The following is a 121,896-nucleotide window of genomic DNA, read 5'->3' as shown; positions in this document are numbered from 1 at the left end:
GAGAGAGTGTTTATATAGGCGGCGACGCTCGCCTCCTGAAATCATGCGTTCGCGGCACTTCAATCATTCTCTATCTGCTGTTAATGAACCAATTTGAAAAATGCTTGCGGTAGAACACTTCTTAGAGGGCACGTAACAACTTTCAGTATATAACCAAAATTTGTTATGTAGCCTGTGAGGGGCCCTTTAAAACAAACTCGGTAAAAATCGGGTCTGTGGGATGTTGTTACAGCTGCGTCGAGCTTCACAGCCCTCTACACAAGCATTGCTGTGAAGCCTGTGGCAGAAATAGAGTTTTATTCAATCAAAGGACTGCATAGAGCGCGCTCTCGTGTTGTGCTACGTGAGTTAAATCATTCGTTTCCTGCCTGCACAAACGTTTGCATCTCGAGTGGATTTCAAGCACACCGTATAATAACGTGCAGTTCCGTCGTGCTTCGCAGCACTATACACAAGCACTGCCGTAAAGCTAGTGGAAAAAGTACGATGTCATGAAACCAGATCAATGCTCGCTATTTTGGTGCGATGCGTGAATGGAAACATTGCTTGCCTGCCTGCACAAACGTTTGCATCTCGAGTTAATATCAAACAAATCATATAATATGTGCAGTTTCGTCGAGCGCTTCACCGCACTGCATGCAAGCATTGCCGTAAAGCCTGCAGTATAAATAGGGTTTCATGAAGTCAAATTAATGCGCAAACCTCGCACTTGTGGTGTACAAGGTAAACAAAGAATTCGTTGCCATGTCTCCGCAGTAGTTGGTCACGTTGATTTGTGTGAGCATATTGGTTCATGTGCCCCATCTACCTCTGTGATGAGAAAATAAGCAAGAATATCAGCTGCTATGTGTCGATGCATATGCTTTTTATTACAAGGTGTAGGAGCAGTACATCTTACTGCATGAGTAAACCACTCATGGAAACAGTACGTTCCTTGAACATTGTAGCTATTTAATAGCCTAGGAAGCGCGCTATATTGGAAGTTGCAATTTTTTTTCTGTTCGCAAAATTCAATAACTTGATGCTTTTTCTAAAAGCGAAAAATTATAAATTTCGCAATGATACGTATGCTGCGTCAGTAAGTTAAGTAGGCAGCACATAATTAGGCTAAACCAGAGGAATATCCGCAGGTATTTATACAAATGTACAAAGTATTAAAAAAAATGTTTTCTCAAATGTTTTCAGTGTGGAGTAAGGAGTTGCATGTGCGTCCAGCGCTGATTTCCAGCGCTTAATTTTTGTTGAACCTTGATGTAACAAAGACGTAACACTCAGCACTCTATTTTGTTACATCAATTTTTTTTTTTACAATGGAACACTGCATTCTACTATACGTGCCGCTCATGCGCCCCAAAATTTTGGCCCCTCTAAGGAAGTCACTGTTCTCTAAGTTTCGCCCGAAACTTAGATATCGCTACTTCCAATTGACACTCGTGAAACCAGCAGCCACGTCGGCTTGCCGCCTTTACACCGGCCGCAAATTACTTTTAAAAAATGTGGCACGCGCGGGCCGTGTATATGCACTCTGCTGCGCGCGGACAGCCATATGCACGGGCACGGCCAGGCAAGAGACGTCGCGCGCTCTCTGACCCTAGCGCGCACTTGATCACGGGACGTGGACAGCGCGCATAAAGCTGCCATCCTTCTCGGCTCACAATCGCACCCTTTCATTCGCAATTAACCCCAGCATGTGGGATGCAACGGAGCACTATAATTTTTGTCACACTTGGACTTTAAACCAAACATCAGAGCGATGGCGAAAATTCGCTTAGGGTGTCCAAAAATTGCTATCGCAATAATACACTATGGAGAAAGGTATTATGTAAATTATCTGTGGATGGGTCGAAACCCCCTAATTTCCCAAACACGCACCCATCCACTGGCACGCTGCACACATGGATCCCGCGCGGCACGCTGCATCATTAAGGCGTATCGTTCTTCGCTAGCTCTATGAACATTTATGCAGTAGTCACTTGGCGAGAAGCTTATTTTCCAACCTATGCGCAAGTGTCGTAGCTGAATTTCGAAAGTACACGGACCATATATATGTTGGCAAAATAATCGGAACTCACTATTTAGACTCGCCAAAATTATAATTAGCTGCTCACTTGAACTCATAAGAATATACCACTCAGCCGAGCTCACTCGGGCTCAAACTCGCCAAAATACTGCTCAGCTGGGCTCACTCAGACTCATGGGATGATCTCGGGGAGTTGACTCATCAGTGAGTTTGCCAGCGTATGATGTGTGCTGAACCACAAACCTGGCTTTCTTGAATAAAAACAGTTGGTCGCTGCAGCATATGGATGCACATAAGTGTAATTCAGAGAGCGCGGCATTGTAAAGGCTGCCACAGTTACCATGCCATGCTGCAGCTCATTTCAATCATGTCAAATGCAATACCCCTGCCAGCTTTTAGTCAGTCGATCAAATGCGATTGCTATTTATCTCATCACAACACCTCATTTTCCTGCCTAAGGCTTTGGGTGAATTTTCCTTGGCATCCATTTTGTTGCTCTAACAGGTTACCAGTTATCTGTTGCCTATACGAAATTTGAAGTTGTGCACATGTCATGTGGACTCCATGCCAAACTCGTAGTACTGCATGCGTTTTTGCAGTTAGGTCTAGAGTTACAGAATCGCATGTGGGAGTTACTTTAGTTAGCAGCTGTAGCTTTGGAACAAACACGTGCATGAGAGTGTGCTTAAGTGTTACCTGTCAAGACTGGGAGCACCAAGGCAACTTGTGCAGTAAAGGCATGGGCAGTATGAGCCCACAGATTTTACTAAGTGTGGCTGAGGTGATGCGTCTAGATTTCACTATGAAGAGAGCCAAATAAAAGGTTGCCTATCCATCATACCTATTCTGGAGCCTTTTCTTGAGCTTTTCTAAAACATTAAGCTCAGCGTGTACACTTTATCACAGCATAATTATTACATGTGATATAAAACATTGTATTGTGCAGTTTCTCCAACTCTTCGTGAAGGCATCTATCCATACATTAAACAGGAATAGGCTCAATGTTGACATATCTCCACAGTAGGATCTCCAGGACCTCGTACTGTCACAATGCATCACAGACATTATTTAAGTGAACTCCAGAAGTGAAGCTCTTCGTTAACATTGGCTAAAATTGTATTTTTATATAGCAAAGTGATCATGCATAAATCTGTATGTCATGACAGAACACTTTGTTTCTCACGGACTTTAGTTTACAATTGTTTTCACGATCAGGAAAATTGTGCAGTGTGCTAGTTGGTTCAACATACTTAACACTGTTGTGCGGAGTGACGAAGGGACAGGACTTGAGCGAGAAAACAATAGACACCTGAGCACAAACTATCAACTGGTGATTATCACAAGGCAATGATTCTGCTGAAAAGTAGGAACCAAAGGAAAAGACAAGTCGTGGAAGCATACAACCTCAAGGTGGACCCACAGGGCTCATGTGTCAGCCCGCCGTCTAATTCACTCAGCAATAAAGAGATTAGCATAATCACTGACAATAGAGGGTGTAGGTAGACCGGGAAGAGGACTCCTGTGCATGCGTGTAGGCTTTATGTACGCTTCACTTGCAGAAAAATAAACCAGTTCATAGTTTGCGCTCAGGTGTCATGTGTTGTTTTCTCGCTCAAATCCTGACCCTTTATCGCTCTGCGCAACAGTGTTAAGTTTTCAGGTTGTTCACTATGTGATGTAGGAAGGGTAAAATTGATGGGAAATCCCAATATTCTCGGGCATATCGCGAAAAATATGGCCCAAGTCAAGTGTCGTTTTAGGCTTCACTGTCCCCTTATATAGGGCAAATAGTAATAGTTTGAATTCTATGGACGCTGGTTGCTTTTTCTGACTTAACCTAGGCAGTGCTCAGCTCTCAGTTGAAAGGAACAGGTAAACAGGAGGACTTGCCACATAAGCAGAAGGTAGCACTCCAGACTTAAGCTTAATATACTGCGTGCTTCCACAGCCCTAGGGGGCTAGTCTGTAAGTGTTGACTAAGTGGACTGTCCATTCCAGTACACGCTGAATGAATAGAGCACGAGAGCCCATGGTGATGATTGCCACATGCTCTACCAGCTTATAGCTCTACCTAATCAGTGTGTGCTGAAACAGTCCACTTAGTGGATTCTTACAGAATCCTTCCCTAGACTGATGTTTATGTTGGTAGGTTGCAAGTATTGCACTTTCTTTCCTTTGATGTGGGCAGTTCCCACATATGGATGCAATTTAACATATTGTATTCATATTGCCTTTGGTCTATACATATCTAATTCATGCTTATAACCAGGCCTACAAGCTCTTGTCCTGCATATTTATATAGCCTTCTCATTGGAGAATGGAGTCATTTTCCATTATACCCTCAAGCACTTGAAGTAGACACTGCAATAACCCCAAGGGAGGGGGGACAGTAACGCAAAAACCTTACTGGGCTTGTGGTGCTGCTGAAGGATGCACACATACCATTTATGCTAAAATTCCCAGCAGACATTCCAAAGTTTGCACGAGTTCGACTTTAGCTGGCTAAACTGAATGATTCATATTGAAGGCAATTCTTGCAACATTTGGTCAAACTGAATGAAACTGGACAGCACAATTAGCTGTGTTCATCTACCATTTATACGACTGCTGCCCCGAGCATTTTGCCTGTTACTTTGCCTTTCGTTTCTGTACTATCAAGTTCAAGTACACATGTACTTTATCACTGTACAAGTAGAATGGCTTCAAGGCTTTTCCTGGGCATTCAACAGTCACTATTTATTCCTATAAACCTTCCTGCATGTGAAGGCAAAAGAAACTTATTAATTCATGCTGGAAGTATAAAAAGACAGGTATTTGCACAGAAAATGTTTATTTTGAGCACCGAGGTTCTTGCTGATGTAGATATGGTGCTGGCTCCCTCCTTGCCCGAAGCATGTGCTTGCTGTACACAGCACCAGATGATTGCTTCCTAGGTCAAAAGATCAAAGTGAAATAAGAGGCATTTTGTTTTAGCCCCGGAAAGAAAAAGCAGGATTGAGACATTAACATGTATAAAAAATACTTGCCTAAAGAAAAATTAATACACAAGCAAATTCACTAAAGAGGTTCACTTTCAAGAGCGAAAGTATGGTTACGATGAAAATTACAAGGAAGCTTCACTGCTCATTGAGGTTTCGGTTCAGTAGTTGTTGAGCCACGAGGGTTAGCATGCTACATCTTGCATATTATGTTTTGTAGAACAATATTGCACTTTGAACAATGTAGTGCCTATTTAAATGAACTGACAAGGAACGCTGAAACTCCAGGCTAGTTTGGTCTGCACAAGATATGATACAGACACTGTACTGCATTCATTTAGTGTTTTTGTCACTGATCTCGTGCACAAAAGTCATTCACACCTATCCTACATGAAATGCAGTTACTTCTTTGAAGCTTCATCTAGTCCTTGAATTTGCTGCATGCTTATGTCTAAGGGAGTTCGTTTGGTTCCTGTTAATGTAGTACATCTAAGCAACTGTTATCAAATGCCCATAGTGTTCCCTTGCATGTACAAAACATTTTTGGCCCTTTCAATGCACAATACTCATTACATTTGACACTTGGGACTCGTGCAAGGCGCCATTTAGTATTATATGCTTGTCCACATCTGATAATACTTTCATAGCTGGGTCATTCCCATGCCAAATGCCTTGGTTATTACTGTGACCATCTCACACTTTTCCTTTAGAATCTTCTTGTCCATTTTTAAGGAAGCACCCCACGACACAATGTCTCCATCCTAGTGGTGCTATGGAGTTAACTTATGTGCTAGTTGTAGCAGATGACGTCAAATGAAGGCCACTGAAGATAAAACTCTCTGCGACAATTCCTTTTACACAAAAAATGCAAACAATACAGAATAGTCAAAATGTAGTTATCTGGCAAGACTGGCTGCATCCATCATCTTTGTTTGGCGCAATTCTGAGGTGGCTCCATGTTACAAGACGCTTGGCGATTATTGCCATGTGACTGTTTGGGACTCTATAAAACACAAGAATTGCCTTACTCCGGCCTTTCTCTTTGTGCAGCGGCCAAGGTTATTATTCGTCCAATCGCACCGTGTCCTGTTCGTGTGTCCATAGACTAAATTCTTCACCACATTGTTTTTGCGGTATTTCGTGAGTGACCCATGAACTCATCTTGGGGTGGGACTTCTTATCTTTGGCGTTTGCTTCTATCTCTTGTCGTCAGCACCTCACACAACTGGATGATGCCACTGGCAATTCTCTTCCTAACCACGAAGAATGCATTCGTCTCGTCACCTCTTCCGATTACGTTCTTTGGCCACCTAGAGAAAAGATTATAGGTGTCAACTCCTGTAACATTGTGGATGGCGGCGTATTCATTCTACCCTATGACCATACCCTATCTCGAGCAATTCTGATTACCCCTGGCCTTATTCGCTTCTCTGAGGGGTCTGCATTGCTTACTGCAATAAACCAAATCGAACCCCAACTGTTGCCTCGTGGATCAACTGTCACTTGAGCTGTTGACACTCATGTCGTTGCAATTGTCACGAAGACAGCTCAGTGTGTTCTTGCGTCTGTTACCGTGCGCTGAACAAAATCGTGCGCAAAGATGTTCACCCCGTGTCACGGATGGATGATGCACTAGATTCACTCCATGGTGCTGAGTATTTTTCTAGCCTTGACTTTAGACCAGGCTACTGGCAAATACCGATGTCCAAATCCGACAAAGCAAAAACGACATTTGCTTCCCCTGATGTGCTCTACGAGTTCAGTGCGATGCCTTTTGGACTCTGCAATGTGCCTGCCACATTCGAACGCATGATCGATAAGTCTTGTGCGGCTTGAAATGGAAAACATGTCTGTGCTATCTCGACGACATTGTGTTTTCAACCATGTTCTCACAACATTTGCAACATCTTGATGAAGTCCTTGCCTGTCTTGCAAATGCTGGTTTGCAGCTCAACACACGCACACGCGCGCGCGCACACACACGCACACGCACACACACACACACACACACACACACACACACACACACACACACACACACACACACACACACACACAAATGCAGTTTGGCCAGCAAGGCCATCAAAGTTCTGGGGCACATAGTCTGCAAAGAAGGTATTCGTCCGGACCCCGAGAAGCTTACTGCCATCCTCGAATTTTGTGTCCACTGCGTCAAAAAGACATGCACAGTTTTCTTGGACTTGCTTCTTCCGGCACTTCATATGCAACTTCGCTACACTTACGTCCCCGCTCCATCAACTCCTCCCCAGTAATGCACCCTTTGTTTCGTCCGACGAATGTGAACATGCTTTCCTGCTTTTGAAACATGCCCTGACGTCAGACCCAGTACTGCGCCACTTTGATCCAACCGCGCCCACCATCTTTCACACCGACGCTAGCAGTCAGTCTCGGTGCCATTCTACTACAATGCGACAACACATTCCACAAACGAGTAATTGCTTAGGCTAGTCGTGCACTAACCAGTGCAGAAAATTACTACACCATAACCAAGCAGGAGTGCTTTGCTGTTGGGCCGTGCAAAAATTTCACCCATGTCTTCATGGCCGCCATTTCACAGTTGTTACCGACCATAACACACTGTGCTGGCTTTCATCGCTAAAGAATTTATCAGGTCACCTGGGTTGCTGTGTGCTTCACCTACAGGAGTACGATTTCAATGTCACCTACAGGGCTGCAAAGAAGCATCAAGACACCAATGCTCTCTCTTGCTACCCTCTGCCGAATCATGACGATTCACCATAACCTCTCCGCGATTGTGTACGTCCTGAGTCCTCTTCATCGGCTTTACCCATTGTAGCCCTCGAATGGCTAAGACACAACAGCCCATCTGTCCTTGTGTCCCACTAACGCATCGACCCATACTGCTGAACTATTCTCCAACGCATGGAAGATTCTTCGTCACCTCCAAACGCCTGACTTCGTCGACAACTTAATCAATTCAAGCTGCACAATGGGGTTTTACATCGCAACATTTATCACATCGATGGCAACAAATGGGTCCCGGTCATACCATGTTCTCTGCAATGTGAGGTGCTTGAAGCCTTTCACGATCATGCGACGACTGGTCCTCTAGGCTACCACAAGACTTGCAACAGAATATGAAGTTGCTGCTCCCGGCCTGGCCCATCTTCAGCCGTTGCGAAGTATGTTGCACCCTGCGTTCATTGTCAAAGCAAACCCAACAGCTCCTTCTGGCTCTTTACAACCTCTGCCTTGTCCCGCTTCGCCTTTTGAAGTAGTTGGAATAGACTTGTACGGTCCTCTTCCCGTGACCTCACATGGAAATCGTTGGATTGCAACGGCCATAGACCATCCAACACGCTATGCGGAGACAGCATCTCTACCATCCTGGACTGCTGCTGAAGTCGCCGATTTCTTTCTACACAACATTATCTTACACCGCAGCGCTCCGCGCGTTCTCCTCAGTGACCGCAGCAGTCTTCCTCTCTTCTATCCTTACCGAAGTTCTGTGCGCCTCTAACACAATTCGCAAGACGACTTCCAGTTACCATCCGCAGACCAACAGCTTGATGATTGCGATGTACAGTCACGTGCAATATGAATTGCAACACCGGTGCCCGTGGTTGAAGGGGTTCCAAGGCTGTACGGCTGTGCAGACACATGGTAAGTTCCAGACCGAAACACAGCTTCAATTAGTGGTGTCTATTAAACCGCTATTTCGAATGTCAGAGCTGCTGCGCAGCCGTGGAGCCCCTTCAACAACGAACAAGAGTGTTGCAAGTCATATTGCATGCGACTGTACATCTACTCTGGCCACACGAACGGGGATGCAATCCTGTCGTGCATGACATTCGCCTATAACATGGCTACGCAACGTACCACTGGATTTTAACATTTTTTCTTCATCTATGGCTGTTCACCAAGTTTCATTCTTGATGTATCATTCCTTTCGACTCCTGTACCCCCATCAGTTCCTTTCTTGGAACAGTTTGTGTCTCGCCTCGCAGAGTGCAGACGCCTCGCCCCGCTTAACACCGACGTCTCCCAGGACGCTCGCAAGTTTCGTTACGACTCGACCCACTGTGCTGTAACTTTTTCTCCTGGTGACAAAGTTCTTTGGACTCCTGTGTGCGTTCCTGGCTTATGCAAAAAATTTTGCAACACTTCTTGCTTATGCAACACTTCTTGAATGCCCACACCACCGTATCGTCGGGCAGCGAGCACAACCTGCGACACCCATGTGGCCACAGTGACGAGAGGCGGCCTGCGCAGCTGGCCGGTTGGGGTCATCAGGTTGTCGCCGGCCATCCACTGATTATATTGTTCACGGACACGTTCTTTAACAGGCTTGTTGAGCACGACGTCCAGTGGCTGAAGTGTTGACGTCATGCCTCCCGGAATGACGGCGAGTTCCGTCCTCCCGTCGCGGAGTGCCAGCTTCAATCCTGCGGTCAAGTGCCCGCGAAAGGCATCCAAGACGAGCATGCTCGGACACCGCAAGAGTGCCCCTGGTTGCCGATTCCAGACGGTCTTAATCCAATTGAGCATGAGGGCCTCGTCCATATAGCCGTTTTCATTCACGCGAACGACATCCTGTGGGAAAGCCTCTTTCGGCAGCGTCTTCCTCTTGAATATTATGTATGGGGGCAGCTTTCTGCCATCTGCAGTACACGCGAGCATCACCGTGAATGCTCGTTCCCCGTAGAAAGAAGCTCGACTTCTTTTGTGCCGCGTTCGCACACTGTGGTGAGCGACGGCATGTCGAACCACACCGGCATTTCATCAGCGTTGCCGATCTGTACCAACATGTAGCCATGCTGCTGCCGGAGACGGATAACATAGCGCTGGAATTCGACCAACTCATCCTCGTATGCGTCTGGCTGCTTCTGCCAGATTGATTTGCGCTGTCGAAGTGCGAATCCCTTGCGTTGCATGAAGCGACGAACCCAATAAATGGAGCCCTTGAATTGTTCCTTGGGCAGTCCGGATTCTCGGGCGATCTCAATAGCTTTGATGCAGATGAGTTCTGCTGTGACTGGCAAAGATCTGGCACGATGCTCGCGGACAAAATCCGCCACCCTGTCTTTGAGCTCCGGGTGCACTGCGCCATAGAATAAAGAACTTCGTCAGAATAAAGAACCGCGCAGCGCCCGCGAGTTGGGCCGCGTCCGTCACCAAGGGGGCGATAACAATGTGGATGCCGAAAGGTCTGCGCTCCAGACATGCTGCCAGACGACTATTCATGCTGTGCCAAGGGCCGGTATGTAAGTCAAGGGGTGAACTTTTAGTAATATTTTTGGGAAAAAACCTCAACCTATATTCTGCACTATACGGTACTCGCACTGCTGGAGACATGCCGTGGCCGAGAACCTACGGCTTCCCGACTACTCGGGTGCCACCACCTGTGCCACACGCAGTTGCACTGCGGCACCCTGCCTAGATGGAGTCCATAAGCCAGGAAAGCCACGCACGGCAATCTATGTCCGCAGCACCCTGGCGCGTGCTGTTCTACCTGTTGCTGACATCGCCGGTGGCCCCTTGGAGTCATGCGCCGTTGTGGTACGCCTTGGCAGCCAGGACACGGCTGTGGCGAGCATCTGCATCCGTCCAGGAAAGCCGTGGGATCCCTCCAGCCTCATCCAGCTGGCTGTTCGCCTTGGTGGGCATGCAGTCCTGTGCAGTGACTTCAACGCACACCACACGGATTGGGGAAGTGGCAGCTGCACCCGCTGAGGCAAAGGCCTCACAGATGCCATCAGCTGAGCTGGCCTGCTGACCTTGGAACACCAGGGAGCCCACCTACGTCTACCGCAGAGCTCGCACGGCCATTGACCTCTCCCTCAACACTGAGCAGTGCTCCTACTCCTGGGCCACAACTTCGGACAAATGGGGGTCTGACCACTTCCCTATTGTGATCAGCCCCAGGTCTGGGAGAAGGCCTAGGTCAAGAACTTACGTCACAGACTGGTCCCTGTTCCGGAAGCACTGCAGCAAGTTGGACGATGGCCGTGACTTCCTGAGCGCCATCGTGGATTGTGCTCAGGCTGCCACCGTTCAGTGCTCTACCCAACCAGATACCCCCGCTCCGGACCTCCACCTGCTCAACATTCGTGCCTCCAGGCACCGTATGGAGCGTGGAGCAATCCGGACGGGCAAGGCAGAGCATTGGACCGAGTACAGACGTGCAGATGCCCGCTGCAGACGCCAAGCCCGGCGCAGGAGGAGCCTCTGCTCTGCCATCGAGGGCAGGTCCAGGGGACCCCTGGCTTGGAGACTGCTCAAATCCCTCACCAGCAGGAGAGGAAGCCTACAACCTGTACTCGCCGTGGCCATCACGCTGAGCATCAGCGAAGAGGCCCTTGCGGAGCTCCTCGCCAACCAGTTTGCGCTGGCTGTACCACGCATTGCAGCCATCCTGAAGGTAGGGCAGCCTTCCGTCAGCCTGCCTAGCTGCGTGCACAACCACCACACAGGGTCTTCGCTTCTGTAAATGGCCTGTCATCCAGTCTTGGGAGCCTGGCCTCACAGTTCATTGGCCCAGAAAGCAGTCCGAGCGCTTTTTCGCTGCCTGAGGGCAACAGACTTGAGTGCCCGACTATAGACATCCTACACTTAAGTTCTCTCTCTTCCTCTTTCACTCCCCATTCCCCTCCCCACGTGTAGGGTAGCAAACTGGACTCAGCCTGGTTAACCTCCCTGCCTTTCCGTCTTCCCTTCTCTCTCACCACCCAAGGTGGCCATCGAGCCAGGTTATGGCTATCTACCAGGACCCGCTGACGCTGCACGAGCTCCAAGCATCGCAGTGCACCAGGAGCCCAGTGCACCAGGAACCCAAATGCTTCGCAACCTGGCCGCCAGCGAGCAGCTGCACCTGCTTGACTGCTTAAACATCTGGCAGTCAGGGCAGGTGCCGGAGTCATGGCGCACAGCCTACGTGGCCCCCATCCTGAAGGCCGGCTGAAAAACGTGAGCTCCTATTGGCCAGTCTCACTCACCTCTGCTGCTTGCAAGCTGATGGAGGCCATTGCTTTCTGGCCGATGAGCAGATAGCTGATGCAGTGCGGACTCCATCGTGGACGTGGTCTCCACGCTGGAAGAGGCCAAGGCCTGCGGTGACGCCGTGCTCCTGGTGCTTATCGGCATGAAGGGGGCCTTTGACGCCCTGCCCTATCCAGTCGTTCAGCAGGCCCTGGACCTATTTGGTAGAGGGCGTCCCACAAGGATCAGTGGTGAGCCCTTTCCTGTTCAACCTGGCCCGACTGCCTGCTGTCCTGCAGAGTGACCCCCACAACCACGTGAATACCTCCATCAACGCGGACCACATCGCCCTATGTGTGCGAAATCCACCACACAGCCACAGCAGTGCGCGCTCGGCTCTGCAAAGAGCCCTCGACACCGCCGCTGCTTACCTGAGCTGCATTGGCCTTGCCATCTCGGCAAGGAAGACGGAGGCCATGCTGCTCCACCCAAGAGCAACCGCCCGCTGCACAGCTGCAACTGGAAGGCGACCTTGAAGCCCGGCAGTGACGTACCCGGGGCTACACGTTCATCACCGGCTGACCTGGCTGCCTGCTGTCAAGACCCTGCATGTCCAGGTCCTCCGGGTCCACAAGGCAGTCTCCCAGCTTGTTGCCCGAGGACAGAGCTGCACCACTAGGTGGGCTCTGCGGCTGTACCATGCAGTAGCCACCTCACGCCTGCGGTACGTCCTCCCACTCGTGGCACTACCACGTGCCCGTCTCAAGAAGCTGGAGCTGCAGCATAGGGCCGAGATTAGGTTCTGCCTGGGCGCTCCCTGCAGCTCTGAAATCGCTGCAACCTTGGCCGAGGCAGGAGCATGGTCCCCATCACTCCTGTCACAGCCCACATTCTACAATCAGCCACAGCTGTGCACATCGCTGAATGACACTGCGTTCAGGAATATCGGTCACATTCCGACCGCACACACAACCCCCATCACATCTGCACTGAGCATTACGCTGCGGAGAAAGCTTATCAGTGAATGGCTACTGACAGCGCAGCGAAATTTTGGTTCTAAAGCAATTTTTCCCGACCGTGCAATGAGGCCGCAATGCGAGACCGCAACGAGGCCGCAATTTGGTGACTTTATTCACTACCGCCCTTAGCCGGCAGATCTGAACCATGCATCAGGAATGTGCATTTCCATTGGGGAACAATAGAAACTCTTATTTAGGCTAAACAAGCGCGCGTACGTACGTACTTACATGCCGCACTCGGGACATCTGCCATTCAAATATTCTGCCATGTAGCAGCACCGTAACCAAGTAATGTTACTGTTACGTGCTTCTGACAAAGACTCTAAATAACTCTGAAGGAGCGCAGTTCCGTGTAATATACGTTCTCTGCATTAGGACACTGTAGCACTGGCTGGCCGGTGTGGCGGTCCCTGCAATGCATCACAAAAAAAGCTCGTGAGGAACCTGGCTATAAAGTATCATCACAGAACACCTATATATGGCATCATGCAGTCGAAAGATTAGCTACGCGTAGTAGATGCACATCAAACGCAAAGACTAAGTATACTTACGAGAAGCAAAAGCCCGAAAAATAAGCGATCCACCGCTTCGTGCACTACGAGCCTGCCATATGCCATATTATGCCGCCAAAAAGGCCGAATGTGACATCACGGACGTAAAAAAACAAAGACCGGATGTGGCGTCCCGGACGTGACGTTTGGGTGAACCTAACGCTTGTGCTGCGTTCACCGGGTGAACGCAGACACTTTCCAAAATTTTGTAGGAAACTCTATGACTGAAGCCATACTTCATGGTTGGCTACTTTTGGGCTGTAATAATAGCGGTCTGTTTTGGCTGTCACTCTGCGTCATCTGGCGACACTGAGCTCAAAGCATGCAGGGCACTCAAGGATAGCGCAAGCTCTTTATTCTATGGGCACAAGTACAGTGTACTAGAATTGCTTCTAGTTCACTGTAGCACAAGCACGTTTGCGGTTGGCTTGTCCACGGGAACGCGCCACTTTCATCCTAAAGCTCATTCGCAAAAGTGATGTGGGATATTCAGCTGGTGACAAAAATGTTTTGTGATATTCCGTAGTCTTTCGTGCGTCACCGGACAAACTGGCGTGGAATACAACTCCAGTCGCGGGGTCCGCGGTATCGTTGCAAGTGCGGAATGTCAAACGCAATGGACGGCGCACAGACGACGACGTGCTATGCATCGACAGTCAAGTATGAGTGAGTGTCGCCTGGGTCATTACGTGAATAAATTTCCATCCTGTGGAGGTAATGTACGCACGTTTCATTCTTCGTGATTATAAGAAGCTGAAGCATGCTACTTTGTTATCAAAAATGAGGTGCGCGGTAGATTTTGATGCACATAAAAATCGTTTTCCTGCGTTGAATTCGTGTAACGTGGGTAAATAGGTGTCCCCATGAAAAGTAGTAAAGTGTATAATTCATGCGTTCGTCTCGAGCTAACCCATGGAGCCGTAACTTCAAGGATAAATATATCTTAGGAAGCCGGAGGCTATATATACACACTGAAACAACAGAAAATAACACCGTCTTGTGTAGAACATATTAATTTTTATCACGCGCGTGAACGAAACGTTTAGCGGAGAGCAACAACGGCGTTTTGTCTTCGTGGTGCTTTATTTATGATGTTACTAGAGAGATTTTAGTATTGGGGACGCAAGGCGTTGGGGCCCCAAGCGCTTGGTGCGTTTGCGTTTGCGTACGCAAGCAGAAACGTGTTATAGGTTAGCGGCCCCAAACGCAAACCGCAATGAGGTCGCATGCGCTCGCAGCACCACCAACGTCTGATCGTTGCTGCGTTATCATGTTATAAAATATGAAATGAAGCATATGAAGTAAAGTACATTAAACACTTTTTATTAGAAGCAGTTAACAGAGAGGTTTACAGCGTCCGGTAATCGGGTAAACGCAGGCTGGGAAGTTGGGGCGGAGCCACGAACTAGAGCGGCCTGCATGGTGCTGCCACCTGGTGGCGCAAAGCTCAAACAGACAAAAGCAGCTAATATTGCAGTAACCAAGTGTATTTTACTTTGCTGCGGGTATAAATTTTTGGCAGCAACACAATTAAGCCAGTGCCGATAATTTACACCAGCAGCGAAGTAGAATAGACTTGGTTACAGCAATATTAGCTGCTTTTGTGGATTTGAGCTTTGCGCCGCCAGGTGGATGCACCAAGCAGGTCGCTCCCATTTATGGCTCTGCCCCAACACCCCAACTGCGTTTATCCGAATACCAGACATGCTAAACCTCTCTAATACACATAAAAACGACGTCTGTCGACACTTGGCGAAAGATTTATTAGATTATCTACCCGCTAGCTACTTGTAAGTTCTCCTACACCGCAAGAGTCACGTGGGTATAACGTGACCTCTTAGGGGCAGCGATGTTTTCGGCCGCTCCAACAACCCAAGGACGCAAGTAGACGTAGCGGTCTGCGCATGCGCAGTAACGTCGCCCCTAGTTCTTGCGTACGCAAGCCGCTTGCGTCCCCAACACTAAAACTCCCTACTGTAACATAGCAGGGAGCTAAATTGAAACTCGATTTAACGAAGTGATGACCACGTTTGAATTACTTCATTAAATCGGGAAGTTCGGAAAATCGAATAATGGATTTTTAGGCCCATCTAAATCTAAAGTTGTAACGTAACGACATCCAAAACGCACCGTGGCATTGTATTTGCCGCTAGCCCATGCCTGCGCGTGTAAGAAGCCTGCGAGAGAGGCCAAATACCGTAAAGCCCCTTGATAATTTGAAAGTAGCGACACTCTCCTCCCCACAGTGCTTTCCCCGCGATTCTCGCGCGCCAGCTGCGAGCGCTGCGTAAGGCACGCCCTTTCTCCCAAGGTAACTTTTCTATGCAAATGAGGGGGGGAGGTACCTTTACTAGTACAAATGTTAATAATGCCCGCCATTCGTCATAAAGACGTGTAAACCTACAAAAGAGAAATGAAATAAGGTGTACCTCACAGGTACGCCTGTGACATATACCTCTCCTTTACTATGCTAACAAGGAACCCCATCAAATAGACTCACGCAGGAAAGAAGAACAGGAAGAACACTGCCAAGAACAATTAAAAAAGTGAAAGTGTAAAATAAAGATGTGCATGGTAGCATACAACTTAAAAAGAAACAGCAGTTGGCAACCAAGGCACACGGATCGCACGGGGTTGTGTTACTCCGCCAGCCAATCACAGAAGCAAACACAGTCGTCGTCATGCGGCCTTTTAAAAATTGCGTCGTGCTTGATACCTCTGAAGTGTCTGCTGTTCTTGAAGAGTCTTTTCATCGATGGAAGCAACGAGCTGGGCAACAGAAATGGACAAAGTGTATAGAGTCTCAGCATTTCACTCTTCAAAAGTCTGCCTGCCATGGTTGCTTAGTGGCTATGATGTTGGGCTGCGAAGCACAAGGTCGCGCGATCGAATCCCAATCCCTGCCACGGCGGCCGCATATTCAATTGGGGCGAAATGCGAAAACACCCATGTACTTAGATTTAGGTGTACGTTAAAGAACTCCAGGTCGTCCGGAGTCCCCCACTACGGCATTCCTCATGGTTTCTGCACGTATAACTCTATAATTAATTAATTAAATCTTCAAAAGTCTGCGGTACAATTCATTTCACTTCTGAGCCAGTTTTACTCATGAAACTTGACTGCCAACTGAAGTACAACTTGACAATATACTGCATAGTTGCAGCAAAGCAAATATTTTATTTCAGTTCAATAAAGAATTAGGTATTCGACATTCCACTATTATAGGCGAGGGAGAACGTTTAAAGTTACGTATAATTACGTAATTATGTAGGGGATTAATTATAATTATAGTAACGAGGGAGAACATATAAAGTATAAAGTATAATTTTATTTTTGTGGTTATCACTTGATTCGCGTAACTGGAAAAGTTTGAAGTACGAATTATTTGCAGCCTCGCGGAGGAAAACTGGCTGGCGGTTATGAAGGCGTGTGCGGGGCTTAACTGCAGACTTAAGTTTTATTCGACTATAGCAGCGTGTTTTGAATTAGCTGTGGAGGAATGATAGAGGAATATACATTTGCGTAACAATCACAGTTCTTTTGGATCCCTCGTTTATTGCTCTACCAAGTGCCACAACCGACTCGTATTGTTATTTGGGAAGTTGCGTAACGATGCGTGGCTGCCAGTCCCGTACAACTGTGTAGAGCGCAGGACGCTGCGGTTCTAGATGCACTGTGCCCACCGCGGAAGGTTAGAAAAACACCTATACATAAGCACATCGGAGAAGTCTCTACGTCAGGTGGCTCAAATGAGAACTGTAGAAGTCTCATTCAAAACATACGGAATTGTTCTACACTTTCGGCGGCGTTTTCTCTACTTCCTTTTTAAGTAAAAAGATATTGATTCATAAATATTTTCATAAACAATGGTTAAATTTGTTAATATTCGCTTTTCCTTCCTGTTTGGCTGCTGCCCCAACTCTCTACCTCAGTAGATCGCTTAATTTCTCAACTCCTTGCGACTCTTGTTTCCAGTTGCCAATTTTGCACGAAAAGTGCGGTACAATTAGGGTAAAGCCAGATGAGGCAATGGGTGACAGTCATATTGCTTATGGGTTTCAGAGCAAGCTTTAGCTCGAGTGCTTCTATCTAAACACCTGTAAAAGGAGAATTCGTTTTTCTCGACAGCCACTGCACCGAATTTGACGAGGTTTGTCGCATTTAAAAGAGAAACTTAAAATCTAGTGACAGCTTATTTCCCATTTTTGATTTAGATTGTCAATTCTTTGTTAAAAAAATTGGCAATAAATAAAAAATTTCAGAAAACGAAACTTTCAAGTTTACAACTCTCTTAACTCAGCAAGAAAAAATAATATCAATTCTGTTAATTGCATCTGATACATCAAAAGGGGACAACATTGATATGTTACATACGAATCTAAAATAGCTCAGTAATATGGAAATACAGTTTCTGTAGAACCCTTGTACACAGCGTAACAAATTCACGTAAGATACAAATTGACATATCAAATTTGTCCACTTTGAATGATCTAATGGATGTCATTTACAGAACTGCAGTATCTAGTTTAATTTAATTAAAATTAGTCCACGGGTCAACTCAGAAAAGCATTTTTGCGTTTTACATGTATATGAATAGGCCGCGTCAGAGTTGGGTCTGAGCTAAAGCTTCCTCTTAAGGGTTATTGCAGGGCTTGACGATGGACGCTGTTTCACATTATTTTATTTTCCGCCTTATCTAATCCATATTGCAGTTATATGGTTCCGAGGATCTGCCACCGTAGCGGTGAACCGTCACTGGAGGAAAAAATAAAGCAAAAGGACAAGTTAAACGCAATTAGTGTTTTGTCTGGCCGCAACTCGTTTCTCGTGTGTACAGACCAGCCGACTACGAACCGAATCCCTTTCTTGGTCACTGGATCAGTCTAAACAAAGAAGGTTGAACTAACAAAGCAACAGCAATGCGCGCGACTGTTGAATCATCATCATCATCAGCTTGGTTACGCCCACTGCAGGGCAAAGGCCTTTCCCATACTTTTCCAACTACCCCGGTCATGTACTAATTGTGGCCATGTTGTCCCTGCAAATTTCCTAATCTCATCTGCCCACCTAACTTTCTGCCGTCCCCTGCTACGCTTCCCTTCCCTTGGAATCCAGTCCGTAACGCTTAATGGCTATCGGTTATCTTCCCTCCTCATTACATGTCCTGCCCATGCCCTTTTCTTTTTCTTGATTTCAACTAAGATGTCATTAACTTGCGTTTGTTCCCTCACCCAATCTGCTCTTTTCTTATCTCTTAACGTTACACCCGTCATTCTTCTTTCCATAGCTCGTTGTGTCATCCTCAATTTAAGCAGAACCCTTTTCGTAAGCCTCCAGGTTTCTGCACCATACGTGAGTACTGGTAAGACACAGCTGTTATACACTTTCCTCTTGAGGGCTAATGGCAACCTGCTCTTCATGATCCGGGAATGCCTGCCAAACGCACCCCAGCCCATTCTTATTCATCTGATTATTTGTCTCATGATCCGGATCCGCGGTCACTACCTGCCCTAAGTAGATGTATTCCCTTACCACTTCCAGTGCCTCGCTACCTATCGTAAACTGCTGTTCTCTTCCGAGACTGTTAAACGCTACTTTAGTTTTCTGCAGATTAATTTTTAGACCCACCCTTCTGCTTTCTCTCTCCAGGTCAGTGAGCATGCATTGCAGTTGGTCCCCTGAGTTGCTAAGCAAGGCAATATCATCAGCGAATCGTAAGGTACTAAGGTATTCTTCATTAACTCTTATCCCCAGTTCTTCCCAATTCAGGTCCGTTGAATAGGTGGTGACAACTTAACGCATCTCGAGTTAATCGCACGAGCACCGAATCTGTGAGGAAGCTGGCCTTCACACCCCAAGAGATGCCGATAACTACCGGCATCCAAAAGGAGTGAAAAAGGCAGCGAAACGTTGACCGCCAAATAGGTGTCAAGTCTCAACATTGATTTGGCAGCGCTTTAGAAATGTGTGTGTGGAGTGGTGGCGTGGGTGGGGAGGGGGGCCCCGTATGCCGTTTAATTTCGGGGGGGGGGGGGGGGGGCGGAGAGGTGCTCCCCTGGGCCGCCCCCTGGATACGTGCCTGAAAACAAGCAATATGCAAGATCCACATGTTTCCAAGCACAACAGCAAGGGGCCCAATCGTCGTGCAAAAATATGGGGGGGGCAAAGCTAATTCCTGCAGCGGGATGCGCAAGGGGCAAGTAGGAGGTCAGGACGTCGTGTGGTGGCACCAAAGTTCGAAAGAGTTTTAGTACTTTCAAATTATCAAGGGACTTTAATATACCACTGCCCCTTGCTCCATCTGCTGCGTAAGAATGCTAGGGACTGCCGAGTCCGTTGTTCTGTGCATGAGCGCGGCGTGCAGCCTTGTCAAAGTAAAGATAGGCCTGTGACTAGGGTGCCTAGATGTTTTAGCCCAATAGCATGCTGAAGGAAAACCCGCCTGTGTCAAAATTAGAAAAAAATCATGGCTTTTTTATTGATTCATTTCTGGAAAAGCTTCATTAAATCAAGTTTAACGCAAGCTAGTTTTTTAAAATTCGGGTTCATGACAACATCGAACCTTATGGGTATTTGCCAGGGAACGGAAATTGCTTCTTTAGATAGGGAACTTTGTAAAACCGGGTTTACCTGATTTACAAAGTCCCCATTGGCAGTTGGCGGTTTGGTAGTCTTGGCAGTTGAAATGGTCGTCCATTTTTCATCACAAGCTCAGTGCAACCATTCATTATCGTTGATTGAAGTATGTTCAGCATATGCTCACTTGCCTGGTCTTTGGTACAAGGGACTCATCTTTACTGGGCAGCAACAAATGCTTTGTGGACACCACCACTGTTTTAGCAAACATTTGCTTATACTGGTCCTTGTAATGTTGCTGCACGTGATGCTCCAGCTTGGAACCATGATAGCCTAAGATGACTTTGGACAGTTTCCAATTCGGTAAACAGACTTTTTGAAGTAACATTTAATTTGGAGAACTTGAGGGGCAGATTTCTTTCTGTTGCACCCCTTCAAGCATTCTCTTTCTCGAGCCACTCAAGACAGGGTGAAAGAGGGTAACAATTTGCATGCAAAGTCAACACCCGAAAGTTGTTCTTGTGGTATTTAATACATTATGCGAACTCTGCAACTACTGGCAATTGAAGCTTGACATTATGATCTGTGCACAGCAGGCAGCAATTACCGACGCAGAGAAAGCAACTGAGCACAGTAAGAGAAAACGAGGGCCCATGTGGTGAACTTGTGTTCCTGCACCCAAAGAAATACTCTCAGGCTCTGAGACTGGCATGGGCTTGTGAACCCAAGCTAAAGGTATTCTGCCGCTGCTTTTTCTAATTTCTATGCTGTCGGTACATGTTTAACATTGTGGTAAGCTGAACTCCACTTAGTTAGGTTAGTGCAGCATTTTCAGAGTGACAAGGCACATTGTGGCAACCACAAAGGGCTGTTTTTGCTTCATCATCATCATCAGCCTGGTTACGCCCACTGCAGCGCAAAGGCCTCTCCCATACTTCTTCAACTACCCCGGTCATGTACTAATTGTGGCCATGTTGTTCCTGCAAACGTCTTAATGTCATCCGCCCACCTAACTTTCTGCGGCCCCCTGCAACGCTTCCCTTCCCTTGGAATCCAGTCCGTAACCCTTAATGACCATCGGTTATCTTCCCTCCTCACTACATATCCGGCCCATGCCCATTTCATTTTCTTGATTTCAACTAAGGTGTCATGTACGCGTGTTTGTTCCCTCACCCAATCTGCTCTTTTCTTATCCCTTAACGTTACACCTATCATTCTTCTTTCCGTAGCTCGTTGCGTCGTCCTCAATTTAAGTAGAACCCTTTTCGGTAGCCTCCAGGTTTCTGCCCCGTATGTGAGTACTGGTAAGACACAGCTGTTGTGCACTTTTCTCTTGAGGGATAATGGCAACCTGCTGTTCATGATCTGAGAATGCCTGCAAAACGCACCCCAGCCCATTTTTATTCTTCTGATTATTTTCGTCTCATGATCCGGATTCGCCGTCACTACGTGCCCTAAGTAGATGTATTCCCTTACCGCTTCCAGTGCCTCGCTACCTATTGTAAATTGCTGTTCTCTTCCGAGACTATTAAACATTACTTTAGTTTTCCGCAGATTAATTTTCAAACCCACCCTTCTGCTTTGCCTCTCCAGGTCAGTGAGCATGCATTGCACTTGGTCTCCTGAGTTACCAAGCAAGGCAATATCATCAGCGAATCTCAAGATGCTAAGGTATTCTCCATCAACTTTTATCCCCAATTCTTCCCACTCCAGGTCTCTGAATACCTCCTGTAAACATGCTGTGTATAGCATTGGAGAGATCGTACCTCCCTGTCTGACGCCTTTCTTTATTGGGATTTTGTTGCTTTCGTTATGGAGGACTACGGTGGCTGTGGAGCCGCTATAGATATCTTCCAGTATTTTTACATATGGCTCATCTACACCCTGATTCCGTAATGACTCCACGACTGCTGAGGTTACGACTGAATCAAACGCTTTTTCGTAATCAATGAAAGCTATATATAAGGGTTGGTTGTATTCCGCACATTTCTCTATCACCTGATTGATAGCGTCAATATGGTCTATTGTTGAGTAACCTTTACAGAATCCTGCCTGGTCCTTTGGTTGACAGAAGTCTAAGGTGTTCATGATTCTATTTGCAATTACCTTAGTAAATACTTTGTAGGCAACGGACAGTAAGCTGATCGGTCTATAATTTTTCAAGTCTTTGGCGTCCCCTTTCTTAGCGTTCTTCCGAGATTCCAGTACGTTCGACGTCATGAGGCATTGTGTATATAGGGTGGCCAGTCTTTCTAGGACAATGTTCCTACCATCCTTCAACAAATCTGCTGTTACCTGATCCTCCCCAGCTGCCTTCCCCCTTTGCATAGCTCTCAAGGAGTTCTTTACTTCTTCCGGCGTTACTTGTAGGATTTCAAGTTCCTCTAGACTATTCTCTCTCACATTATCGTCGTGGGTGTTACTGGTACTGTATAAATCTCTATAGAACTCCTCAGCCACTTAAATTATCTCATCCATATTAGTAACGATATTGCCTGCTTTGTCTCTTAATGCATACATCTGATTCTTGCCAATTCCTAGTTTCTTCTTCACTGTTTTTAGGCTTCCTCCGTTCCTGAGAGCATGTTCAATTCTATCCATATTATACTTCCTTATGTCAGCTGTCTTACGCTTGTTCATTAACTTGGAAAGTTCTGCCAGTTCTGTTCTAGCTGTAGGGTTAGAGGCTTTCATACATTGGCGTTTCTTGATCAGATCTTTCGTCTCCTGCGATAGTTTACTGGTATCCTGCCTAACGGAGTTATCACCAACTTCTATTGCGCACTCCTTAATGATGCCCATAAGATTGTCGTTCATTGCTTCAACACTTAAGGTCCTCTTCCTGAGTTAAAGCCGAATACCTGTTCTGTAGCTTGATCCGGAATTCCTCTAGTTTCCCTGTTACCGCTAACTCATTGATTGGCTTCTTATGTACCAGTTTCTTCCGTTCCCTCCTCAAGTCTAGGCTAATTCGAGTTCTTACCATCCTATGGTTACTGCAGCGCACCTTGCCGAGCACGTCTACATCTTCTGTGATGCCAGGGTTAGCGCAGAGTATGAAGTCGATTTCATTTCTAGTCTCACCATTCGGGCTCCTCCACGTCCACTTTTGGCTAACCCACTTGCAGAAAAAGGTATTCATTATCCAGATATTATTCTGTTTCGCAAACTCTACTAATAACTCTCCCCTGCTATTCCTAGTGCCTATGCCATATTCCCCCACTGACTTGTTTCCAGCCTGCTTCTTGCCTACCCTGGCATTGAAGTCGCCATCAGTATAGTGTATTTTGTTTTGACTTTACCCATCACCGATTCCTCGTCTTGATAAAAGCTTTCGACTTCCTGGTCATCATGACTGGATGTAGGGGCGTAGACCTCTACTGCCTTCAATTTGTACCTCTTATTAAGTTTCACAACAAGACCTGCCACCCTCTCGTTAATGCTATAGAATTCCTGTATGTTACCAGCTATATCCTTATTAATCAGGAATCCGACTCCTAGTTCTTGTCTCTCCACTAAGCCCCGGTAGCACAGTACGTGCCCGCTTTTTAGCACTGTATATGCTTCTATTGTCCTCCTAACCTCATTGAGCCCTATTAAATCCAATTTACTACCCTCTAATTCCTCCAATAACACTGCTAAACTCGCCTCACTAGATAACGTTAATCGTTGCCAGGTTCAGATTCAATGGCGGCCTGTCTGGATCATTATTGCAAAAATCATTACTGCAAAAAACATTTGCAGTAATGATTTTGCGCGTCAGTAATTTTTTTCTTATTTGATGAATCCATCTCACCCTTCAAATGGCAAGAAAAGAACATTTGTGCAAGAATTTCTTAAGTCTTTATATCTTTCTTTTGACATCCATATACTTAGAAAACGAAATATGAGAACATTCTGACAAAAACTAAAAGTTACACTAGGTCGATATTTGCTGACCTGCCAGTTAACGGTTAAAGTGCAAGCTTAGAGGGCACAGTTTTGCTCTTGCTCGACAAATGTTAGCATGGCATTTGTAGTCAGAATCCTTCTTCATATGGAAACAAACAAAGCAGTTGCTTCCACTCTTGAGGGACAGGAACGTTGCACTTGAAACATTTCAATCCAGACACTCCTTTGTGGTATCCAGCACAGTGACCTGTGTAACGGCATGAAGTGGCCCCTCGGAATGCTCTCCTGTAGCAAGCGGCAAGTGACTTGCGTTGTCATACCATGAGTCCTTTGCAGGTATCAGGTGCTTCCATTTGACAGAGGGCAGCTGAATGCTGTGCAGAGCAGGCCTTTTAATGGAGTACGGTATTATGCTTTGTTTTGCAGACTTTGGGCATTTAGTCATGAAAATGTGGAAATCCTTTAGCGGCATGGTTTGCTCAGATATGGCGGCGCAGTTTCTCTTATAAACGGGCCAAGTGTTTACAATGCTGACCTCAAGTGCATAGCCAAAAAGTGGAAATTGCCATCTGTGACCTTTAGCAGCTGTCTTGTAGATATGGACCACCATATCTGAGCGGTCTGTGCTTTCCGTATGTTCATTATATGTGTGAATAATTGCTGGACAAGTCACTGGCGCTTTTGCTACTGATGCGCGACCATATCTCCAGGCTTCTCCAACAGGTTCCTCACCACGTGCATTGCTCAGCAGTGGGACATTTATTATCATGCCATTTCATTGCAATTATGCCTCCAGAAGAACAGAAGTCAAATGAGCCCCAGTCCTGCTTGGACAACTCCTTGTTTCCTCTTAGGACGTTGTTTGCTCTGCCTGTTATATTTACGCGGGCTATGCCAATGCAGTGAATGCCTAATTCACTTTTCATTCATTTGATCAGTTCGTAGTTTGTGAAATTGTCAGAGAAAACAACTGAGCTACTTGACGCATCTACAGTTTTCGACAATGCCATACAATCTTGGCACCAAGGAGAACGTTCTGTTCTTCTGGGGAGAAATTCACATAGAAAAATGTAGTTGGCTCTTGGTAGAGTAGAAGATCAAGAAATATTCCCGTGAAGATTTACCGGCACAAGATCTTAAAGCCCAATTTATCTGGCTTGTTGCTAATATCCTGAGTGAAGTTTCCAGCACAACGGTCTTTATACGCAACCATCGCCCTGTCCGCACTCTGTTTGCTTTCAGCTGGTTTCATTTTCGTTCACGTTACAAAACTGGCTTCCATTTGCTGGCTTGGCAAAATTATTAGTGAGGTGGACATAATGCCTCAGTGCTTGAAATCTTTTTCTAGGGCATTACATCAGCAACCAGTGCAAACCTTCCATCAAGTGACCAGTAGTATTACAGTGAGGTGAATTTGTACGCACGCGTGAGCACAAGTAAGGCCAGAATAATGGAGAATTTCCATTTCCCTTCTTGCATGCTGCAGATTAGTTCAACAACCTCATCTGTGAACATAAGCTTGAAGTAGGAGTATGGTGATTTCAGCTTGAGTGGCAACTTGTGCACTTTCTCTGGCACTGGAACTTTGGGATTGTCGACTTTTGTTCATGATTAAAAGCTTTTTTAATGTAAAACCCTGCTTTTTGTTTTCGTCATCCTGCATTTCCTCTTCATCATCCGGTGTTTATGCTTCATTGTCAAAGACAGGGATCAAGATATGACTGCGGTTTTTCAGTTTTTCTTTTTTTCAAAGCGACGTTCGCTTGGGTGAGGAAAAGCGCTTTGCACACACGACCAACTGAGTCCTGGCATTTAGATGTTTCCTTTGCCTGGTGACAGTCTGCCAATTTTGGTATAATCAGTGCCATTGGCGCTTGAACCCACCTTCTGAGTCGCTGGGTTCTAGTGGGACATAAGCAACACCTTGCTGTGTTCTAGTTTTCCCATAAAACATCATCTTGTCCATGACTAGAAAGAGACAACAATACTATACTTAATATAAGAAGGTCGCAGGGCGCCGCTTTCATAGCAAAAGAGATTGCTGATCATAATTAATTCACTTAAAATTTAAAGAACATGAAAGTTGGTGCGCTAGTGCATAAAAAAAAAGAGAATATTGAATGAACAGAACACTACAGCACTTGACCCAGTCATTCTGTTGCACCCTTCCAATACAAATTTGTCATTATCAGGTGACTGCTCCAAATCTTGTAGATGTATTTCAGTCAAGGCGTACACATGACTAGTTTTGTCATACAGCTGTGTTTGAATCTCGACCCATTTTTCCTGATTTTGACCACCCTGCATGTTCATGTAAAAAAATTTACTGTCACTTTACTCATTGTTTGTGTGCCTTTTCTTAACTCCTTGTGTTCTAATTCTGCTCCTTTCTGGTGTGTTGCTGCATACAATGCTTAATTTACCTTCCTGATTGCCTCGGGCCTGCCTAAAAAAGCCAATGCCCATGCCGTGAATTGAGGTCCAACTGTGTTGCCACACTCTCGCTAAAATTTATCCGTTCAAACACAAAAGCACCTTTGCTTTGTTTGGTGCACTTCTCTGTTAATGTCAGTGACTAAAATTCACTGCCTTAGCCAGCATCCAAATCTCTCACATTGTCTCTGTAGGGTCAGTGCTGAAACCGGTGTGAATGGTTGGACCTACTGGCCAGGTCCGGCCAGCAGGTCCATATGTGTATGGTTTGTGCTGACTATACACATATGGTCAGTACAGACGGCCAGGAGCAAGGAGAAGGCCAGGAGTGCTCACCTCCACCTACCCTCTCTATTATCCCTGGGCATATGGTACGTATGTTCGAAAACCTAACAAAGAACACTGCGCTTTTCCTCTTCTCCTCTGCCAAAAGCTGTACTTGAGGCCACAATGCCCTCCCCCATGTCTCATCCTCACCATTTGCTTTGTTGTCGTCTTCTGCAGCCGGCATGTCAATGGGAGCTCCTCCGTGACGATCACTGATGTGTTTGTCACTGCTTTCTGGCATAGCAGTTTTGGCTTCCTTACCTGTTCTCACTTCGAAGCCAGTCACATCGAAGTGATCAAAACAGGCGGGCACCATAGTAGAGCAGTAGCTTCCAGGTTTGTTTTATGTGGATGACATTGTGTTGCTAGCTGACAAGCAAAGTGATATGCAACATCTGGCTAATATCTGTGGGGAGGAAAGTGTTGAGGATTAAGATATAGCTTTAAAAAATCGGGTTTTATGGCTTTAATAAAACAGTGAACAGACAGTTTTAATGCAGGGCCAGGAAACACCTCGGGTAAAAATATAAATGTACCTTGGTGTATGGATAAACGAAGGTGATGGATATCTGGAGACACTGGGAAAAAACAATAATAGCGAAAGAAAAGAGAAATGAGGCCATAATGAAATGTAGGGCGTTATGGGGATATAATAGGTACAAGGTGCTCCGGAGTATGTGGAAAGGTGTATTGGTTCCGGGCCTTACATTTAGAAATGCGGTTGTTTGCTTGAAGTAGAGGGTCCAATTAGGACTCGATGGCAACCAAAGGTCAGTGGAATGCCTCGCATTGGGCACTCACGCGAACACTACACATGAAGCTGTGCAGGGTGATATGGGCCAGGCAAGTTTTGAAGTGAGAGAAGCCCACAGTAAAATTAATTTTTCTCTAGTACATGTTGTATAATTGGACTTTAAAAGTTTTTGATAATTTGTGCAGAAGATTCGTAGGTAAATAATGCTTCCCTCTCTGTGTGGCTATGAATAGATTGGTGCAGGAGCACGTGTGACAAGCACAGCCTGCATTGGCTCTCATGCATGCGGCCGCGCTTTCTTGCTTCCTGCCTTTTCTGTTTTAGTTCAGTGGCATTGGTTTGCATTGTAATGCTCTTTGGTAGTGCTAGAGAAACTTTTACAGTTATGGTCTCATTCCAGTAGCCGTTTAGATTGGCAATGGTGCCCGCCGCCGCTGCCTTCACCGCTGGTGTCCGATGTCCGTAGCGGCTATCGCCGCGAATGAGAAACAAAATGCCCATTTCCCGCCGGGATTGAATGTGGGCCTGCTGTGCGGCAGTAAGTTACTCTACCACTTAGCCATGCCAGCGCTTGCTAGTATACCATGAAAAAATTCCCTATAATCGCGTCCGAACAAGCGAGAAGACACGAGATGTCACATGCGCGCCCTGTAGCATCAATGTATGCACCTTTTGCAATGCATTTGCATATTATTACACCAGGTAGAATGCCATTTGAGAAAATTATCTATTCTTATAGGTCTCGAAAATAGATTATTTACCACTACAAATATTCTAGCACACATTGTGGCACAGCGTATTGTGCATAATGAAATGCTCTTTCCAAAAACATGCGTTGCCAAACAAAAAATTTATTAGGTAAAACATATACATTCTAGAAAGCGCCATTTTTGCTGCCAGTTGGTAAAAACAAGAAAGAAACCTAATTTCTACAAAAGCATTAATATCGAAGGAAATTCAGAATATACATTTCAAAGATAAATAACCTAGGAATAGTGTCTGAAAAAATAAATGCTCAGTACACCGCCGTTCATCGGGTACTAAAAAAAGACTAAGACCAATTCATCACTCATGCGATGCGGTGAAGCAGTTCCTGGATTTTGTGAAGCATAGGTGCACTCCGCACATTTCCCACAAAACTTCTGGTTTTTGTTCAGCTTTGCGGTCCCCGTAACATATTTTGCAGTTCTGCCTTTTCAGCATCTTCTGAGAATGGTCCGATGAGAAGTCCAAGGAACATACTTCACTACTGCGTCTAGAGTCATGCACCTCTTCTAGGACCGATCGCTCCCAGCGTAGCTGGGCAACTACATGATGATGCATCCAAGCATGTCTGTTTGCATTTTTGCAGATTGCATCTATCACCTCTGCAGCGAAGGTGACAGCAACGTCTCTTTTCGCTACAGAATACGTTCATTAGTTTGAAAAAAAGGTCTGTCAAAAATCAAATTGTCAGAGCATGAAAATTTAAACTGATTCTGAAATTTCAGTGCTTGTACTAACTTCTTCTGTACTTTCGCCGAAGGCAACGCGAAATATCTACATCAAATATTTAACAAATCTTTATCAACATGTAGCCTTGCAAAAGAATGGAAAATAGTGAAAGTAATCCCCGATCATTAAGCAGGAAGCAAAAGTGATGTCGGTAATTAGAGACCAATATTGCTAACGTCCATAGTAAGAAAATTATTGGAGCATATCATATTAAAGCATATCACGAGCTATCTAGAGCAATCACAAATATTATCGCCTATCCAGCATGGTTTCCGGCGGGGACTTTCAACCATAACCCAATTACTTGAATTAGCGCATGACTTATCCCAAAGCATTGATAATCAAAAACCAGTTGACTTAATAGCATTCGATTTTTCGAAGGCATTTGATAGAGTAACTTATCAAAAACTAATTAGCAAACTTAAAACAACTTTACGCAATGGTTCTATTGTCAATTGGATTGAAGATTACTTAAACAACCGGTTTCAGTATGTTGTTAACAATGAGATTTCTTCCATTCCCAAAGTTACATCGGGGCTGCCTCAAGGGCGCATTCTTGCTCCCACTTTATTCCTTATTTTTATTAATGATGTGCCCTCTAACATCTGCGTTAAAATGAAGCTTTTTGCCAACGACTGCATTCTGTATAATGAAATTAACTCTATGAATGATCACGTTGATTTAAACAGCGCCCCCCATGATGTAGTGAAGCGGTCTATAAAGTGGCAGATGGAACTGAACATTAAAAAGCTGCCTTTTTATCTATAACCCGCAAAAAACATAGGTCGGACTTCAAATACACTATCAGTAACATACCACTCACCCGAGTTCATGAGCGCAAATATCTTGGCTTGATCATTTCACATGACCTAAGATGGGAATCGCACATTAACAGTATCATACCATCTGCTTTAAAACAGCTGTTATTCCTCAGAAGAAGACTTCGAGCTGTGCCACCAGAAATTAAACTGCTATCATACAACGCATTTATTCGCCCAGTTCTCGAATATGGTAACACAATTTGGTTTCCGTATACACAACAGCTTACTAACAAACTAGAAGGAGTGCAGTGAAAGGCAATTAGATTCATCTTTAACAAATACAATAGCAGCGATTCACCTACCCAACTGCTAAAACAAGCCTGTATTCCTACCCTGTGAAACCGCGCCAAACTAGCAAGACTAAAATTATTGTTCCAATTAATATACAATGCATTACGAATAAATACTTCGTCGTATATATCCCTAGCTGACACCAGACCTTCCCGCCATAAGCATTCACTAACACTTAAAGAATATGCATTTCAAACTGACTGCTTTAGATATTCGTTCTTTCCTCTTGCAATAAGAGTATGGAATAGCCTGGACCCCTGCATAACGACTAACACGTCGTTGCCGATATTTGTAACCCTTGTAGAAGAACTGTTGCCCAATAATTAGAATATGTTAGCCGGAAATAACACACCACTCATGTCGTTGTATAATATAAAATATGTATGAGCATTGTATTTGCCTATGCAATTTCACCCCTTTTTGCCAAATGCGATGTGCCATTCATGTTTTAGTTCCTGTCATATGTGTATATCTGCTTCGTGTCGATTGCAAATATCATTGTTGAAATTGTGTAAACCTGTTTTTATCGCTATTTGTGAGTGTATAATATATGCCCAACCTGTAAAAATCCCACTGGGATTGGCAGTATCTGAAATAAATAAAGAAAAATAAATAAATAAACTACTGGACGGCCTTAAGTGGATAAGCAACAGCTCTAACATGTCGAAATCGGCGTTCTAAAGCATCGATCACCGGTGATCGATTTGAATAGCCATGGTAACCAAACAGTTAAGGAGATGCATACAAAAATGCTAGAAAATATATTATGTTCCAGATTAAATCAAGCTGCCTAGGTGACTGTCACTGCTGCATTTCAAAGGGAATGCCAATAAATCATCATCATTATCATTGTATCATGCCACTTGCCTTGCAATGTCAGAAACGCGCTGCTTAGCATCGATATGTGGGCCCTTTGCATTGCAGTTGCATATTATTACACCAGGAGTTGCAGTTGTATAGGTAGCTGTACAAGGTAGAGAAGTTTTGAGGAATGAAAAGAAGATTATGGAATTGTATAAATATTGGTATAATGAAAAACATGTATGCCATACCTGATTAATTCAAGCAGGCCAGGTAACTGTTTTTTACTGTCTCGTTTCAAAGGGAATGCCACTGAATAATAATCATCAGCATCGTATCATGCCATTTGACATGCAGTTTGACATGCATGCCGTGTGGCGTTGATACGTACAAACTTCACATTGCAGTTCCGTTATATTCCACCAGGTGTCCCAAGATGTAGCAGTTGCATAGAAGAGTTGCATGCTGCACGTAACTGGACCTAGTTAACTCAAGCAGGCTAGATGGCTATTTGTCGCCATCCCGTTTCGAAGGAGATGCCAATAAATCATCATTATCGTCGTCATCAACAGCAACGTACTGTGCCACGAGTCAAGGGATGTGACATATGCGCCACATAGTCTGGATACCTGTGTTTACTCTTCGGGACACGTTACGGTGCCTTTTCGCAAGTACAAACTGCTGCTGAAGAAACTAATTGTAGAGTTACGTGTGTGGCTTTAACTAGTCAGCATCGGGCTCAGCTGACGGCTATGCAGAGAGCAGAACAAGCCGCAGCGCAAACTTGCCATTGATGCCAGGCGGACAGTTCAGATCCTTCTCGTGAAAACAATGTGAAGAGACTTCCCCGCGAAGATCCTGTTGCACATGGTGCTGAAAATGGAGCTTTTATGGAGCCGCTCCAGCTTACACTGTGACTGTGCTGCGTGTACCGTGCAGGCCGGTGGTTCTTTATTTCTTTTACTGACAGGTGCTTTTCTCTTGTCGTATAACTTGGGCAGTGCTGCGCCATATAAAATCACATGTTACCTGAATACATAGCCTTGATCATATGATTGCCTGGCCTGCAATGTTTAAAAACTGTGCATAAATGGTATGACATGTTGTGTTTGCGTTAAAGTACTTGTTAACACAAGGACTAGGTGATGAGCTATATGTGTGTCATGTGCATAAATATGTTACCATCTGTGTATGAGGCCATGCAGTTATGATTGGTGAGACAATGTTGATATGTTTCAGTATCCATAATTTTGTTGCCTCTTCAATTAGTACTAAACTAGGCACTACAAAACTGCCTCACTTAGCTGTTTTTGATTATTTTTGCTCTGCACCTCTCAAGCAATGTGGTTACTAAGTTATGCGCACCTGTTAATGGAAAACATGGAAAGATAGGAGACAGAGAAGTTGATGTAAATATCCGTTTGTGTGACAAAAACACGCTTGTATGACACCAAATGAACCTGTTAGTATCGTCTAGTGTTTCTTGGCCTTAGGGGTTGCTATGGCTTTCAGTAGTTATCTCACTCCTAAAGTGAAGCAAAGTTGAGAGACTGACCTTGGAAATTTTGATAAGGGAGAATGCTCCATAAGGGAGCTTCATCTTCTTTTTCCTCTACATGTTATTAATTGCGATGTGTTGCTAGGAAATGTTGGCGCTCGTGTACTTTCTTAAGTTAGGATTTTATTGACTATCGATTATAATTGCCAAGAACTGCCGACCTGGTTTTCATGTCATTGTGTATCCTGTTATTGCAATCACAGTTATGTGACCACCCAAGGTGCTGTGCTACCACCGTGTTGCCAAGCGATTTATGGCACATACCCAGCTGAGGTGTGGAAGGTTAGGTCTCTAAAGCACGAGAGGTTCGCAGTGTTTTTCAGCAAAAAAATGAAGTAGGTGCACTCTCACGCTCCACTCAAATGGCTGTGCAGCGGAGTCAGGGCAGCATTTGGCCGCCTACTGCTGTTAAGAGTCTTATGAACACAAAATAATTCCTGCTGAGGAGCTGTGGAATTACCAAACTGTGCATACAGTGGCCGTAGCGGCACAGACAGTATACTTCAGCACTCAGGGTTTTCCTTTGGTCTCATTTCATGGGTCATTAAGGTGCAATGCCCCTCAACACCGGTGGCAGCACTCCTCAACATGGCAGCATTGTGAGATGCCTAATAGCTGCCAGGGTGCTGTTTTTGCTACACAACAGCAGTAGTATTGTATGCTGTTTTGCGGTGACATGTTGCCTCCTGTATTCTATAACACTCTCTGACTAAGAAGCATGAGTGTGACACTCAACCTTGCTATTCTTCTCAGTGCTTTGCTCCTTGGGCTAAACTGCCCCTCCCCCCCCCCGCCCCCCACCTTCGCTTTCCCTTGTTTGTTTTTTGTAATTTCAGCATTAAATTTTTTATGATGGCCTGACTTCAACTGAAGTAAACATGTTAAATAATCTGGCCACTCAAAATTTTTGCATAATGGAACTTCTTGATAGCAAGGAATACAGATAGACACATTGAAAAAATTAACCCATCATCAAAGAGGCAATCGTTACTGTACAGGTGTGATGTGCATATGTCACTCACATGATGAAGTGTTCTTAGGTTGGTATTAGTTTCATGTTTTCAGATTTAGCTCTGCCACTGGCGTCGATGTTTTGGTCTTTGCCAGCATTAGTAAGAATAATTTTGTGAGCACTGTGCCATGAGGCATGCCACTTTGAATTCTCAGTTAAGGTACCCATAAATGATTTTGACGACTGTGTACAAAGGCTCCGAGTCGGTAGGGTAGGTCTTTCTGGTCATTAGGAGACAGATGTAGCTGCTCCTTGCATGTTAATTTATAAGGCTCCACAAATGTGCATAGCTACCAATCGTAGTGGCAATGCATTTTCAGCCCCCCTCCCCCTTCTTGCACTACGTAGCAGGGGATAATGATGTCACTCGAGCAAGCGATCCGATCAGCTATCCAAGTTACGTCATAGGGAATGCTTGAAACATGCCGCTTATTTAAGCTTAATTTTAGTACCATATATACATAGTAACTTGTGTACCTTTGAAAGTATGTACACAAATGCAGTTAAGTTAGGTGTTTCATCAAACCAGTGGCTTACACACACCTGAGAATGTGGATTATCTGTTAAAGCTCCAGCGATGGGACACAGTGTTGTTCTCACATGAAAATAGAAGCAGCAATGTCTTCTTTGGTGGCAGAAACATGAAGGCTACCAGCTCTGTATTACACTCATCTTGCACTGCAGGTGTATACAGGTAGTAAACTGCAGCAACTGCAAGCTGCAGAAGACTCGAGTGTTCCATGTAAACGTCAACACCAACATCGTTGGTCAACAGAGTGATCACCTGCAGTGTTGAAAAGAAAAGCACAGTTCTGCATTTGCCAGAGAGCCGAGGTTTGTGCATAATTCACCTAAAATGGCAGCAGAAAAATGCACTAATAAACAGAGATCTGTAAAAAAATGTGTTGCAAAAGCAACTAAACGTGCATCAAATGATTCAAAACATTCACCAAAACGCCACTGTCTTGATTTAGACTTTGGTGTGGTTGTACTGTCGCCACCTACCACGCAGAAAGTGTGGGTTCGATTTCCTGTGTTTGTGTACTTTATCTTCTTATCTTTTTTATTCTAGAATAGCCCATTTCGTCATGTTGAAAAGTTAGCGGCAGCTCTAGCCTAGTTGCGGCAGGGCTTATATTTTTCTGCTGATGGCTACAAAGAACTCTTACAAGTGTAATAGAGAGACATTATTACATTTATGTATTAAATTTTTACATGTTATCAGGTGATTATCAAACCGAAAAAATACCGGAAACAGCTACTTTTTACTTTCTACATTGCATATATGCTTGCAGCAATGCGGGGAACGCCTGGGGCGGCATCCGTCTCTTTTCGCTTTATGTAGCGCAAGCCAGTGAACATTTCGTCTCATACAATCGCGCCTCTATCTGCGATGCAAAGTTTGTTTTGAAGGTTAGCTTCATTTTGCTTTGGCTTAATGAGGAAAACTATGTAGCAATGAGATGTGGGAACATGTTCGGTTCAAAGCAACTGGATGTAGCCAATGCTTGCATCACCGCATGAAGGACGTGGGACATAGCAATGGCTGAATAATTTAGAAGTGGGGAAAGTCGCCTTTAATAAATCTGTACAGCAGTAAACCTGACCAGAACTTTTGTCCTGACTGCAAGGTCAGTGACAGCTGTTCATTCTGGTTCAAGGACCATTTTTCTGGGTGATTTATGGGATGTCACATTCAGTTACTCTGGAAAAGCCTTCGAAAGTCCTGACTCGTCACATTTTTAGTCCCCTGAATGAATGCTCGCAGCAGTATGTTTAGATGTAGTGTTTCAAGGAGTGGACATGGTAATGAAGACTCTGAAGAGATATAAATTTGTATTCAGTTATACTCCAGTCTTATTAAGTAGGTTTGGCATGATTGAATAATGGTTTGTAATTAATAGAGCTCATCATAATGTATTGGTAAGTATAGCTCATAATATGCTTATTGATGCAAAGGAAAGTGCTCATTCAAATGTACTGTTATTGTTCATGCTAGATTTGAAAGCGATCTTGATGCTGTTACAGGTGTGTCCATCCCTCCTACGGGGCATTCAAGTGCTTTGGATTTAGCCCCAGGAATCCTTCTCACCAGACTATTCTTGGGAAGCATCCGCTTGTTTCCCTTCAACATAACAAAGCACTTTGATTTATGATTCATTTAACACTGTGACGGGGTTGTGACTCTGTGTGCAACTACTAAAATTGAAAATCCACTTGCTCCCCTGTAAATTTGTTGGAATCATGAAAGGAAAGAACTGGTTTTAATATGAGTGACTAACTTGTAATCATCTGGGTAAGGAATAATATCACTGCAATATGTTGTACGAGAATGTAGTTTCCTCAAGGTAATACACGGGACGGAATTGTGTTTGTCTTCATAGACCTGTGCAATCGAGGGGTGCAAGTTACCTCAGCACTCTGTAGCGACAGATTGTTCCCACTGCACTTGGGGAAAAAATTATAATGCAGAATGTTAACAGTGTTTACTGATGACGGAAAAAGACGCACACGTGCCTAGCCCCACATATTGCTCTGCTGACATTGATTTCGTGTACATTGGGCTCCAATGTTCCTCACATTCCTGCATTATATTGGGTGTGGTAATTCAGTGCTCCCATTTTTCGCTAAACTTGTGTGTCTGTATTTGTTATTTATGCGGTCCTTTCAAGTCAGGGCGTCCTCCATATTAACATGAACCAACTAGCTTCCTTTATTTCTTTGTTTACATTGCTACTAATGGGAAAACAGTCATTTTCCTAATGCACAGAAATGTGTGTCTATTCTCCATCAAACCTAAGGCTGCTTTGACATCTTTGACTGGTTGTTCATTTTGTTTTGCCATTGTCTCATGTATTATTTCATGTTCATTTCTTTCACACGCTTTCATATGGTTCTACGAGGGCGAGTCAGAAAGCCTTTGCCCCTATATTTTTTTTAGCCAAATTATGGCTCTAAATGTGAAGTCCCATTCCCAACAGTGGACCTTTCTTCGACCGGCCCGACCTTATCTGCCGGTAGCTCCGCAGCATGCCACTCCTGTCAGCTGTTGAAGATGGCAGACGTGCTTCACACATTCTGGGCATACGAGCAACGAATTGTGGAAATCAGAACCGCTCCCAAGCTCCGGTTATTTCATTCGGAGAGTCTGGACCACCTACCATACAGTGTGGGCCTTGCACTTAGTGATTCACATGTTTTCTTTTGATTGACGAAGTTCTTGGCATGACAGCAATTCATGTGCAATGATGAAGACAAGACAGCAGTCCAACGGTGGTTATGCAGTCAGCCGTATAAATTCTACCTTGAGGACATCTGAAATTTAGTGCTGTGATGGCACAATTGTCTGAACCCGTGTGAGGACTATGTGGAAAGATAGTGTAAGGTATGAAGAGTAGTACGTATATTTGCCTGTATATACTTTATTTTAGCTTATAGAAAATAGGGGCAAAGATTATCTGATTCGGCGTCGTATATCACTTGGTGCTTTTGTTGTGTTGCATGGCATTATTACTGTGAAGCCGAAAGCGTATGTTGTAATATTTAGTTATATAGGTGAGTGCATTGCGCACTATTACACATGCAAAGTACTTGGACCATTGATGCATAATATCAATATTTCTGGCAAAATATGACTTCTGTATATTGCCAGCGAGAGTTTTTACCTATTAAGGATAGTTATTTTCACTTAGAGAGATAAAAACTTGTATCAGACACGTGCTGCAAAAGTACACTGCTGCAACGACAGTGATGCTACATGGTTTGAGTAGTTTCACATTATCACACATTTTGCCGACAACCGATGTCGATGTTCCTTTCTTATTTCCAGCTGTTGCACTTTAGTTCTATCATATATGTGACATATTATCGCATCACCTTTCTGTGCTCCCTGTGACTTTGCAGGCTCCTTGCCATTGAAGTCCCTGGAGCAGGACCAGTCGCCTGTGTCCATGCGTGACTCACTGCATTCCTGCCAGCTGTGCCCCTATGTGACTGAGAACAAAAGTCACATGAAGGTGCACCTCTGGACACACACGGGCAAACGCCCCTTCAAGTGCCACCTCTGCCCAAACACATTCACTCAGAAGGCCAACCTGACACGGCACGTATGCACTCACACTAATGAACGTTGCTACCAGTGCCACTTGTGCCCCGAGACATTCACTCAGAAGTACAACCTGACACGGCACGTACGCACTCACACTAATGAACGTTGCTACCAGTGCCACCTGTGCCCCGAGACATTCACTGACAGTAGCACCCTCAAGCGGCATGGGCGCTGTCACACCGGGGAGTGTCTCTTTTCCTGTGTGCACTGCAGTGCATCGTTTTCAACAAAGACACACTTCAACATCCACACGCTCTGTCATGCAGTAAAGAAGCTGTAACAAAAAGTGGTAGACAGCATTTTTTTTGTTAGATTTGCTGATGATTCAATCTTTAATGGCAGAAGGTGGTTAATGAACTGCGTCGTGAAGTTTTCGGCACTCTCAACCATAGCGTTTCTTTTAATATTACATACAGGGACGCGCATATTTTGCTAAAACGGTTTGGAGAAGGATCTTGCACTTACGTTTTAATGTTCTTGCTCAAAGCTTGCAGAAATATTACATTTTGGAGTCCATATTATTCATTGAAGCAATCTTGAGAGTTACTTGGCTGTCTTTTAAAGAAAATGATTATGGACTGCTTTCTTCTGTGAGAGAAATGGGTGCTGCTAAGATGGTACTAGTGCAAGTTATCGAAGTAGCCATTCAGGGAGGGTTTCTGCGTGTTCGAGTGGAGCGGGCAACACGGTTTCCAGGATGTGCAGCTCGTTTTGCTGCAAAATCAACAAATCCAAATGAACGCACAGTCACGCTCTGCTGAATTCTCGGTAATGAATGATAATTGCCTGATAACTGCGTGTTGCCTGCTCTACTTGAACATGCGGTGACCCACCCTGAACGGTTTTTTTCGGCAGCTGCTGGCAGGCAGCGACACTAGCCTGCACTAGTGCCGCCTTTGCAACAGCCATTTTTCTCACAGGTGAAAGCAGTTTATCCTTATTTTATTAAACAAAACAAAAAGCCACAGGCGGGTAACTGTACAATGTGTTACACTGAATGATGTAGACTCCAAAATGTGATCTTTCTGGGAAATTTGAGTATGAACAGTGCAGCGGTAAGTGCAATATCTTTTTTCAAAAACTTTAACCGAGATGGGCTGCAGTTTGTAATGGCAAGCACAGCTCTTACATGGAGAGTTAAAAGGTTACCACGACATGCCATGTGTTTGGCTGCAAAATCAACAAATCCAAATGGATGCACAATCCTGCTCTGCTGGTTCGCCTGTAATGTATGATAAATAAAGTATGTATGCTGTGCAAATTCTCTTGCACAACTAAGAGAATCATGGCCGATGAGTTTTGCTGGAATTGCGATGCCAGAATTTATTTTTCGATGGCCATGTAGACTATGGTTTTTTCAGTACATAATTGATAATGTTGCAGTCTAGATGCTCACGAGCTGCATCTATGAATAGCATCTCGATAGAGAAAGAAAATCTGTTTATATTTATTGCTGTAGAACTTAAGAACCAAGTCACATGCAAGTAGCTCTGCTATACAGGTGCACATGAGATGTACTAGTCGTGTATACCTATGTGGGCTGTACATTGTTGGGGGTTACTCAAGATTTCAGTGCATCTGCTTGCAGCTTACAATTAGAGTCAAGCCCTGAAGAGTTATTCTTTTGCAATGGGTGTTTGCCTAAGGTATCTTGGAAACCCCCTTTTTTTTTTCTTAAGAGTGCAATGAATGTTCAAGTTGTATAGGTTTTAATACTATCAAGACGTTTCTTCTAAGTGGCCTTATAGATTTCATTTGTCAAACTGCAGCAGCTGTATTGTACCATGACCTTAGATATATGTGCATTTTGTACATTTTGTCATCTCATAATGGATGTAGCCAGGCTTGGAGTCTGAACATAGGCTCTAACGGTGCCTTTTATACTGTGCCTGTAGACCTCATGCAATTACACTCAGTTACGTAGTATCCTGCATGGTACTGTAGCTGGATATTTGACATAAGCATCTGCTGAATTATGTGTTATTTTTTTCTGGTCTGAGAAAGTCTCTCAATTTAGTCTTCCACAAGAGGGTAGGGGGGGGGCCTTGTAGCTGCCTCTTACAACCTAATTCTTTTTATTAGTGATCGGCAAGCAGCAAACAGCAGGTCATGTAAGGATTACAGTAGTGCACAGGCCCGGGCTTTGCCGGTGAAAGGGATTTCGCACAGGCCCGGGCCTGATGCCCTAGGGTCTGTGCTGCCTGGCTTGTGCATAAAGCTATGTACTACTTAAGTGGCCAGGTCAGGCGTTCAAGCACACGTGGGATCTCTGCATAGGTCCAAGGCATTCGTTGTGAGACTGAAGTGACAGTTATGGAGATCTTGCTCTTAATTACCTAAAAAAAAAACAAGAACTGAACGATTTCAATTTGCTTGTGTTTGAAGGTTTTGAGAAAGTGTTATATTTTTGTTTTTACAAGAACAAACTGTCCTCCTGAAGCAAAAAGAATTAATACCAGAGACTACTCTCGAGACAGTTTGACTGTGGCCAGTTTTGTGATTGCACTATTTTATTGCGCTTGCTAGAATTGTTGATTGCATTTGAGTTATTTTACTGCACTTCATTTATTGCACTACATTGATGATTGCTTTATTATCAGATTCACAATATTCTTCCTGAGCCTGAAACATTTACCTGAGAAGTGGGATCAGCAGGGTTTGTGTGGCTCTCATTCATTCCACCATCATTATTTTTGTGCCCAAGTTAGAATACGGGCGTTTGAATTTTCAGCTGTTTTTGCACGTGATATAACATACACCATTTTCCTGCTGTAAGAACTCTTTGCATGAGCTATTCTATTGCCAAGCAGTTGGGACACTATTAGCCCCTAGACTGACCTACAAAGGTGCTGCGAACGCTGCTGACATGACATCAGGGGCGCAGACTCACGGCTGTCATCTGCTACAGTTTGGGCAGCGTCCAAATGCCTCGTGAATCGTTTCTGTTTGTTCACTCTTGTTCTCTACGCTAGTGCATCTATGACAGTCCTCTTAAGTATATTTTACAGCGTAAACTGTTATAGGCTCGTTCCAATAGCCGTTTTGGTTGGTGACGGTGTCCGTCGCAGCTATTGCCACGAATGAGAAAAAAGTTATACCCACTTCCTGCCGGGATCAAACCCGGGCTGGCTGCGTGGGAGTCGGATACTCTACCACTGAGCCTCGCCAGGGCTTGCTAGCTTGCAGCGGAAACATGCCCTATAAACGCGTCCTAGGGAGCGAGGAGACACGTGATGTGACGTCCGCACTGCATAGGGTCAGTACGGGCACACTTTGCATTGCACTTGCATAATATTGCATCAGGTAGAATGCCATGTAGCTGTTGCATAGGTACTGGTACAAGGTAGATGGAGAAGGTTTGAGGAAGAAAAGAATTACGGAGATGGTAACAAAAATTGTCGAATAAAAGAAATGTGTATTGTATACGTGTATAAATCAAGCTGACTAGGTGACCATATCACCACCCCATTTCAAAGGGGATGCCAATTAATCATCATCATTGGCATCGTATTGTGCTATTTGTCACGTAATGGGACATCCACGCCGCGTGACATCAATACTTGCAAACTTCGATTTGCAGTTGCATTTTATTCTGCCATGTGTCCCAACATGTAGGAGTTGCATGCTGCATGTAGCTGGACCTAGTTAACTCGAGCACGCTACGTGACTGTTAGCTCTGCCTCGTTTTAAAGGGTATGCTAATAAATCATCATCATCAAAACAGCATTGTATTGTTCCATGCTCAAAGAAATGCAGTGTGTGTCGCATAATGTAGATGCCTGTGTTTACTGTTTGGTACATGTTATGGCGCCTCCTCGCAAGGTACAAACCACTGCTGAAAAATGGCCCTGGCTACAGCCGGGTCTGCAACCAGGCAGTATCGGGCTTAGTAGGCCGTTGTGCAGAAAGCAGGACACGGCACAACTCACCGTCGATGCGGGGTAGATAGTTCAGATTGTTCTCACAACAGGATGCAAAGACCCTCTACTGTGTGTTGCAGAAAATGGAGCTCCTATGAAGCGACTCCTCCAGCTTATGCTGTGACTGTGCTGTTTGTGCCATGCAGGCCTGTAACTTTCTTTTTTTGGTTTCATTCTTCTTCGAAATTTTCAAAGAGCTTATTTTGTGTACAACGATAAGTTTCTCTAACGCAATGCCACAGTGCCACCTGGCGTAGCTCAGTTCAGCTCATTGCGCCTTTTTCAGTCCCAGTTCTACACTCTTCCGCGGTAGTTCACGGCAGTAATTAAAGCATAAAAGCATTGGATAGAACATTTAAGTTAAATGGCTATACTTGCTGTGTTGCAACAAGCATGTAAGAAATGCTGGCAATATATGACTCATAAAAAATTAATTTTGGTCTGAACCCACTAATACTTGATGGTTCATGACAAATAGTTGATGGTAAAATATTGAGTTTTTCCTGTTCGTCACAAAAACATTTGGCAGTGGCACGAGTACTCAACACTTTGCTCGACATTCTGCCGGTACCGTTTGCTTTTTTAACTGCTTCTGAAAATGAGGCCATTCTTTGCGGGTAACTTTAAGTGGAGATAATTTGAAGCAAAGCTATCTGAGGCTTTCATTGATTTACAGCACACAGTAAGGTATGGACGAAAATTCTCTTTTCATTGCCACATGTTAAACAGAGTTCAGCCATTCACTGGTGTTGGTTGCTCGAGGAAGAATTATGATGAATCCTTTTAGCAACACTTACACAGCTGCTCAGCCGAAATTTTTGGGTGCAATATTCCTAAACCATATGGATAAAACCAGCAAAAAGCCTGAACTATGCTTTCTAGACCAGAAGGCTGCAGCCAGCAAAAAGTAAAAGCCTCATTCATGAGTAGTACAGGGCACATTGAAGATATTATCATTCACCAGAGAAGGTAAAGAATCGAGTGAATTCATATGAGGATTATGGTGTCCCATATTTCCTGAGACTTTGCAGGTTCGTTGCCATCAGGGTCCCTGGAGCAGTATCAGTTGCTCGTGTCCGTGCATGGCAGGCTGCATTCCTGCAGGCTGTGCACTTACAAGACTCAGAAGACCTATGTGAAAAATGCCTGCTCGCACCCACATTGGTGAGCTGTCCTTCAGGTTCCACCTCTGACCCAGCATGTTCACTTGAGATTGGCACCTAACAGTGTATCTGTGGATCCAGCTCTGCCCGAATGCATTCACCGACAGTTCCACTCTCAAGTGGCATATGCATAGCCATGCAGGAGAGTGTTCCGTTTCCTGTAGGCACTTTGGTGCACTTGTGAAAGGTCGACCTCTTATGACACATGTCATTTCATGCTGGGAAGATGCCCTAAATGTCAGAGGTGTGTTGTTGTTTTCTAGGTCAACCGATTGATAACTGTTTAATGCGTATCATTCTTTGGCTGAATGTTCCATTTGTCTTTCCGTTTCGTGTCCCAAAAGTCCCATACCTCCATCTAGGCTTGAATAGATGAATTTCTGTGAATACTCAAACTTCCGTACGTTTACTAACGCTTACTTATGGTGTCAGCATGAAAATGATGAAAATGATGCTTAAAACATATATTTGCCTAAACTTCATCCACATGGCTTCAAACGGCTTCGTAAGCACATTATTTGATGCCATGAACTGTTTTATAAATTAACAAATAAAAACCAATAAATTTTTACGACTGTAAGATTTGAACACATAACGTCTTGTACAGAAGCCCAATATGGAGAACATTATGCCATGGATGCACGCATCGACAAGTGGTGTAGAACAACACCCGTCTGATTTTTTGGCAGGCAAGCAAGCGCATTTTGACTTCCTTACTGAGGCGCAGTTAGAACAAAGGAAAGAGTTGGCATGGAAAAGGAATGCGTGGATAATGCAAGCAGCCAGATAATTGTTTCTTTAACAACAGGTAGAAGCTTCTGAAGAGGACACAGTGGAAGGAAGGCGAGTGGGCTGGTGGGCGAATTATACGAGAAAACTATGCTAGACTTGGGATGGAATCGTTCCCACTGTATACATTGATCCCGGAATGTCAAAGAGGGACTTCAAAGAATTTATGAACGACACATTTGGATAGATCCTACCATCATCACTGTGGGTGACTTTAGCATCAATGTGTCTCGTCCCAACGGAAAGTAGTTGTTTGTGTTTCTCGTGGAAGGTTCGGGCTTCAAAAGTTACACCAAGACCAACATCCCCACGACGCGCCATCGGTCATGCATAGACCTGACATTCACTAATGACATCTCCAGTGTCATCGCAGAGCCGATGGCTGTCTTTCATAGCAACCATAAAACAGTAATTACTGTGGTCACCAGATCAACATAAATACAAATAACATAAAAAAGTGCATACTTGTGCAGTATTCTTTCATTGTTTTATTTTTTCTTTATAATTCTATACAGCTCCATTGGTCACCCACCTTCATAGAGTCGAATGGCTCTGAACTTTTTAAATCTTGTTTTTATTTGAATTACTTGGTTAACTTTAGCTGGGACACTCTGTATATGTATACTGTAAATCACAAACAAATAACAAAAAATGGAATATGATGTGAAAAATATACAAAATGAGTGAAAAGGAATGTGGGAAATGGGCAGATATGATCAACATTTAATCGTAGTATCATTTGAACCACCATGCACATTGACTTGGTCTTCCTTAGGGTCCAAAATTGGTTGACCCTTTTTTTTTGTAATTTCAATTGTTACAAGTTTGTTATAAAATTGTTACAATTGTTGCTGTGCCATAAGTAGTCATCTGCAATTGACATCGGCATTCTTACTCAGCTTGCCTTAGATACAATGCTGTCTTCTATTGAATTGTGACAATAGAAATTGTGGAAATGTGGTTTCAATAAAATAGTTTACACTACACACTAAGCATTGTGATTAACACAGTATTTAGTGTTATTCTGTAAACATCACCTAAAATAACAAATGTATAGCGTGCATGTTCCCATCTTTTTCCCCCCTGTCAGACAGCCACAGGAGACATTCTGCATTGAACTAGCCAGGACATTGACGAGAATGAAGTAGCAATTTGATATCAGCTTTCAGAAACATCTCCACTCTATTGGCAATGTGGCATCCATGTTCGCCGTTGTGTAAATACACAGAGGTATTGGATCACTAAATGATGCTGTCAGCTCCATCATAAGCAATAGAAAGCATGCAGCACACCACTGCTTCTGATTTTCCCTTGCTGCTTACACCAGTCCAGCTCCTGCTTGGTATCAGTGATTGCTCCGTGTATGCTCCCAGCAAACAATGTTCTTTTAGCTCTTGGGTACAGCCCCACTCTACCTGTGCCAGACAGAGCTTCAAGAAGGAATGAGCTCAAAGTGTTCCCAGTTGTAAAACTTGAGTGCTGGCTGCCTTTCCCACCAGACACTGCAAACCCATCTCCTCCAACCCTTGCCACAGCTATTAGCCAAACAACATGCTCAATTCTACCATTGTGCTAGGACACATTTGCTGCGCCCAACACAATGCTCTACTTTATTGATTCAAGCACATCACCGAGCATTGCTCCACCAGCGTCCATGTTGGGAAAGTGCAAGTTTAGTTCTCACAAAAGGAGGACATCCCCACACTGCAGAAGAGATGACAAATTTCACGTGCCTTGAAGACAAATTTTAGAAGCTTGTGCAATCTCACAGCACACTTGGTATTTTCGCCATCACAGGCTATCCTGCACTTTGTAAGATATTAAAAAACAATGACGTTGCACCAACACAAGAGATTGCTTCCTCGGTGTCATGCCACCGGTGACAACCTCATGATTTTCTTATTAGTGCCACAGTGGCAAATCATGAGGGGGTCCTTCACACCTGGACACCACTGCTAGTCATGTGGACAATTTCTCTTCTTGCGCAGCGCATCAGTTTGACTGACCACGGTGTTGCTTCCTAGATTTTCTGCTGCCTTCTCCCAATCCCGACAACGTAACTGTCTGCGAGAACTACCATCAGCTTGAAACAGCCAGTACCACTACCACCAGTGCCAGTACTGGTACTGGTACGAGAACCAGTACCATTACCACCAGAGCCACCTTCGGAAACCTAGATGCTCATTATCGACAATCGGCAACAACTTCGAGGACAACATTTTCTGCATGAGATGCAGACATGACCAACTGAAGAGTTAACACCGGGAAAAAGGCAGACGAAAACGGGAATAGAAAACGAGACATTAGTAGGGATGGCCTCCTGCCTCTTTCTTCATTACAATGTAGTTATGTATAGTAATTACACAATTTAACAAGATGGAATACACTCTCTCTTCAAGAAAGTGTATCCGAGTGTATTTCTCTTTGAGAAAGTAATAACAAAAGCATTAACAAACATAGCAAATATTTCCATGTACACGTGTCACGGAACAGTAGTGAACGAATAGTGTTGATGCTGTTATTTATTTGGTTCAAAGAAAGGTGCAAAAAAGGGCGCAAAATCCGAAAACGTAAAAAAAAACGAAGAAGACAAAGAAAACCATTGTCTGATCATAAAATTACTCCTAGAATGCAGATAAAAAGGATCCGGGAGTGATTCAGTAGCCTTCGGCAACCCAACTGTACAATCCAATGCAGGGCAAGAAAGTGTCAGTCTGCCCTGATATCTGAACGTTCATGCCTTCAGTGCTGACATGTGCCCTGTTTCGATATGCATGTTTCATCACTTGTGAAGGGTGCAGATATCTTGTATTGGCTTTTGTTTGCAACCTTGTGTCAACCACAGCTATATATATATGTGTGTGTGTCTGTGTGTGTGTGTTTGGACGTGCTGTAACTTGCATCATGTTATACTTGAGAAAAGGTGATATAACACTAACCTCATCTTGTAATTATTACAGAGCATCTTTCAGCAAGCATTGAGTGGAAGTTGTATGAAGTCTTTGTATAGGCTGTAACTGGTTTTGCAGTCTCTTGTGATACAACATTTCTAGTTCGCTTTGTTCTTCTGCAGCTTTTAGCAAGCAACAGAGTCAGGCAAGTTGCATTTCAAATATATGTAGACTACAGTAACCTTGATAACTTTTGTTGAGAGTGCAAGGTCAGTAACAGCTGCTCATTGTTCGATAACCATTTTTCTTGAGGACTGAGCAATGTATTTAGGGGTTGTCGCATTCACTTAGTGTAGAAAAGCCTGATACAGTGCTGACTCACCACATTTTTTTAATGCTCTGAATGAATGCTGGCAGCAGTATGTTGAGACTTAGTATTTCAAGGCGGGACATTGTAATGAAGGCTCTGGGCGGATATAAATTTGTATTCAGATAAAAATACTCCAGTCTTACTAAGTAGGTTTGGCATGATTGAATAATAGTTTGTAATGACTAGATTACATCATATTATATTGGAAAGTGTAGCTCATAGTATGCTTATTGATGTAAAGGGAAAATGCTTGTTTGAATGTACTGTTACTGTTCATGTTGGATTTAAACGTTATCTTGATGCTTTTACAGGTGTGTCCATCCCTCCTATGGGGCATTCAAGTGCTTCGGATTTAGCCCCAGGAATCCATCTCACCAGATTATTCTTGGGAAGCATCCACTTGTTTTCCAGCAACATTGGAAAGCACTTTGATTTATGATTGGTTTAACACTGTGACAGTGATGTGACTGTGTTTGCAACTACTGAAATTGAAAATCCCCTTGCTCCCCTGCAAATCTGTTGGGATCATGAAAGGAAAAAGCTGGTTTTATTGCAAGTAATTAGGTTGTAATCATCTGGGAAATGAAGAAGGCACTGCAATTTTCTGTTCAAGAATATAGTTTCCTCAAGCTAACACATGGGATGGTATTGTGTTTGTCTTCATAAACCTGTGCAACAGAGGTGTGCATGTGGTCTCGGAGGTCTGCATGGTAGTGTTGCCATGAAAACCTAATTGCAGAAAAGTTACCTCAGCACTCTGTAGTGACATATTGTTCTCACTGCACTTGTGAAAAAGTTATAATGCAAGAAGCTTACAGTATGTACCAGAGAAAGATACAGAAAGGCATAGGCTAATTTATTGCTCTTCTGATATTGATGTGGAGTACATGGGGCGTAAATGTTGCTGACATTCCTGCACTGTAGTGCATGTGTTATTTCATTGCACACGTTGTCCTATAAACTTCTGTGTCTGTATTTGTTATTCTTGCTGTCTTTTCAAGTCAGGGTATCCTTAATATTAACATGCATCAACTAGCCTCCTTTATTTCTTTGTGTACATTGCCACTAATGGGGAAACGGTCATTTTCTTAATGCGCAAAAATGTGTGTCTATTCTCCTCCATCAAACCTACGGCTGCTCTCACATCGGTGAATTCTTGATTTTCCTTTTCTTTTGTTTTGCCATTGTAACTTGTATTATTTCGTGCTCATTTCTTTCACATGCTTTCATATCATTTATATCAATTGGTGCTTTTGTTGTGTTTCACAGTATGAATACTCTGAAACCAAAAGTAAATGTTGTAGGGTCTAGCTAAATATTTGAGTGCATTTTTACAGTGTTATTTAGGCATAATATCAAAATTGCATGCCTAATATGACCTCTATGTATTGCCCGCGAGAGTTTGTGTCTAATAAGGATAGCAATTTACACACATAGAGAGAAACCTGTGTGAGACGTGCTGTACAAGTACACTGCTTCCACAACAACAGTGCTGCATGGTTTGAGTAGTCCTACAATATCACACGTTTTGCCTACAAATGTGGCCATCCTTCTTCATTGCCACCTGTAGGGGTTTAGCTGTATCATATCTGTGATGCATTATTGCGTCACCTTTCTGTGCTCCCTGTGACTTTGCAGGGTGCTTGCCATTGGAGTTCGTGGAGCAGGATCAGTCACTCGAGTCCATGCATGGCTCACTGCACTCCTGCCGGCTGTGCCCCTATGTGACTGAGAAGAAAATGCTCATGAAGAACCACCTGCGCACACACACGGGTGAGCGCCCTTACAAGTGCCACCTCTGCCCAAACACTTTCACTCAGAGGTGGAGCCTGACACGGCATATGCGCCGCCACATGGACGAGCGTGACTACCAGTGCCACCTGTGTCCTGCGGCATTCAGTGACGGTTCCAACCTCAAGCGGCACGTGCGCTGTCACACCGGAGAACGTCCCTTTCGCTGTGCCCACTGCAGTGCATCGTTTTCACAAAAAGGAAACCTCTACATCCACATGTACTGTCACAGAGGGAAGAAGCCGTAACGATCTTTGGCGCACAGCCTTTCTTGCTTTTTTTGTTTTTAGATCTGCTGATAATTAAGCTTTTAATGGCAGAAGGTGATTTATAAACTGCATTGAAAGCTTTCCCACGTCCTCAGTCGTGGAGTTTTTTGTAGTATTGCCTACAGAGAGTGACATATTTCAGTAAAAGGGTTTGAAAGAGATGTTGAACTTACGCTTCACTGTTTGTGCTCAAATTTCGCAGTACGATAACATTTTAATGTCGACATCATTCGATATAGCACTTTGCAGAGTTACATGCCTGTTTTTTTTAAAGAACAATATGATAAACTACTTTCGTGGGCGAGAAAAACGGCTGCTGGAGAGGTAGTGCAAGTGCAATCTGCTGGCTGCTGGCTGCCGGCAGCAGCAGAAGGCAGCCCTTCATGGAGGGTCACCGCGTGTTCGAATGGAGTTGGCAACACAGGGTTTCCAGTGTTTGGCTGCAAAATCAACAAATGGAAATGCACGCACAGTCATTCTCTGCTCAATCGTCTGTAATGTATGATAAATGAAGTATGCGTGCTGTACAAATGCTCTTGTACAACTAAGACAATCATCGCAGATGTGTCATGCTGGAATTGCGATGCTAGAATTTATTTCGCGATGGCCAATTAGGCTTGATTCTTTCGATACATTATTGAGAATGTTGCAGTATAGATGCTCATGAGCTGCACCTATGGATAGCATCTCGATAGAGAAAGAAAATCTGTTTATATTTATTGCTGTAGAACTTCAAGACCAAGTTACATGCAAGTAGCTCTGCTATACAGGTGCACATGAGATGTACTAGCCATGTATACCTATGTGGGCCGTTCATTGTTGGGGGTTACTCAAGATTTCAGTGCATCTGCTTGCAGCTTACAATTACAGTCAAGCCTGAAGAGTTATTCTTTTTCAATCGGTGTTTGCCTAAAGTGTCTTGTAAGCCCCCTTTTTTTTTCTTTGGAACAATGAATAGTTATGCACAACGATGAAGTTTTATAGGTATTAATACTATCGAGACGTTTCTTCTAAGTGTCCCTGTAGATTTCATTTGTCAAACTGCAGCTGTATTGGACTATGACCTTAGGTATGTGTGTGTTTTGTACATTTTTTTCAACCCATAAGGGTTGTAGCCAGGCTTGCAGTCTGAACACAGGCTCTAACGGTGCCTTTTATACTGTACCTGTAGATCTCATGCAATCACACTCAGTTATACAGTGTCATTCATGCTACTTAGCTGGATATCTTACATAATGAGTTTCTGTTGAATTGTTTTTATTTCCTGGTCTCGTAAAGTCTATTGATGTAGTTGTTCATGAGAGAGGGTTTGGGGGTTTCTTAACTGCCTCTTAGAACCTAATTCTTTTTATTAGTGATCTGCAAGCAACAAATAGCCGATGACGTAAGGATTAGAGCATTCCACAGGCCCGGGCTTGGCCGGTGAAAGTGATTTCGAACAGGCCAGGGCCTGATGCTCTCGAGCCTGTGCCTGGCTTGTGCATAAAGCTGTGTGCCACCTAAGTGCCTAGGTCGGCCCTTCAAGCACACGCAGGAGCTCCGCCTAGATCCAAGGCATTCCATGGGAGGCTCAAATGACAATTAGGGAGAACTTGCTCTTAATTACCTAACAAATCAGTCAAGAACCGAATGGTTCAAATTTCCTTTGTTGGAAGGTTTTGAAAAGTGTTCTAATTATTATTGTTTCTACAAAAACAAACAGTTTTCGCGAAGAAAGAAAAAGAAATGCCAAGGACTGCTCTTAGATAATTTGACTTTTACCACTTTTGTGATTGCACTATTTTTTTGCGCTCGATACAATTATTGATTGCATTTGAGTCATTTTACTGATTTTTCATTCATTACACCACATTGACGAGTGCTTTATTGTCACATGTGCTATGTTCTTCATGAGCCTTAAATTTATACCTGAGAATTGGGCTCAGCAGGGTTTGTATTCGCTCTCATTTATCCCACCTTCATTGTTCTTCTGCTCAAGTTTGAATATGACCGTTTGACATTTCAGATACTTTTGCACATTATATAACTTTCAGCATTTTCTTGTTTTAAGAACTGTTTACACGAGCTATGTTGTTGCGATACCAGTCGGGACACTATCAGCCCTTAGAACGACGTACAGGGGTGTTGCGAATGCAGCTCGCATGACGTCAGCTGCACGTGCTTGCACCTGTCGTCTGCTACAATTCGGGCATTGTCTGGACGCCTTGTGCAACGTTTCCGTTTCTTCACTCTTATTCTCTATACTAGTACATCTAGTACATCACTGTTGTTCTCTGTACTAGTACGTGAGGAGACACACAATAGCATCAGATAGAAAAATCAAATGAAGCGATCAAAATTGTCGTGTTGCAACAAGCGTAAAACCAACACTGGCTTATATGACTTCTACAACATTTACTGTGATTTGAACCAGCTAAAGCTTTTGTCATGACGAGTAGTTCATGGTAAAACATTGAATTTTTGCAGTTCTTCACAAAAATGTTCTGCAGTAGGGCAAGGACTCAATTAACACTGTAGTCGACATTCTGATGGTGCTGTTTGCTTTTTCAAGTGCTTCTCAATATGAGGTCATTCTTTGCCGGTTAATCTTAAGCAGTGGTAATTTGAAGCAAAGCTAACAGAGGCTTTCATTAATTTACAGTGCACAATAAGGTATCGAAGAAAATTCTTTTTTCAGCGCTACAAGTTCAACTCAGTTGAGCCATTTACAGGTGTTTGTTGCTTGAGGAAGAATTATGATGGATCTTTCTGGCAGCACTGACACAGCTTCGCGGCCCAAATTTTTGGGTGAAATATTCCTTATAGACGACACGGCTTCAGCCAGCAAAATGCCAAAGCCTCATTCATTCGTACTATGGGACACATAGAAGATATCTTCATTCACCGGAGAAGGTAAACAGTGAAGTGAATTCTTATAAGGATTGTGGTGTCCCACAATCCACGAGACTTTGCAGGTTGCTTGCCATCAGGGTCCCTGGAGCAGCATCAGTCGCTCGTGTCCGCGCATGGCAGACTGCATTCCTGTAGGCTGTGCACTTACAAGACTGAGGAGAAAGCCTACAGGAAAAAGCACCTGCACACGTAGGTGAGCAGTCCTTCCAGTGCCGCATTTGCTAAAGCGCCTTCCCTTGAAATTGGCACCTGACATTGCATCTGCAGAGCCATGCAGGTGAGCAGCCCTACCAGTGCCAGCTCTGTTTGAATGCATTCACTCATGCTTCCTCCCTTAAGCAGCATATGCGCAGCCATGCAGGAGAACGTCTCGTTTCCTGTAGGCACTGTGGTGCATCCTTTTCGTGAAAGGACACCCTCTTGTACTGCATGTCCTGTCATGCTGGGGAGATGCCCTGAAAGTCAGAGGTGTGGAGTTCTTTTCTAAATAAACCAATTTATTGACATTTTATTCCGGAGCATTCTTCGGCTAGGTGCCCGGGGTCATACAACCCAGGTATAACAATTATCGGTTATAACAATGGAATTTTTGGGGCACTTGATTATTATAAGTGCGTTCGACTGTATTTGATCACTTGTGAAGTGTGCAGATATCTTCTGTTGGGTTTGATTTTCAACTTTTTGCCAACCACAGCTATGTACGTTTGGACGTGCTGTAGCTTGCATCATTTTATACTCAGGGAAACGTGAAATAACACTAACTCTATCGTTTAATTAATACAGAGTCTTTCAGCAAGCATTGAGTTTGAGATTTATGAAGTCTTCGTATAGGCCATACCTGGTTTTTCAGTCTCTTGTGATACAACATTGCAAGTTTGCTTCAGCCTTCTGCAGCTGTTCACAAGTGACAACGTCACACAAGTCACAATTGAAGTAAATGTATACAACAGTAACATTGATGAGAACTTTTGTCCAAACTGCAAGGGACAGCTGCTCATTGTTTGATGACCATTTTTGGGGGGGGATTTAGCAGTGTATTTATGGAATGTCGCATTCACTTATAGAAAAGCCTTCAACAGTCATTTTACTGCTCATAACCACATTTTTAATCCACTGAAAGAATGCTGGTAGCAGCACCTTGAAACGTAACGTTTAAAGGAGCGGAATTGTAATGAACGCTCTGGGCAGATAGAAATTGGTATTCATAAAAAACAAATTGCTCCAGTCCTATTAAATAAGTTTGGCATGGTTGAATAATAGTTTGCAATAGATGGCACCATATCATCTTGGTAAGCGTAGCACTGAATATGTATATTGATACAAAGGGAAAATGCTTGTTTGAATGCACTGTTATTGTTTGTGCTGGATTTGAAAGTGATCTTGGTGCTGTTACAGGTGTGTCCATCCCTCCTACAGGGCATTCAAGTGCTTCGGATTTAGCCTGGAATCCGCATCAACAGATTATTCTTAGGAAGCGTCCACTTGTTTCCCTGCAACATGACAAAGCACTTTGACTTATGAGTTATTGAACACCGTGACGGTGATGTGACTGTGTATGCAACTACTGAAATTAAAAATCCGCTTGCTCCCCTATAAGTCGGTTGGAATCATGAAAGGAAAGAGCTGGTTCACTAAGAAAACTTTGCACCCTTTGGGGTGTATATCTGCCACACAACGATAAACGTCATCTGTCTTGTCAGCGTTTCCTTTCTTTAATGCTGTGAGCCCGGTACTTTCCAGCAACGAACGGCATGCGCATTATCAGCATGACATAGCATTCCCCACAGGAAAGTAGCGGGCGCGGCATTTTCAAGAAAGGAAACGCATCAAGGCAGATAACGATTATTGTGTGGCAGATATACACCCCAAAGGGTGAAAAGTTTTTTTAGAGTGTTTTATTGCAAGTGATTAAGTTGTAATCATCTGGGTAAAAAAAGAGGTACCGCAATGTACTGTTCGAGAATGTAGTTTCCTCAAGGTAACATATGGGACGGAATTGTGTTTGTCTTCATAAACCTGTGCTACAGAGGTGTGCATGTGGTTTTGGAGGTCTCCGTGGAAGTGTTGCCATGAAAACCTAATTTCAGAAAAGTTACCTCAGCACCCTGTAGCGACATATTGTTCTCACTGCACTTGTGAAAAAGTTATAATGCAAGAAGCTTACAGTGTGTACCAGAGAAAGATACAGAAAGGCATAGGCTTATTTATTGCTCTTCTGACATTGATTTCGAGTACATGGGGCTTAAATGTTCCTGACATTCCTGCACTGCAGTGGGTGTGTTATTTCATTGCACACATTGTCCTGTAAACTTGTGTGTCTGTAGTTGTTATTTTTGCTGTCTTTTCAAGTCAGGGTAACCTTAGTATTAACATGAACCAACCAGCTTCTTTTATTTCTTTGTTTACATTGCCACTAATGGGGAAACGGTTATTTTCCTAATGCACAGACATATCTTTCTATTCTGCTTCATCAAACCTAAGGCTGCTCTCACATCTGTGATGTTGTTCTTTTTGTTTTGCCATTGTCTCATGTATTATGTTCATTTCTTTCACATGCCTTCATATGGTTATATCAGTTGGTGCTTTTGTTGTGTTTCACGGTATAATCACTGTGAAGCCAAAAGTGCATGTTGTTGTATTTAGTTGAAGGGGCCCTGAACCACCCCTCTGGCTTGGTGAAATGACATAGTCCACAGGTAGCATACGCTGCTGTGAACACCTCAGCCAAGTTTTGCTGTTGTACACAGTGTATGGTGCTCGCAAGCGGATCGCTGTCGCCTTTCTCTGAAATGCTCTCTTTTCAACAGAAGGCCCTGCCCTCAATCTCTTCTATACGGACTATTTCGTCATTCGCATAGATTGCTGCTATTGGCCAATAGCTGGCATCAAGCTGAGCTTGGCTATATGCCGTAGATACTGCAGCTGCCGCGGGGTGCTGCCATGAGTCCACTGGCTAAGAGCACTGCTGCTAGCTGAAGACAAATGCGTTTGGATTATGCTGCGCGTCGTAGGCACCAAAGGCGGAAGTCGTGGTGTCTATGTTAGCATCCAAAATTAAATTAAATTTGAACTGTGCGCCACAATGACATTTAGAAGTCGAAGCGTTGTGGGCGCGCCCCACTGCTCCGTAGCCTTCGCAGTGCAAGGCATTGAAGAAAGAATGGGAGCACAGCGAAGGCCGTGTTTGATTGCCATTAACTCTGCTTCTGCTGAACGCATTGAAGCACTTCTTGCGGCAAAATATTTATGAAATATCCTATTTTCACTACAGATGCTTTTCTCCACTTTGATAAAAAGTTTTTCAGGGCCCCTTTAAATATGTAGTGCATTGTGCGGTGTTACACATACAAAATACTTGGACCACATAGATGTAATAGCAGAATGGCATGCCAAATATGACCTCTTTGTATTGCCAGCAAGAATTCGTACCTATATCCTTTTTGATTGCCAGCTGTAGTACTTTAGTTCCATCCTGTCTCTGATGCATTATTCACATTGCCGTCTTGTGCTTCCTGTGACTTCGCAGGTTCCTTGCTATTGGGGTCCCTGGAACAGGATCAGTTGCGTGTGTCAATGCAAGGCCAGTTGCATTTGTGCGAGCTGTGTGGTTACAAGACTGACAACAAATCATCTATGAAGGTACACTTGCGCACACACACAGGCGAGCGCCCCTTCAAGTGCCACCTCTGCCCAAACACATTCACTCAGAAGCCCAACCTGAGGCGGCATGTGCGCAGTCACACAGGCGAGCGTTGCTACCAGTGCCACCTGTGCCCTGAGACATTTGCTGACAGTACCACCCTCAAGAAGCATGGGCTCTGTCACACCGGAGAACGTCCCTTTCGCTGTGTGCACTGCAGTGCATCCTTTTTGCGGCGGGGAAACCTCAACATCCACATGTCCTGTCACGTAGGGAAGGAGCCGTAGCGAAAAGTGGCAGGCAGGTTTCTTTCTTTATTTGCTGATGATTCAATTTTTAATGGCAGAGGGTGAATATGAACTGCAATGAGAGGGTTTCAGCACTCTCAACCGCAGCGTTTCTTGTAGTATTACATACAGGGACGTGCAGATGTTGCTAAAAGTGTTTGAAAAAGTATCTTGCACTTACATTTCAGTGGTCTTGCTCGAATTTTGCAGAAAGATGACATATTGGAGTCCACATTATTCAGTGTAACACTTTTCAGAGTTTCCTGCCTGTTCTTTAAAGAAAAGCTTATAGGCTGCTTTCGTCTGTGAGAAAAATGAGTGACGCAAAGACGGTACTAGTGCAAGTTATCGAAGCAGCCGTTCTGGGAGGGTTTCTGCATGTTTGAGTGGAGCAAGCAATATGCAGTTTCCAGGATGTGAAGTGTGTGTTGCTGCAAAATCAGAAAATCCAAATGGACGCATAGTCATGCTATTCTCAATTGTCGGTAATGCATGATAATTCCATTGTAACTGCGTGTTGCCTACTACAGTCGAACATGCGGTGACCCTCCCTGAATGGCTTCTTTTTGCAGCTGCTGGCAGGCAGCGACAATATCCTGCGCTAGCGCTGTCTTCGCAACAGCCTTTTTTCTCACAGACGAAAGCAGTTTCATTATTTTCCTCAAAAAAAGAAAAAACGGAAAACAGGCGAGTAACTATGCAATATATTACGCTGAATGATGTAGACTCCAAAAGGTGATCTTTCTGCGAAATTTGAGCAAGAGTGCACTGGTAAGCGCAAAATCTTTTTTTTTAAAGCTATAAGTGAAATGGGCTATAATTTCTAATGGCAAGCACAGCTCTTACGTGGAGAGTTAAAAGGTTTCCAGGACATGCCATGTGTTTGGCTGCAAAATCAACAAATCCATATGGATGCACAGTCCTGCTTTTCTCATTCGCCTGAAATGTTTGATAAATAAAGTATGTATGCTACGCGAATTTTCTTGAACAACCAAGACAATCATGGCAGATGTGTTAGGCTGGAATTGCGATGCCAAAGTTTGTTTTTTGATCTCCGAGTAAACTCGATTCTTTCAGTAAAGCTCATGAGCAGCACCTATGGAAAGCATCTCGATAGACAAATAAAATCAGGTTATATTTATTGCTGTAGAACAATAGGGCCGAGTTACATCCAAGTAGCTCTACTATAGATGTACACACGAGAAGTACTAGACATATGTGGACCATGCATTGTTGGGGGTGACGCAAGGTTTTACTGCATGTGCTTGCAGTTTACATCTAGAATTAAGACCTGAAGAGTAATAATAATATAACGGGCGTTTGCCTAAAGTGCCCTTTAAACCCATTTTTTTTTCTTTGGAGTGCAATGAATGTTGAAGTCATATAGGTTTTAATGCTATTGACATGTTTCTTCTAAGTGGCCCGGTAGATTTAATTATGGAACTGCAGGTGCATCGGACCATGTCTGAGGTATTTGCGTATTTTATACATTTTGTCAACTTGTAATAGGTGTGGCCAGGCTTGCAGTCTGAACATAGATTCCGGCTGTGCCTTTTATACTGCTGTGCCTGTAGACCTCATGCAATCACACATAACATAGTTACATAGTGTCCTACATGTTACTTTAACTGGATGAGCTTCTATTTAATTATGTGTTCTTCTTTCTGGTCTCACAAAGTTGTCCATAAGAGAGTTCGGGGAATTTGTAGCTGCCTCTTAAACCTAATTCTTTTTATTAGTGATCTGCATGCAACAAATAGCAGATGACGTAAAGATTAGAGCAGTGCACAGGCCCAGGCTTGGCCGGTGAAAGTAATTTCGGACAGGCCCGGGCCTGATGCCCTCAGGCCTTTGCCTGGCTTGTGTGTAAAGCTGTGTGCCACCTAAGTGCCTAAGTTGGCCCTTCAAGCACATGCGGGAGCTCCGCCTAGATCCAAGGCGTTCCGTGTGAGGCTCAAATGACAATTAGAGAGAACTTGCTCTTAATTACCTAAAAAGACAAACAAGAACCGAAAGGTTCAAATTTGCTTTTGTTGGAAGGTTTTGAAAAAGTGTTTTAATTATTTTTGTTTCTACAAAAACAAAATGTTCTCTCCAAGAAATAAAAAATGCTAAAGACTGCTCTTGAGACAGTTTGACTGTCACTACTTTTTCGATTGTACTATTTTATTGCGCTACGTAGAATTATTGATTGCATTTGACTCATTTGACTGATTTTTCATTTATTGCACAACTATGACAATAGCTTTATTGGTGCATTCACAATGCTCTTCATGAGCCTTAAATTTATACCTGAGAAGTGGACTCAGCAGGGTTTGTATGGCTCTCATTCATCCCACCTTCATTATTTTTGTGCCCAAGTATGAACATGCGCATTTGAACTTTCAGCTGCTTTTGCACATAATATAACTTATAGCATTTTCTTGCTGTAAGAACTGCTTACATGAGCTATTTTATTGCCATACCAGTTGGGACACTGTTACCCCTTAGAGCGACTTACAGTAGTGTTGCGAACGCTGCTCGCGTGATGTCAGGTGCATGTACTCACACCTGTTGTATGCTACAGTTCGGGCGGCGTCCGGATGCCTCGTGCGATGTTTCCATTTCTTCACTCTTGTTCTCTACGCTAGTACATCTCGTACATCACTGTTGTTCTCTATACTAGTATGCAAGGAGACACGCAATAGCACCAGATAGGACGATCAAGTTAAGTGACTATAATTACTCTGGGGCAACAAACATAAAATATACGCTGGCTGTATATGACTTCTCTAACATTTACTTTGATCTGAACCAGCTAAAACATTTATCATGATGAGTATTTCATCGTAAAATATTTAATTTTTCAGTTCTTTACAAAAACGTCTGACAGTAGTGCAAGGACTCAGTTAACACTGTAGTCAACATTCTGGTGGTGCTGTTTGCTTTTTCAAGTGCTTCTCAAGATGAGGCCATTCTTGACAAGTTAATCTTCAGGGGGGGGGGGGTAATTTGAAGCAAAGCTAACTGAGGCTTTCATTTATTTACAGCGCACAATAAGATATGGACGAAAATTTTCTTTTCAGTGCTACATATTCAACTCAGTTCAGCCAGTTACAGGTGTTCGTTGCTTGTGGAAGAATTTTGATGGATACTTCCAGCGACACTGGCACAGCTTCTCGGGCCAAATATCAAAAACAATGAAGTGAATTCTTATAAGGATTGTGGTGTCCTACAATCCACAAGACTTTGCAGGTTGCTTGCCATCAGGCTCCCTGGAGCAGTATCATTTGCTCGTGTCCTTGCATGGCAGGCTGCATTCCTGCAGGCTGTGCACTTACAAGACTGAGGAGAAAGCCTACAGGAAAAAAACACCTGCACACGTAGGTGAGCAGTCCTTCCAGTGCCGCATTTGCTCAAGCACGTTCCCTTGGAATTGGCACCTGACATTGCATCTGCAGAGCCATGCAGGTGAGCAGCCCTACCAGTGCCAGCTCTGTTTGAATGCATTCACTCATGCTTCCTCCCTTAAGCAGCATATGCGCAGCCATGCAGGAGAACGTCTCGTTTCCTGTAGGCACTGCGGTGCATCCTTTTCGTGAAAGGACATCCTCTTATACTGCATGTCCTCTCATGCTGGGAAGACGCCCTAAAAGTCAGAGGTGTGGAGTTCTTTTCTAGATCAACCAATTGCATTACTTTTTTAATGTGGAGCATTCTTTGGCTAAGTGCCCGGGTTCATTTCCTGGTTGATTCTGTTTGTCCGTCCGTTTCGTGTCTCAAAAAACCCGCACTGCCATCTCAGCTTGAATTGGTGAATTTCTATGAATACACAAACTTCTGTACATGATTTTGGCTTCTAGCGCGAAGTGAAACACGGACACAGGAAGGAGCAGACAAGAACTTCTGTACACTTCCACCTAGCATATTTGCATGATTCTGACCCGCACTCTTTTTTTTGATAAAAGGTGCATTCAAATTTGCATGTGGATTATATTAGTAACTGATTCTGCTCAAAATAAAGAATGGAACAGATTGTTATGTAAAAAAGAAGCGCAATGCAAGGTAGCCAGCCACACTGCCGTTGAACAGGTTGTCTGAAGAAAGCAATGCTCGGAGACATCGCAGCCTGGATCCATGGTGCGTGGAAGGTGCTCCCTCAGACAGTGGTTGCACGTGCCTACAGAAATGTGGCATTTCTAATGCAAGAAATGGCACTGGAGATGACTTTCTTTGGTCAGTAGACAGCAAAAAGGTGGTGTTGTCGGATTCCGATAGCCACTAGCCGCTAAAATTGAGCTTTTGTCATGTCTTTGTGCCTTTGTATGTTCCACAATATCACAATATCGGCAGCAAGTTATTTTTGTTAATTTTTGGGTCGTAATATAACTGCGCATTACAATTGGTGGCATGGTAGAATGGTCCAAATGCGGTACTCGTGTGCACACAGACCTCTGATGCGATATTTTGTAAGCCAGCACGGGAGCGGTGGTTAATACATATATTTGCGTAAACATTCTCCTGGTTTCAAACAATTTCGTAAGGTCATCATTTTAAACCAGTTACTGTTCTGTAGATAATTAAATAAGCACCATTAAAATTGTCTGGCTGCAGGATTCAAACACATGATGTCTAGTACAGGAGCCCGATATGCAGACCATTATCCCATGGACGCATGCATCGACAAGTTGCGTAAAACAACTGCCTTCTGAATTCCTCACTTCGCCTTACTGAGGGGCAATTGGAACGCAAGCAAGAGTTTGCGCGGAAAAGGAACGCATGAAAAACGCAAGCAACCAGAAAATTTCATCTCTAACAACAGCGAGAAGCTTCAGAAAAGGACGTGTTGGAAAGAAGGCGTGTGTGTTGGCGAACAAATTATGCGAGAAAAAAAAAATTGCACTAGAGCAACATTTCTTTCATTTACCAAAAAGTAGATTGGTGGTAAAAACAAGTTTAATGGCTATCATAGCTTGCGTGGTATTCTTTGCAGTTGCTTATCCCTTGAAATATGGCAGTCTTGGTTTCAGGGTTATAATATAGGCTTCATAAGTAATGATTACAAATAATGCTATACACTATATGAAAATTCCCATGTGGGGTGTTTCTGCCTTAATTTCTTTATGACAGTAGGTGATCTTAAACTACTATAGGGAAATAACGTCACTGTCTATGAGAGTTTAAATCTTAAAGAGTGTCCTCATGTGACTTTAGAGCTATGCCATCATATTCAACACTTGTTTTACTGTGAATGTGGATTGCCCTGAAATGTATTCATGACTGTGGAAATAACTTTCTTGAAGATGCATATAATATACAAAGTTGGCAAAGAAAACAGAAAAGTAAAATTGCGGCCAGGGCACTGTAGTATGTGCCGAATTTCTCATGCTGCCTGCAAATTAATCAACTCATCGGTGGTAGTGTTCATATTTGATATAGTTGTGCTTCCTAAAGTTCAAGTGTTTATGTTTTAATAACGTTTTATTTACTAACACAGCGAGACTACCATGTTACACACCGTTTTAGTACAGATTAAATCAGTGTGGCAGCTTTATTCTTTTCAAGCTGTTCACAAGGTACAGTGCATTGCTTCAGTGCAGTTTGGTCTTGGGCTTAGAATGCCCAGTATCAATGTTGCGATTGAGCACTCTCAAACACCATAATATTGGTGCAAAGCGTTAGCAGGTTAGCTTCCTCTAAGAAGTGGGTAGCTTTGTCAAAAGTGCAAATAAGTGGCACGGCGTGTTCAAACACAGCATAAAATATGCAGGATATTTAATCCAAAGGTAGCAGTTAAAAATTTATGTAAACTGAGAAGTGACCACACAATGTCGCAAGTTATTCTGAAGCGACAAACCTGAATGAACTTATGTCGAACAGGGCTGCTCAGTCCAGTATAAAGCTTCTAAAATGAGGCAACGCTCTTTGCACATGCACGAAAATTGTGCTGCACTGTTAAGCCAGCTTGGATTTAATGGTTCTTGACTTGCCTAAACTAATGAGTAAAGGGTCAATACAGTAGAACCCAGATATATCTTATCTGATGGGGATCACAAGAAAATTTCATATATATAGGTAGTAATCCCTCATTATAACAAAGTCAATAGGATGGTGAAAAAATTCGTAATAAGAGGTGATTCAATATAACCAAAACTCAAAAGCTAAACCAGTCAAGATTTAATTATGGCACAACCGCGAGGAAGTCAAAATACAATATATTCTGTGAAGCAAAACTTTATTCAGGTGCAAAAAAGTCTGTGAGCATTGGCTGTTTCAAGTTCTTACCCAGCGCAAGCAACGTCTGCTCTAATTTGACCGAGCATTTCATGAGGCCATGGTTGCCACCCATGCATTCAGCCTTATCTTGCAGCAGGTGTAAATACTCTCGCGTCTGCACCATAATTGGCACTTCACGTGGCCTCTTCGTCCTTGTCGAGGCCACCAGCAGTGTCAATTAGTATCTCCGCATCTGGCGCTTGGCGACCACTGGAGCAGCAGTGCCAGCGAACGCAAATGCCTCAAAGTTGTCTTCTATGTCTTGGCCAGCAATTTTATGAACAGCCTCGTACAGATCACTGCAAGTCCGGTCATTGTCAGGTTGGTCATCTTCAGGTTTGCTTACGACGGTGCTGGATAAGCCGACGTGCACAAAGGAGTTGGCGAGCTTCAAAGGTGCGAGGTATTTCAATGAAAAGTTCACCACATGGATCGCATCATGCAAATCATTGTTATACCTCTTCTGGCATCATACGCTGTAAGCCTGCACTGCATAAGAGCCTTGCTGTACAGTTTCCGGGTGGTCTCATGATGCCCTGATCCATCGGTTGCATCACCGCTGTTGTGTTTGCTGGCAAAAATTCCACAGTGACAGCCTTGAGGTTGTCGATCTTCCCGGGGCTCGGACAATTGACAATTACGAAAAGCACTTGTCGATTCTTTGCATCGAACTGTCTATCCAGAAGGCGCACATAGTCTTAAAAAATAACAGCAGTGATCCATGCTTGCTCGTTACTTCTGTAGATCCATTCCTACGGAATAGTTGTATTTTGGGAGCACCGTGGCTTCTCTGCCTTCCCCAGCATCAACAAGGGAAGCTTGTCGTTGCTTGTTGCAATGGTATCAGCACCATGACACGCTCCTTGTTCTGTTTTCCTCAGGATGAGGGTCCGTCAGTGGTAGTGAACATGCGATTCGATAGCATCTTGTAGCAAAATGCAGCCTCATCTAGGTTGTAGGTGTCTTTGTCTTTATACTTCTCAAGTACAGCTTGGAGCTGAAGTTGGCGCCATACATCTACAGTGCCACGGTTCATGGCTGCGCTTTTGCCAACGATCGACTTCTAGGTCACGCCGTGTCGTTTCTTGAACTGCTCAAGCCAGCCATTGGTGCACTTGAAATCTTCATGGCCCCTTTGGAGGGCGAGTGCTTCAGCTTCTGCAGGAAGTGCAGGTCCATGTAAGGGGATATTTGCACTCCTGGTGTTGTTCAGCCAATGTAGAAGTGCACCTTCCACTTTGGGGTATTCTGAATCACGATTACTCTTTCTCTTTACCAACAAGCTGTGCACTGTCTTCCTGCACATATTATGGCAGAAGTCGCGTAATATATAGTGTAGGTGCCATGTCGAAACAAAAAGCAGTCGAAGTGTTTGCTCCTCTCGGCCTACGCACCTTACGATAGTGTCAGTGACACTCAACCGCTCTGGCGAAGTGGACGTGAAGTAAAACCCTGCTTTTCTTTTCCATCATCCTGCAGTTCCTCTTCATCATCAGAGACAGGGATCAAAATATGACTATGGTTCGGTTTTTTTGTTCTTTTTTTTGTCAGAGCAATTGAAGTTTGCTTGGTTGAGCGAAACTGCTTCACACACGCAATGAACTGAGCCCGGGCTAAATCATGCCTGGCGACAGTCTGCCAATTTTGGTTATATCGGTACCATTGATGCTTGAACCCGCCTCTGAGTTGTTTGGATGCAGGGGGACATGAGCAACACCTTTTTCTTCCCTAGTTTTTGCCATAGAACATCATTTTGCCCATGACTAGAAAGAGATAACAATACCATCCTATCAATACCATCAATACTATAAAAAGGTCGCAAAGTGCTGCTTTCATGCCAAAAGAATATTGCTGATCATAATTTATTCACTTCAATTAAAAACAACAGTTGATTCGTTAGCTCACTTCATACTCTATACATCACAAAAAGAGAATATTAAAAAAAAAAACCCCAGCAATTGACCCACTTATTCTGTTGCACCCCTCCAATACAAAATTGTCATTAACAGGCGGCTTCTCCAAATCTCGTAGATGCATTTCAGTCAAGGGGCGTACACGCTAATAGCTTCTTCATTCAAATGTGTTTGAATTTCGAGCCATCTTTCCTGCTTTCGACAACCCTGCATACTTATGTAACAAATTTTACCGTATCTATATTTATCATTTGTGTGCCTTTTCCTAACTTCTTGTGGTTTAATTCTGCTCCTTGCTGGTGTGTTGCTGCATACAATACTTAATCTACCTTCCTCATTGCCTGGGACGCACCTAAAAAGAGCTACTGCCCATGCTGCGAATCGAGGTCCAATGTGTTGCCACACTATTGCTAAAATGTACCCCTTCACGCACAAAAGCCCTTTGCAGCCTGCCCGGTGCACTTCTCGGTTGATGTCACATACGCCTGTATGCTGATGATTGTTGCATATATCGCACCATTACGTCCCCTGCCGATTCATGTATCTTACAAAATGACCTTCTAACAGTGTCCACGTGGTGCGACAGCTGGAGCATGAAATTAAACTCTGCCAAGTGCAATGTCATTCGCTTCACTAACAAGAGGGTACCACTTGCTAAAGATTACTTTATAAACAGTGAACCATTGATCGAGGTAAATAGTTACAAGTACTTAGGCGTTGTCTTTAAATATAATCTTTCTTGGAATGACCATATAGAGAGCGTGGCGTTAAAGGCTAGTCGTATGTTACATTTTCTAAAACGTAATTTCTGGAGAGCCCCCCATAAGGTAAAGGAAACGCTTTATTTAACAAACGTTCGTCCGATGTTAGAGTACGGCAGCTCTGCCTGGGACCCAGAGACAAACACAGCCATTAACCAACTGGAACGAATACAAAAACGCGCCGCCCGGTTCGTTACTGCCAACTATGATTTCACTCAGAGCTCATCACAAATACGTATTAACTTGGGATGGCCACTTCTCGAGAACCGACGGAAATATTTGCGGCTTAAACTTTTCTTCAATATTTACACAGGCAAGACTGGTTTGTGCAGGGACACATACATAAAGAACCCAAGCTACATATCGCCTAGAACAGATCATTCGCTAAAGGTGCAAGAGTACAAATGCCGTATCAACCTGTATAAGCATTCCTTCTTTCCAAAAACTGTACATGATTGGAATAAACTGCCGCTCGAAATCGTTACAGCAACGCCATCTGTGTTCGTAACTTTGTTGTCGAAACATTTATATCTTTAGTTCTAAAATGTGTTTCGCTTCGGACAGAATAGGAGATTAACCTTTCCTGTCCGCGGCTTTTTGCCTTACTCGCTGTTCTTTTTTTTCATTACATTATTCTAATTATAATTATTATTAATATTATCATTGCGTCGTATTATGTACTAAAGTGTATTTATATTGTATTTCATAATAACCTCTAGTGTAATGTTGTGTTAAGTACTGTGTTTTCAATATCAATATTTTGTTGTATTGTGTATTAGATCTATCCTTTTGTAACATCAATCATCTGTATTTCCATCATTTGTATACTCCTTCCCCCTACTCTAATGCCCAACATTGGGCGCTGTAGGTATGTAAGTAAATAAGTAAATAAAATGTCAATGGCTGTAAAATTTATTGCCTTAGCTAGCATCCAAATTTCCTTGTTTATTGTAAGCACTGCCCTGTTTTCAATTTCATACCTTTGTGTTCCAACCTCTGTCACCATGCACACTGTTATTTGCGCTTCTGTTGAAAAATTCTGGAGGTTGGTAACCCCTTTAGCTATTTGCTTCGCGATCCCTGTTCCTCGTTCTTGTAGTACGCCAATCACTCTGCCTATTATGACCACCAGGTGTGTCCTTCTTCGTGTTCCACATGTGCTGCTTGGCTTTCGCTGTCATTTTCCTAACCGGTTTCCCCCGAAGCGCTCTAATCTGGACCCTCTCTCTAACCTACCCTCTCTATTATCAACGGTCCTTTCTTATGTATGTTTGAATCGTCAACAAAGAAAACTCTACGCTTTTCCCTTCACTGTCAAAAAGCTGTACCTCAGGCCACGATGCCCTCCTCCCATTTCATCCTCACCATTTGCTTTGGTGACGTCATCTCCTGCTGCCGGCACATCAGATGTAGCTCTTTTGTGACCATCACTGACATGTTTGTCACTGTTTTCCAGCACGGTAGTTTCGGCTTGCTTACCTGTTCTCACTTTGAAGCCAGCCTAATTCGCGCTGCTCGCATCGAAGCATTCACCGTTGCTTTATGGAATGGTGGCCTTCAGCTTCATGTATATGTTGGCTAGCTTACCTTCTGTGACCTCCCTCTGTTTCTGCTTGCTCTTGAGTTTCTTTTCTACTTACTGACCTGCTTAGTTAGCTTATCCTTTTCCTGTTATAGACGAGTCCAGTCGCAACCCTGGAACAGATATCCTACTGATAAAATGTGCCCCATTTTCCACGCCTACTGACTCAAACTATGCAGCGCTTCTTTCAACGTGTAGGAAAAAGAAGAAAGGGGTTAACCGAAGGGCTCGATTTTCATTAATCATATCATAAGAAGCCAACAAACAAACAAAGACTCCAAGGACAATACAGGGGAAGTTACTTGTATTTACTGATTAAAATAAAAATATAAATTAATGCAACTGAAAGTGGATGAAACAAACAACTTGCTGCAGGTGGGTAACGATCCCACATCATTGCATTATGCGCGCGATGCTCTACCAATTGAGCTATCGCGGCTCAATTGCTCAATTGGTAGAGCACCGCATGCACAATGCATAGACTTGGGATCGTTCCCCACCTGCAGCAACTTGTTTTTTCATCCACTTTCAGTTCCATTAATTTATAATTTCTTTACTTCCATTAGTAAGTACAATTTCCCCTGCGTTGTCCTTGGTGCCTTTGTGGAAATATGTGGAGTGCAGAGAGGTAACACATTTCCATGCAGCAGCTGCACTAATACATTTATGCAACCGCCACCTCTTACATTGCTGCATTATTGCACTTTAACAGAGGCCTCCTGCGGAGGCATGTAGCTTCCATGCAGCTTGGCATCTAGACAAGCTAGACAATAGAATCAGTACCAACGTGGCTACACGGCTGTTGCCCGTCTTTCTCTCGAAATAAATGTAATTATTCTCGGTGACAGATCAAGAACACAGGTAAGGCTTCCCCCAAGGAAGTGTGATGCATCTGTAATATATCCCTCCACACTTCTTGAAATAGTGCCCTTACAAATGCCGCCCACACGAAGTAGAGGAGCATTAGATATTCAGGAAAAAAGGTGCACGCCGTGATGGCGCACTGCACTCACAGACAGCCAAAGTCTCGCAAGTGTGGGGATTTGAGAAGACAGCTCACTGTACAAGTCGATCATTAGAAAAAAGGTTAGGAGTAGCATTTTACTGACCCTGTGCACAGAATACATGCTTACCAACCGCAGAGTACCTGCTTGCTTTGAAATTGTTCATAAAGGATATATCTCCATAAGGGAGCTTTGTCTTCTTTTTGTCTTACTTGTGCTCATCTACATGTGGCCGATAAATGTCATTGCTTAAATGCTTCTTTCAGCCTTGATTTTATTGTGTTTTCGCGTTCATTACTAGGAGGTGCCAACTGGGCTTTTATGTCATTGTATGTCTTTTTATTGCAATTACAATGATATGGACACTCAAAGTGCTGCCGCCATGCATTGGGCTTTTGGTGATGCGTGTGCAGCCCTCACGTAGAGGTTTGGAAGGTCTTGGAGAGGTGAGAGGCGTGCAGTGTGTTTGGCTGCAAAAATGAGGAACTCAATCAGCTATGCAGCGGAGCCAGGGCATCGTTCCCCCTTCTGCTGCTGGTATGAGCATTTTGCTTACTAAAATTTCTGCTGAGCAGCTGCTTGCATACCATGCAGTGGTGTGTACTATAGTGGTGTGTGTGGAATGCTATACACTTCGAACTACACTGATGTGGTTTTCCTTTGACCTTGTTTTACGGGCTGTTAAGGTGCAAAGCCAGTGGTAAGTCTCCTCACCACGCTGGCATTATGAGGCGCCTAAAAGCTTCGAGTGCGCTATATCTGCTACATAGGAGCAGTCGCCTCGTGTGCTTTGTTGCCAATGAGTCGCCCCTGTATATTCCTAGGGCACCATTTGAGGAGCATTTGTTCAGCACTAAAGCTTGATACCCATTTTCATTTCAATTTTCCTATATGCAAGAATGCCCTTCTTTTTTTTCCTGAAGTTTGAGCATTCAGGTAATCTTTCGATGGTCTCAGTTAAAGCTGAGAAAGTGTGTTATATACAAGCTGGGCAGCGTACTGGAATTCCTTTCTGATAACCATAAATGCCAATAGGTGCATTTATAAAACATGAACAATCCCATCGAATATGACATTGTTGCACTCAAGGTAGGCTGTGTTTGTATGTCACCCTGATGTTGAAGTGCTGTGACGTTGGTATTAGGATCGTGTTTCCACATTTAGCTGTTCAAGTGGTCTCTATATGTTTGAGTATTTGCTAGCATTGGTAGAAATAAGTGCAAGAACTGCGTCATGGAATAGACCACTTTGAATTCTTTCTTAAACTAGGCTCTAAACACAAATTGGGAGAAAGGTGGATAGGATATGTACAACAAACAGTGCCAACTTCCAGCTGATGTTTAATGAAAGGTCAGCAGAAGACATAAATACAAAAAAAAGAAAGAAAAAAAAGAAAAAAAGAAAACCAACAGGAAGGTAAGTAAAGTTGCTGTAATGTGAATTATATCCTAGTCACCCAGGCAAGCATAATGTTACCTTTGTTGAGTACACATTACGATAAGTGTCTCACTCTCTGTACAATGGACTCGCCAGCGAGTGCCTTCATTGAACTCACTTTGCTGCATCGAAGTGTGTAGCTTCATTAGGAGTGCTTCAAAAATAAATTAAATTATACTCACTGCCGGGTTGGCACTAGTTGTAAATCCACTTTTGAAGACAAGGTCTTAGCTGACTTACACACCTGGACCTGGGTATCTTGTAATCACTTTCAGAAAAATACAGGGAATAAAAGAACTTGTAAATGCTCTGCGAACATGAAAATTGTATCAGATTATTCCTCTCCATTCCGAAGACACATAGCTATAGTAGGCAACAAAGGGTGAAATCAAAATGGAATATGATTAGCCATAAACAAAGTGGGGTGTGAGTGCCTGTGTTGCTTTCGCCCTCTGCCATTCTGCCCCCAGTTGTCATCAAACTGCCGCATCCTCTACCAGGTGGCGCAAAGTGCCGGAGTTCATGACAGACGAGAGCTGAGTCAGAGAACCAGGGTGAGCGAAGAGTTGCTGGCAGTGCAAGTACCTCGTTCGAATCATCAGCTTGTGTTTCTAAGAAGCCGTGAACACTTGGGAGGCCCTAGGCTTCGCAACAGCATGTGAGAGAGAGAAAAAAAAGAGAAACCTGACGCAAGGGGTGCATTCTATAGTGTCATGCAATTAAAAAAAGAAAGAGTAAACTAAGTGTCAGTGCTAAACAAGACTAGATCGACATAATTGCTCATAAAATCACGCACACTTAATCTGGCAAATCAATGTCGCAATTGAAATAAGTTCGGACAACAGAAACGTTGATGAGGACTTTTGTCCAGATTGCAAGGTAAGTGACAGCTGCTCATTGTTTGATGACCATTTTTCTTTGGGATTGAGCAATGTATTTGTGGGATGTCGCATTCACTTATTGTAGAAAATCCTTCGACAGTCCTGACTCGTCACATTTTTAATCCTCTGAATGAATGCTGGCAGTAGTACGTTGAGACATAGTGTTTCAAGGAGGGGACATGATAATGAAGACTCTGGACAGATATAAATTTGTATTCAGATAAATATACTCCAGTCTTATTAAGTAGGTTTGGCATGATTGAAAAATAGTTCGTAATGGACAGATGACATCATATTATATTGGTGTCGCTCATGATATGCTTATTGATAGAAAGGGAAAATGCTTCTTTGAATATACTGTTATTGTTTGTTTATTGATTTGACAGGGGTCTTGGTGCTACTACAAGTGTGTCCATCCCTCTTACAGGGCTTTCAAGTGCTTCGGATTTAGCCAGGAATCCGGCTCACCAGATTATTCTTGGGAAGCATCGGTTTGCTTGCACTGCAGCATGGCATAGCAGTTCGATTTATTGTTGATTTAACACTGTGACGATGATGTGTCTGTGCCTACTAATGGCTGCATCTGCTTGTTTTGTATGCAACTACTGAAATTGAAAATCTGTTTGCTGCCCTGTAAGTCTGTTGGAATCATGAAAGAAAAGAACTGTTTCTGTTGCAAACGTTTGAGTTGTAATCATCGGAGTAAAACAGAAAGGCACTGTAATGTACTGGTAGAGGATATAACTTCATTAAGGTAACACCTGAGGCACGATTGTGCCTTTCTTCACAGATATGTTTAACAGATTGTACATGTGCGTGCTACTTTGGCTGAGAGAACCTAATTTGTCGGCAGGTTACCTTCAGCACTCTTTTGTGCCATTTTGCTTTCACTGCACTAAAGCAAAAATGATGATGAAAGAAGTTTACAGTATTTACACATGATTGTGACAGACACAAAGGCACCCCTTTTAGTGTTGTGTTGACAGCGATATCAAGATCTTAGAGTTTTTATGGCTAGGACATTTCGATGCCGCAGCACCTATGTCAGTTCATTGCACAGTTTATCCTGTAAACCTGTGTATCTGTCTCCGCTATAGGTGGTGTGCTTTCAAGTCAAAAGCGTACTCAGAATTCACATCAGCTGGCTAGTTTCATTTATTTTACCATTTGCAGTTGCGCTGATAGAGAAATAATCATTTCCTTAATGTATGGAAGTGTGGCTGTGTTATCCACTGTGCTTGCTTAATGTCTTTGGTGTTCGCTGCTAAGCACGAGGTCGCACAATCAAATCCCAGGCATGGCAGCTGCATTTTGACAAAAATGAAATGCAAAAACACCCGTGTACTTAGAGGTAGGTGCTCGTTAAAGAATCCCAGGTGGTCATAATTGATCCGGAGTCCCCCACTACGGTGCGCCTCGCACAGTAATCAGGTCACGGTTTTGGCACTTAATACCAAATAATTTAATTTTTTCTTCTTTTTACTGTGGCTATGTTCTCCTCCGCCATCAAACGATATGCCATTCTCACCTCTATGAATTCTTTCCTTTTTTCCCAATGTCTCATATTATTTCATGTTCATTTCTTTCACATGCTTTCATGTATGTTTATATATCAGTTTGTGCTTTTGTTGTGCTGCATGCTATAAATACTGTGTTGTCTAAGGAGTATGTAGTAAGTACAACTGCGTTGATATGTTTTGGACAAAATGTACAAACCGGTAAAACTTACAATCCAGTTGCTAAAATATTTGGCAGACTCAACACTAGTTGACATCTACGGTATGTAAAGCATTGTGCGAATCATTGCAGCACAAGATGCTGATGCATATAGATCTTGTTGGGCCCGAGCGACCCAAGATGCATGTTGGTGTTCTTGTGACTTAACCAAGGTTACATTCATGTTCCTTGAATTTCTCCTGGATTATCAGTATCTTTCGGCGGAGCATTTTGATGGGAAGTTTTGACACGCCCACTTGTTAAGAATCATTGTGGCACGAGAAGCACATCATTACGTTAAGAAGGCAATGGGAAACGGAAATGCAATCGAGCTGGTCAGAAATGCCAGAATACTATGCTCAAATACAATGCATTCACGCCGCCAGAGTGAAACATGATGCTCACTTCGTGCCACCTGCAAAGCGAACAGCTGTGCATTTGAGTAAGGGCCTATTAAAGGTACGCAGTGCGCTTGCCTACACGCTATGAAACGGATAGGAGAAGATGCTTATTGCAATGAGCTGGCGGCAATAGCTGTGAATGGCAACATGCGACGACCTGCGAGGAGAGTTGCTGGTACTGGACTATAAAACCGAGCACATGGTGGCATTTTCATGTGACATGAATGCGCGAGTACTGTAAGGAAGCTGTCGTTAGGAGCACCTACTGATCTTGATCATGTGGGCCTCACTCCTTTTATTGTTTATATGGAATCTAGCAGCCCAAAAACGTATTGTGTAATTGCAGTTTGGCGATATCCTGAATGTTTGTGCCAAATGATTGTTTTTTCCAGGAACATATTAATAAATAAAATAGAAGTTTTGCTGTACTGGGTAATATTTTTGTGTTCTTGATCATGAATCTTGGCGCCAGGAAATCGTATGAAACAAGATTTTATCAACAAAGTTCTGTTGTACTTAAGTAAATAGATGGGTGTATTGTGCAATGTTGCACATACAATGTTGCAATGTTACACATACTTTGATCGTTTAGACAAATCAGAATGGCTAGCCATATCTGGGCTCTATGTGCAGCTGCTGTATACATGCAGGATAATGAGTTATGGATAGTGATGTAGTGGGTTGTCTATCCATGTGTGTGTATGGTAGTATCAGTGACCAGAGAACTGATTGGTGAAAAGGTTAGTTGTATTTTGCATTCATGGAGGCTACAGAAAAACAAGCATGGAAAATGTTTGTAGTGCACTAATTGAAAGAAACAATGCTTTGTTTTATGTACATAAATGTTGTGCTCTCGACCTGCAAATGTGGTACTATTGCAACCTCTCAAAATGCTGTTTATTCTTTTGTTTTTTAACTTTCACGCATTTCTAATTTCCTTTCATAATGACAGATCAGAACATGAGTTGAGATATCCCCACTGATGTGAAGATTGTGTCTCGTATTGACTGAAGCAAAGACTGTTTTCATCATTAAACAAGCGTGAATATTTTTTATTCTTCACAACAGGTCTAAAAAAATGACGTCTAACGCTCCATGTGGCAAAAACATGACAGTGGGATATCTTAACATGTAACCTTTCATTAATATGCATTGCTGCTGGGCCTTTCTTTATTTTAATATTGAACTACTATAGGTTCTGCTGTATTCATTGTCAGACAGGTGCCACTTGTCTACTCATAACAACTGAAGACTTAGCTGCGCATTTAAGTTACTTATTGTAACTTACCATCTGCAGCTAAGTTTTCGATTTTAGCGAGTATAATACTGGTATAATATTGCATGACGTAAGGAACCCACTCTCATGTGCATGCAAGAAAGTTGTTTTGTTTTGCATCACTTGGCTTGTCTATTGGCAGAATCAGATGCCGATGGCATGGCATGACATATGTGTGTAATTATAAAGAAACCAGCACTAGAAATACATGTAAGGTGTACGCAGGAACACGCACATGTAACAGATTTTTATCTCCAAGAGTGGCTGAAATGGTCAAAACGCAGATGGTTAATGAAAGTTGCACTCTCTCCTGCAAAAGCCAGCCAATGTTCTGCTTTCCCCTATTTGCAAGCTCTCACTTCTCATTGTTGCTGGCATTGGGACTCGCACTTTTAGAGATTGCTCAGATTGAAACTTTTTGCTTACAAAATTTTCATGCACTTTTGGAAGTAACTGCCGCAGGTGTAAACACTCCTGGGGATTAGTATTTTGTTGCGCCATAAAAAACGGATTCCTTAAAACTGAGCGTCTGTTTCTATAACTTCTTTTATTGATATTCATATTTCATTTTTTTATGCTTCATGGGTTTAAATGTCAGTTTAAGCTTTTCTGTGCTACATTGTAATGTGAAAAAAAAATAAAAGAAAAAGCAAGTAATATGTAGGTACTTTTGTGAATGCATAATGCAGTGTTGCATACACAAAGTAATTTGACTATATTAAGCATGGCATCAGAATTGCGTGCAGAGTCCGACCTCTATGTATTGGCTGCACGAGTTTGTATCTATTAAGAGTGGTTATTGTTATTTACAAGTAGAGAGATAGAAGCCTGTGCGAGACATGTGCTGCACAAACATAGTGCTGGCATGACAGTAATGCTACATGGTTTGAGTAGTCCCAGGTTATCATACATTTTGCCTACAAGTGTGGCCATCCTTTTTCATTTGCACTGGTAGCACTTTAGTTCCACCATATGTGTGATGCATTATCGTATCACCTTTCTGTGCTCCCTGTGACTTTGCAGGTTCCTTGCCATCGGAGTCCCTGGAGCAGGACCAGTCGCTCGCGTCCATGCGTGGCTCATTGCATTCCTGCCGGCTGTGCCCCTATGTGACCGAGTCCAAAGACCACATGAAGGCACACCTGCGCATACACACGGGCGAGCGTCCTTACAAGTGCCACCTCTGCCCGAAGAGGTTCACTCAGAGTTGCAACCTGACGCGGCACGTGCGCAGCCACAATGGAGAACGTCCCTATATCTGTGTGCACTGCGGCGCATCCTATTCGCGGAAAAGCAACCTCTCCAATCACATGGCCTGTCATGCAGGGATGAACCCGTAAAAATCGGAGGCAGCTGCCTTTCTTTTTTTTAGATCAACTGATAAATAAATTTTTCATGGCAGATGATGGTTGATGAACTGCATTGAAAGCTTTCCTGCTCTCTCACTCATAGATTTTGTTGTAATATTACATACGGAAGTGTGCATATTTCGCTTCAAGTCCTCAAAAAATGATTGGGCACATGCCGCTGCACTGTTCTTGCCCAAATTCCACTGAAAGATTGCATCACTAGATGTAACACTTGGCACAGTTACTTGACTGTTTTTTAAAGAAAAGAATTATAAACTGCTTTAGTCTGTGAGGAAAATGGCTACTGCGAAGACGGCGCTAGCGCATACTTGTGTTTCCGCCTGCTGGTAGCTGCAGAAAGCAGCCATTCAGGGAGGGTTGCTGCATGTCTGAGGGGAATGGGCAACACGTAACTGTGTTGATTGCTCACAAGTAACTGTTCTATGTGTTACACTGAGTGATCTAGACTCTAAAATGCGATTTCAATAAAGTATAATGTGAAATTCAAGCAAGTATAATGCAGAAGTAAGTGCAAAATCTTTTTTTGAACACTGCAAGCGAAATATGCACACCCCTGTAATTGGAAGTTACTCCACCATTTATTAAATTTCATAAAGAATCTCTTTATGTGACTTCACAGCTGTACAGCATATTGAAGATTTGGCTTGCTTTTAATGGATTGGCCTAAAATATGTTCATGACCTTGAAGGTATATATTTCTTGAAATTGGTCGTTACGTATGAAGTTAGCAAATAAAACAGGTATGTCCACTTGAAACCAGGCTTTAATGAGTAGTAGAACGGGAAATATTTCTTGACTTTCCTGTAAATTTAGTAGCAGATTGATGACATAGTTTCCATTTGATATTATTCTGCTTTCCAGTTAATGTGCTGATGTGTAAATAGCAAGATCTTGTTTACCTGCCGTGGTTGCTTAGTAGCTATGGTGTTGGGCTGCTAAGCATTTTGATGGAGCCACAATACGAAAGCATCCATGTACTTAGATTTAGGTACACATTAAGGAACCCCAGGTAGTCCAAATTTCCGGAGTCCTCCACTACTGCATGCCTCATAATCAGATTGTGGTTTTCGCACGTAAAACACCATCATTTAATTTTAAGTTTTATTTATTAATACAAGAATACATGTTGGACTTGTTAGGCAGTGGGACATGTTGTGCACTGTTCCACTACAGAATGTTGTTACAGCTGAAATGTTCTCAAGCTATTCTTGAGTTGGAATGCATAGCTTAAGCGGAACTGGTTCTTTATCTTAAAATGTCCTGTATTGGACTTGCAGTTGAGCATTAGCAAACTCCATAACCCTGGTTGTCATTGGGACACCATGGCAATGACATGATCAACTTGGCACTGGAACTTTTCAGAAGCCATCGGTGATGTTTACTGATGTCGTGTGGGGATATCAACTCGAGCTGGTATCAGGTCTTCAAATGGTGTCAGTGGGTTTTGCCTCTAGCCAGAACCAGCTGCTATGATATCCAGATATGCACTGGTGGACAAATTGTTGTGGAGGCTTACTGGTGTAGGCACTTAAGTTCATCACTTCAATTAAATTAAAGACTGGATAGATCCTATCCCTTTCTATGACATACCACACTTATCTATATGTCACTCAGAGTTGCTTAGATTAAAAAAAAAATGAATATGGAAAACTGAGAATCCATCAGCCCTGTGCAGTGGGCACCGTGAAGACTGTGGTTTAGCATTGGTTCGATAAGCATTCGTTCAGTCATATGACTGGTGTTCACAGGCCGAGATGAACTGCATGCCTATCACTGACTCAAGGTTGCAGTTTCTCTACAATTTCTTGCCCTGGCCTTAATTGTGTTTGCTTCCCTTTTGTGTAGGAAGAATTTCATGTGCTAGTAGCATGTAGTTCATCAAAGCAAAAAAAGAACCATCTTTATTTTTCTCCCCCACTATTTAGCGTCCATTGTCACAATTGTGCTGTACCTTTCTGAGACCAAAGGCTTGGCTTTGGACTACAATTCTTTTGCCGCTGTTGACTAACCTGCCATACAGTGGGCACAGCTTGAGGATGGAAGGCACTTGTGTGATTCAAATGTTGTGTAGTGCACTTGAAGGAGCTGACATATTTCTGGGGCCAAGCACTTGGCTGGCATGCAATGAACCAAGGTTGTAACCTTGGGGTGGTTTGTCATCTTTGTTAAATGCAAAAAGCATATTTGGATACCCTGCCTCACTTTGATTTTTCTATATAGCCTGGATATGATGATCGCATAAAAAGGATTAAAAAAATCTAGCCCCTACAAGAAATTGAACCTGGGCGTGGTAAATTTGAAGTTATCCTTGGCACCCCACCAAGAGTTGGGAAGGCGTGCGGAATTCATGCTACAGTACAGCTTAAGAGCACCACCACTGTCTTGCTGTCACAATATTGCGTGGAGTGTTAGGAGGCCTCCAAAGATGCAAAGTGCTTATGGTTGCAAAATCGACGAATCCAAATGGATGCACAGTCATGCTCTGCTCAATCGCCTGTAATGTATGATAAATAAAGTATGTATGCTGTGCAAATTCTCTTGTACAGCTAAGACAATCATTGCGTATGTGTTGTGCTGGAATTGTGATGCCAGAATTTATTTTGCGATGGCCAAGTAGACTTTATTCTTTCAATACATGATTGAGAATGTTGCAGTCTAGATGCTCATGAGCTGCATCTATGGATAGCATCTCGATGGAGAAAGAAAATCTGGTTATATTTATTGCTGTAGAACTTGAGGGCCAAGTTATATGCAATTAGCTCTACTATACAGGCGCACATGAGATATACTAGTCATGTATGCGTATATGGGCCATGCATTGTTGGGGGTTACTCAAGATTTCAGTGCATCTGCTTGCAGCTTACAATTAGAGTCAAGCCCTGAAGAGTTATTCTTTTTCAATGGGTGTTTGCCTAAGGTATCTTGTAAACCCCCCCTTTTTTTTTCTTAAGAGTGCAATGAACGTTCAAGTTGTATAGGTTTTATACTATCAAGACATTTCTCCCAAGTGGCCTTATAGATTTCACTTGACATACTGCAGCCGTATTGGACCATGACTTCAGGCATATGTGTATTTCGTGCATTTTGTGAAATTGTAATTGGCATAGCCAGGCTTGCAGCATGAACATAAATTCCAGCGGTTCCTTTTATACCACTGTGCCTGCAGACTTCATGCAATCACATATAACGCAGTTATGTAGTGTCCTGCATAGTACTACAGCTAGATATTTGACATAATAAGCTTCTGTTGAATAATATGTTTTTTCTAGTTTCAGGAAGTCTATTGACATAGTTGTTCACAAGAGGGGTGGGTGGGGGGATATTGTAGCTGCCTATTAGAACCTACTTCTTTGCATTAGTTATGCCCATGCAGCAAATAGCAGGTGATGTAAAGATTAGAGTACTGCACAGGCCCGGGTCGGGTAAAGCGATTTCTGACAGGCCCAGGCCTGGTGCCCTTGGGCCTGGGTCGGGCTTTTGCATGAAGCTGTGTGCGACATAAGTGCCTAAGTCAGGCCTTTCACAGAATTGAAAATTCAGGATTTTTATGTTTTAGATGGAGTGTGTTTTTCTCGTCACATTTTGGTTTGCCCTACACTAAAATGATGCAAAGAACTTTCCACATGCACGAAATTCACACCGTGCTGTTCAGCCATCTTGGATTTTATGGTTGATGATTTGCCTAAACTAACCAGCAAGGTGTTGATAATGGCAGGCAAAACAAGAGGAGTATCATTACACATTCTCGAGGCACACCCATAGCTTTCCACTGCGGCATGTTTACAGCTTCCACGCTTCCGTGAGAAAAGCTGTGCATAACGCTTGAAGACATATTAAATTCTCTTTGTTAAATTCTCTGTTAGCTTGGATGTAATGGTTGACGATTTGCCTAAACTAACCAGCAAGGTGTTGATAATGGCAGACAAAGCAAGAGAGGAGTATCATTACACATTCTCGAGGCACACCCATAGCTTTCCACTGCAGCATGTTTACAGCTTCCACGCTTCCGTGAGAAAAGCTGTGCATAACACTTGAAGACAAGTTTATTATTAAATTCTCTTTGTTAGACTGCACAACATGTTTTATACGCTGATAATGCATTTCATGTGTTGAACTCATATTGGAAGTGGTTTTATCCACGGTATAGCTGGTCAGAAAATCCGAACTTAACCTCTCTTGAAAATGACACACTTGAAAAAGTATTGCTGCTAGTAAAATGCTTGTTGCTGAGAAACAATTTGGGTTTGTGCAAAATGTAATCTATCATAAAGATCATGCGTTTTACTTTACAGTCTACGCTCTTCACAATAGACCCGTGTACAACAGACTTTCGGATATAACAGACCATATTTAAGCCTTAGTTTGTTCTACTTGTTTTATTAATGCTATGAAGTTTGCTTTTAATGGACCATGCTACAATGGACTACCGGCTACAGCAAACGAAATTAGTGGCAATTTTTGTAAAAATCAGGTGTATGAAACAAACATTTGCCTTGTTGACACGGGCTGGCAACTGACTTGCGAGGGTCAGCCAACGATTGCGGCTCAATATCTTGAGCGCAAGGGAGGGAGGAAAGCGGGGTGGAAGCGCACCGTCTTTCGCGTGTGAGGCACGGGGGGAAAGAAATTGTGGGGCAATGGGGGGGGGGTCTACTCCAGTGGCTACTGTTAACGGTGCAGCCGCACAGATGCCGTTTCTTGAAAGTGATCTGCAATGTGGACAAAGTGTGCCCAGTGCCGGTAGCTTCGCATATGCTGTGCTTTCAATGTTCAGTTTGCGTTGAAGCGAGAGACAGCACAAAGGTCAATTAGCTTGCTGCCGCCGCCGCGCTTATCTTGCTTAATTTGCTATCGCAACCGGTGCTTCGCTTTTTGGCCGAAACTGCAACTTTTGCGTTTCATTTTTACTTTGGAAGTTCGTCACTCACTCTTTGATATAAAGTTGTTAAACATTGCGACGAAAGTTTTGGAAGTGAGGCGTTTCAGATATTACAAACTTAGGATAAAATGGATGTTTTTATTGGGTTATCAGAATCCATTGTAATGAGAGTTGACTGTAAGAACTAGCAGTCTTGTTCAAGTTCTCATCCTCAGGTTAGGGCATGTGCTACTCTAACCACCTGTTAATGAATAAGTTCTTACATGGAAAGAAGGCACGATGGATAAGACTTGCTTGTGGCTATGAAAATGATTATAGCAGTAGCAGTAGTCATCTAGCCACCCCAAACCACTGCGTAGGGGCTAGAGTGCGCAGGAATATGGTCAAATGGGTTCTAATGGTGTGTGCATTCTAGTGAAATGCGTAGTAGTTAATTATACTTTGGCACTGTAGCAGTCAATTCGCATTGGAGCACGTCACCAGGAACTTTCTGCTGTTTGAATGAAGATCTTGCGCCACTGAGTAGGCTATAGAGATATCTCGTCTGGTGTTTTCAGCTTTGTGGATTGCGTTATTCTCTAACCAGGAAAAATACTTCTCACATGGTCTTATTAACGCATGCAGGGCACTTTTCAGCAAGTGTGTGACTTTTTTATGCAAATACGTAAAGCCTTTGTATAGACCGTATCTGGAACTGTAATCTGGCATTACAACATGGCAAGTTGTCCTCGTTTCTCTGGAGCTTTTTAGTGATGAAAAAGTCAAGGAACATCTAATTCTTCAGTGACTGTAGAAGAGACTTCACCAGTACTCGCCAATCAAGCTTTTAATGTGCGCTGGCTCATTCAGCATTGGGACACATGGTGTTTGGAAAAGGTGTTGTTGTTATCAAGGCTGTGAGCAAATAGAAATCTGTTCAAGACAACAGTGCTTTTACATTGAAAAAAAAATATATATATATTCCAGTCTTCAGCAGAGGCTTTGCATGAGTTCATGAATAATTGTTCACAATAGCTACGTGAGATCCTAATGTGCTGTGAAGTGTAACATCATGGCCCCAGCTTAAATATTTCTGTTGATATGAAGGGGAAAAGTTTGTCTGTATTGTTACCATTTGTGCTGGCTTTGATATTGACCTTTATGTTGTTACAGGTGTGTCCATGCCTCTTTGAAAATGTCCTCCGAAATGTGCGCTTCAGGCTTTGCCAGGAAACCAGCTGACCAGATTCTTCACTGAAAGAATTCACTTGTTTGCTCTGTTGCATGACACAGTTTGATATAGGCTTGATTTAGCATTGCAGCAGTGATATGACTGTATACTGATTAAGACCAATGACTTTCTTGTCTGGAACAAATGTACTCCACTGTATTGCACTGTACTGGAATGCATCAGGAATGCAGTACTGCAACTTTGCCATGTGAGAATGTAGTTCAGTCAAGGTAATATATAGTGTGGGTTTTTGCCTGTCATATATTTCCAGTAGTTTGTGCTTGTGTTCAGCAGTGTTAGTGACAAAAATATAAACTGGTTGGTAGGTTACCTTCTGTAGTTTTTAGTTTCATATTGCTTTTGATGAGGCAATACAAAGATGATTATAGTAAATATTTATAATGCACTAATAACGACAAACAATACTTTGTTTAATGCACTGAAATATGGCTGATTTCTCCTCCGTCAACAAATGTGGTTCATTCTGACATTTATGAATGCTTTGTTCATTTCTGTTTTCATTTTATACGTCTTTCATTTTCTTTCAGATTGATTCTTTCTTTCATATTCCACAATTATCACGTGTTCAAATATTAGTTGATGGTTTTGTTGAGCCTCGTGGTGTGAAGAACATGTAATACTTAGTTTAATAGGCGAGTATATATGCATTGTTGCATATAAAGAGTAGTTTTATATTATAGGCATAATATCAAGATTGCGTGCCAAATCCGGTCTTTATGTATTGCCAGCAGCAGTTTGTGTGTATCTAAGATAGTTATTTTTGTATACAGAGATAGGAACTTCTATTGGACATGCTGCATCAGTGCACTGTTGCCATGACAGTAATCGATGGGTTGTGTAGTCCAAGGTTATAGCATATTTTGCCACCAACCATGGCAATCTTTTTTACGGGAAACCTGCGTAGCTCTGCCTCTAATTGGTCCGTCATCTCCATAGGCAAAAACTTGGGAGACGTGTTCCGCTTGTGTGACTGCGTTCCTTGCAGCACCAGCAGGTGGCATTCACATCTGTGGCATCAGCGGGAGGCATGCATGCCGCTGGGTTCCCTGCGGCAGACGCAGGTGGTGCTCACATCCACGGCAGCAGCGATGCCACTTTATGGGGGAAAGAACCAAAAGAAGCAGAAAGCTCGCCTTCGAACATAGCATTGGCCACGAGTGTTTCCTGGTTAAGAGAACAGTTGCATAAGCTGCGGCTGCCAGGAAGGGACAACTGCTGCTTCTCAGCATAAAGCAGGGACTGACGTAACACCGCTTCCATATCTAAAAAAAGAACCTGCCTAGCAACTGACTTGTGTTGTGACAGTACTATGGGAAGGCCATGTATAGTGAGGACTCCTGAAGAGCAGCGTGCATACAAAGTGTGGCAAAAGTGTGGTTAAGTGCATTTCTCTTCTCTCTGGTCCACTCTTTGTAGGTGCACGAAGTAGTGGCGCAAGCCAAGTCACAGGCCATTGAAACGTCTTAGGCTAATAATTAGGGGAAGCGCATGTGAATGTTACCATGTGAATAATTTCAAGTTACATCGTGAAGGGTAATCGTTGTCGTTGTCGCTTACAGTTTCGCTGTCCAACCACCTGCAGAGCGTGGACTGGAGACCATTTTTTTTTATTGCTACCTGTAGCAGTTTAGTTCCATCAAGTTTGTAACGCCTCATTTGCGTTGCTTTCTCGTGCTCCTTGTGGCTATGCAGATTGCTCATCGTCGGGGTCCCCCTTGGAGCAGTGCCAGTCACACGTGTCCATGCATGGTGAACTGCATTCCTGTGGGCCGCTCGCTGTCAAGACTGAAGAAAAGCACTGCGCAGACGAACACACGAGCACACGTGCACGCAAGGGCCCCTTCAAGTGCCACCTATGCTCGAGCACATTCGGTCGCGCTTCGGAAATGAAACGGCACATGCGCAGCCACACGGGCGAGCGCCCTTTCCCATGCCATCTGTGCTCGAAGGCATTCTCCGACAGCACCACCCTAAAGTGGCATGTGCGCGCCCACACGGGAGAGCGTCTCTACAAGTGCCACCTGTGCCCGAACACGTTCACAAAGAATTGCAACCTGAAGCAGCATCTGCTCACACACACGGGCAAGCGCCCTTTTCGCTGCCACCTCTGCCCGGAGACATTCTCTCGAAGTTACACCCTAAAGCGACATGTGTTCACGCACACAGGAGAGCGTCCCTTTTCCTGCATGCACTGTGGCCAGTCCTTTTTGCGGAAAGACCAGCTCTTGTATCACGTGTCCGATCACACAGGGGAGAAGCCCTAAAATAAAGCTCCGGTGCGTGAAGTTCTTTTGTAGATCAACCGATATATCAATGTTTTATTGCAGTGCGAGATTCATAAACTGTGTTGAGAGGTTTCCAGATCTCTGAACCATAGATTTTCTTGCAGTATTATCTAGAAGAAAGTTGACTGCACTGTCTATGGGAATTTCCTAAATACCCCCTTTATGTGATTTCACTGCTATGCCAGCATATTGAAGGTTTGACTTACCTTGAGGGTGGATCGGCTTGAAATGAGCTCATGACTGTGCAAATAAGTTTTCTGAATTTACACATAAAAATTAGCAAAGAAAACAGAAACATATAATTGAAACCAGAGCACAGTAGAATGTGTGGGTGCGAAAGTTATGCAACTACTCTCAGGTCTCGGAAGCATCTTCGTATAAATATCTCGGAGTTCACCTCGCTCCTAACCTGTCCTGGGCATCCCACGTCACCACCATTTGTGCCAAAGCCTCACGAACTTTGGGGTATTTACGAAGAAACTTAAAAAACGCCCCAACCAGCATCTGGAAGCTTGCATATGCAACATTTGTCCGGCCTCAACTAGAATTTGCAATCCCTGTGTGGCCGCCTCATCAAAAATATCTAATCGATATGCTAGAAGCCGTACAGAACAGGGCAGCACATTTTATTTCTTGCGATTATAACTATTCTCATAGCGTAACTGAGGTTAAACAATATCATGACATCATTTCACTTGAACCTCGCCGTTGCATCACACCTCTCTGTTTGTTCCACAAGTACGTTCATGGTAATAGGCTGTCTCCACTACCTCTCGAAAGGCCTTTGCGCAAGTCAAAACGGCTCCATAACAATTTCAGTTACTCGCGCATCTTCGGTCACATATTAACCTACAACAGCTCAGCGCTTCCACGTGTCATTTCTCTGTGGAACGATTTGCCTGGTGCTATCGCTTCCTTAACAAACCATGATTCCTTCCGCAACCAAGTCAGCAGTCATCTTTCAGTAACACCCTTGTAATCTGTTCAGCGACTTATTGCTTTTCATTGTTATTTCTCAGTTGCATTATGGTTTGTGCTGCGCATCAGTTACATTTTGAAAGTATGCTGTATCTCTTGTGTTTAAATGCTTTGTATTAGAAATGTATAAGTGCCACTTGCAACATAATATGTTTACTAGCTCTTATAGTACTGTTTCCGTTTATACCCCCCCTTACGTCACGCTCCTACGGGTGCCCGTAAGGTCTTTTGTAAGGAAATAAATAAATTCCTTTTTTTTTGGTCAATTGCATTGGGACTGTATGAAGGAACGAAATTTAATAATACATGTCAGCTTTTTTGTGCGCATTCCGCAGGATATAGCCGAGATTAGGCACTGACTAGCTCCTAGATTGGTCTGCAAGACAATACTTTTGCTTATATTGGACTCCGACCTGTTATTAATAATCGTGAAAAAAAAAATTCGGCAGAGAAACTTAAGACTGCTTAAGCTTGGGAATGCAAAAGCATTATAGTCCCTTTGGTGGAATGTTCTTTTTCCACACGTTCCTTGTTCGCACGAGTTCTCGCCTACATTCTAACTGCGCCTCAATAAAACCAAATGAGAACACGCCAAGCATCTCAATGAGGTCACTTCCTATGAGGGGTCATAACTTGAAGGATCGCTCAGCAGCGTTCGATTGGACATTAATACTTTTTACTTGATGCGATCATTTCATGGATTCACGACGTGGCGCCACTTCCTCCTCATTAGCTGTGTTTTCACGTTCCTAATGACGTACTTACTAGGCCTCACCTTTCGACGTGACATGTGCGATGACCCGCACGCTAGGCACATCTTTAGCTAACCAGAACCATTGAGCCGCCGTGGCATCGGGGAAGCGTGCTCGTCTCGTACCCCGGAGGCCTAGGTTCGATTCCCATCCTGACTAAAATTTTAAAAATTTTATTTTTAAAGCTAATAATTTTCTTTGTTTACAGTAACCTCCCTGAAAAATTTGACGCTAATGCGAGCATTCTTTGACATGTTTTTACTCTTCGAGCTGTTGGCCATTTTGGTACGATCTCTCAGTGGCGATGCTGACAATGTCATGGGGCACGTAATGTTTTCGCATTAAAGAAAGAAATTGGCAAACATGATTTTAGGGCCTGTAATCTATACGTCTGAGAAGAGCGGCTCACATCTGCAGGAATCACAATGTGCAGGCAAATGCATGCCTTCTTTATTCCTGATGATGCATGTTCTCGTTTACGGTCATTTACACATTGGTCAGTTTGTCATATGTAGGACTTGCCACAAGACAAAAGTATGCATACTCCACACCAGTGGCACAATCAACAAAATGTGTTGTGAGGTTCTCTCCACAATCTTCTTTACTTTTGCTTGTGTTGTGCAACAGATACGTGGGTATAGAGATTATAGGGCAAAGCAAGAACGCAATTGCGCCAAAAATATTAGAACACTACCACAATAACAAAAATAGAGAAAAATGTATCAGTGGCTAGTCAGTGCCTAGTTGTTAGTCGTGTATAGTTCAGAAAGCGCCTTGTTGAAACTTGGGGTATGAAACTAAAAAACTGTTATTTGTTTCCTTTCTGTTTTCACCTGTGGTCCTGCAGTTCGACGCATATTGGAGTATCTTGTGCAGTATAAAAGCAAATTTGAAGGCCTAATAAAGCATTTGGTAGTGGTGCTTGTCCTGTCTTACTTTGTCGTTATAGTGTTAATTAGGGCTTCTCTTCTACTAGCTATGTGGTGACTGTCTCTTACCGAGTCACCACATTTGGCTTTGCGTAATTACCTGTTTGCATTGTATATTTTGCGATTATTGTGAACTTGGTTCTTTGAAGCACATTTATTTTCATTTGTTCACTACTGGTATTTAGTTAGTATCATCACTGTAATATTCCATGGCATACCTCTTTTTTTGTTAGCTATTGTGTATTTCTTTCTTTTTTATTGTCCAACAAGCTATTGTTTGATATACTCTTGTCTCGAGGGGCCATAAATGTATGGTTCTTAGGCTGTGTTTGTAGCAACCATCACATGCTTCAGTTGAGGCCCTATTCTGCAACGTTGAAGCACTTCCAGAAACGGGCATTTCTATTTGGTTTTTGTACCCTACACTGGAAGCTGTGCACTGTTTTAGTGTATTTTAGTAAGTCTTAACTGTAGCCTACAAGTAGGTGTGCTCTTGTAGAAAAGCTACAAACGTCCACGTGCACTAGTGGTACCTCATTCAATGAGTTCCATCCAGGTGGCAGGCGATGAAACCGGAAATATTTGTATTTTCTGACAGATTGCCAAAAAATGACCAGTGCCTGTGCATTCTGAATAAAGATTGTGCTATGATGCTCCATAGTCTGGTCATATTCAAAAAGGTCATGTTGACATTTGATGAAGCCCCGTAATGAGCTGCATAATTTCCTGACATTTTTACTGCATTTGAGTAGTTTCCCAAATCATATCTTAAATCATTCTCCAACAATATATCTCAAAAGAAACACGTGAAATACTAATTTTAAGTGAATATATGTCTGGATTTCTTAACATGTGTATTGCTTACTTGAACATAACTTTTCTGATGATCATATTCCAAACAAAAGTTTAATAAAATTTTTTTTTTGTCTTCAGGGAGTTGAAATGTCACTGTTTCGCTGTCGCTCAATTGAGAAAAAATACTCGAAACAGCTAAAGTGGGAAGACAACGAGCAAAAGCCGTGTAACAAGGTCATTTTGGTTTATCAAACAAATATGAAACAGTTGCATATAAACGAAAGGCTTCTATTGAAACTAACTCAGCACATGCCGAATACTTTGTCCAAAGAAAGTGCTGTAAACTTAATTGTTGCTGTATGAAAGATGCTGGACTTGTACATTATACATTCATTTTTATATGCCTCTACAGAACAGACTTAATTCTTTGAAATATTGCCCGCAGGGGCGTCTGTGTGAGCAGGCGTTTGGTGTGTTGCGACACCACGGACCCGAGCAGCTGGGGACTAGACCCTATCATGCTTTACCTGCGCATAGCTTAGCTGTGTTCGATGAAACGAAGATCATAAGAGTTAAATCAGTGCTGTGAGTTTGAACCTTTGAGGCCCCTCAGTGGAAGCAACACAGCTCTTTGGCCTTGGCTTCACATAGAAGGCACCTAAGGATTGATCCATCCGGGGGAAGTTGGTAGTTGATTTTCCGAGCCCGGCCCTGGTCGTATGTTTTATCTTGGAAATAATCTGCTGCAGGTGCAAAGGTTAGCCAAGCTCAGATGGGCATGGCCCCATGAGCGCGGTTTTCCTGCATGTATAGTGCCAGAGGTTGCGTAATCTATAGTTTCTTTGATGTGTTGAAGCAAAAGGCAGTAGCTCCCCTCGGTCTGCACATCTTACGATCATGCCGGCGACACTCAACCACTGCTGCAGAGTGGACTGCTGCAGAGTGGGCAGGAAGTAAAACCCTGCTTTTCTTTTTCACCATCCTGCGTTTCCTCTTCGCCATCAGAGACGGGAATCAAGATACAGCTACGGTTCTTCAGTTTTTTTTAAGCAACCAATGTTTGCTTGGGTGAGCAAAAATGCTTTGCACACGTGATGAACTGCGTCCCGGCTGAATCACGCCTGGTGACGCTCTGCCAATTTTGGGATTGCCAGTGCCATTGGTGCTTAAATCCACGTCTGAGTCGCTGAGATGCTGTGGGTAGAGAGCAACACCTTGCTCTTCCCTAATTTTGCCATAGAATGTCATTTTGTCCATGACTAGAAAGAAACGATACCATATTGACTGTAGAAAGGTTGCAAAGTGCCACTTTGATCACAAAAAAGTATCGGTGATGATAACTTTTCTGATTTAAAAAAAAACGGTTGATTCTTTAGCGTACTCTATGCTCTTACATAAAAAAAAACAAAAAATGGTGAATGAACACAACACTCCAGCAATTGACCCATTCTGTTGCACCCTTGCCGTCCAACATTTTCAATAACAGGCAGCTGCTCCAAATCTCATAGATGCAGTTTGGTCAGGGGGCATTGGCATAGCCAGGGTAGAGGGTCAAACCCCTCCCGCCTCCCTCTACCCACCCGAAATTTTTTGACGAGACCCCCCGCTGCCACGGAACAGAAAGTTTCAGGAGGGGGCTCCGAAAGGGAGACATGGGTGAAAGGGAAAGCTTGAATGTGAAAGCAAGGCAAGGGCTTGTGGCAATCCAAAGAGGGAGGAGCAGGTTGTCATGTCACCGTACCTAGAACTTGTTTATCCAGTTTCCCCACAACCGCTGTCCTGTCTATAGTAGTAACGCTTCCTCGCCTTCTCACGTCACCTTCCTATCCCCTCCCACCCCCCCCCTCTTGTATGGGCATGGTGAATTAATTGTGGCAAGGCCGTTATACACTCATTTCGCGACTGCGTCAGTTCTACCCATTCTCTGCCCTCTCTTCCCCCTCCTCTCTACCATTCTATCTAGCTTCCCTCTGGACTTGGGTGTAGGAGAATGATAAGCGCTGCAATTTCTGTAGTGGTCTTGCAGGGGGTCATGGGTAATTACAGCTGTCAAGAGGCTAATGTGGCAATGGACGCCCAGGGGGCTCCAGAGGGAATTGTATGCATTCGAGGTAGTGCAAAAGTCCAAACGAGTTTCTCGCGTCTTCTTTCCTTTCTGCAATGCTCCTTCCATGTATATGCACGCTTGAACTAACCCAAACTTTTGAAAAAAAGGAAAAAGCTTTGCTCTAAAAGAATGCTGATTTGCGCACGGCAAAATATATCACGGATGGTGGTGCTGGGCCAGGGAAGCTAAGAAACCAACATAACAAACAGGCGGGAGGGCAGGTAGGAGAATGGCCTTGAAGACCACGCATAAACAGAAATATAGAAACGTCAGTGGCCGCTGCACCATTCAGCAAACCGGTGAATGTTCAGGAGTGTGATACTGACTAACGAAGAAGAATGTTAAGAAGGGGTGTAGGGGGATGGATATGAGGAGAAGGGGACGCACATAAAAGGCATCAAGAATGAAGTTGGCCGATAATTATGTGCATAGGGAGAGCGTATCGTCACTGCCCGATTGCTCAACACCAGACAGCTGTGGCCAGTTGCCTAGCTGAGGTTCACCTGCCACGTCGTAACACATGTTGATTGCTGCGGAGAGCCCATCCTAACTAAACGTCTCGGCAATTTTCAGAACAGACGTGTGTCAGAAGACGCAATGCTTTCAAATCTCTCGGAGCTACTGGCCCATATTTTACTGCAAACTGCAGTTGCCGTAATTTTCACAAAGGCTTCTAAACAGGAAGCAGCCCTGCTTCAGACTATCTGCCTCATCAGTTCCTGAGCGGGATCGCCAGATGATCGCAAGTTACTTCCAAACATCTCATCAAACAAGTCGGACAGCAGGTCACCAAAAGTAAGTGAAACTTGCATCATATGATACTGTCGAAATTCTAGTGCAGAGTTTCATTCCATTATTTTTAAATCTAGAATAATAATATAGCATGCCTACAACTCCAAAAGAACGATTGAGTGATAGGAAACTTGCAAAATAGTACCCGCTCTCTCCCATACATAGCCCTGGCCGTACCACGTACTGGAATGCTTGGCAGGAAAATAATGATCTCCACTGTTATGTGGGCTGCTACAAGTATGGCCTGCAAACGAGAAGACGCATGATAGTGCACTGTCTTGTTTTTGTGTGGCCCTACTTTTAGCGCCGTTCATTTTTCCAAGTCATGTACCAGCTAGGTCATCGACAAACGTTATATAAATGCAGCAATTTGCAAACAAAATTTGGTTTTTTAAATACTTTTAAAGATAGCATAAGAATGATAGCATAATTTGATGCGAAGTGGCTGCAAAACTTGCACCCTCATTAAAGCATTCTTGTCCGCTGAGTGTTAGGAGTTTTTGCATGATGCTTCCATTCTCTTTCTGTGTGTGTGTGTGCATGTGTGTGTGGTAATTGTCGGCGGAAATTCCACCCCCTCACCTGAAATAAATTTCTGGCTACGCCACTGTCATAGTGTGTACATGCTAATAGCGTTGATCAACTGTGTGGAAATTTTGAGGTATCGTTACTGCTTTCGACAACCCTGCATGTTTGTGTAACATAATTTACTATCTCTATACTTATCGTTTGTGTGCCTTTTCTAAACTCCTCATAGTCTAATTCTGCTCCTTCCTGGTGTGTTGCTGCATGCAATACTTAATCTGCCTTCCTGATTGGCTGGGGCCCGCCCATGCCGCGAATCGACGTCCGATGTGTTGCCACTCTATCGCTAAAATGTATCCCTTGACACACAAAAGTGCCTTTGAGGCCTGCTCAGTGCACTTCTCGGTTGATGTCAGTGACTAAAATTTATTGCCTTAGCTAGCATCCAAATCTCCCTGTTTATTGCAGCCACTGCCCTTTCAAATTCGAACGTTTGCCTTTCAATCTCTGGCACCCTGCACACTTCGATTTGCACTTCCTTTAAAGTATTTCGCAGATCAGTAACCCCTTTGGCTATTTTCTTTGTCATCCCTCTCCCCAATCACATCAGTATGTTAATCACTCTGCCCATTATAACCACAAGGCAACCCTCCTTCACTCTGTTCCACATGTATTGCTTGGCTTTCACTATCACTTTCCTAACAGGTTTCCCTGGAAGTACGCTAATCTGTACTTGCTCACCTGCATCTACCCTCCAGTCCTATTAAGTAGGTTTGGCATGATTGAATAATAGTTTGTAATGAATAGATGGCATCATATATTGGTAAGTGTAGTTCATAATAGGCTTTTTGACACAAAGGGAAAATGCTTGTTTGAATGTACTGTGTTTGAATGTGCTGGATTTGCAGTGATTTTGGTGCTGTTACAGAACTGTGCACCGTTACTGCAGGGTATTCAAGTGCTTCGGACATAGCCAGGAATCCAGCTCGCCAGATTATTCTTGGGAAGCATCCGTTAGTTTGCACTGCAACATGACAAAGCCGTTTGATTTATTACTGATCTAACACTGTGACGGTGATGTGACTGCAGTAACTGATGGCCGCCTCTGCATGGTTTGTATGCAATCAATCCATTTGCTCTAGAGCAAAAAGGTACTGCAGTGTAATGGTAGAGACCGTAGTGTCATCAAGTAATACATCAGGCAGGATTGTGGTTGTCTTCACAGATATGTTTAACAGATTGTATATGTGTATGCCACTTTCACTGAGAGAACCTAATTTGTCAAGCACCATATTGCTTTCACTGCACTAAAGCAAAAATGATGATGAAAAAAGTTTACACTATTTACAAATGACTAGCTGATAGAGACACGCAGACACCATTTCTATTGTTATGTTGGCAATGATTTCAAGTAGTACATAGAGTTTTTAGAGGTGTCAGTGACCCTCCTGGACTACAGTGCATGTGTTACTGCACTGCACGGATTATCTTGTAGACCTGTCTGTCTCTGTTATTTGTATTGTGCGTTCAAGTCGAAGCGTTCTCACAATTCACATGAGTTGGCTAGTTTCATTTATTCTACTGTTTGCAGTGTCACTGACAGGGCAAGAATTGTTTCCTTGATGCACGAAAGTGTGGCGGTATTCTCATTCACCACCAAACTCTATGCCATTCTCACCTCCATGAAATATGTTTTTCCCAATGTCGTTCATACTATTTCACATTCATTTCTTTCACATGCTTTCATATATGTTACTATATTGGTTTGTACTTTTGTTGTGCTGCATAGTACAAATATTGTGCTGCTTAAAAAGTATGTAGTAAGTAGAACCTCAGTGATACGTTTTGAGGAAAATGCATAAAAAAAACTACAAACCGATAAAATGTACAATCCATTTGCTAAAAAATTTGGCACACTCAACTGTAGTTGATGTCTACGTTATGTAAAGTGTTGCGCGAATCATTGCAGCACAAGATGCTGATGCACATAGATCTGGTTGGGCCAGAGCGACTCAAGATGCGCGTTGTTTTTGTGGCTTCAGCAAGCTTACATTTTTATTCCTTGAACTCGGCCTAGATTCTTTTGGGCGGAGCATTTTGATGAGAAGTTTTGGCGCGCCCACTTGTCAAGAATCGTTGCGGCACAAGAAGGTGGCATGTGTCGTGGTTGTGGGGCCTCAACTACCTCAGACGCATGCTGTTTTAAGATGGCGATGGGAAACAGAATGAAATATAGCTGGTGGGAAATGCCGGAATGCAATGCCTCGATGCCGCCAGAGTTAAACATGATGCTCACTTCGTGCCACCTGCAAAGGGAACGGCGGTGAATTTGAGTTATTGCCCATTAAAGATGTGCAGTATGCTTCCCTACGTGCTGTGAAACAGATAGGTGAAGATGCTTATTGTAATGATTTGGAGGAAACAGCTATGAATGCCAAAGTGCAACGACCTGCAAGGAGAGCTGCAGGTACTGGACTATAAAACCGAGGCATGGTGGCATTTTCACATGACAGGAATTGGCAAGTACTGTGAGAAAGCTGTCATTAGGAGCACCTACTGCTCATGATCACAAGTGCCTCACTCCTTTTATTGTTTATATGAAATCTAGCACCCAGGAAACATACAATAAGATATCATAAGTCATATGTTTAAATATCAGTTTCTGTCTTATTGTGCTGCATTGCAATGTGAAAAATAAAAATACAGAAAAAGCATGTCATATATAGTCACTTGTATGAATGCATAATGCAGTGTTGCATATACAAAGTAGTTTGACAATATTAAGCATGATATCAGAATCGCATGCAAAGTCCAACCTCTGTGTATTGGCTGTACGAGTTCGTGCCTATTAAGAATGGTTATAGTTCTTTACACGCAGAGAGAAAGTTGTGCGAGATGTGCTGCACAAGTATACTGCTGGCATGACACTAATGCTACATGGTTTGCTACATTTTGCCTACAAGTGTGGCCATCCTTTATTGATTGCCAGCTATAGCAGTTTAGTTCCATCACATCTGTGATGCATTATTTGCATTGCCTTCCTGTGCTCCCTGTGACTCTGCAGGTTCCATGCCATCAGGGTCCCTGGAGCAGGATCAGTTGCTCGTTTCAGTGCAAGGTCGGCTGCATTTGTGCCAGCTATGTGCTTACAAGACTAACGACAAGACGTACATGATGGAACACTTGCGCACACACACAGGCGAGCGCCCCTTCAAGTGCTACCTCTGCCCGAACACGTTCGCTCGGAGGTGCAACCTGAAACGGCATGTGAGGAGCCACACAGGCGAACGTTGCTACCAGTGCCGCCTGTGCCCAGAAAGATTCACTGACAGTGCTACCCTCAATCGGCACGGGCGCTGTCACACTGGAGAGCGTCCCTTTCCTTGTGTGCATTGCAATGCATCCTTTTCGCGCAAAAGAAACCTCTCCAGTCACATGTCCTGTCACACAGGGAAGAAGCCGTAACAATCGGAGGTGGACGGCTTTTTCTTTTTTGTAGATGAACTTATGAATAAATTTTAATGGCAGATGGTGATTCATGAACTGCATTGAAAGGTTTCCCGCTCCCTCAGTCATGGAGCTTTTTGCAATATTACATACAGGGATGTGCATACATCTACTTAGGGCAGGTAGTGACCGCGGATCCGGATCATGGGACTGAAATAATCAGAAGAATAAGAATGGGCTGAGGTGCGTTTGGCAGGAATTCTCAGATCATGAACAGCAGGTTGCCATTATCCCTCAAGAGCAAAGTGTATAACAGCTGTGTCTTACCAGTACTCGCGTATGGAGCAGAAACCTGGAGGCTTACTAAAAGGCTTCTTAAATTGAGGACGATGCAATGAGCTATGGAAAGAAGAATGATGGGTGTTACGTTAAGGGATAAGAAAAGAGCAGCTTGGGTGAGGGACTAAACGCGAGTTAATGACATCTTAGTTGAAATCAAGAAAAAGATATGGGCATGGGCAGGACATGTAATGAGGAGGGAAGATGAGCGATGGTCATTAAGGGTTACGGACTGGATTCCAAGGGAAGGGAAGCGTAGCAGGGAGCGGTAGATAGTTAGGTGGGTGGATGAGATTAGGAAGTTTGCAGGGAATACATGGCCACAATTAGTGCATGACCGGTGTAGTTGGAGAAGCATGGGAGAGGCTTTTGCCCTGCAGTGGGCGCAGACAGGCTGATAATGATGATGATGATGATCTCTTAAAATATGGCAGTCTTGGTTTCACAGGGTTACTGTACAGGCTTCATAAGTAATGATTACAAAGAATGCTATGCACTATGATAATTCCCCTGTGGGGCACTTCTGCTCTAACTTTTTATGGTAGTAGGTGATCTTAAACTTCAAGAGGGAAGGTAGCATTGCTGTCTAGCCATGAGAATTTCTTAAAGAGCGTCTTCATGTGACATCACAGCTATGTCAGCATATTGAACACTTGTTTTACCATGAATATAGATTGCCGTAAAGTGTGTCTACGACTGTGTAAATAAGTTTCTTGAATACGCACATAATATGCAAAGTTAGCAAAGAAAACAGAAAAGTACAATTTAGGCCAGGGCAGTGTAGTATGGGCCTGATATCTCACGCTACCTGCAAATATATTGATACATACGTGGTAGAGTTCACATTAGAGATAGTTGTGCTTCCTAGTTCAAGTCCTCATGTTTTAATAACATTATTTGCTAACATAGCAAGACTACCATGTTACACACTGTTTTAGTACAGACAAAATCACTTTGCAGCTTTATTCTCAAGCTGTTCACAAGGTGCAGAGCATAGCTTCAGTGCAGTTGGGCTTAAACTGCAATATCAGAGCTGTGGTTGTGCACTAGAAATCCCCATAGTACTGGTTGGCATTTGCACAATAAGGCAACCACATGACCAAGTGGATACTGGAACTCTAGAGAAGCCTGGCTTGAAATGGTAGGTGATACCTGTGGCATGAGTCACCTGCCAAAATATCCAGCATGTGGACCGGCGTGCAAGATGTCCTGCAAGGTTACTGCCCTCACATGGTTCACATGAAGTGGTGACAGTATCGTATCTCTCTCGTGCTTACTTCAAAATGCATGAAGATTACCATAAGGTAGCATACCCCACCTATCAGGGTTGCTGTGTGGATTACACACTTTGAGAAATAACTGGTGCAGTGTGATACACACTGCACCAGTTATTTCAACCTGCAAAGCCAGTTTTCCCCTAACTTAAAAAAATTTCTAGATGTCTCTAGATTTCTGCGAGCATGCAGTTGGTCAGTTTGCCGATATGGTTCCATGTGAAGATAAACTGCTATATTCTTCAAGTAGATTGCAAAAACTATAATTTTAATTTATTTTTAACCTTGAGTTTAAAAAGTTATAGTTTCAAGTTTTTGTGACATTGCAGTGCAAGCTGTTGTGCTTACAGAGCTTCTTTTGAAGACATATACACAGGAGATGTCGGCGTGTTTGTATTTGGCTCTACATATAAAGCACCGTTTACTAGGGAAACCTTTTTGGAATTGTACCTAAGATGAGTGCCCAACCTCAGTTACAGATTGTAATGGTGCCGAAGGCGTGTGCTTCTTCACGACAGCAATGTAAACGATGTGCAATAAATTTTTCATGCCGTGTACCACTGTAGCAGCATCACGTTTACTTGCTTCCATGTCATTTGCAGTGAAGCACGCCAATACACAGCCAATTTTTTTGCTTTTTCTTTCCTTCGTGGCAAAATTCACTTAAATATGGCACCTCTTGGGCTCTGTCAAGGTTTCTTTGCTCATGGAGGGTGCCTGGTAAATTTTAGTACACGTGCATAGTCAGCTGCTGCTCTACGACTGGCTTGTCGTGTTTGGCACTAGGTTCTAGGCATATATCTGTTGGCTTACATTGAGATTTGCCTTGCTGCTTTGTTTGGTGTTGTAGCATAAGTTTGTTTCGCCAGCTGCATATTGGTATGTCCTTCACTGTGCACAAAAATCGACAGCACAATGGCAATAGTGCAAAGTAGTACATTGTAGTACTCTTGCACTATTGCCATTGTGCTGTTGATTAGCACTTCATTAACGAGACTGGGGCACCCACAGCCAGTTTTTTTTTGTGAGATGTGTTGGCTGCACTGCCATACAGTCTTATGTCATACTTTGGATAGTAATACGAAAATGATTTACGGTTAATGAACTCTAAGTACCTTTGCAACAGCAGTTCCACGTATTGCTCATTGGGACATTATAGCAGTGGTTTCTTTTTTCTCTAGATTTGGACTAATTTCCTGGGGACGTATTCTAAAACTATCCACTTCGCCGATACTATCATCTTGGTGATATCGCTGTCAGGCACATGCTGATTGGCTGGTTGAGCAAAATTGAATGACATATAGTGATTGACCAGCCAATCAGCTCATCCGATTTTGCTAAAACAGCCAATCAGTGCACACCGGCGGTGAAGGCATGGCCAAGGCGATAGTATAACTGAAAGTGGTCATTTCAGAATACAGCCCCTGTTTTCATAAGCAATGCTTCAAATCCCTAAATCTAGGGAAACTTCCCTATGGTTGGCAGCACTGCACAACACTGAGCAGCCTTTATCGTCATTCTGAATGCCATCTTTCTTTTCCATTTGTGAGAACGTAGTCCTAGTAGAGGTTTGAATTATTTTTTGTGTCCACCTGCTTCGACAAAAACAAACTAAAAACAAATTAGAAACTGTTTTCATTACTTTTCTTGTGTTTGAGCTTATTATCTTATCACAACAAAAAACAAGCAGGCAGGCTACAGTGACGTGTCTAACGATCCACATTGTGATCGATTTTCCGATCTCGCAATATGTGCGTCTTCACAGAGAAGTTCAGCCCTCTGAACATTAAAAATCGCATGTATGGAGAAACCAACAGCTCATTTTCTGCTCCTGTCAGTTCAGAAGTGCAAAACGCCAGCAGTTCCGCACCATGTAAAACAGGCTAGATATGTATACATCAGTGACATGTATTAAGTCTTATACCGTTCAGAAAGTGCCTTGTTGGAATGAATGATATGAAACCATAATATCATTACTTAACTTACTGCCTGTGTCATCATTCCATGTTTTTCTTTCTCTGTGTTCGTCTTTTATTCATATTTTATTAGCGGCTGTCAATATCACATGGAGTAAACACCAACTAGACCAAAGTCAAGTTCTTCTGAAGATTTCATGTGCTGTTGTTAAATGAAGTTGCGATGAATGTATGGTTCTTAAGCCTCATTCGTAGCAATCTTCATTTGTTTTATTCCCACTTGTTTTCTATAACTTTGTAATGGCAAGAATGAGCTTACCTAGTGGGTATCTAATTTTTATGTAATGCCCTGTACTCTCACATAGGGCATTTTGGCAAGTCTGTAGCTGTATGCTACGGGTGGATGGGCTGTGACAGTTAAACTACAAGTACTAATGCACACTATAATGCACTGTGTTTAATAGGTACTATCCAGGTAGCAGCTGATGGCCATTGTTGTGAGACATGTGCATCCTCTGAAAGGTGGCCAAAGGACAACTAGTACCCCCGTATTCTGAATAAATGCTGTTTTATGGTGCTTCGTAATTTGGGCTGATCCCAGAGATAGTCATGTTGAAATTTGATTGCACTAGCCTCTGTATATACTGCATAATTTATTAGGGACAATTTTCTACATATGTACCATATCACTACGTGACTTTGAATTGACGCGGAAACATATGGAGTACTGATTTTGGGTGTATCTGTTTATGTAGGATATATTTTTTTCGTGTTTGCATTGCTTACTTGAAGGCAACATTCCTGGTTGATCATACTGCGAGTGCAATGTAAGTAATAGTTTTCACCCTTCAAGCAAGAAACTTATTACTCTGCTGCTCTCACTCATTCTTGAATAAATATGTAAATAAAGAGATAAATAAATTAGGTATTATGAACAAAAGCCACAACTGGTACAGCAAATTCAGGAGTTGTGTGCAAAGTGCCAGCTGATAAGGTTCCTCTAGCGGGTGGATAGCTTTCTCAGTCGGCTTGTTCAACAACAGCATAGAATATGTAGGATATTTAATCTGAGGAAAGTAGCTAGTAATTTGATGTAAACTGACAAACGACCATTGAATGTGGCAAGCTCTTCATTCGAAGTGACAAACCTGAATGAACTTGTGTCAAACAGGGCTGCTCAGTCTGGTGTAAAGCTTCTCTTGTACCCCATGTTGTAGGCCTCACAGCACACATATAATACACATATACGCTCCAAGAATTATGCCTTAAGGGCAAGCCTTCATCGCAATAAAAAAAACGCCATGTTTCCAATATTACTGGTCTGTATGAAATGATCTTCTGTGGCACTTTTACATGTATCAACAAAATTGAAAATTCTAGATTTTATGTTTTAGACGGAGCGCGTTTTTCTAGTCACTTTTTGGTTTGTCCCACACTAAAGTGATGCAAAGTATTTTGCACATATTGCACATGCATAGAATTCACGCTGTGCTTTTATTCCAGCTTGTATTTAATGGTTGATGACTTGCCTAATCTAACCAGCAAGGAGTTGATAATAGGAGACAAAACATGAGAGGAGCATCATTACACATTCCTGAGGTACACCCATGGCTTTCCGCTGCAGCATGTTTACACCATCTACCCTTTTGTGAGAAAAGCAGTGCGCAACACTTGAAGATGTGTTTATTCGCGAATTCTTTGTTTGATTGCACAACATGTTCTGTACATTGATAATAAATTTCATGAGTTGAACTTGTATTGGAAGTGATCTTATATATGGTATAGGTGGTCAGCGAATCCTGACTTATCCGCTCTTTAAAAAGACACTCTAGAAAAAGTATTGCCACTAGCAAAATGCTCGTTGCTTAGAAGGAATTTGTGTTTGTGCAAAATGTAATCTGCCATAAGGATTATGCGTTTTACTATAACTACTAGCAGTATTCTTCAAGTTCACATCCTCAGGTTAGGGCATGTGCTGCTCTAACCATCTGCTAACGAACAAGTTCTTACATGAAAAAAAATCACTATGGGTAAGACTTGCTTGTGGCTATGCAAATAACCAATAGCAGTAGCAGTACTAATCTAGCTACCTTAGCACCACTGCATAAATTTCGCACCACTAAGTAGGCTATAGAGATATCTCCTGTTGTCTGTTGTTTTCAGCTATGTGGATTAGATGATGTTATTTTCTAACAATGAAAAATACTTCTTATATGGCCTTGTAAACATGCAGGGCACTTTTCAACAAGCATTGTGTGTATGTTCTATACATACACATAAAATCTATGTATAGATCATATCTGGCACTGTAGTCTTCAGCATTCTAAGATTCAAGTTGTCATCGTCGCTCCGAAGTTTTTTACTGATAAGAAGTCAAGGAACATTAAATTGTTCAGTTACTGTAGAAGAGCCTTCACCAGTACTTGCCAGTCAAGCTTTTGATTTGCCAAATGATTGCTGGCAGGAGCATTGGGACACATGATCTTTGGAAAAAGTGGTATTGTTATCAATAATGTGAACAACTAGAAATTAGTGTTAAGAACAACGATGCTTGTACCTCGAAAAAAATATATTTCAATCTTAAGATGCAAGCTTGGCATTGGATCTCGCCAAAGCAACTCGAGCCACTTCACTTTGTAGCAGACGACAAATTAGGTTTCCGCATGACTGACATGTGCGTGATGTCATCATATATGTGTGTGCACGCCCCAAGGCGACGGCGTCGCCCAGGTAGCGACCAGTCGCTGCTCTCAAAGCGAATTCTTCGGAAACCGAAGCATTACAGAATACGGGCCCTGATTTGCCATTCTTTGGTGTCATGCATACAGCATACAGCACAGCATTCATTTCAATAAAGAACAATAAAAAAATCATCCAAACCACATAATTGATGATAATTAAAAGGCGCTCTTTTTAACAGTGCAAAGCACATAGCGCTTCTCGCATACGTTTCGCCGTAAAAGTTACTGTTGCGCAAGCTGCCGTGGCGATGGCAGCTTGCGACGGGGGGAGTGACGTCACTAGCTTTTCATATATAAATGATACCAGCCTGTCTGTAGCAGCTGATGTCATTATAGTTGCAGCACAGCTATGCATAGGCAACGCCAACGTTATAGTGCAAAAGTAAAGTAAAAAAAAATACGGCAATACGACCAGCGGCGGCGGGCTGCCGCTCATCGTATTTCTGTGCAGCCCAGGGGAGCCGCGCACGTCCACATTCTCCTGCGGCTGAATAATTTAGTGGTTTAGGTGCATTGGTCTCGGCCCGACCCAGAGCAAAACCGGAGAAGCTGATTGGCTGTTATGATTTGAACGTGCAAAACCGCTCGAATCGTGCGAGTCGTGTAAACTACGTCACGCGAAAGTGATCAATAGTGCACGTTGAATACAATGGAGCTCTTGAAGTGTGCAGGAAGGCGCGCTCGTAAAGCTCACTTGCTACTATATACGCCCCCCCCCCGTCCCCTCCGCGCGCGCTTCACACGTGTTTTGCTTGTGTTTGCGGAGTGAGTTTCGTCGATCGTTCGACGTGTCCTGTTAGATGACGTTAAAGTCGCGCGACACACGTTTCGATACGCGGGCGCAGCACCGCGAGTAGAGCGACGCGGGAATTTAGGCCTTTTCTGGTGACTCGTGATATTCGTATGCACAAAAATAAACTATAGTGCGTTCGACACTTTCGTTTGCGTCAGATGGCCGGCGCGCGCGGCCTGCAGAGGAATGTTTCGTACGTGTGCAGAGTGGCGCGAAAGAAAAATCTTATCAACGCCTCCTTTGTCGGTATTGGTATTATCTCGAGTTCCTCATCAGTAGCGATGGCATTCGAGGTTAGAGATAACGCGCCGAACTGTGAACCTCAACAGGCCACACGCAGACGCTCGGCGGTGGTGGTGCTGCTTTGGTTATTCTGCTCGCGCAGTAACCGGTCCATAGGGGACGCATGGTGATGTTTTCGTCGTGAGTACCTCGTCCATAGCGATGGCCTTCGAGGTTCAAGATAACACGCCGAACTGTAAACGTCGAAGGCCACGCGCGCACACGCCTCCGGCAGTGCTGCTTGGATTATTATCTCGATCGCGCACTGACGGATCCAGAGGGGAGGCCTGCGGGTGCTGCCCCCATTTCCGCCTTCATGGACGCTACCCTGGATCCTCCCCCATGTTCACTAGTCTACAGTGTTTAACTGATGCCCGAACTACAGGTGAAATTTTATTTAAACATGTTCATGGTTCAATTCGTGATGGTCATCCAGAGGTATGAAGGCATGTGCAAGTATTTTCACCTTTAAAACAGACATAAAAAACTCAATATCATCTCGCAAGAACTTAAGTAAATGCTGATTCCATGTCTAGGTAATCCAGTAATTTAATTGTTCACTTTATTATTCTCAGTTTTTTATAATTTAACGCGTGTAGCCATATTTGGCTGATTCATTGTAACACTTGCATATATGTGGAAAGAAAGTGTGGTTCCTCAAGGTCAGAAAGTTTGAGAATTCTTGCGGGAATAATTCATGCATTTATTGGAAGGATATTTCTTCATTTACTTCAAGGTCAGCTTGCTGCTCGTGAAACTGCATGGAAGTTTATGAAATCTGTTAAGCACGTGTAACCACATCACTTAGAAGGTGAATATGTTGTAAAAGGGGATACTAGACCAGGCCATGTTTGCGCAGAGCTTCATACTTGGTGCAGTCTCTCAATTGCCGGTACTATGGGCACCTGCTAATTATTAGTGATCGACGTGACAGCTGTAGATGGTGGCTTTGTGGATGGCCTTCACAGACACCACTTAACAATTGAGAGCAAGCTTTAGCTCAGCGGCTGCTATCTAAATGCATGGGAACAGAGAAATAATTTTCCTTTGCAAACACTACAGCAAATTTGATTGTTTTTTTTGCATTTAAAAGAAAATGTTAAAATTTAGCATTGTAGGAAGTGGACTTTTTTATTTAGGCCAGCTGTTTGTGACGAAAATTTCTGAAGATTACAAAATAAAAAATTTGAAGTATCGAGTTTAAGCTGCGTTACTCTGTTAATAAAAAAAGAGACTCACAATTACGTTAACTGCACCTAATAGTACTGCTGAAGTGAACAAAATTGACGTATTATATACCGCTCTGAAATGTACCACTAATCTGCGAGTAAGACTTTTGCAAAATCCTTGTAATCTAACAATTTCACCTAAGCTGTAAATTTGCTTTATATGCTTTAACAGACACAAGTTACAGAACTGCAATATATGTTTTTGATGCAAATTAATGGATTGGTAAACTTCTTGCTTCAATATTTTTTAATATTATCATGTCTTAGAAAGGATTTAAAAAAAATTCCAGGCCCTAAATCAGAATTCCGCTTGTTACAATCACTTGAACTTAACTTTATTTCTGAAATGCAGTCAATTTCTGTCAAGTCGGTGCAGTTGTCTCATGAAAAAATTTTACATGTATTTAATAGAAAGTTGGAGGTGGTCCTGAGCTGAACCTTTCTCTAAAAGAAGCCTTGTGAATATGGGTGAATATCAAGCTATGCAACATTAATTGTTAAGTCAGTATTGCTAATCTCACAAATATTCATAAAGAATGTGTGGTTGCATAGTCTAGGAGCAAATCTGTTGTGACAACACACATTTTCAGTTTTCACAAGAGCGAGAGAAAAATCACAGGAACTGTGAGAAGAAAGTTGTCTCTGCTTTGTCTGGCACCTAAAGTTTCTTATGCTGCTAATATTTCGGCATGTGCCAACTGGACGCTTCAAACAGGTGCAGCCAGCGGCATTGCAACATACAAACTCTGTTCAAACAATCCAGCGACTTCAAAGATACTGCAAGTGTGTGCCTGCCAAGCCTCCACAACTGCATCTAAAGCTTTAGCGAAGGTGAAAGCCAAGACCGCAGCTGAAGTCACAGCCAGAGTTGCAACACGTAACAAAACACATTAGCCCCGACAACATATGCTGCCACAGGCATTCTCGCCACAGCCTGCCAACCAGGAGTTACACATGATATCACATGCACATTCTCGCAGCCTTAATTTGGGATCGAGCCATGAACACTAATCCACCTTCAATGGGTATTTGACCCCGCAGGGGTGTTTGTGTATGCAGGTGTTTGGTGCGTTGCGACATGTACCCAAGCACATGGTGGTCGGACCTCGCGTTTAACCGTGCACTGCTTAGTCATGTCTGGGGAAACGGGGATCTTGAAGGTTGAGCCGACGCGGTGTGTATGGACATTTAAGGCCCTCGGCAGTGGCAAAACACCCCTTTGGCCTTGGCTTTACGGAGATGGCACCCCCGGACTGACACACCAGGGGGAAATTGCTATAGTTGCCTCATCCTGTAACTTAGCTTTCTGCAACCTTCATCATTCTCTCTCACTTTCAATCTTTCCTGACAATTCACTTCATTTTACTTCCGATCTTCCCGGCGGGAAAGGTTAACCTTGTATGGAACAACCAACCTTAGCTGTACATATTTGGTTATAGCGGAAACGCACAGTTGACGTCCGCAGGACTTGTTTTTTTAAGGACCTGCGGCATCCCCTTGTTGGGGCTCCATGGTGGGTGTCTGATACTGAAGAAGTATTTAAATACCAAAGAAGTATTAATTTTTTTTCAGACTGAAAACTTCCTCGCTGTCAAGTCATTTACTCTGAGAAACCTAGAAAGGCTACGAGAACGATTTTGCCTTTTCCCGTTTCCAATTGTCTAACTCAAACAATTGGTTCAGGCTATAAGGCATCGAAACTGACATCCCTAACCCTCTCCGTGGCTTCAAATGCTAAAGGTTTGGCCACAATTTGCAGAACTGCCGAGGCCAACTGGCCTGTGCTTATTACACACAAGCATCTATCCTAATCCTGTGAAGACGTTCTACACTGTGCAAACTGTAAAGAGGAGCATGCCACGTACTCGCAGTCCTGCCCATCCTGGAAAAGAGAGAAAGAAATGGTGACAAGGTAAAAGAGAACCCATCGTTCAAGGAAGTATGGAGGCTGGTGTTGTACCTTCAAAGAACAACTTTGCTGAAGTTATGCATGAAGGGGCAGCATCACAACGGCTTCCAGTTGCTGTCCAGCCCACGTGTAGTGAGCCGGTGGCAATGCCATCCTCTCCCTTTGTGGCTACAGCCAGCGCTGCGCCGCTGCCCCAGAAGGGGCCACGGAACTCTGGGCCGGTGGCCTCCAGGACCTCATCTCTTGGGGAAAGGCCCTCAAGGCGAACACACCGCTTGCAAGAACGGGTGCCATGTGCCCCAGAGGAGTTGATGGCAACAATTTTCACCCAAGCAGCATATCCAGTGCCTAAGGGGTGGTGGGAGTCTGAGAAGGCCTCTGTAGTCTAATTGTTCCCCACCACACAGTGAAAATTTCTTTTTCAACATGGGAACGTAAATGGTTTAATGGAATGTCAAAGGCCTTCTTCACAAACTTGATGACGTTAAAGAACTCATTCGCAACCATAGTCCCAGGCTGCTATATGTTCAGGAATTACACCTCAGAAACACATGCAAACGAATTTTCTTCCACAATATTCTATTTTTCATAAAGACAGTGATGATGCAGTCATGTTATCTGGTGGTGTAGTTATTGCAGGCAATAGAGACGTAGCCTGCCGCAAATTAAAACTCTGTATGCCCTTGAGGCAGTTGCTGTCCAAGCAGTGTTCCTTAATAAGCTAGTTACTATCAGCTCTATATACATCCCTCGTAACTATCAGCTACATAAAACCGAATTTCAAAATTGCACAGACGAACTTCCTGAGCTATATATTGCTGTCGGAGATCTTAACGCACATAACACTTTATGGGGAGACTCCCACTGCGATGGAAGAGGGCGGTTAAAAGAAAACTTTCTCTATTCATCTGCTGCATGCTTGCTCAATAAGAAGGAGCCGATGTACTATGCTGTTACGCACAACACCTACCCCTCAATTGACTTAAGCGTGGTATCCAGCACTCACCTGCTGTACCTCGGTCGAGTGGAATGTAATTAAGAATCCTTATGGAAATGACCACTTCTTGATAGTTCTAAGTCTCACAAAACGGGATGAATTCTCCCCACATCCTCTTTGATGGAATGTTGACTCGGCGAACTGGGAATTATTCCTAGAATGTACACATTTAGAGAGGAAGGACATTTCTAGTCTTAATATAGACAATGCCGTGGCTTACGTCACAGGTTTTATAATAGACACTGCCACAAAGTGCACCCAACAAACGAATTCACTTTCTAATAAACGCCGCATCTCCTGGTGGAGTGATGAATGTCAAAAGGCAAGGAAAAAACAAAATAAAGCTTGGGATCTGCTACGTTACTGCCCAACTGCTGAAAACCTCGTTAATTTTAAACAACAATGTCGCAGGGCAGAAGAACACGTCAGCAAGCTAAGAGAGATAGTTGGGAGAAGTATATATTCAGTATTAATTAATATGCTGATGAGAGAAAGGTCTGGAACCTGGTAAAGAAATTAAAAGGCCGGCAGTCTAATCCTCTATCCTAGTAAGCACCCAAGAAGACATCCTGGATAATCAGGCAGATTTTCTATGTCAGCCTTTCGAAAAAATCTTGATTGCATCACACTACAGCCACTATGCGCATTTGTATGCCACGTGCCTCCAAAGCCTTGCATGCAAGGTTTCCGATGAGGCAGCAGTGCTACTTGCACTTACACATTTTAGAAAACCATCCTTTCAAAACTTATGTTTTAAGCTCACAGGACACTTTAAAGCCATTGTCATAATTTTAATACATTTGTGTTTCACACACTGTACAGCCACTCTGTTTTAGGGCCATATAGTGCCATGTTCCATCAACGCTTTCCGCTTCATTGTTCTATGAAATACTCATAATCATCTTGATTGCACTATTTGACCAGACCTGGCCCTTGCGCTATTAAACATCACATATCATCATCATGATACGTATTTGCCTAACATGTCTCGCAAAACCCTTTTTTCTTGTTGAGTAGTTCAGAATCAGTTCGGTTCAGAACCGAAATCAGAATCGGTTCAGAATCGTGCGACTAGATTCATCCATTCTTCATATTCATATAACATCAGCGTTTCACACTTAAAGGCACAATCTAGCTTGGCATCTCTTGCTTTTCGTCGTCGCATCGCCACGCTCTCTCTTTATCACAAATTTTTTTACAGCTCACTAAGCCGCCCGCCTTACGTCACGCCATCATCTTCACGCATGTCACAGCGCACCAGCCATCAACTCCAAGTTTCTCGTCCTCGAACACGAACTGTCACTTTTCAATCATCATTTTTCCCTCGAGCTGCCAAGGACTGGAACGACCTACCCATTAATGTCGCTGCCATCACATGTCATTCACAATTTCTAGAAACTGCTGAAACTTGTATTTCAATGTAACACCTGCCTTTTCCTATGTTCACATGTTAACCACCCCTTATGTAATACCCCGAATGGGGTCTTTAAGGTAATAAAATGAAATGAAATGAAATGAATGATTAAGTGATATATGTTTTAATACTGTCAAGGTTATCAAGGTGTTTGTCTTAAAAGGTACTGTAGGTTTGCTTTATCATTCTACAGCTTTACTGGGCAATGGTCTGACGCACACACACACGCACGCACGCACACACACACACACAAACACACACACACACACACGCAAACACACACACACACACACACACACACACAAACATGCATTTTATGCTGCTGTGCCTGCATGCATTATACAATAGTAACACACTTACATAGGCCTAGACAAGTCACTTGTCGAAACATTGGCTCCTGCTTTCACCAAGACAAGTCCACTTGTCGAAACGTTGGCTCCTGCTTTCACCAAGACAAGTCCACTTGTCAAAACGTTGGCTACTGCTTTCGCCTTGTTGTTGTTTTGCTCAACACTTACATAGGGTAACGCATAGTCTTATCGCTGGCCATTAGACATAATGACCCATTATACTTTTTTTGCATGCTCAGAAATTCCATCACCATAGTTGTCCATGAAGAGAATATTGCAGCTGTCTCTTGGAACAGAATTCTTTTACTAGTTATATGCAAGCAACAAATGGCGGGGGGGGGGTGTATGGATGCTTTACTAATTTAAAGATTGGTCCTCTCTCTAGTCTCATACGTGTTCAATAGAATATGTAGAAATATAGCCAAAATTACGACTACAATGAGTGCCGACCTGCTCAAAGTAACACATGCGCAGAACACTGAAATATTTGCGCTGTTTCCACTTGCAGTAGTAGTACCATGAAATGCATTTTCTCCATTAATTAACTTGTATTATGTTACCTGAAGCCGCACATATTTAGGATTATTAAGAAGGGAGCAACAACAACGTGATTGATGGTAGATGTTCTTATATGGTGCGTTTCTTCTCAGTGTGCTTTAACATTGCAGTTATATTTTGGTTATTATGATGGCATGTTAGCAATGCATGGTTTTGTATTCCTTATCTTAAATTTTATGGTTCTCAGAGAAAGCTATGATATCAGCCCAAAGGGTTGCATCTACTGCACTGAGACTGGTCGTTTATGGGTCCAAGGAAAGACTGTGTTATCTGGTTTCAAATATAAAACCTTTTTGCATTGTAGATTATTAGACCACATTATTTTCTTTTCGCTTTGCATAGCACTGGTATTTATTATTTCCCATTACATTACTACTGCATGGTGTACCTAGAATCGTTTCTTCCTTTTTCTGTTTGAGAAACCAGTATTATTTGCCCTATTTTAGCAAACGTGTTTTGTACACCGTTGCTGTCGGAAGGGGCCATGAATGCATGGTTTTTATACCGTGTTGGTAGCAACCATCATATAGCTTCGGTCCAGCCTCCATTATACAACTTTGAAGTGGTACTAGAAATGGGTGTTTTGTGTAGTTTAGCGAGTCTGTAGCTGCAGGTTGCACGTAACTGGGCTCTGGAAGTCAGACTACATGTACCAGTGTGCTCTACTGGTACTGCATTCAATAAGTGCCATCCATGTAGCAGTCGATGAAGGACCTAGGTGGGAGATGCGTGTTTTCTGGCAGGTTGCAAAAGCACTACAAATTATTGTGCATTCTTTGTGCATGTTACGATGCCCTATAATCTTGGGTCATCTTTAAGAAAATCATATATATATTTGATTTAGCCCCTGTATTTGCTGCGTAATTTCTTGAGGATATTTTACTGCTTGTGAACAATTCTCTAAATGTTATTTCAGATCACTGTCCAACAAAAGATTTAAAAATAAATGGACCAAGTATTCATTTTAAGTGCATATAAATTAATTTTTAACATGCATATTGCTTTCTTGAAGGCAACTTTTCTGATTATCATACCTTAAGCAAGGGGTTAAAAGGAGTTTTTGCCCCCAGGCAAACAAAATGCCACTGTGCTGATGTCATTCGTTTCAGAAAAAAAGCCAGAGCTGCTGAAGTGGGAGTGTTCATGGCAAGAGAAGTCTAATGAGATTATTTTGGTTTATCATTGGGACCCCTGTTATATGCTTATAACGATATTGTACAAATTAACAGCTCTGTAGATTATGTAATCTACGTGGTACCAGTCTATTCTTTTCTGGTGAAATGGCTGATGACCTCATGGTGTCTGCAAATTAAGTACTAAATAAAATATATGCATGGACTATAGCAAATTCACTACACATTAGTCGCTCTGAAACCAAGACTGCACTCTTCCATGCGAAATCCAAATTATATGATACGACTCTTAAGCTAACCCTTAAAAATAACGAAATTGAATTTTCCTATACTGTTAAAACTCGCGGTATTCTCTTTCACGAATATGTGGCATGGAATTACCATACTGAACAAGCCGTAAACTTTGCAGCGTTTTAGGTGTGTTGCGCCGGTGTCAGAATATATTTCCTGTAAAACAAAAACTATTATTATATAACACTCTTTTTTTCTTCACGTTTATGCTAGTCATCTGGTTTGGTCCACAGGCTCTAAAGCATCCTTAATTAATATGGTCGTCCTGCAAAAAAATACCCTGCAGTGTATTGTAGATGTATCACATAACGCACACACCGCTTAATCATTTATAAAGTATAGAATTTTAAGAGTAAATAGTTACTATGAATACCAGCTTTTGTCAACTTTTAAATCAGGAATACGCAGGGGTAGTACCCTCTTACATACTTTGGCTGATTTGCAATGAAATCTGGCCAGTCGCCTCACTCGACATACAGAGAATTGGTATGTACCATGTTCTCGTACTAATTATGGACTGCAAACATTACATTTCTGTCTTCCGAGTTTATTGAACAAACGGAAATTAACAGTTGAAAATTCACGTATCTTGTCCAAAACTGATATACTACATAGGATGTCCTGAATCTGCTATTCATGTAATATTAGGTCATTTTTGTGATGGTTAACTGGTATCGTGCAATTATCTATTGCTTTGGTAGTTAATGTTTTTATGTATTTCAGAGTTTTATATTACGCTTTGCTATGACAGGCCACATGCATGTCCCTTTTATATTGTCACTCTCCACTGCCTGTAATTTTCTAATTTAGTTTTGTGGCTGATGAGGCCAGTCAAGCTGGGAAATGCAGCTTTTTTGTCATCACACCTAACCCCGTCTTTGTTTACTCCTATGTATCTGCCATGTGGTTGAGTAAACTCAAACTCAAAACAACTGCATATAAGTGGCAGGGCTTCTTTGAATATGGTCCAGCACTATGTCGAATGTTTTGTCAAAGAGAAGTGTGGAAAAGTTGATCTTGACCTTATGAAAAATATGTTAATATTACACTACACACTCATTTTCATGCACTCTTACAGAGGGGCCATAATTTAAGAAATATTTAGAGAAAATAGGCAGAATCCAGTCATCAGCATTGATTCCTCTTTGGTAACCTATCTGGACAATGACATTTAAGCTGCATTTCTTGTTTCTAAAAAGCTTTAGGTACCCAAATGGATGCTCCAACCCAGGCCTAACCAAATATTGCCTTGTGATATGACTCTGACCTACGCGATTACGCATTCAGTGTATTGGTGCAGATATCTTGAAGACCAACAAGCAATATATACTAAAAACCAGCTGGAGTATTTGTCAAGCTACTCCTTATAAGTGTAAAACCTGAATGTGTTTATATCAAACAAAACTCTTCAGTCTTATCTAAAGCTTCTTTTGTGCCTCACATCATGTTATACATGGTGTTCCAAAGCTATTGATCTGTATAGATCAATTTTCTACTGCATTTTTATGCGTGATGATAATTTTGAAATTCCAAGATTTTTATGTTTTTGAAGCAGTGTTCTGCTTTTTATCACTCGTTAATCTACCCGACGAACGTTTATCACTTTGCGCATGTGCAACGGAAAGTACATGTTGGTGTGTTAGGCCAGCTTCACTGTCATAGTTAATGACGCTTAAATTTTGTCAAATAATTCATTATATCAGGCTGGACGGCAAAGGAGCACCAAGACATATTCTTTTACCCATGCATTTTCTTAGCAGCATAATTACAGCCCCCATGAGGAAAGCAGTGATAAACATGTTCGGATGTGTTTATTTTCAGGCCTCCCCGTGAAACGGCACGAAAGGTCTTGGAAACTGATGCCCCACATCAAAAGTTGGACTCTGATGAAAAGTGGTTTTATCCACAATTCAACCGGTCTGCAGAGCCTGGACTGTGATCTCTAGAAGAAACATTGCAGTTAGCAAAATACAGTCAGTGTGAAGGTATCTTTGTTCACCTCCTGACAAACTTGCTAAAATTGTCAACCTAAGATTGGAGAATGTAGTGCTCAAGAACACCCTCAGACCTATTGGTGATTATGATTTCCACACTCTGAAAGAAAAAAAGCACTGCGAAGAAGACTTGTGCAGGATAACGAAAATTGTGATTAGTAACAGTAGTGTAGTAGCAGTTATAATCGTGGGCATTTATTATGCACTTATTCCACATCTCTATATCATCACCATGCAGTGCCTTTCTGCATTGCCTGCATGGGCACATCATCACCATGGACTGTGCCTGGACCCTCCGCCCTGTCTCTTAAGCTTACCAATAGGCTGGCCATAACTGCTACATCATATCTGGTGTATGTGGTTCTTGTTCCTCTGCCTGCTCGATCTACCCTGTAACGCCCACTTGCCACTATGGTAAAGATGTGGTAAGTCTCCACGGATACCACTTGAGCCCATTGTGTGCCAGAATGTTGCACAATGAGTAAACTGGCGCTTCCACCTCAGTGGTCACCAGTGAGATCCTCGTATCTGTTCACTGAACTTCACTTCTCAGTGAAGATTTAGAAGGCAGGCTTAACGACTACAACCGAGTTAGTTCTAACCGATGCGATGGTGTCCTCCAGCTCTGTCGTATCTCCTTCTATCTCATGGGCATGACGAAGACCTGGTTCTTGACAGCAGACCTGCACAGCAGCTTTCACAAATTTTTGCCATATCGACAGTCCCTTCCGCCCTTGAGAAAAAGACCCTTGACGCTCGCAAACAGTACCTTGGAAAGTCTTATACCTTGTACAGATGGAATGTTTTTGAACTTTGTCTTTCCATGAACTCTGCTACGGATGAATCCAGCAGATTCCACCAAATGCTCAAATGTATTGGGGCTTCGGCCTTCAATGAGCTTGCCATCAAAAACCTAGCTACTGTCGCTGATATCGTCGCTACTTGTGAGCTCCTTCACAAAGTTTAATTCATACTGTTGCAGCTGAATTTCACAGAAAACCATTCCATGGGAGATCCCCCGTCGCATGCGATGATTCAGACAATAATACGCGAAGAACTGCATTCTCCTGGCTTGTCTAAACCACTGGTTTCATTTGCTCCATCTTCTGGTACCATTTTGCTTGACTTCATGAAGCTGGTGTTCGCGACTTGCTGCACATGCAAACCAACCATGGGTCATTGTCCAACCAATTTTACCAGCCCACCTGGCTGCGCTCTCTCCCAGCGCATCGAGCTACCCCTACTATCCACCCTGGCACACCAATGAAACACATTGTACTAGTGTTTCAGTCAATATGAACTGGTGTGCTGTGCCAGGAAATTTGCGCCATCATACTTATGCACTTGCTAGGCTGCAGGTATCTTATATTGACTAGTGTTTTGAACCCAATCACAACTACAGCTGCAATTGTTTGGACGTATTGTGGATCACATTACGTTATTCTCGAACTGTGCACAAAGCTCATGTCGTCTTGTAATGCATGCAGATCTTTCACCAAGCATTGTCTGAAAGTTCACGCCAATTAATGAAGTCTTTGTATAGGTTGTGCATGTTGCTGTAGTCTCGACTGTGCATTCCTGCACGACAAATTGTCTTTGCTGCTCTGATGTTTTTTACAATTGAGGAAATCAAGGAAATTGTTATTGAATCAAGTTTGCGCAACAGTGTCATTGATGAGTGTTTGTATCCAAGCTGCAAGCTCAGTGACAGCAGCTATTGTTTCAGGATCATTTTTTTCTCTTAAGGTGCAAAAGATGGATTGAGCAGACGTCATGTGCAGTGTCTATAAAAGAGCCTTCACCAGTACTCACCAATCACACTTCTGATGCACTGAGTGAGTGCTGGGAAGAGCATTGGGACATTTTTGTTTGTTTGTTTGAAAGAAGAGCCAATGTCACCAAGACTAAGGGTGTAGAATGATTTGGGTTCAAAACAATGGTGGGGCTTTCTTATTGGAAAAAAGAAGATATTCCAATCTTATGAAGCAGGTTTGGCATGAGTCAGTGAATGATTGTTTGTAATAGATATATGAGATCCTAATATACCGTGATGTGTAGCACCGTGATCCCAATTTAAATATGGCTGTCGATTCATAGATGAAAAACATTGTATAGATGTGTTATTAGTATTTGTGCTGGCTTTAACAGTGATCTCTGTGCTCTTACAGATGTGCCCATGCCTCCTCCAAAATGTTCAAGAAGTTGTGTTGTTTGAGTTTTGCCAGGGATTCAGCTTGCCCTGCTCTTCTTGAAAAGCATCCACTTGTTTTCTCTGTTGCATGACACAGCAGTTTGATATGCGATCGACTTACCATTGTGATAGTGATATGACTGTTTACTGATCGCCAACAGTGCTTTTCTTGCCCGGAACAAGTGTAATGGTAAATCTGCTTTCTGCCCTGCCACTCTACTGAAATAATATATAAAAAACAAAGACAGAAGTAGAAGAAGCTTTTATTGAAGTGACTGATATGTAATCATCAGCGTAATGAAAAAGGCAATGTACAGTCGCCCAAATCTTTAACTGGTGTGCGGGAGCGGCGACTTTTCCGGGCGTCAGCGCCGTATGACGCGGCGAGGCTGGAAACAGCCTAGTAGACGATGGGCCCAGCTGAGCGCGCTTTGTCCGCATGCGCTTAGCCTCAGACTGTTTCCAGCCTCGCCCCGTCAAACGGCACTGACGCACGGAAAAGTCGCCGCTCCCGCACACCAGTTAAAGATTTGGGCGACTGTACTTGCACAGAACATAATATACAGCGTTAAATTATGCCTGTCTTCAGAGATCTGTGTAGTTGGTACTTGGGTCAGTGACAGAAATGCTAAACGGTAGATAAGTCACTTTCAGTACTTTGAAGTTTCATCTTGCTTTCGGTAAAGCACTGGAAGAGGGTCATGGAAAATGCTTACAGTGCGCTAACAGAGCACAAAAATGTGCCATAATCCTTTTCTACCAAGAAATGTGGTGCCTTATAACGAATATAAATGCTACGTTTGTTTATTTATTTTAGTTTTGCATTGATATTTTCTTTTATAATAATTTCTTTTTTTCATTCAAATTGTCATGAATGCAACTATATTCATATTTCATTTCATATGCTTCATGCATTCAGATATTAGCATATGCTGTTGTTGTGCTGCACTGTATAAAGTTAGTGTGAGAAAAACATGTACACTTCGTTTAATAGGTGATGGCATAATACAGTGTCGATTATACAAAGTAATTTGACTGCTTAGGCATAATATCAAAATTGCATGCGAAATCTGACTTGTATTGCCGGAGGGAGTTTGTATTCGGAATATTTATTTTCATTTAGAGAGATAGAAACTTGTTTGATGCACATGCTGCATTGGTGCTCTGCCGCCACAACAACAATGTGTGGTCTGGATAGTCCAATATTATTGCATATTTTGCCTACAGATGTGCCAATTCTTTTTGGCTGCCAGGTGTAGCACTCTAGTTCCATCAAGTGTGTTCCCATTGTTCACATTGCCTTCGTGCATTCCCTGTACATTGCAGGTTCCTTGTTGCCGGGGTCCCTGGAATGGTACCAGGCATTCGTGTCCGTGCATGGAAGGCTGCATTCCTGCCGGGTGTGCACCTATGTGTCCGAGAGCAGAGAGCACATGAAGACACACCTGCGTACACACACGGGCGAGCGCCCCTTCAAGTGCCACCTCTGCCCGAGCACATTCACTCAGAGGTGCAACCTGATACGCCATGTGCGCACCCACACTGGAGACCGTCCCTTTCCCTGCGTGTACTGCAGTGCAGCCTATTCACAGAAGCACGAGCTCTTGTACCACATGAAATCTCGTCATGCAATGGTCTGGGGCTTGTAGTTCTTCTTTAGACCAACCAATTCACGTATATTCTTTTATGGCATTGATTGACTTCTAAACTGTATTGAAATGTTTCTGGGCCCCTCATCCTTAGAGCATCTTGTGATGTGGTCCTTGTTATGTGTCTTCGAGTTGCTGATGACTCCTGGCGACCCCATGAGTATGCCAAGTCCAAGGAAATCTGCTTAACACAAGCATTTTAAGCTCACTGAGACGCTTCCCTATAGAATGTGTAGCATATAAACCGTATGTTTGCAGGTAATCAAGCATCACAGTTTTTATCTCGCGTTCTTGTACTTAGAACGACAGAAAGCTGAGCTAGTTGGTAAGGATTCATTATGCAAGAAAGGTGAGGCGTGCAGACAGGACACAAGAGAAGTGGTCCACTTCTCTTCTCTTGTGTCCTGTCTGCACGCCTCACCTTTTTTGCATAACGAGTTCTTGTACTATAACCTAGAGGGAAGGGATTTTCTCAAGTTCCTTCATTTTGCTCCACACCTATATCAACATATTGAACGTTTGCCTTACCTTGAATTTCTTTTGGCCTAAAATGTGTTCGTGACTGTGGAAATAAGTAATTTGAAATTACTTACAACATAATAACTTAGCAAAGAATCAAACAAACAATGAAAACTAGGAGACAGTAATACCACATTTTCCGGTGTATAACTCGCAGTTTTTTCTGAAGTTTTTGTTGGTGCGTCTTATAAAACAGTGCAGCTTATAAACGTTTTTTTTCGGGAGAAAACTGCCGTCAAAATTGGATAGGATGCTATGGCCACTCTAAGTGCGCTGGGTTTACCTCTTCTGGCAGTTGCTACGGGTTTTCTCCGTGCTATGGTTCTTCTTGCAATTGAGTTGCGGAGCGCAGTACGAGAAGGACGGAGCAGTAACCCGCGCGGCGGCAGGCCGCGAGTGGACCGAATCCGAAGTCGTCGCATCTGCAAATCGCTTTCAGGATATGGCGTGTGCTGCTGCACAAGCTACACAGTTGCCACCAGAGTATACAAGCCGCCCTCCCATGCCTTCCCGCTTTCCGCCCTTGTGCGTGATTCAGCCCACTGTCGCACGTTTTCACTCACACATACAGAATATACGGCGTGCGGGGATGATGTTATCGCCCTTGGACTTTCTATAGAACATCGCGGTGACCACAACGGCAGAAATGGAGTGTCCGTATCTTGCATTCCTTGCGCGTGACCTGCGTTCACGGAGCGAAATGTTACTGTACATTTTTTAATCGCTTACCGAATGAACAGGTGCACCCTATACACTAGTGCGACTTGTATATACTTTTTTGGAGGAGAACTGCCATTTTAAGGGGGGTGCGACTTATCATCGGAAGATACGGTATATGACAGAATTCTTGTATTTCTGCAAATTTATTAGTACAATGGTGGTACTGTTCACATTTTATGTAGTAGTTGGGCTTCCAAGTTCAATTGCTAATGTTTTAATGACAGCTTGATATCGCTTGTATTGATATAAATATAGCAAGACTACTATGTTACACACTGTTTCAGTACCGACTAATACCCCTGTTACACGGGCACTTTAACGGCCGTTAAGGAAAATGGCAGTTGGCCTTAACGGCCGTTAGGCGGAGTTACACGGCAGCGTGAGCGCCGTTGGAAATCCAACGGCGATTGAAATCAACGGAGCTCGCCGGTCTCCGTTGCGCCGCCGCTTCCGTCCGTTTCGTCGCGCAGTAGACGAGATGGCAGCCCCCAGCAGCAACGTGTCCGCGCTGCAGGTGAGCGCGCCGGCGCAAAAGCGCTTTGCTCGTAGTGCGCAACCAGGAGAAGCAAATCGGGTGGACAATCACGGTCGCAATCATAAGGTGGCCGGCTAACCGCCATTCCGCGGCTGTTCTGGGGTGCGCGTCGCAAAGTCGTACCACGTTCAACACTGCACCTGCTGAATCGCGCAGACGGTCACTCGCGGTACGAAAGAAAAAAGGATATGCACAGTGAAGCTGCGGTTAGTACAAGCGATGAAACGTGAAATGGGACGCTTCACCACGTTGAAACCACAACAAACGCAGCCATTTTGCAACGCCATGGATCGGATTGGATCGGCTAATTGAGCTTCTTCGCTAGTTTTGCAAACAACTTTTGCAAATAGTTAAACACATTGTACAGCATGTAGCGCAGAAAATAATTGGAGAAACAAAATTTTTTTAGAGTTGGCGAGGTAAAAAGTTCAAGAGTCACGTGATCAATCGTCGAAACGTAAGTGAACTGACTGAGCATGGAAAGTGCCGTGTGAGCGCTGCCACCACCGTTCCGTTCCCACTGCCGTTACGGCGTTCAACTGCCGTTTGCGTTAACGGCCGTTGCAAGTGCCCGTGCAACAGGGGTATAAGCCATTGTGCCAGCTGAAATATTGTGCTGTTCAGAGCATGATGTGCATAGCTTAAGCAAAACGTGTTCTAAAGCATAATATATGTCCTGTATCAGACTTGTCATTTTACATAGAACCCAAAACACTGGTTGGCAATTACTCACCATGGCAAATACATGAGCCAGTTGGCACTGGAACTATTGAGAACCCACCAGTGATGCTTAGTGACATGTGTAGATGCCACATGAAGCTGGTATGTGGTATTGAAATGGTGCAGCATGTGTTGCTTCTGGCCTGAATCAACTGCCGAGATGTCCGGATGCGTGGACTGGTGGACAAGGTGTCATGCAGGTTTACTGTTGCCACAATGCCCCGCAGGGATGTCTGTGTTAGAAGACATGTCTGGTGTGTTGCGACACCACGGACCCAAGCACTATGGGGTTTTGGACCATACCGTGTCTAACCTAGCTGGGTCTGGGGAATGGAAGATCTTGGGGGCGCAGCCAATGTTTGGATCCTTAAGTTTCCTTCGCAGAGACGGCACACTTCATTCACCTCTGTTTTGTCTAAATGGTGTTCCTGGTCCCGCCCTAAGGAAATTGGCAGTAGCCTTTTCCTATACCTGTCTTCAACCTTTGTCTTTCTCTTTTCCATCTTTCCTATTTTTTATTCATTTCTCCCAACTTCCAAAGTTCAAGGTGGTGAGGGTTAACAACACGATCATTTGCCACACACTTCTTGATGAAAATTAGCATCTGCAGATTGGAAAAAAGTTTAATGAAGAAATTGCCCATATGCCTTGAAATGCTCTTAACAATTTATATCAACGACGCTGTTGCGTTTTTTGCTGCTTTCATATTCGATTGTGTTAGAGTGCATCCCACAAACGAATGGGGCTCCAAAAGGACGTGCCATGTTGGAATGAAGATTGTAGAAATGCTTGTAGGAAACTCAGTGAGGCTTGGGGCTTGCTTCATCAGTCTCCAATGGCAGAAAACCTTGTAAATTTTAAGCACGCAAAGTTGCAAGGAATATGAACATGACATATCGTTAAGAGAAAGAACTGGCAGAAATACATATTTAGTATAACTTCCTTCACACAGGCCTTGAAATGTGATAACTCAGCTGCCCTATGTATTGCCCTTGATATTGCCTAATTGTAGAGCGCCCGCTTCGGCTGCAGGAGGTTGTAGGTTCGATTCTCACCGTCGCCGGGCGCCCACTGGTTAAAATTGGCACAAGCATACCTCAGTCAGGCATTCGGCTTCCTTCAAGGGTGATGCGCTTGGGAAAGGAGCCTGCACCCTAAATTCCTGTCGAAACGCTTGTGAGTACAAAAACCTCGTGAGCACAGCTTGAAAGACCAAGCTGATGGTCTAGGTGCACATTTTGAGTATGTGTCTAGGGCTGCACACCACACCAAAACCTTTATGCGATATAAAGCTATGTCTTAACGCAAGTTGAAAGACTGTAGATGTGCGCCGAATAAAGTATGTGATTGCCCACTTAGCATGTTAGAGCTTAAAGCATGTTCAACATACTGCAGCAGGTCTGCACTAGGATGAGATAAGGTGATCTATGACATCATTATCCTTATTATTATCCTTTCACTTTATAACAAAATTTGGTCTGAATGCTATCACTTCTCAGCATGGAAGGAAGCTACTATGATTCCTATCCTTAAAGAAGGAAAACTGCACTCGCTAGTTGCATCTGCAAAATGGGTAATGGTTGCTTATTGCACTTCTTATAATTGAACAGTTTACGGGATTCACACCAGTGTGGTTTCAGAGAAGGCACTCTGCAAAATAGGTAATCATCACTTTGTACTTATAATTGAACAGTCTACTGCATCCACACCAGTGTGGTTTCAGAGAAGGCAGTGCAAACTACTGACCACTTTGTGTGCATCGAAGCAAACATACAGGAAGCTTTTGCGCTTGAACAACATTTCTTGGTAGTTTTCCTCTACATGAAAATGACATATGATACCTAGGGTTTCCAACTGTCCCGTATTTAGTGGGGCCAGTACCTACTAAAGGGTAAATGTCCCTATAGTCCTGATTGATTCAGTTGGGATGGCCACATGTCCAGACTTTTGCGTTTTTTTCATACTGGATAGCAATGAACAGACGAGATTTAATTTTTATAATTCTTGACAGCGTGTTTGCACTGTCTTCTCTTGTTTCTTCTGTTGCATTGTTGCAATCAAAAAGGTGGTTTTGTTTTAAACGTGGTTATAGTTTTGTTGTAGGTTCTAACAGTTCACAGTACCTCTATGTGTATAAGCAGTCGCGTTATCTGTGCAGCTATACTGCACCTTCCTTGTTGTAAATTTCGACAGGATAGGACTAAAGAAATTTACTCAACTCGCATATGGACTGGTGGCTCCTGGCACTGACAGGGTCGGTTGTCACCAGCTGCTGCCTTCCCCCCCTTTTTTTAATTATAATAATCTTTATTACACTCATTCTCTTCACAGTTCCATATCCAGCCCGCATAAGCAACAGTGCTTGTGTGCGAGGCTGGGCAGTAAGGCAGGTAGTAACAACACGTGTACACGGATTGTAATAGTGAAAAAACAAGCACATACTATGTCTTGAAGATAGATTAAACAGAAATACATTGACATCGAACACAACTACGGAATTAAGTGCGCAGAACAAATGCGAAAAGGTACATAGTATAAAAGCAGCCCGTCGGATATGCTCCTTCATTGCCTGCATGCTTGCAAAAATGTGAGGGAAAAGCTTTACATATATCGGTAATGCGGTATCACCTACGACCTTAGAAGTGATTTTATTTGTTTAAGTGATCCTGGGATCTCATTCTCATTCGAATTATTAACCGAATGTACACTGTCTCGACTTCGTGCACTCCAGAGTTGACAACCGTAACTATACCACATGGCTTACGGAATATTGAGAGACCTCAGTGAGGTGGAGATTCAAGGAAACATGCTGAATATCATCGAAAGCTATCTGCAAGATTGTATGTTTTGTGTGAAAGTGGACAGATCATCGAAACAATTTGTGCAGGAAACAGGAGTAATCCGAGAAGGTGTGCTTAGCAGCACTCTCTTCATCATAAAAATGAATACACTCTGAGAATTCACGTAGACAAAGTTCAAGTAGAATTTAAATCTTGTAATCACGCCATCCATGAAAAGCAAATAGAACTTGCACTGCACTGGTTGTTCAAATGGATCGACGAAAATTGTCCTGAAATTTAATGTGCAAAAGAAAAGCACTGTGTCTTATTGTCCAGACTTGGGCGCGGAAACAGAGCATTTGGTCCTAGGCATAATTATACTGTACTCAAAACTTATATTTATCCCTCATTTAAATTCTCTGAAAGAAAAGTGTCTAAAAAACATGACAATACTTCGTTTTTGTCACATACAGACTGGGGTAGCGACTTAAAATGCCCTCTGTGCCTGTACAAGAGCCTTGTGGCATCCTGGCTGCAGTATGGTTCAATAGTGTATCAGTCAGATCCTAAGAGTATGTTGAAAATGCTTGACGCTATCCACCACCTAGGAATTCACCTGGCAACAGGTACTTTCAGAAGTAGCCCTAGTTCAAGCCATCGATCGTGTATCAAACGAATGGTCACTTCACATGCAACAGTACTTCTCGAGTTTGAAGTATGTATTTCTTAGCCGCACAGTTGAACTCAACACATCCTTGCTGTCCAGTGATAAATGGTTTCTCTAGCTAAACTCTCTTTGTCAACAGACTGGGAACTACTGTACCATTCTTACTCTGTGTTAGAAACACGACAGTCAACATAAATGTCCCACTTATTTAGAACAAATTAGCGCTCTTGAACCCACCAGTGCCAGCCTGGAAACTGCCACACATCCTTCTCGGAGGGAAATAAACGAGGCACAAATAGAACTGGCTTTTTAGAACTCCAGGAAAAGCACTGCTGCACAGAGTTTTAAACACATGCTTTGAAGTCTGCTGTTGGAGTGTCCAGTGCTGCTGTCAGACCATCTTTCTCATTGTCAGAGCTTTGAATAGACGCACCATTCTTTACCACTGAAGCTCATGCCATATTACCTGCTTTAAAGTACATAGGACAAGCACAACTCAACAAAGAAATAATTTTCACATTTTTTTCTTTAATATTAAAAACCTTAAAGGGGCCCTGAACCACCCATCGAACTTGGTGAAATAACGTAGTCCATGGATAGCAAATGCTGCTGTGAACATGTCAGCCATGATTTGCTGTCTTAAGCGGTGCGTGGAGCCTCGCCAGCAGAGCAGTCACCTTTCTCTCAACCACTCTCTTCTCAATGAAAGCCGGCTTCTCATTCTCTTGGTGGATGCTTTATTTCATAATAAAGCAGATTGCCATACGTGGCTGCTATCCGTAGCGGCGGTCTGATACAAAGTGTAGATAACGTGGCCTCCGTGGGGTGTCGCCACGAGTTCGCTGACTAAGCACACTGCAGCTTGCTGAGGACAACTGCGTTTGGCTTACGGTTAGCGCATCGTATGCACCAAAATTGGAAGTCGTGGCATTTACGTTAACATCCAAAATGAAATTTGAACTGCACGCCATGGTGACATTTAGAAGGCAGAGCCATGTGGGCATGCCCCACTCCTATGTAGCCTTCGCAGCGGAAGGCGTTCAAGAAGGAAAAGGAATGGGAACACAGCAGAGGCCAGGTTTGATTGACAATAACTCTGCTTCTGCTGAATGCATTGAAGTGCTTTTTTGCAGCAAAATATTTCTGAAATAGCCTATTTTCACTTCAGATGCCTTTCCCCACTTCGATGAAAGGTGGTTCAGGACCCCTTCAAGTTCATCTGAAGAACGAAGAATGCTGTTCTGAATGAGCTCTTTGTCTTGTATGCTGCATATGCAAGCAAGTCAAAAAATAATTTTGCCAGGTGCCTTTCCATCAAGGCTTGTACAGGGATGGAGGCAGACGGGCATGCTGCAGTGGCAGCTTTTGAATGTTCCAGGAGGGTTTCCACACAGTCCAAAGGTGGACCTCAAAGCATACCTGCGTAAGACAGCGAGGGAACAGTGGCAGTAAGGCTGGGATAGGTAGCCAACAATAAACTGCTCTCTGTACATGTTTCATTGTGCACAATTCAACTAAGTTATTCATATGCTTCTCGCTCATACTTGTTCACAGGCATATTCTGATGTACATAGCCATGTACAGTCGCGGACAGAATATTACGGACCATGAAATCTAAGAAAAAGCTGAATATCTCCGCAACCTCACAACGCAATCTGGTATTTGCATTTTGGACCTCGACTAGAATATGCTAACAACGTTGTCGTGGGCAGTTTTACTGGTTACTGCTACAGGCTGCTCGGGAATTGAACGTTTTCGGAGATCCCGTGGTCCATTTTATTCTGTCCGCGACTGTACATAGATGTACATCAGAATATGTAGCTGTACATATTCTGATAAAACACTGCCATAGATGTCCTTCTGTAATGTAGAGAAACGGGAAGTATAAGGTGCAAACACTTTTTTCTAGCATATATCACAAAAATATTCTACATTTCACACTATTCCTTAGTAGTGAACCGCTGTTTAACACC

The 121,896-nt window shown here is 43.2% G+C and overlaps 1 protein-coding gene and 4 long non-coding RNA genes across 13 annotated transcripts; 4 read left to right on the top strand and 1 right to left on the bottom strand.

Annotated features, from left to right (window-relative positions):
• Window positions 1–4,839: 4,839 nt before the first annotated feature.
• On the bottom strand, window positions 4,840–13,623 carry LOC139061191 (uncharacterized). 3 transcript variants are annotated; one of them, XR_011515252.1, is made up of 4 exons: window positions 13,529–13,623; window positions 12,390–13,387; window positions 11,976–12,251; window positions 4,840–4,949 (listed from the first exon to the last, which is right to left on the bottom strand). It is a non-coding gene; the product is annotated as an uncharacterized lncRNA (long non-coding RNA). The 3 variants fall into 3 exon arrangements; XR_011515250.1 differs by lacking the exon at window positions 13,529–13,623 and having other exon boundaries at window positions 12,390–13,519; XR_011515251.1 differs by lacking the exons at window positions 4,840–4,949; window positions 13,529–13,623 and adding an exon at window positions 5,068–6,308 and having other exon boundaries at window positions 12,390–13,519.
• A 291-nt stretch (window positions 13,624–13,914) lies between these two features.
• On the top strand, window positions 13,915–39,431 carry LOC139061190 (zinc finger protein 596-like). Of its 6 annotated transcripts, none has more exons than XR_011515247.1 (4): window positions 13,915–14,194; window positions 26,623–26,799; window positions 34,171–34,320; window positions 37,390–37,845. XR_011515247.1 is itself a non-coding variant. In XM_070540839.1 (3 exons), the coding sequence occupies exons 1-3, from the start codon at window positions 14,133–14,135 to the stop codon at window positions 37,872–37,874; spliced, it is 624 nt and encodes a 207-aa protein (XP_070396940.1). In that variant the 5' UTR covers window positions 13,915–14,132; the 3' UTR covers window positions 37,875–39,431. The 6 variants fall into 6 exon arrangements, 1 of the variants encoding a protein (XP_070396940.1); XR_011515246.1 differs by lacking the exon at window positions 37,390–37,845 and adding an exon at window positions 35,515–35,592 and having other exon boundaries at window positions 13,915–14,242; XR_011515248.1 differs by lacking the exon at window positions 34,171–34,320 and having other exon boundaries at window positions 13,915–14,242.
• Window positions 39,432–51,375: 11,944 nt separating this feature from the next.
• On the top strand, window positions 51,376–85,248 carry LOC139061189 (uncharacterized). Of its 2 annotated transcripts, XR_011515244.1 has the most exons (3): window positions 51,376–51,872; window positions 55,206–55,619; window positions 82,005–85,248. It is a non-coding gene; the product is annotated as an uncharacterized lncRNA (long non-coding RNA). The 2 variants fall into 2 exon arrangements; XR_011515243.1 differs by lacking the exon at window positions 51,376–51,872 and having other exon boundaries at window positions 55,193–55,619.
• Window positions 85,249–86,501: 1,253 nt separating this feature from the next.
• LOC139061188 (uncharacterized) lies at window positions 86,502–93,010 on the top strand. Its single transcript, XR_011515242.1, has 2 exons — window positions 86,502–88,953; window positions 92,540–93,010. It is a non-coding gene; the product is annotated as an uncharacterized lncRNA (long non-coding RNA).
• A 7,312-nt stretch (window positions 93,011–100,322) lies between these two features.
• On the top strand, window positions 100,323–112,521 carry LOC139061187 (uncharacterized). Its single transcript, XR_011515241.1, has 4 exons — window positions 100,323–100,652; window positions 109,970–110,133; window positions 110,381–110,567; window positions 112,311–112,521. It is a non-coding gene; the product is annotated as an uncharacterized lncRNA (long non-coding RNA).
• The last annotated feature ends 9,375 nt before the right edge of the window (window positions 112,522–121,896 follow it).

This window comes from Dermacentor albipictus, chromosome 6, assembly GCF_038994185.2.
Source record: "Dermacentor albipictus isolate Rhodes 1998 colony chromosome 6, USDA_Dalb.pri_finalv2, whole genome shotgun sequence".
Taxonomy (NCBI): Eukaryota; Metazoa; Arthropoda; class Arachnida; order Ixodida; family Ixodidae; genus Dermacentor; species Dermacentor albipictus.
This window is presented reverse-complemented; position numbering and strand designations above follow the sequence as displayed.

What these genes read in the sequence shown, in the direction of transcription:
- LOC139061190 (XM_070540839.1), top strand. Translation starts at nt 14,133, where the DNA reads ATGTCAAACGCAATGGACGGCGCACAGACGACGACGTGCTATGCATCG. An exon ending in GCATCGACAGTCAAGTATGA is followed by an intron (nt 14,195 to 35,514) that starts GTGAGTGTCGCC and finishes ATGCTGTTACAG; the next exon opens with GTGTGTCCATCCCTCCTACG. An exon ending in TCTCACCAGACTATTCTTGG is followed by an intron (nt 35,593 to 37,390) that starts GAAGCATCCGCT and finishes TGACTTTGCAGG; the next exon opens with CTCCTTGCCATTGAAGTCCC.